We start from the raw sequence: 121896 nt of genomic DNA, 5'->3' as shown, positions 1-121896 counted from the left end.
CATGTGGGATCTTCCCGGACCAGGGCAGGAACCCGTGTCCCCTGCATCGGCAGGCGGACTCTCAACCACTGTGCCACCAGGGAAGCCCCCAAATCATGTTTTTAATGTCTGTCTCTGATATGTAAGCTCCTTGAGGCTAAGTATCGCATCTCTCTTTTTTTATATTTCCAGAGCTAAATACAGTGCCTGGAAATATTGGTTGAAGGGATGAAGAATGACCAGAATAGATAATTACTTTCAAGAAATGCATCTGAGGCTCCAAAGGAAATGAATGTACTTCTCCTAAAGGCCCAAAACATTTTGGGCGAAGGCTTTGATTTGAATTCCAAAGCCAAATATTAAGGAGCCATAAAAGACAGAACTGAAGTTAAGCCAGAGGAAAATGTAAAATTATAACAGGTCTTACTTGCTTTTGGTCTATATCACTGTATTTCCTGACACTGTAAAATTATTTTGTACCTTAAATGACTGCAGAGTACTCCATCTGCTAAGAGAGAGTAGAGCTTGGCTGGAATAAGAGGTTTAAGGACACCAGTAAATATTCAAAGGAGGTGTTAGGGGAAAAAAAGAAGGGACTGAGAGAGGGCAAAATAATTGGCAGGCAGCACTGAGGGCAGAGCTGGGGCTGCGAATTTTATGGGCCCCAATGAACTAGGATTTAAGCTACATGAAAACATGTAGCTTATGAATTTCCCAGGGCTGCCCTAACAAAGGACCACAAACTAGGTGGATTAAAACAACAGAACACTAGTCTTTCACAGTGCTGGAGGCTAGATGACCAAAATCGGGTCAGCAAGACCATGCTCCCTCTGAGGTCTCTAGGGGAGAATCCTTCCTTGTCTCTTTTGGCTTCCGGTAGCTTCTGGTGTTCCTTGGCTTGTGGCAGCATCACTCCAGTTTCTGCCTCCATCTTCACATGGTTGTCTTCTATCTGGGTCTGTGTGTCCCAATCTCCCTCCTTTCTCTGACAAAGACACTAGTCATTGTAGGGCACACGCTAAATCCAGGATGATTTCATCTTGAGATCCTTAACTAATTAAATCTGTAGACTCTACTTCCAAATAAGGTCACATCCTGGGACTTCCCTGGTGGTTCAGTGGTTAAGACTGTGCTTCCACTGCATGGGGTGTGGGTTCCATGGCTCTGGCTGGGGAACAAAGATCCCACATGCCACGCAGCCAAAACAGAACAAAACAAAAAACAAATAAGGTCACATCCTGAGATTCTGGGTGAACATAAATTTGGGGGGGCCACTATTCAACTCAGTATAAACAGGGACTTGTTTCATTCACTCCTCTACCCCTAGAACTTAAAATAATAATTGGCATGAAGTTTATGCTCAATAAATATTTGTGAAATAAATGACTACATAAACAAATAAATAAAAGAGGTACAACAGAATCAAAGGTGCTAAGGAGTGTAGGTGCTTCCACGGAGATGCCAAGATAGGGTATCAGCACCAAAGTGAGTTACCAGATGGATTGCCAGCTGCAAATTCCCCAGGGAACAATCTGAGCAGCCATCACACGGCTCTTCAACCTCTCACCTCTCACAATATAAAAGGATTGAAAGACTGAAGACTTAGGGGCAGATATTATATGGAAGATTTGGAAAAAAAAAAAACTGTGCTTGGGAATCCCACCCAATCTACCACGACCATCAGGAGAAAGGAGTAGGGGAAGTGTTACCCACTCACTTCAAGTCTAGTGAGAGGAACTTACGAGCCCTCCAAGAGCTGGAAGAGATCCTAGACTCACACCTGGGCAAGGGAGACCAGCTCTGCAGGGAAGTAACTGCACTCCTTCTAAAGTTGCATGAAATCCTAGATGCAGACCTGACAAGAGGAATATCAATCTGAAGTTGTTTTTAAAAGGATCCTGCCCCAAAGAGCAGCATGTCAGGAAGAGAGGAACCTGGTCATCTGAGGCAAGAAGGGGAAGAATCTGAAAGTGATCAGGACGGTCACTGCCCACATCAAAGTAATGGCAATCAGTTGGCCCTGGGTGGGGGGGTGGGATGGGAGAGGGAGGGAGGTGGTCCTCTGGAGACCACGTGAATATGCCCATGATGAAATCAGCTTAAAATCTGCCCTGCCTAGAGAGAACACAGGGCCATCTTTCAATAAACACATTTGGTTCACTTTTTTTTAGTTCTTTTTTTATTTATGTATTTTTAAACTTATTTTTTTTAATTTACTTTTGGCTGCATTGGGTCTTCGTTGCTGTGTGCGGGCTTTCTCTAGTTGGCGGCAAGCAGGGGCTACTCTTGGTCGCCGTGCTTCTCATTGCAGTGGCTTCTCTTGTTGCGGAGCACGGGCTCTAGGCACGTGGGCTTCAGTAGTTGTGGCATGTGGGCTCAGTGGTTGTGGCTCGTGGGCTCTAGAGTGCAGGCTCAGTAGTTGTGGCCCATCGGCTTAGTTGCTCTGCGACATGTGGGAACTTCCCGGACCAGGGCTTGAACCCGTGTTCTCTGCATTGGCAGGCGGATTCTTAACCACTGCGCCACCAGGGAAGCCCTAGTTCACTCTTAACTTTGCTTCACTGCCCCAGCAGGGTCAGAAACAGCAGCCACGGAATAAGAAAGGCAATGGGAAAGGGGTAGAAGGAGCTGCCCAGAATCTCTACCCACACCCAAAATTCTTATTTGCCCCCAGGCCTAACAAGGAAAGAGGAACCGAGTCTTTCCTTTGAATGAAGATTGAAACAGCAATTAGTATACTGGGTCTGACACTGCAAATTACTGAATTGAAGTATACGGGGTGGATGTTTTATTTTATTGATGTATAGTGGATTTACAATATATTACTTTCAGGTGCACAACATAGTGATTCAAAAGTTTTATAGATTATACTCCATTTATAGTTATCACAAAATAATTGCTCTATTCCCAGTGCTGTATCCTGGTAGCTTATTTATTTTATACATAGTTGTTTGTACCTCTTAATCCCCTACCCCTATCTTGCCCCTCCCCACATCCCTCTCCCCACCAGTAACCACTGATTTGTTCTCTGTATCTATGAGTCTGTTTCTGTTTTGTTATATTCATTCATTTCACCTTTTAGATTCCACATATAAGTGATAACATATAGTATTTGTCTTTTTCTGACTTATTTCACTAAACATAATAGGGAGTGGATATTTTAAATTGCTGAATTGAGACTAAAATGAACATAGGACTGAAAGACCGGAGAAGTCATGGAATGAGCTCCAGTTTTCAAGAGGCAAGAGAAAGACTAGCCCCACTCGGCAGGATTAAAGAGACAAAAATAAAGTGGCTTCTATGATTACATCCCATGAGTGCAACATGCTCCAAGTACAAGTCTTAGTGGTTTCAGTGATCAGTTACATAATCTGGGCTGGGTAGAGAAGGAAGAGTATCCAGGAAGGGTCTGATGGGAGAATATAATCACTGGGGGTGTAGAGCCTCCAGAAGGCTATGGTGTGCATAACTGGTATAACACTTCTGAGATGAAACAATTCTGGGTGAGAACACAATCCGGAGTGTGATCCTGGGGGATTAGGTCACCAACGTGCTTTGAAGCTCAAGAGGTAAGGAAAGAGATTAAGGAACGTTAAAGCCAAATTGTTATATAGGTGCAGAATCTTTTGGGATTCTGTCATGGCTTGAGATGAAAAGGAAGGTGATGAACAGTAGAAACTAACACAACATTGTAACACAACTATACCCCAGTAAAAAAAAATTTTTTTTAAAAGGAAGGTGATAATCCAGATCCCGTTTGCTACCACTCTCTGAAAACTGTTCCTGTCAAGATCACCAGTAAGCTCCACAGCATCACATCCACTATAGACGATTCTCATTTCTCACTTACCAAACAGTAGTATTTGACATAACCACTTCCTCATTCCTGACACACTTTCTCCACTTAGCTTCAAGGATCCCACCCTCTCTAATTTTACTTCTCCTTCCTGGCCATGCCTTTTCATATTCTGCTGGATCCATCTTCGATTCTTAACCATTAAATTTTGGAGGACCTAGAGCTGAATCACAGGAACTTTTCTCTTTCCTGTCTCACCCCCTAAGAGATTTTACCCAATCATATGGCTTTAAATATTTCTATATAGTCCCAAATGTATATATCTAGCTCCAAAATCTCCCCAGACTCCACACTGCTTACTTGATATCTATGCTTAGATATCTGTCTAGTAGAGCTCTCAAATTTAACATGCCCAGAACCAAACGCCAAGCCATCATCTGCTCTCCATCTAAACTTGCTCTTCTCCAAATTTCCCTAGCTCAGTAAATGGCACCATGATTGCCCAGTTGTTTAGGCCAAAAAATTTGGAGTCAGCTTCTATGCCTCTTAGTTTACATCCCATCTGCAAATCTTGTCAACTCAGCCTTCAGCTTATAGCACCAAACCCATCCAGTCTCCACCACCTCCACCTTAACCCAAACCATCATCACCATCTCTCTGCTTCCACACTTACCTTTCTGTAATCTCTTCCCCACACAGCCTGAACAATCCATTTAAACATAAATCAGATTTACTTCTCTGCTCAAAGTCCCCACAATAGCTCCCACCCTTCTCAGATGAAATTCTAAATCCTTGACATGAGTTTTAAGGCCATGTGTCTGGCCATGTCCCAGAGTTTTTCTAAGGCTCTGTAAGGGTCATCTTAAACAGAGTTGTCTCTTCATGCTGGGGACTAAGTATTTAAAAAGTTATCACATATTGTTTCCAAGAAATGTCTCTGAAGGCACTCAATGTTCTTGAAAGATGTATTTCATCCTTTTTGCCCTTAGTTACATGAAAAATCTACCAGTCATGTATTATATACCCAGGGCTCTTTTCCAAACCCCACCCCATCCCACTGCCAAGGAAGCACTGCTTGAAGTCCTCCTTTGCCCTCAATGCTCAAGTCAAATGTCCCCTGTTTTGGAAGCCTTCTCTCTGTCTACTGCCGCCTAATCCATCCTCAGCCTCAATACCCTACAGGGGGGGGAAAAGTTCTCTCGTGTTTCCTCAGCTCTGTATTCATACATAGTGATTGAATGGGAATCTGTAAAACTTGTGTCTGCCTTGCATTTCTACCTTGTAAGGGACAAGTCTATTAACTCACACTTTAAAAAGATGTATATATACTATATTTCATCAATTCTAAGCCTCACTTTTTTTTATTTTACAGACTAAAATTGGGATGACTCCTAAATTATATAATTAGAGAGCAAAGTTTATCAGCGATTTTACTTTCTTGGTGGTATATAAAATGGCACCTTGAAATTGATACTATCTTACATTTGATTAAATACGGACTATAAATCCTACGCGTTTATGTTCCTCAGTCTTCACTAGCAAAATTTAATATATCATTCCATATGACGGTTAATTATTTTTGCTACATTAAACTTAAATATAAATTGAGTTGGGAATGGGCATAATTTCCTCACTTCCAAATTGCAGACTGCATCATACGTATGAAAATGCTCCAGAGACCGCAAAGCATTATATACATGATGGGTATTTTTTCACATTTAACGATTACTAGTTAATAGAAATAATCGACGCTCTACGCGCCGACCTGACGGCTCCAAAGCCCTAAGGGCCGAATCTGGGTTAGATAGTTCGACTCACGCAGGTAAACGCGCCCCGCCCCCCCGAGCCGGTCCCTACTCGCTTTACAGGTACAGACTCAGGTGCAGGAGGCAAACTCCGATTGGCCGAGGGACACGAGATGCCCACCCAAAGGCACCGTCCGAGCATGCGCGGTAAATTAGACGCAGGCGCGCTCCGCGCATGCCTGGTAGGCAGCGGCCGCAGCTTGGGCGCTCGCGCGGGGTCGCGAAGTGCCGGCTGCTCCGCTACCGTCAGGTATGAAGGGCTGGGGTCTTGCAGCTGCCTCCTCCTCGTTCCAGCGCCATGGAATGCCTGCGGAGCCTGGCCCAGCTCCAGCCCCGCGCGGTGAGGTTGCCCCGGCGCACCCTGTGCTCTCTGGCCTTGGGCTTGACCCCCGGGACTCGCCCCGTTGCCGCCTGCGGCCGTGCTGCCCAACTGCTCGGAAGGAGGTGGGCCGCGCCGCTGTACGAGCCCCGCCGGCTCCCCACGGCAGGTACTACCCTCTCCGCCCCGCAGCCCCGGGACGCCGGACTTGCAGTGATCCCGGGGTCCCGACCCGACCGCCGGAGCCCACGTGGCTGTGGCTGCTCCGGCCTCGGTCTCCAGGTCCGCCCTTGGGCGCCCGGCTCTTGTCCCTTGCACAGGTCCGCGTGCCGAACTGCGTCCTACCAGCCCCGAACGCGACATGCCTCTTGTCTTTCCCACCGCCCCGGCTGCAAATCTCCAGGCCTAAGTGCGCTTGTGAAAAGACTTTAAAGAGTTTCGCTCTTACCTGTCATCATAGTGCTGAAGCTAAGATTAGGCTTATCTACCTGAAATATTTTTTTAAGTATTTCCCCTGTTTTCTGTCTCTTCCTTATGGACGGACACATTTATACCTTTTCCAGTTGCTCAGCTAAGGGGTGGGGACGCACCTAGAGGTGAGGCTGAAGACTTTGAAACTTAATGGGAAGAGTTGCTTCTGAGAAAGATCTGACTTTTTTCCCAAGTACTGTGTAACCAGACAGCCAGAAGGAGTCGGGGGATGGGGGGAGAGGGGTTGAAATTTGAGTTATTTTTTTTTTTCCCCTGAATGATAGAACATGACGGTAATACGTTGACATTTTCACAAATGTGACAGTGTGGGTGCTAATATTGCTGAGAAACAAAAGGCATTAAAATATATGGCTTCGCAAAAAATGTCCTCAAGTAAGTTTCTCAGTTGTACTCTTAAAATGCTCCCGAAGTAACTCACCATCTCCACCTTCTTCCTCATACCCATTAGGAGACTCTTTCCAAATTGGGTTACATTTCATATTCCCTTCTTGTTTGGTAAATGCCTGGGAACCCAGGTTCAGCCCATCTAATGTTTTAGGACAAAACATTAGATGGTAACATTTTATCTAACTTGTGACTGATTAGCAAAAGCTGATGTGTAGCTCTTTAACCTTTATTCAGCTGACCCTCATAACATGGTTTGTATTTTGTAGAAGGGAACCAACAAACCTCAGGTGGTAACAAATTAATGTCTTTAAATGTATGTAATAGGAAGGAATAAGATCAGAAGTGAGAATATATCTACACGTTCTGCAGATAGGAATTCTGTTCATTCCTCTTACGTTTAGTATTTTGAACAGTGTCCTATGTCAGGCATTACATTTACTTGGTTATAATTGAGAGCTCACTTCAATTTAAATCACATGTTTTAAATAGGTTTATTTTCAGATAAAGATTTGTCTTTATTCCAGTTCACTGCGGTCTCCATTCCAGTGCAGTAGGTTATTTCATAAGTATGTTCACTCTAAAGTATATGTGTGGAAAAGAAGGTAGTACATAGAAGTAAAATCAGTAGGTTTCATAATTTATAGGTCAAATAATCCTGATATTGGACTGCTGAAAGGTCACGTGGTTCTTGGAATGTATGTTTTCTAAACTGTACCAATGTAACTTGCATGAAGAGCCTTTCTAAACTAGGCAAAAAAGAATGGGCATTTTATTTTAATCTCAGAACATTGTTATACACTTGTTCATCCTACTATAAGATATCAATAATACTTAGAAAGGAAAAGCAGTGACTGGAATCCACAGATGATCCCAATGCCTCACCTAAGCTACTCATTCATTGCCAAGCGTAACATTATCACCTACAAATATTAACAAGAGTGTTTCTTATTTTCCCTCTAGGAAAAAGATTCAAAACATAGTAAAATAGGCTGAAGACCTCCACATACTGTGAGAATTGTATCTTAGCTGCATGTGAAAACCAATCATATGATCACAAGGAATTCTCTGATTCGTTTTTCAGGTGAAATTCACCGGTTTAGAACTTCTGATGTCTCTCAAGCCACTTTAGCCAGTGTAGCCCCGATGTTTACCGTGGTGAGTATGTGTGGTCTGTTTGATGATATTACTTAACTTTGTTTTATAATGAATCCTTATAAGTCATTGTCTTTTGCTTAGCCAGTGACCTGAGTACCAGCTAGGTTTGCTTCACAGCACTCTTGAAACTTTGCTAATGACTATAGCGCTCATCTTTTAATACTAGAACAGGTGGCTCAAATCACAATTCAGAGCTTCCTATTTGAATACTCAAGATTTCTCCAGAAATCTATTTAGAAATCCTTGAAGGCTGTTAATTACAAAATGGCTTGAACCTGTGCTATGCAACGGTAATATGTGCAGAAGCATTTTGAGGGCAGCAGTGTATTACCTGAGAGTGCATGCTTTGAAGGGTCATGATCTCTGCAGCTTTCTCTTTTGTTCAGAAAAAAATTGAATAAAATAACACAAATGGTGTGTCTCACACACACACATATTTAGAGAGAGAAAAATAAAGTACTTGCTCTGAGCCAGAGTTTCTAATATCAGATCTCAACTCTGTCTCTTACTAACTGGATGGACTTGGACAAGTTATAACATCTTTGTGCCCTAGTTTTCTCATCTGTATACTGGGGGTAAAAGTACCCACCTTATAGAATTGTGAGATTTAAATTAACTCACATATGTAAAACTCTTAAAAATAATACCTCATGCATGGTAAGCATTCAGTGTATATTAGCCATTATATATCATCCTTATTATTTAGGCTTACTAACATAAGAACTTTTCTTTATCAACTATACAGAGCAAGATAACTTTTACACGTAGTTCTGGGGGTTATCACTCTTATTCACTGTTCTGGAAGAGTTAGCCAGTTTAATTAACAGTACAAAATCAGGTGTTAAATATTGAAAGAAGGTTCTTTGCAGGTGACATCATTGTCTACCAAGAGCACTTAAAATCAGTTGATGCTATTTGAAATAATGTGAGTTATATTACAAGGTAAACATTTTTTAAAAAAAATCAGTTTGTATGATCTCATGGGTTTTTTTAAATCAAAAAAATCCCATTAAGGAAAAAATATAAATATTGAGATACAAAAATATTCACCATACATTGTTAAGTTGAAAGTGGAGGGGAGACTGCAAAGAAGTGTGTGTAACATGAATATATTTAATAGGAAAAAGTCTGGAAGGACATTCAGTAAAATATTATCATGGTTTTCTCTAAAATTTGTGACCAAATAGTTTTATTTATCTTTATTTTCAAATTTCTGCAGCAGATGTATATATTTGTGAAATAAGTGTAAGGAGGTAAGCTAGTGTGTATTACACAAAACATAAAGCTTCCCTTGATGTAAATTTCCCTTGAACTCTGATGTTTTATGATACTCATATATTCCTGTTGATCTTATCTTTGCTCATGAGAAGCAAGCTGAAATATATATTGTGAGGTTTTATTGTGTTATTATTAACACAGCATGTGTATTTTCCATGGTAATAACCCAGGACTTGGACCTACAACTGTATCTTAGAGTGTGTCTTCCTGAAAATGCATATTTAATAGTAATTAATACAGCTCAGTACCTAGTGATTCATTAAATATTATTTGACATCTTCAAACTTGACTATGGACAAGTATTACAGGAAAACCTCCTCTCTGCTTTATAGGAAATAAGCACAGTTTCTGCATTGTGTCCTCTTTTTAAATTATCAGAAGAGGTCTTTTTTGTAAACATTCATTGATTCTGCAACACCCACCAGAGAGACTTCATAGCCTCCCATAGATAATTGGATTCACAAGATAAGCCACACTTGGTCCCAGTCTGTTCAGAAGGATAAAGGATAGGAAGTGCAGAAGGGCAGCATTAGGTGTTTTCTCTTCAAAAGAAGTCCTTACAGCCACGCAGGGGCTCCTGTGGCCCCCTGTGTGACAGCTCAGGTGCGAGGAGAGGATATTCTCAAATGTGGGTGTGAGATCCACCTTGGCTTAGAATCCCCAGGCCCTCTAGTGCCAGTATCTTGTAACCATCCCAGAGACACATCCAGGGCTCCCGTAAGGAGCATAGTCAGTTACAAGAACCACTACACTCGGGAAAGGCAGAACCATGGCTTCCCAACAGGTGTCTGTAGTCTGTTCTTAGTCTTTCCAGTCCAGAGCAGTCTGTCTACCAGTCATTGGGCACTTTTACCATAAGCGTTGTTGCCTAGTAACACAACTGACACTCCTTTATCAGATCTCCCGGGAAACCAAGTTAGAAAGTTAATCCAAGGTCAGATTTGTCCTAGCAAAGGGAAAGGGAATTTCTTTTTTGACCCTTAACTCATGACTGAATTTAACTTAAGGGCAGTTATGGTTTTTATCTGTATTTCAGTATTTGGGAGGATTATAATACCATATGATATGATACCATAAATAGTGTACTGATTTGGGAGAAAATAATATTTTATTATCTCTCTCCAGACAAAATTTGACAAAGGGGGAAAGGTTACTTCTTTTGGTGAGTATCTGTAATTTTCTTTTAAATCACTCGTCAGTGAATGAGTGAACCCACTGGAAGTCAAGAAATTATAATATTTTGAGTAGAATATTCTTTGCATATACGGATGTGTTGAAGGAGATCTTTTTCAGCATTTGCCCATCTGTCCTAACTGGAACTGGCAACACCTGACCTGTGTTGTTGTGTCAGGAGCCACTTGCACTCTAACAGGATGTTAAGAGCCTAGGCTGGTGTGCAGCTGGGACAGAAACACTCTTCTCCCTTTTGTTTCTCTCCGTTAGTCTCCCTTTCACTGCCCTGGTCCTCATGTCCCTCTCCTCCTGTACCATGTTGAAGGCAGAGAATCACATAATACCACTGTTACTGCAGTAGCACTGGGTGACAGCAGACAGAAGGGACAGGGCACTGGATGGCAGTCAGATGGAACTCTGCCAGTGATGGCTCTTACGGACGGTTACTTTTTTAAATGAAACCAAACATTACTGTCTGACCTCAGGTGCAGGTTTCAGGTCTCCCATGTCCTTCCCACCCCGTGGTCCTGTTCCTGCTGTTGCTAAGATCCTAGTGGAGTATTTTGGGCATTTTTTGGCTCGGCATCTCCTTCAAAAGGTTGTTCTACTTAGAGCTCCGTCACAGGTGTGGCTTGATACTACAAGAATAGATGCTACTATTACCAGCATCATTTCTTGAGTTTCTTCATCTGTTTTGCTTTCTCTTAGGTAATAAATTTAGTTCTTGGGTAGGAGAATCTAGTGTGAGAACTGACTTCATTTTCTCATTTTGTATTAGTCCAAGAACAAAGAAAATTGAACTTGTCTGTTCATAGATTTAAAATGCTGAAGTTGATCATGTAGTAAGGAAAAAAATAGAAAGTAGAACTGTAGTTCTATACAGTTCATATTTAAAAATCCATGAATCTAGAGCTAGAAATTGATACTGTAAATTCCAATGATGTATAGCTATGGTTTTTATATTGGTCCCAAGGGGCTTTTCTAAGTACAGAGAAATTTTCTGAAGTATGGTTAAAAGGAGAAAAGAAAAATTAGTTTGACCAGATTTAGCCTGAGTCTGTTTTTGAGGTAGAAATGGGTATTAAAAAGACCCAGTTTAGCTCTTGTTTCTGGTAGTAATAGAAGATTATCTTGGTGGTGGGAGGGGTACTCTGATATAAAAATCTAAACTTTTCGGTTTATTGGTTTACCCACTCTTTTTATTGAACATGTTTCTTTTATAGAAAAGAAGAAAACTGACTTATATCAAGAATTAGGTCTTCAAGCCAGAGATTTGAGGTTTCAGCATTTAATGAGCATCACAACCAGAAACAATAGGATTATCATGAGAATGGAGGTAAAGGATTTTATTTCATATACATTTCTCCAGCAGTCTTATAAAAGTTCCTAACTATCTTGACCAATAACTAGGTTAAAAGTAATTTCGTAATAAAAATAGCTATGTGAAACATAGAATATTTTATAATATAACATGTTGTTAAGAGTAAAACTCATTTTACATGGATTATATACATATACTCAGCAGGCATAGCACTGCTCTATTTATGATGGAAAAGATCTGACTTTGGTCTCCATTCTCACTGTTTGAATTTAGTCTCTAGTTTCTGAAATAAGAGAAAGAATCTTGATTTATAATAGACATTTTCAGTTGTATACAGTTATGTGTAATTGTAGTGTAACTTCAGCTACTAAAAATACATTCTGGTTTTCCAAATAGCCTAAGAATATCCTTTAAAGTTTATCATCTTAATTTAAATTTTTATTTTTATCGAAAGCTTTAAGTTATTTTGGTGGGCTAACGTTTAAGGTTTGGAAATAGATGAGGGGATGCAGGTCTCAATGGTATCGGCCCTGCAGTGGACATGAGACTTGGTTTCTTCAAAAAGTCTTTGGTGGCAGGTTTTTGTCAATTTATCTAGAATTAATTTTTTAAAAAATTAAAAAGGGAAGCAGTCTTTTCCCAAGTGATTTTTCTCCAAAACACATTCTTCACTTTTATTATCAATAGCTAGCACCCTTCAAAACAGTACCTCTTTAATGAAGAGATAGAGAAGTATGTGATAAAGCAAATTTAGCAAAATGTTAATTGTATCATCGAATTGGTATGTGTATAGGTATTCACTGTGTAATTTTTCAACTTTTCTGAATAAAAATGTTCATATTATCGTTGACCCTTGAGCCACATGGGGGTCAGGGGCGCTGAACCTCCACACGGTCAAAAATCCACATATAATTTATAGCCACAGTTCTTCCATATCTGCTGTTGCACATCCTCAGATTCAACCAACCACAGATAGTGTAGTACTGTGGTATTTACTACTGAAAAAAATCTGCATGTAAGTGGACCCGCATGGTTCAAGCCAGTGTTGTTCAAGGGTCAGCTGTAAAATGGGGAAAATGTGAAAGAAAAATTTCTGATTTTTATATCACTAATACAGTGGCCACAGGCTACTCTTCTGTGTTACTCTTCTAACATAAAAGATGTCAGTCTTTCTTTTTAGAATAAATTTTTAATTTCATAGTGTTCTAAATTAGAGTGCTAAGGATACATCTTATCTTTATCATTTTGAATTAGCTTAATGTGTTTTGGTGATATTTTAAAAAGGAAACTTTCCCATTTCAGCCAAACTAATCATGATTAAACTAAATCTTTTCTAAAAGTCTGCTGAATACCTGACTTTTAAGAAGACCTTATCTTGCTTCCTTTGTTCTCTATATTTCTCATGATTACCCTGGAAGTCCTAATAAATACATAATTTGTTTAATTCTAGTTCTGTTGAGACTGAGTTAGAGGTATCGAGACTTGGATTTATTTTAGGCTTCCTCTCTTTAAAAAAAAAAAGTCGACTTTTTTTGAAAAACCAAACGAACAGTGATTTGGTTTAGGCTTAGTCCAAAATAGAGTATTAAATCCTATTTTATGAAGGTTATTTTTTCCCTACAACTCTGCAACTTACATGTGCGCATGTGTGTGTGTACATGTATATATATTTTTTTTTTTCTTTTTTTTTCCCCAGTATTTGAAAGCTGTGATAACTCCAGAATGTCTTCTGATACTAGATTATCGTAATTTAAATTTAGAGCAGTGGCTGTTCCGGGAGCTCCCTTCACAGTTGGCTGGAGAGGGTCAACTTGTCACATACCTGTTACCTTTTGAATTTAGAGCTATAGAAGCACTCCTGCAGTATCGGGTAAGCCTGTTTTTATTTAGCTTCTTGAATGTTTTCTGGTTTTACAGTGCTATTGAGGAGGAAGACACATTGGTATTGTTTTAATAGCATTTTCCCTAACCACACCCTCCCGCCAAATAAAAACATTTCTAAGGGTCTTATATGCAGAAAGTACTTAATTCTTAAACTTTATGACCCAAACAAATAGATGTAAAGTCTCTAGGTATAGTATACGTAGAGTCTCTTTGACAGTCATGTTATGACATTCAGTGAAGCTCATTTCAGGTTGTCTATCCGTTGTTCAATTTTAATAAGTGTATTCAGGGATGCTAATTCAAAATACTTATCCTAAATATATAAATGAACATATCAAAAGGTTTTAACTGTACTCCATTTTATTCTCTAACTAAATTGTTGTGTAACTGCTTGCACATGATAAATATTATAGCACAAATCTTTCATCAAATCATTCTGATAGTTTCCATATCATTCTTTGTTTGTGTAATCCTTTGTTTGAGCTAGCTAAATGATGCCTGTGTTTGAGACCTAGTTTGACATGGAAACCGTGTACAATTCTTCTTACGATTCCTCCTTTAAGTTGATAATCATTGAGTGTCTGGGGATCCTGTCAAGCTCTGAACAAGGATGGTCACTGCTTTCCTGGCCCCGACAAATCTTTCTTCATCTTTTCTTCCCCCTATTAGTCAGGATAGTACTGTTCAGGACCTGGCTACATGCAAGAGTCAGTGCCATGAGCATGCTAGCCAGAGTGGGAGAAGAGGAGGGGAGAGTTAAGGGGACATGAGGTGGGTGGGGGTTGTTGGAACCTGGCACCCTTCTTTGTCTGCCTTGCTCTACTGAGGGAGTAGGAGATGGGTCCGTTCCTTACTCAGGTTAATGAGGCAATAGCACCAGCTAGTGCCAGCCAATGAGATGGTGACTAGTTGAATCACCATCTATGCCAGCGACCATTTATACTAGGTATAAACTGGTCGCTGGCAAGCTACACAGACTGACTAAGCTCTCAGCAGCTAATGCTGGGATGGACGGTATATGTTGGAATTTACATTATTAATCTTACTGCTTAATTCAGCTGCTGTTATGCTGTTTACCAACAGGTATGGAAGAATTTTAATATTTTAAGAACTAGTATAGCTGTATCAATGTATATCTGCTGATTGATTCCTGCTGTGCCTATATTAACCCGAATAATAAATACACTTTTGACTTTTCAAGTTTATTTTGTAAAGTCTAAGGTATGTTTTGGTTTTCAAAAGAGCCTTGTTCATAGGAGTTTTGAACTGTATCCTATTTACAAAGAACATAGGTATTGTTTACCAGATGTAAAGTTTATGTTGTTGGGGGTTTTTTTGCAGTACGCGGGCCTCTCACCGTTGTGGCCTCTCCCGTTGCGGAGCACAGGCTCCGGACGCGCAGGCTCAGCGGCCGTGGCTCACGGGCCCAGCCGCTCCGCAGCACGTGGGATCTTCCCAGACTGGGGCACGAACTCGTGTCCCCTGCATCGGCAGGCGGACTCTCAAACACTGTGCCACCAGGGAAGCCCAAGTTTATGTTTTAACCAAAGAACGGCAGCTTTTCTTTTAATCAGTCCTCCATTCCTTTCATTATAAGTGTCTGGTGTCTGTAGGGGGAAGAGTCTTACGGGAGTTAATTCCCTGCCAACCAAATGGTAGCTTACTAACAACATTATGCATGGTTATCTTTTAACCTAGGAGATCTAGTTTTTAATCATCTGGGATGGGCATTCCAGCAGTGCCCATGTTCTGAAATGTTACCAGCCTTCCTAGCTAGCTATTACAGATTTCTGTATTTAATCAGAGCATTCACTGACCCTGAGTATTCTAAAAAGATTGTTTTAATTCTTATGAAAGGTCATGTTGTTATCTAGATCAACACTCTTCAGGGGAAACTTAGCATTTTGCAACCACTGATCCTTGAGACATTGGAAGCTTTAGTGGATCCCAAACATTCTTCCATAGACAGAAGCAAACTACACATCTTACTACAAAATGGCAAAAGGTAAATATGGGTGATTTACCAAGTTGGGAGTTAGACACAGATGTCTTAAACTTCTCTTTCAGTAGTCTTAACAGTGAAATGTTTTACGTATATTCAGGTCCAAAATTAGTGTAATTCTTAGCTGTTTTAAAAATACCAACTAGCCTCGCTAATGATAATGACATTTTTTACTTTGTGACTTACTCTCAGTACCTTCATTTCCATATTTGATTTTCACTGTCTTTCATAACTTTAAGAAAGTAGCCTAGGTAGGAAGTTGAGCTAAAGGGGGCACACAAACTAATGTTTATTGAAAAGCTATTTTGCATAAAATGCTGTATCAGTCTCTTTTATGTGTGTGATGTCATCTCATCCTGTCAGCAATCCTGTTGACATGGTCCTCATTTTGAAGATAAGAAAACTGAGGTCTAAGTAACTTGTCTAAACTTTAATAGCTACTAAATAGCAAATCTAGACTCAAATCCAATTTTCTTTCCCTTCAAGGTCCATGGGTTTTTTTTGTTTATCATAATGCATTCCAGAATTTAAGGATAATATTTTAATTTATATTACAGACTGAATGAACATGCCCTCAGGATTTGTACCCCCTAAAAATCCATTCAGGAGTTAACAGTTAAAATTCCTGAATCAGTAGTTCTTTGTCTGAAAATATTAGGATGTTTTTATGAATTAAAAGTAAACAGTCTGTTCATCATCTGCCATACTTATTAAGAGTAAAGATAAATTTCTGAGCCCAGAAGCTTAAATCACAGTGATTATATGTTTCTGAGATAAATAATATATGCTGAAAATTACATCATTGGTTAATTTTACCACTTAATGTAGTTTTGGGATTGGGAATTGATTCTCAGAGTGCATAGTAAATATAAAAAAATTTTTTTTTTACAAATCAGTGTTTACCATGAATTTATAAGTGGATCTACTTGATAAGACACCAAAAAGACACTATTCTTGTAGGGAAATATTTTTATAGGTTTATGTTATTGATCATTTCTATGCAACTACTCTTACAGCCTGTCAGAGTTAGAAACAGATATTAAAATCTTCAAAGAGTCCATTTTGGAGATCTTGGATGAAGAAGAGTTGCTGGAGGAGCTCTGTCTGACAAAGTGGAGCGACCCACAGGTCTTGTAAGCAGACAGTCATGCTTTGTTCGTTTCTCTCTTAGGATCAGTTGTTTGTCTTTTTCAGGATGACTTTTTAGGGAGGACACAACGTTTTCCTGGGATAGAGGATGTAGGCACTTTTCATCCCCAGTTGTTTCACTGTTTCCTGTACCATACTGCATCTGTTTGAATTTAATGAGGACTTATTAAGTGCACACTGTATACACAACAATATGCTGGGCTTTGACTGTACACACACCATTACCTTTATCTTCAAAGGACTGGTCACCAAAGTAACATACACATCTACCCAGATAACTTACCTGGAGAGTTCAGCGGGAGAGAGGAGGGAAAGGGTGTGGGGTGCAGGGAGGCGAGTAGAGACACTGGCACAGATTCTGTAAGTCTGGTTAATATGAAAACACTCTCATCTTGTAAACCTTTTATCTCTTATGAATTTAGGAATCATTTACACTTCTTGTGCACACCCAAGTTTAAATGTTGACTTTTAAATACCCCAAATATTTCATTTTTGTACTTCGCAGATCAGTATCAGAGATTAATACAGACACCTTTGTAATGTGCATAGTTTCTGTAGTGTGTACAGATTTTTCAACATTTTGAGAAATCAGTTATATTCTAATGAACGATTAAGATAAAAAGGGCTCTATAACGCTTGATATTATAGCAGCTAGATATAGTAGCAGAAACTTGATCACTCTTGTAACTCTTGCTTTCTTTGCTTCTTAGACCAATTTATCTCTAATATGCTTTATAATTGTCTTTTACGGAGTGCTTCATTCCCACTTATCCTCCTTAGTAGGGAGGATAATTTACAATGTGTGCTAATTTCTGCTATACAGCAAAGTGACTCAATTATACACATACCTTCTTTTATATTTTTTTCCATTGTGGTTTATCCCAGGAGATTGGATGGATATGGTTCCCTGTGCTATACAGTAGGACCTTGATGTTATCATTCTGTATGTAATAGTTTGCATCTGCTAACCCCAAATTCTCAGTCCATCCCTCTCCCACCCCCTTCCCCCTTGGCAACTGTTTCGTAGATAGGTTCCTTTGTGCCACATTTTAGATTCCACATATAAGTGATATCATATGGTATTTGTCTTTCTCTTTCTGACTTCACTTAGTATAATCTCTAGTTGCATCCTTGTTGCTGCAAATGGCATTATTTCGTTCTTTTTATGGCTGAGTAGTACTCCATTGTGTGTGTGCGTGTGTGTGTGCGTGCACGCATATATATGTGTGTGTGTATATATATACACACACACATACACACACACACACACCCCACATCTTTATCTATTCATCTGTTGATGGACGTTTAGGTTGTTTCCATGTCTTGGCTATTGTGAATAGTGCTGCTGTGAACATAGAGGTGCATGTATCTTTTTGAATTACAGTTTTGTCCAGGTGTATATGCCCAGGACTGGGATTGCTGGATCGTATGGTAGTTCTATTTTTAGTTTTCTGAGGAACCTCCATACTGTTTTCCATAGTGGCTGCACCAGTTTATGTTCCCAGCAATAGTGTAGGAGGGTTCCCTTTTCTCCACACCCTCTCCAGCATTTGTTATTTGTAAAGTTTTTTTTTTTTTTTTTTTTTTGCGGTACGCGGGCCTCTCACCATTGTGGCCTCTCCTGTTGCGGAGCACAGGCCCCAGACGCACAGGCTCAGTGGCCATGGCTCACGGGCCCAGCCACTCCGCGGCATGTGGGATCCTCCCGGACTGGGGCACAAACCCATATCCCCTGCGTCGGCAGGCGGACTCTCAACCACTGCGCCACCAGGGAAGCCCATTTGTAAAGTTTTTAATGATGGCCATTCTGACTGATGTGAGGTGGTACCTCATTGTAGTTTTGATTTGCACTTCTCTAATAATTAGTGATTTTGAGCATCTTTTCATGTGCCTACTGGCCGTCTATGTCTTCTTTGGAGAAATGTCTATTAAGGTCTTCTGCCCATTTTTCGATTGGGTTGTGTTTTTGTTTCTGAGTTGTATGAGCAGTTTGTTTATTTGGGGAATTAAGTCTTTGTCAGTCTCATCATTTGGAAATACTTTCTCCCAGTCCATAGGTTGTCTTTTCATTTTTTTAATGGTTTCCTTTGCTGTGCAAAAGTTTGTAAGTTTGATTAGGTCCCATTTGTTTATTCTTGGTTTTATTTCTATTGCCTTGGGAGACTGACCTAAGTGTTTACTGGTACAATTTATGTCAAATAATGTTTTGCCTGTGCTCTGTTCTAGGAGTTTTATGGTGTCGTGTCTTATGTTTAAGTCTTAAGCCATTTTGAATTTATTTTTCTGCATAGTGTGAGGGTTTGTTCTAGCTTCATTGACTTAACATGCAGCTGTGCAACTTTCCCAGCACTACTTACTGAAGAGACTTTTTCCTGTTTATATTCTTGCCTCCTTTGTAGACGATGAACTGACCGTAGGTGTGTGGGTTTATTTCTGGGCTCTCAATTCTATTCCATTGATCCATTGTTTTGCTTACTGTAGCTTTGTAGTATTGTCTGAAGTCTGGAAGAGTTATGTCTCCTGTTTTGTTTTTGTTTCCTCAGGATTGCTTTGGCAATTCTGGGTCTTTTATGGTTCCATATACATTTTGGATTATTTGTTCTAATTCTGTGAAAAATGTCATGGGTAATTTGATAGGGATCTCATTAAATTTGTAGGTTGCTTTGTGTAGTGTTGCCATTTTAACAACATTCTTCTAATCCAGGAGCATGGGATATCTTTCCATTTCTTTGAATCCTCTTTAATTTCCTTTATTAATGTTTTATAGTTCTCAACATGTAAGTCTTTCATCTCCTTGCTCAGGTTTATTCCTAGGGTTTTTTTGTTTGTTGGTGTGATTTTAAAAGGTATTGTTTTTTATATTCCCTTTCTGATATTTCATTGTTAGTGTAAAGAAATGCAACCAATTTCTAAATGTAAATCTTATATCCTGCTACTTTGCTGAACTCACTTATTAGATCTAGTAGTTTTTGTGTGGAGTCCTTAGGGTTTTCTATGTATATGGTATCATGTCATCTGCATATAGTGACAATTTTACCTCTTTCCTTCCAGTTTGAATACCTTTTATTTCTTGTCTGACTGCTGTGGCTAGGACTTCCAATACTACGTTGAATAGAAGTGGTGAGGGTGGGCATCCTTGTCTTGTTCCAGATTTTAGTGGAAAGGCTTTCAACTTTTCACCATTGAGTATACTGTCTTTGGGTTTATCATAAATGGCTTTTACTATGTTTTTATCATGAATGGATTTTGAATTTTGTCAAAGGCTTTTTCTGCATTTTAAAAATTTTATTTATTTATTTATGGCTGTGTTGGGTCTTCGTTTCTGTGCGAGGGCTTTCTCTAGTTGCGGCAAGTGGGGGGCCACTCTTCATCGCGGTGCACGGGCCTCTCACTATCGCGGCCTCTCTTGTTGCGGAGCACAGGCTCCAGACGCGCAGGCTCAGCAGTTGTGGCTCACGGGGCCAGTTGCTCCGTGGCATGTGGGATCTTCCCAGACCAGGGTTCGAACCCGTGTCCCCTACATTGGCAGGCAGATTCTCAACCACTGCGCCACCAGGGAAGCCCTTTTCTGCATCTTTTGGCGATCATGTGGTTTTTTACTTTTATTTGGTGTATTATACTGATTGATGTTCATATGTTGAACCATCCTTGTGAACTTGGGATGAATCCTGCTTGGTTGTGGAGTTTGATCTTTTTTATGTGTTGTTGGATTCAGTTTGCTAATATTTTGTTGAGAATTTTTGCATCTATATTCATCAAAGATATTGGCCTGTGATTTTCTTTTTTGGTGGTATCTTTGGCTTTGGTATCAGGGTGATGGTGGCTTCATAGAATTTCTTTGGGAGTGTTCCCTCCTCTTCAGTCTTTTGGAAGAGTTTGAGAAGGATGTGTGTAAGTTCTTCTTTGTATGTTTGGTAGAATTCACTTGTGAAGCCATCTGGTCCTAGACTTTTGTTTGTAGGGAGTTTTGTTTTGTTTTTTTACAGATTGTATTTCACTTCTAGTGAATCGGTCTGTTCAAATTATCTACTTCTTCTTGATTGAGTTTTGGTGGGCTATATGTTTCTAGAAAGTTGTCTGTTTCTTCTAAGTTGTCAAATTTGTTGGCATATAATTGTTCATAGTATTCTCTTATGGATTTTTCTATTTTTGTGGTATCAGTTGAGATTTCTCCTTTTTCATTTCTTAATTTGCTTATTTGGGTTCTCTCTTTTTTCTTCTTGGTGAGCCTGGCCAGAGGTTTGTCAATTTTGTTTACCCCTTCAAAGAACCAGCTTTTGGTTTTATTGATGTTTTCTTCTATTTTTTTAATCTCAATTTATTTCCTCCCTGATCTTTATTATTTCCTTCCTTCTGCTGACTTTAGGTTTTAGTTTTTCTTCTTTTTCTAATTCTTTTAGGTGGTATGTTAGGTTGGTATGTTAGGTGGTATGTTAGGTGTTGAGTTGTTTTTTGAGGAAGGCGTGGATCGCTATGAACTTCCCTCTAAGAAGTGCTTTTGCTGTATCCCATAGATTTTGTGTGGTTGTGTTTTCATTGTTGTTTGTCTCAAGGTAATTTTTAATTTCCTTTTTGATTTCCTCATCGACCTATTGGTTTTTAGTAACATATGGTTTAGTTTTCATATAATCGTTTTTTTCTCATTTCTTTTCCTGTGGTTGATTTCTAGTTTCATGCTGTTGTGGTCAGAGAAGATGCTTGAAATGATTTCTATACTCTTAAATTTGTTGAGGTTATTAGTTTTGTGCCCTAGTATATGGTCAGTCCTAGAGAATGTTCCACGTGCACTTGAAAAGATGTGTATTCTGTTTTTTGTTTTTTGGTTTTTTTGATGTAATGTCTTGAAAATAACAATTAAGTCTAACTGTCCTATTCCATCATTTAGGATCTCTCTTGCCTTATTAATTATCTAGAAGATCTGTCCATTGATGTGAGTGGGATGTTAAAATCTCCTACTATTATTGTATTCCAGTCAATTTCTTCCTTTATGTCAGTTAGTGTTTTATGGATTTGGTGCTCCTATGTTAGGTGCATATATGTTGATGATTGTAAAATCCTCTTCCTGTATGGATCCTTTTACCATTATATAGTGTTCTTTTCCTTTATGGCCTTTGTTTTAAAGTCTATTTTATAGTCTGATATGAGTTTTGCAACTCCTGCTTTCTTGTCATTTCCATTTGCATGAAATATCTTTTTCCATCCCCTCACTTTCAATCTGTGTGTGTCCTTTGCCCTAAGGTGAGTCTCTTGTAGGCGGCATATTGTAGGCTCTTGTTTTTTTATCCAGTCTGCCACTCTGTCTTGATTTGAGCATTCAGTCCACTGACATTTAAGGTAATCATTGATACATATGTATCCATTGCCATTTTAAACCTTGTTTTCCAGTTGATTCTATGGATTTTTGTTGTTATTCCTTTTTGTGGTTTGATGATTTCCTTTTATTTTATGCTTGTGTTCTCTTCTTTATGGTTTTTGTGGATCTAGTGTATGTTTTTGATTTGTGGTTGCCCTGTTTTTCAAGTATGTTAACCCCTTCTTATATCTGCTTGCTTTAGACTGATAGTCATATAAGCTCAAACACATTCTAAAAAACAAGAATCTACATTTTCTTACTCTCCTTTCCCACATTTTATGATTTTGATGTCCTTTTTTACAGCTTCATATTTATCCTTTTGCTGTTTCTTGTGTTTATCATCCTTTCACAGTAGGTTTTTTTTTTTTCTTTTTGATCTGTATACTGGCTCACTTAAGTGATTTACTTTTCAACTGTGATTTCCCCTTTCCTATATCTTCTTCTTTTGTATTTAGAGAAAACCTTTCAATATTTCTTTCAGGATAGGTTTGGTGTTGCTGTATTCTTTTAGTTTTTGCTTGTCTGAGAACTTCTTTATTTCCCCTCCTATTCTAAATGATAATCCTGCTGGATAGAGTATTTTAGTTTGCAGATTTTTCTCTCTCAAAACTTTGAATATATTTTGCCACTCCTTTCTGGCTTGCAGTGTTTCTGTTGAGAAATCAGATGATAGCCTTAAGGGGATTCCCTTGTAATTAACTCTTTGTTTTTCTCTTGCTGCCTTTGGAATCCTCTCTTTACCTTTTGCCATTTTTATTATAGTATGTCTTGGTGTAGGTTTGTTTGGGTTCATCTTGTTTGGGACCCTCTGTGCCTCTTGTATCTGGATATCTGTTTCCTTCTTTAGATGTGGGAAGTTTTCAGCCATAATTTCTTCGAATACATTTTCAGTCCCCTTTTCTCCTTCTGGAATCCCTGTTATACATAGATTGGCACACTTTATATTATCCCATAGGTCTCTTATATTGCTTTCATTTTTTTCATTTGGTTTTCTGCCTGCTGTTTTGATTGGGTAATTTCCATTATTCTGTGTTCCAGATCACTTATGTTTCTGCTTTATTCATTCTGCTATTCAAGGCTTAGCTTTCGTTTCAGCAAATGAATTTTCTTACTTTTCTTGGCTCCTCCTTATAGTTTCTAGTTCCTTTTTACAGTAATCTGCATTTCTGTTGATAGCCTTTCTTAATTCCTTCAGTATTTTCATTACCTCCTCTTTGAACTCGGTGTCTTTTAGACCGAAGAGGTCTGTTTCATTGTTTGTTCCTTCAGGGCAATTGTCTTAACTGGGAGTGGTTCCTCTGCTTCTTCATTTAGCTTATATTTCTCTTACCCTGTGAGTTTAGGAGAAACAATTATCTACTGTAGGCTTGGAGGGCTATTTACATGCGGGAGCATTCCTGCTTAGCTTTTGTGGGTTTAATATTTTTTTGGCTTGAGGGCTGTCTTTGGTTTGGATGTTTGCCATCTCTTTCCTCAGCGTGTGCTGGCCATTATCCTCTTGTCAGAGGGTGAGCAGGTGCGTGCCCCGCACACGCTCCCAGGAGGTCAGGGGCAGCGGTTGGTGCCTGGTCATGGGACCCTCGGCGTTGGCAGGCTGTTCCCACTTCTGGAGCCTGAGATGGCAGTGGTGGCTTGTGCCCGCCCCCAGAGCTCATGTAAGCAGTGCCCTGCTGCCTGAGAAATAAGCTCCTGTGGAGGCTCCACCCCTCTCCTTATGTCCCCCCCCATGCCCCCCCCCAGCAGTGGTGCCCTACCTCTCTGGGGGCCCCAGGCTTCTTCTCTCAGTGGTGGCACACCACACCCTAGCCCCCTCAGGCAGCCACCCCCAGTCTTCTCTCCTGTTCTGACCTCCGAAGCCTGAGCCTCAGCACCTGGCCCCCACCCGCCCCAGTGGAGGACCGTCTCAGGCTGGGGAGTGCCAGGCAGCAGCACCAACTGACTGTGTGGGGCTCTCTCCGCTTTGCCCTCCGCAAACTGCTTGTTGTGCTCTCCTACAAGGCTCTGAAGCCCCCCCCACCCCCCACCCCGTCCCAGCTGGTCTGCCTGCCAGGGAGGAGACTTCCCAGTGTTCTGACACCTTTCCTCTTTCACAGCTCCCTCCTGGGAGCAGGTCCCTTCCAGGTTCCTTTCTCTCTCTCTCTCTTTTTTTTTCCTTTTGTCCTACCCAGTTATGTGGATATTTTCTTGCCCTTTTGGAAGTCTGAGGTCTTCTGCCAGCGTTCAGTAGGTGTTCTGTGGGAGTCGTTCCGCATGTTGATGTATTTGTGGGAGAAGGTGAGCTCCCCGTCCTACTCCTCTGCCATCTTGAGCCTCTGACTGTATTGACATTTTTCAAAAACAGTTTACTTCATATATGAAAATGATGTTAATTATTTACCTTGGAAAGGAAATGCTCTTTATGTTCATTTTTAATTTTTGGTTTTGTTTTACCTGATAGTGATTTGGGATTTGCACTAATTCATCAGCATTCACATGTCTGCATTTTCCTGTAACTGGTAGCATTGCATGAGCATCCCTGGGATCAGGGCCATGGCATACAGTGAGGCCTGTGTACGGATGGAACCCGTGTCCTCAACTACCTGTGTCATGTTTAGGATCAGTTGGCAAAGCCACTCCAGACTGGCCTCAATCACAATAATAGTAAAGGCAAAGGGTAGTTTTTTTTCACTGGTAGCTGAATATTTTATACTAATTCAGGAAGTTCTGTGGTACTAAATGTATAATGCATGCATTGGGGGCATGTTAATTATGTTAACTCTTAATTAAAGTGAAAAGAGCAGTGCTGGGATTGACCATGCAGAAGAGATGGAGTTGCTGTTGGAAAACTACTACCGATTAGCTGAGGACCTTTCCAATGCAGCTCGGGAACTTAGGGCACTGATTGACGATTCACAGAGTATCATATTCATCAACTTGGACAGGTAAGAAGGCCTCGTATAAAACAATCAGTATTTTCTTTATAAAATAATACAAAGTAATAAAGCTTTTAAGGATAGCTTTGTTTTTCCATTTTGGAAAGAATTATACCATCATTATCGTTTGTAATTACTACATGGCCGTGTCTTTTTTTTTAAGGTGTATGTTTAATCCGTGTGGTCTTTAATAGATTATTCCGTGAATTTGCTGCGTGTAGTTGGTAAGATCTTCTGAACTAAGCAGTTGTTCTCCTCCCCAGCCACCGTAATGTGATGATGAGGTTGAACCTACAGTTGACCATGGGAACCTTCTCTCTTTCGCTCTTTGGACTAATGGGAGTTGCTTTTGGAATGAATTTGGAATCTTCCCTTGAGGAGGTGAGAATGTATTATTTCAGTAATCTAGAGGTTGTTTTAAATGTTTTGAAGATAATTTTTTTAATGGATTTTTTTTTAAGAGGACTTTATTTTTGGCTGTGTTGAGTCTTCATTGTTATGCGTGCACGGGCTTTCTCTAGTTGCGGTGAGCGGGGGCTACTCTTCGTTGTGGTGTGTGGGCTTCTCACGGCGGTGGCTTCTCTTGTTGCGGAACACGGGCTCTAGGTGCGCGGGCTTCAGTAGTTGTTGCTCGTGGGCTCTAGAGCACAGGCTCAGTAGTTGTGGCACACGGGCTTAGTTGCTCTGCGGCATGTGGGATCTTCCCAGACCAGGGCTTGAACCCATGTCCCCTGCATTGGCAGGTGGATTTTTTTTTTTTTAACATCTTTATTGAGTATAATTGCTTTATAACAAAGTGAATCAGCTATATGTATACATATATCCCCATGTCTCCTCCCTCTTGCGTCTCCCTCCCACTCACTCTATCCCACCCCTCTAGTTGCTCGCAGAGCACCGAGCTGATCTTCCTGTGCTATGCAGATGCTTCGCACTAGCTATCTGTTTTACATTTGGTAGTGTATATATGTCCATGCCACTCTCTCACTTCGTCCCAGCTTACCCTTCCCCCTCCCTGTGTCCTCAAGTCCATTCTCTACATCTGCATCTTTATTCCTGTCCTGCCCCTAGGTTCTTCAGAACCTTTTTTTTTTTTTAAGGTTCCATGTATATATGTTAGCGTACGGTATTTGTTTTTCTCTTTCTGACTTCCTTCACTCTGTATGACAGACTCTAGGTCCATCCACCTCACTACAGATAACTCATTTTTGTTTCTTTTTATGGCTGAGTAATATTCCTTTGTATATATGTGTCACATCTTCTTTATCCATTCATCTGTCGATGGACACTTAGCTTGCTTCCATGTCCTGGCTATTGTAAATAGAGCTGCAGTGAACATTGTGGTACTTGACTCTTTTTGAATTATGGTTTTCTCAGGGTATATGCCCAGTAGTGGGATTGCTGGTTCATATGGTAGTTCTATTTTTAGTTTTTTAAGGAACCTCCATACTGTTCTCCATAGTGGCTGTATCAATTTACATTCCCACCAATAGTGCCAGAGGGTTCCATTTTCTCCACATCCTCTCCAGCATTTATTGTTTGTAGATTTTTTGATGATGGCCATTCTGACTGATGTGAGGTGATACCTCATTGTGGTTTTGATTTGCATTTCTCTAATAATTAGTGATGTTGAGCATCCTTTCATGTGTTTGTTGGCAATCTGTATATCTTCTTTGGAGAAACGTCTGTTTAGGTCTTCTGCCCATTTTTGGATTGGGTTGTTTGTTTTTTTGATATCTAGCTGCATGAGCTGCTTGTAGGCAGGTGGATTCTTAACCACTGTGCCACCAGGAAAGTCCCTTTAATGGATTTTAAAAAGAAAGTTTTAACATGCATACTCCCCTAGTGAAATAAAATATATACTCTAACTCATTTAAAATTCATGCCGTATCGTTAGACTCTGTTATAACATAGATAGCTTAGGTTACCTTATGATTCCCAAAACATGTAATTACACATGGGAAGGGTTTGAACAAACAGTAGTACACTGTGAGGCAGTGTTAATGAGGGATTCTTTTTTTTCTTTTAAATTCTTGTGTGTCAGGCAGTGTTCCAGGCAGTTGCATGCTTTATTTGACTCAGTTATCAAAACTCTGAAAATGAATGTATTTTCCCTGCTTTATAGGTAGGAAAACTGAGGCTCAGAAAATGTTAGTAACTTGACCAAGGGCACAGAGCTAGGAAATAACAGAACTAGGATTTAGTCCCCAAGACTTGCACTTTCCACTTTGCTCCATTTTAATATAACACTGAACTCTCAGGGTTTTTTTTAATTAAATTATTTATTAGGCTGTGTCAGGTCTTAGTTGCGGCATGTGGGATCTTTGTTGCGGCATGTGGGATCTTTGTTGCGGCATGCAGGATCTTTCGTTGTGGCATGCAGGCTTCTCTAGTTGCAGCACGTGGGCTTCTCTCTAGTTGTGGCATGTGGGCTCTCTAATTGTGGTGCAGGCTCAGTAGTTAAGGCGTGCAGGCTCAGTAATTAAGGCTTGCAGGCTTCAGAGTGCAAGGCCTCAGTAGTTGCAGTGTGCAGGCTTAGTTGCCCTGCGGCAGGTGGGATCTTAGTTCCCTGCCCAGGGGTGGAACCTGCATCCCCTGCGTTGGAAGGCAGATTCTTTTAACCACTGGACCACCAGGGAAGCCCCTCGCAGGGTTTTTCATAACACTGTAGGCTTGTACTTTCAGAAGATGTCTTACTGTGAGATTTCTAGAAATGAATCTGCATGTGCATTTGGCAGGCACACTCTGGCGCTGGGTTCTGTGTCCTCGTTAACAGATCTGTTCTCTGTCTCTGGCTGTTGCCGAAGTCCAACCCATGTCATCTCATCAGGACCACTATTCAGTTTTATAAAGTGGTCTTTAAAAGAAGCAAATCTGATGGTCACTCTTCTGTGTAAAATTATTCAGGGGGTTTTGACTGTCATTAAGATAAAAATCCAGATTCCTTGGCCTGTAGGGCTTTTCCTGGCCTGCTGCACCCACATCCCCATCTTGTCTCCAGACACCTTGCCATCACCATCGGTTGATTCATCACTATTGTTACTCACGGGGCCTCCACATGTCTCTCCTCGGCATCCACCTGTTTTTGCCTAGTTAACATCTGTTTCTCTCTCAGGTCTCAACTTATGTGTTACTTCCAAGGAGACTCTTCCCTGACTGCACCCCCAACCCAGCCGAGTAAAATTACTCCCCTGGTTATATGTGCCCAAATAATCCCACACTTTCCCATTTGCCGTGTTCCTCAAGTTTGCGGTTGCTGTTTAAAGTCTGCAAAAGATTATAGCTCCCTGAAGCAAAGTCAGCAGTAGTCATTTTAATGCTCCTTATAAGATGTGAAAGAAAAATAAATCAACACACTTCATTCATTCATCTTACAGATACGGTTTTTGGTGCCTGTTGCACACGAAACACTGCTTCTAGCCGTGGGGATATAGCATTGAGTCCCTGCCCTTGTGGAGATTCCATTACAGTGAGGTAGAAGAGAATAAACAGATCCATGGTATATTAGGTGATAAGTGCCATAAAGAAAAATAAAGCCAGGTAAAGGGAGAGACTGTTAGCAGGAGGTGAGACGAGGGGCATCCTAGAGATAGGGTGGTCGAGGAAGATCTTTCTGAGGAGGTGACCCTAGAGCAGAGACCTGAATGAAAAGAGAAAGTGGGAAGGCCTGGGAGGAAGGTGATCTAAGCAGAGGGAACCATGCATGTGAGACTGAGGCAGGGCTGCACTGAGCTTGTTGAAGGAACAGCAAGAAGGCCAGAGTGGTAGGGGAGCTGCGTCAAGTGGAGAAAGGCAGGGAGAATGTCAGAAGGACAGAGGGGGAGGGCGTGTTGATTTTGTGGCGCATGCTAAGAGTTTGGGCTTGTTCTAAGTGTGACAGGAATCTCTTGGAGGCTTTTGAGCCCAAATATAGTAGAAAGTCCAGTAGCCGCCAAAATATCTTGTGCGACATAGACCAACCCTGGACATTCTCAGAAGGTACTTCCAAAGACCTTTGCAAATTCCCCAATTTGTGACTGCAGAACTCTTCCCTGTTATTCTCCCAAATTATTTTTGTTAAGAACTATTTTTATGTACATATACTCACTTTACAAGCTAACTCTATCTTATGCTTACTCTAATATTTTTCTCTAAATGCCCATTTAAAAAAAATGAAGAGTTTTTAGAAATTCCTTTCTGATAGTTTCAGCATATGCAATAATTCTGGTTGTAATGAGATCTGAGTAGAAAGTAGTGAGCTAGGCTTGCCTCCCAGAGCAAGATTCAGATCAGTGTCTCACCAGAGTCGCAAATGACATCTCCAGGTTTCCTGGAGGAGAGTTGAGAGATGTTCATTAAATCTATGAATATCAGAGGTTTCCCTGTTCTTGTATAGTTGGAGTTAATATTTACAATGGTGAATCCAAGATAGGAAAAACATTTTTCTTTTTTAAAATAATACCAGACTGTCTCAAGAATAGTCAAATATTACCATACAGCCTTTACCCAGATTCTTCAAACAGCAACATTTTATCATATTTACTCTATCATTCTATCAATATATACATATTTTTCTAAATCATTTGAGAGTAAACAAAAAATGATGCCCCTTTACATCTAGATATTTCAGTATATATTTCCTAAAAACATGTATTCTCTTACATAACCACAGCTCCAGAAAATTAACATTGAAACAACACTATTTTCTAATCTATGGACCCTGGTCAGGTGTCACCACTCAGCTAAGTAGAGCCCTTTGCGTCATAGAAAATCTTGGATCGTGTGTTGTTATATAGTTGTCATGTCTCCTTAGGCTTCTTTAGGCCAGTTTTTCGATCTTTGTCTTTCATGGCCTTGACGTTCACAAAGAATGTAGGTCAGTTGTTTGGCCCTTGATACTCTTTCTTCATTATTAGATTCTGGTTACACATTGTGTCAGTGTGTTCCTCACATTGAATCCCATCAGGAGACCCTTGATGTCAGTTTGTCTCATTACTGGTGATACTATGATCATTTGGTTAAGGTGGCATCTGCCCACTTTCTGTCCTGTGAAGTTACTCTTTTTCTCTGTGGAATTAAGTATCTTGTAAGAACTCTGCTATTCATCAAATTTGTACCCTCTAGTTTTTTTTTTTTAATTCAAGTGTAGTTGATTTACAATGTTGTGTTAGTTTCTGCTGTACAGCAAAGTGATTCAGTTATACATATATATACATTTTTAAATACTCTTTTCCACTATGGTTTATCATAAGATATTGAGTATAGTTCCCTGTGTTATACAGTAGGACCTTGTTGTTTATCCATTCTCTATATAATAGCTGACATCTGCTCACCCCAACCTCCTACTCCATCCCTCCCCCAACCCCCTCTCCTTGGTAATCACAAGTCTGTCCTCTATGTCTGTGAGTCTGTTTCTGTTTTTTAGATAGGTTCATTTGTGCCATATTTTAGATTCCACATGTAAGTGATATCATATGGTTGTCTTTCTCTCTCTGACTCACTTAGTATGATAATCTCTAGTTTCATCCATGTTGCTGCAAATGGCATTATTTCATTGTTTCTGATGGCTGAGTAATATTCTATTGTATACACATACCACATCTTCTTTATCCATTCCTCTCTCAATGGACATTTAGTTTGTTTCATGTCTTGGCTGTTGTGAATAGTGCTGCTATGAACATAGGGGTGCTTGTATCTTTTTGAATTATAGTTTTGTCTGGATATATGCCCAGGAGTGGGATTGCTGGATCATATGATAATTCTATTTTTAGTTTTCTGAGGAACCTCTGTACTGTTTTTCATAGTGGCTGCACCAACTTACATTTCTCACCAACAGTGTAGGGGAGGGTTCTCTTTTCTCCACACCCTTTCTAACACTTGTTATTTGTAGACTTTTTCATGATGGCCATTCTGACCTGTGTGAGGTGGTACCTCATTGTGGTTTTGATTTGCAGTTCTCTAATAATTTGCACCCTCTAGTTTTAGCATCCACTAATTGATCCAAAGTGGATTCATGTCTGAATCAAGTACTGCAATGATGATTATCACATGGTGATTTCTAATTTCATCACTCCTCCTACTTTTATTCTTTGTAAAGTAGAGCCTTCCTTCTCTCCCAGTTATTTATTCATTTGTATCAGTATGGACTCATGGGGTCTTACTTTAGTCAATGAGTTATAATCTGTCACTACTGTCATTATTTATCTTGGTGTTCAAATTGTTCCTTTCATGCTGACTTCTGAGTACTTTTGACATGTCCCCATCAGTTTTAGTGTTTTTTTAGCCTTTGGCACATCAAGATGTTCTAGGCATCTTATTTTTAAGGAGTAGATAGACTGAACAGTGGCAGAGATGAAGAGCTTGAAAGGTAGGTACTTAAACATACAATACTGCAGGGCACGCCCAGAGCTGAGGGGGCATTAAAAATCCAACTCTTAGACACTTGTCCCTTCCCTTAATCTCCTAGAGGTCTCACACTGTGCTGTGTGTGTATTTTAATGACACATAGAATTTTGGACTTGCTTACCTCTCAAGTTTATCACATTTTAGCATTCCCAGACTTTTGATTTATAGGGCATTACAGAACCAGTCTATAGCAAAAAAACAACAGTAATCTGGGTATGCTAAATCTCATTTAAACATAATTTTTACTTAATAAATTAGCGTCTTCGTTTAGGATAACTGGAAATGTGTTCATCCAAACAGTTAACTCACATTAGCACTTGTCTTCTTGATAAATTATGTCTAACATCTAATTTCATGTTAAAAAGGAGGCAGATTTCTTTTTCATATGTGGCTTGAATTTCCATCAGTGGTTACTGATCATTTTGGAGGAAATTGAGCTCCCAATCACTGGAGACCAAGCCATTGTTGATAATAACGAATGGCATTTCTGTAGCTGAGACTCCTTCCATGTGGGAGATTAATATAAATTCTGTGATTCTATACATTCACACATGCACTCAAAAGCATCACACTGCAAAAGATAATACAATTCTGAAAATGACAGTGAGGGGAATTCCCTGGCGGTCCAGTGGTTGGGACTCTGGGGGCCTGGGTTTGATCCCTGGTCAGGGAACTAAGATCCTGCAAGCCGTGCAGCGTGGCCACAAAAAGAAAAAAGAAAAGAAAATGACAGTGAGGGAAAATGTTCACTGTAAGTCAGAGGTTCCCAGACTTTCTTGGTTCATGATGCTTTTAGTGTCTTAGTAATTTTTTTGCAGCATCCCTAGACCAAAAGTTTCTTTTATTATGTTAGGGTTTCTGTCGTGTTACCTTACAGGAAGAAGAAGGTAGGTCGAAACAATTTTAGAGTAGCAGTTCTCATGGTATTCCACAGATGGCACTGTGATTTCCTTGAGAATTTAAAGTATTCTGTGGTGCTGTAATGCCAGGACACCTCAGCTCACAGTTTGGCAAATTTGGCTATAAGCAAAAAATTTAAATTAAGTTGTATGTCCTATGTGATCCTAACTATTATAACTATTGAAATTTGTGTGAATGTAAACAGACGAAGGAAACACAAAGTAAAAGCAGTTAATGTGGGTTCATTGATGATTGTAAAATACTCTTAAATCATGTTTTCCTTCTGATTTATTTTCTGACGCTTGGTCTCTGGGTGCTATTTGTTCTTAGTTCCTATAGGAAAGAGCAGTACAAATAACAGAAGGTTTCTTTTAAACTCTGGGGCAATGATAAGTTCAGGAAATTTTATCACTAAGGAAACTAACCTTTTGTGATTGAAATTAACTGTGTGTTCTCTTTTAGGACCATAGAGTGTTTTGGCTGATCACAGGAATTATGTTCATGGGAAGTGGCCTCATCTGGAGGCGCTTGCTGTCATTCCTTGGACGACAGCTGGAAGCTCCTTTGCCTCCTCTGGTATGAAGGGTCTGGTTCACAGCAGTACCGCAGAGGGGCTACAGTCCTGGGCTCTGAAGTGACCCTGAGCAGGTTACTTAATTTCTCTAAGCCTCGCTCAGTTTTCGCATCTGCCACCTGCTTCGTGTAATTAAAGGGAGAATTAGATAATGTGTGTAATGCACTTATGAGCGCAGGGCCTGGCACAGTAAATAAGTTAGAAATTTATTCTGTGTGGGGCACTGACAAGCATTGTACATTTAGACAGATGTTAGTAACTTTGTGGTGCAGCTTTTGTCATAACCAAAATTGAAATGTAGAGAACATTTATCATGTATAGGAAAAGATACACAGGTTACCTCTTTTTCTTACGTTTCCACTTACAGTTTATACCCCTGGAGCTCAAGACACTGATACGTGGCTTGCAGTCCTTTCCTCGTTTAGTGGTTAATGTATCGTTTTACTGGTGGCTTTTCTTTTAAACGACACAACTAAAATTACGAATTTTTCTGCTTCATTTAGATGGCCTCTTTACCTAAAAAGACACTGCAGGCAGATAGAAGGACGGAAGTGAAACACAGCTTCAGGCCGGATGGACTTGAATCAAGCAGGAGTGTCCTAACAAACCGTTAGGCACAACCCGGTGGAAACTGAATTATTTTTTTATGGTAGTCACAGGAGAATTCTGATATTCTTCTGCTATTTTCTTTTATAAGAGTCAGAGACTTGGGAAAAAAACCACTTTTAAATTATAGTGTCTGATGTTAAAAATATTATGGCAGTCACAGTACTAGAACTTAATTGCATTTTCAGGATTCTGAGTAAAGAAACAAAGCACTTGTTTTGTAAAAGGCCAAAGTTCTATTTCCTACAAACTTAAGAAGCTGTTTTTATAGACATGTAAGGCATGAAGAGATTAACTTAACACAAGAATAGATTGTGGTATCAATTTTATTTAATTTATACATGTCAACAAAAGTGCAGCCTCATGCCAAATGAAGCCTAGAAACTTGACAAGCCCACAGTTATGAGACCAGGTTGCCTTAGTCTTAGTACAAGGAATCACATTCTTGTGAATTTGAACTGAAAAGCTAGCAGAATATATATTAACCTTAAAACAAACTCTGGGAGTTTGTGCTTTAAACCAGTCTTGAACATAACCTTATTTTCTTGTATTTGCCCCCTTTTTATATAAGGAATAAAAAAAAAGGAAATGAGTTTAATGTCAGCTTTATATAGATTCCAGTTAATCAGAATTTTACTTCCTCAACCAATGAAACTATTTTTCTTTGCTTGACTATAATTAAAGCTTTTGGGAATTGAGCTGAAAGAATTTCCATTCTATTACGGCTTTATAGCTGTTTTGGTTTTTAGAACAGATAGACATGTCACCCCAAAAAGGAAAATATATGTAGCCTAGTTAATCTATTTGCCTACACCTTGGAGGTTGACAGATGGGCTTCCTAAAACAAGAGGGTAGATAAACTTTAAAATTGTGATACCTTTTTGTTTTCACAGTCAGATTTGGGTTTAAAACAAATGACTGATATTTGTATGTCTCAAAGCTCCTGTCCTGGGGCTTCCCTGGTGGCGCAGCGGTTGAGAGTCCGCCTGCCGATGCGGGGGACAGGGGTTCGTGCCCGGGTCCGGGAAGATCCCACATGCCACGGAGCAGCTGGGCCCGTGAGCCATGGCCGCTGAGCCTGCGCTCCGCAACGGGGGAGGCCGCAATGGTGAGAGGCCCGCGTACCGCCAAAAAAAAAAAAAAAAGCTCCTATCGTATTTAACATCTTCTGCCTCTTTTAATGTTGGGTTTATAAACCTGAACGAACTTTTTGGCGAACCCAAATTATTTTCTGGAGGTTAAGTACAGTTATGCAATAGAACATGACAGTTATATTTGCCTCCAAAAGATGCATAGAAGATTCTAGTGTTCAGAGCAGCTCTTGCGCTACAAATTTAGTAGTAAAATAAATATGCATACCCTGATGATGTTGGAGGATACCTGATACCCTAATGTGTCATATGAGGGAGTTTAGGGGTCCATTTACCAGGTGGTTTAGTGCTAGGAATAAAAATGATCTTCTAGTAGCCGATTTGAAAGAAAAGTTACAAGTATTAAGTTTTCCCTGTTCCCATGTCTGGTTATGAAAGGACATTAGAATAGCATGAAACAGGCTGGGCTTGTCTTGGAGCACACTTTATGGTGTGTGGTTGGAATGTGAATGGCATCATACATCTGTTTGATGATTTCCAAGATGAAGTATCTTTGACAATATTTAGATTTCACAGGGCACTCTTCTCTGGTACACCTCAGAGCACTCTGCTGCTAGTTTTGATCTTAGGTCATCACTGTAAAATAAGGTAATAAATATCACTTAACTGTGACATATGAAGAGTTGGAAGTCCAGAGGGCAAAACTTGATTTGGTTAAGATCAGGCATAGGATAGAATTTTGGTCTTTTTTTCTTTCTGATGTTGCTTAGTTTGTGGGCTTACAAAAATTTTTGATGAGTCATGTCGCATCAATAAATGGGAGAATAAATGCAACTACCTCATAAGTCTGATGAAGGGAAGGTACTAATGGTTTAAATTTCTTGAAGGTGGTTAAATCAAGTATGATTTCCAGCTGTCAGCTAGCTCTGCTTTGGTGATAGGTAGCAGGATGCTTCTTATATTAAAGAGCCCTCAAATAATAGCAGCTTATGCCAAAAAAATGTTCAGCAGTTTTAAATTTTGAATTTAAATAGACGGAGTATGTAAGTAAGGGGAAAGAATACCAAACATTCAGTTATGAGTAAGCAGGCAGTCGTATTCTGTTTAACACGTATAAGTACAAGGAATGATATTCTTAACAGATTGCCTTTGTAAGGCCTTTAAGAAAATGTGGCAAGAATAGACGTCATTTTAAGAGGCTATTAACACTTGCTTCATCCTTGATAAAGACTGATAACCACTAAATAGTCGTATTAAAAAGCCGTTTATTTTGGTTATTCCAAGAGTTGTACAAGCTTTATGTTTTGGGATTGCAATGTTAAACTCACTCTAAATTCAGGATTTATTGTCATTACCTTAGTAATAGCTATGCAGATGGAGCATGGAATAGGGAATTCAGAGACCTGAGTTTATTCCCAAACTCACTTCAAATCTCTGTAGGTCTGTGATACAAAGGCATAGAACAATTCCAGTATTGAAGCCTTGATGAAAGTTTTGGCATATACAGGTAATAGATAAAAATTGCAAATATGTAAATGTGTTCTGATATCTTAAAGGTAATTTTGAGTTAAATTGTATAAGTTCAGGTTTGTGTTCGGGAGAGATTAAATCCCTAAGGTGTTTTTGTTAAGTATTTCGAATCAATGCTTGGAACTACAGTTAATACATAGTAGAGTGAAAATTTAATCCACCTATTAGGATAATACATTAGACTGTCAGGTATTAGACTTTTTTCCTGTATGCTGGGTTTTTACCTATTTGCCATATACTCAGTAGAAGTACAATTTATATAATTTTGAATATGGGGTTAGTATGGTTTGATATCCTATATGAAAACCTGCTTCTAACGTTGTGAATTTTAACCCTCTCCTCCTGCTGCTTGCTATGTGGTATGTTCAGGCATTGAGAAAATAAAAATCTTCAGGTAGAGAATAATGTTTAAACATAGGCCCTATCATTTAGTAAAGCATAACACTTTCTATAATAATGGCAATATGAAGGTATGCATCCTTCTAATCCAATAGTGAAAACATGCCTTTACTAAAATGCAGTGTCATTAGCTTGTTCTACACTCAGACGTCTCAATTCATAAAAACTCATAATTACAGCTAATTTCTGGTCCCCTAAAAATAAACTTCCTTTTAATTAAAAATAATTCTTCAAATAGGTTGAGCTGCCAATAATTGTTAACCAAAAACCACACGGTGTTTCTATGTGCTTTTTGCTGTGCCATAGGGGAACCATGCAGCTAGTATACCTCTTTCAGAAAGATGAGACAGTCCCAGGAGTGATCCAGAGGTCCTATCTAGGTATGTGCCTGTTTATGCTGTTTTCCTATATACATACTCACCTTATGCTCACAGTTGTAATTCTACTAGCTTTTCCTTGATTTCTGATTTAGCTTACTCTTCAGCTGAATGCCTGTCTCCTTTGACCAGTCTCTGTACTGCCTCCAGAGAAGCTAAGAGAAGGGCTCTGGTCATTTTTTATTTTCTCCTGCTTTTTAGTATCATTTCACTAGTGTCAGAAGAAAGAGGTTGTACCCTGACTGATAGAGAATCAACTAGTTACTGTTTATGGATAATAATGCCTGCAGATTTTTAGTGAAGCTGAAATCCTGTGGTACATTTCCTTTCCCTTAAATATGCCACCCTGCAGGACTGGCAGATGAGATCTACTCTGCTAAAACCAGCGCAGAAACAAGCCTGCCTCACTCCTCTTGGTCCCTTGCAGTAGCCTCTGGCTCAGGACAGATCTCTCCTTTCTGCTCTAGTTCTGTTGGCACAGCTTGTGGCAGCCTAACGCACCCAAGGCTTCGTGGGATGACTTCAGGCTAGCTCACTAGGTTCATCTGCTGTTAGAACAGTCGTTTCTCCGAAAGCATCTGAGGGCACAGTAAGATGATGTTTTACTTTTAATATTTGTCGTTCACTATATGAAACATTGGAAATACAATCATCCTCATAAGAAAGGACCACAGCATCTGCAAGATGATTTTGGAGTTGTGAGGTTATGCCTCACCCCTTACTTTTCTCCTCACTCTGTTTCTCCTCCTTGTGCCTTTTTCCTGTATACTGTGCTTTCTAGTTCAGTTTGATTAGAATGGGTCACCAACTTTAAAAGGACATTTTTAGGAAGAATTGTGTTACAGAGGTTTTCCTAAGAGATAACCAGAGAGAGGCCTTTCCAGTCATCAGAAAGACACAGGTACTCATGTGGAAGAGGAAATAGGTTGTACAGCAGGTCTGAGCACAGGAACCAAGTTAGGAATAAGTTTAGGTACAAACTTTGGAAGGGACATAACCAGAGTATTTGCTGTTTCACTTGCTTCTGATGTCCCCATTTACTGTATCCTATTTCCAGATAGTTTGGCTGTTAGTGTGTATGTCTCCATCCCCAGGAGCCCCACCTGTGGTGGGATCTACAAGGCTCCACTGGATGCACCACTCTGTCCACCAGAACGCTCACCCTGGAGATGACTTGGCATGAGAGAGGGAGGGGCAGGTTAGGAAAATGGAATGAAACCTTTAATCTTGGCCGAGGTTATAGATGTGAAGCGCCCCAGAGAGTCGGGCTCCCAGAGAACTCTTTCCAGCAGCAATGACAACTTGGTTCTGTAGGGGACACAAAACAGAATTCATTTTCCGTTCATAACATCTATTAAGTTCCTGCTGTAGTCCAGGCATCGTGTTATGCTCTGGAAATATAAAGATGAGTAAGACTTTGGCCAGACCCCAGGGCTTGAGCTTAAATACCCCTTTGGCAGATCTGTAGGTTCAGAAAACCACAGCTGAGGAAGTTCTCTCTAGTCCCTTCTCTGGTACATAAAGGAAAAGTGCGTCCATGTGTGTTTATTCAGCATCTGAGCTTTGGTGCAGTGTAGACGGCATATCTTGCGTAATAAGACTGCCACAAACAGGCTGGCCTTTGTCAGTGTGTTCACACCGCCTACTCTGCCCCTGCTGCTTGAAATATTGTAGGAACTGTCTTTCAAAATGGTCTAAGCTTGTACACGTTTTTAAACATTTTTTGAGGTGGATTTTAGTTTTGGAAACTGTGAAGAGTTTTTCTGGACCATGGCTGATAAATGAGGTGTAGCTGATCAAACTGGCTGATAGGGTTGTGGTAGAGCAGGCTGTGACCATAAAATGACCAACCCTTCTGTGACGTTTCTCATTGACTTAATTTTGAAAACTACCAATGGAATCCAGAAATAAAGGCTAACATGTTGAGCCTTTACCATATGTCAAATACTGTGCTGAACCCTTTGCTTGTATCTTTTTAAATACACTAGTGTCAGATAAGAGGGAAAATCTCAACTCTTATTTATGGAATTACTCATTTACTGGATTTGCCTGTAGTCTGTGAGCTAAGTTTCCTCTCCATTTCCTGGTTAAACCATCTTCATACCTAAAATCAAGTCTTACCCTGCTTCTTGCCCTCTCTGCCCAGTCATCCTACTCCTAGTTCCAGATCCACTCAGGCCCGAGGGGCCCTGCAAGGCCTTCCCTGACTCCACCAGCATAGACTTCCATTTATCTCTGACTGCCTTTGGTCGTCCTAAATGGACCTGCTGGTCTTACAGGTGTTTCATTTTTCCACTTAGACTCTAAGAACCTGGGGGCAGGGACCAGGTTTGTCTGCCTCTCTGGTGCCCAGTGTAACACTGCTCCGCCAGGGCCCTGGGGCTGACTGAAGGCAGCCCCACAGGAAGTGGCAGTACCACTCAGGTAAGTGCCAAGTCCTCCTGGTTCTAGCTGGTTACTAGTTCAGTACTTAATGCTCACGTAGAGAAAGGAGTCTTCAAAGTCATAACTTTTACTCAAGTAAAAGGCCACCCTCTCTGATCATCCTCAGATTGTGTGTGTCCATTTTTTAAAGATAACCTTTGATTTATCTTTACACTGAATGCTTTAGGGGCCCCCAGTCTTAGTTGACTTGTGAAATGTAATAAGGAAGATGAACTTGCATTGTTATACAGAAAGGAATCAAATATACTTTTAGATGATCTGTACCACCCCCTTCAGTTGGTATAAATAATGGTTGAGTATTTGCTTTCGAGCTTGCCTATAAATGAGTTACAGCAAGGGCTACTTGAACTTCATCTCATAGTTCACTTTTTACCATTTAATCCTACACTGATTTGCATTTTATTTAACTTCCCATGTGTATAAATCTTAAAAATTTCTCTCTCTCTCATAGCCTAGCATAATTCCATACACTGTCATATCCTAAAATAAATGAGTGGAATCAGTGGTTTAGCTGTATATTTTAAGATAAAACCCATTTAATCTGTTGTATCTATTAAAAATTCAAAATGTGCATACCCCTTGACCTAGCAGTCTTCTAGGAATCTTACCAGCAGAGAAATTTGCACAGTTATAAAGATACAAGAATGCTCACTAGAGCGTTGTCTGCAATAGGAAAAAAAATGGAAATAACTATGAGATATAACTAAATGTCTATTGAGAAAGTAAACCAAAGAAATAAAATATGGTGCATCCAGACAATAAATTACTATTCAGTCATTGAAAAGAATCAGTTCTATATGTACTTGTCTGGAAGGAGGCACTGAAAGACAGTTACATGTGTATTGTTTCTAAAGTCATACAAAAACAGTCTTGTAGAAGAAGAACCAAAATATTAACAGTGCTTAGCCAGTATGGCAAGTGAAGGGCCCAGGATAATATGTTAGGCTTTGTGGGATGTCAGTCTGAGGCAACTGATCAACGGTAACAGTAGCAGCTGTAAGGAAAGGAATGACCGTGGCTATATTCCACTAAAACTTGAGACACTGCAAGTTGAACTTCATATAAATTTCATGTGTCACAAAATATATTTTTTGATCATTGCAAACATGTCAATCATTTTTAGTTCATGGGCTATACGAAAACGGGCAGCCAGCTAGAGTTGGCCCACAGGCTGTAATTTGCTAACCCCTGCTGTAGAGGATGAAGTTGGAGGGGTAGCAAGGGAAACTTTTTACCAAAAAATGATGGGATTATGTGTGAGTTTTTGTGTGTCCCTCTATTTTTCAAATAAAAAAATCTAAAATACATACAAAATGAGATCATCCCCAAATCCCAGTCTTAGAACAAATGCAGATATCAAAGTGGTACAGTCTTGGTACTCACCTTTTTCTTTGACCTCACAGTGATCATAGAGCTCCCAAACCTTGAGCCTGCCTGGAAAACACACAGTCTGTTAATAGCCTTTGAAACCGCACCATGGGGCTTCTCTGGTGGCACAGTGGTTAAGAATCTGCCTGCCAATGCGGGGGACACAAGTTTGAGCCCTGGCCCTGTAGGATCCCACATGCTGCGGAGCAACTAAGCCCTAAGCCCGTGCACCACAACTAGAGAAAGCCCGCACACAGCAACACAGACCCAACGCAGCCAAAAATAAATTTATAAAAAAAACCCACCATGTTATTTTATCAACTTGAAATAAGGGGAAGGGCTGCTTTTTTTTGGGTAGTTTTTCATTTTTTTCAGAAGGTACTTACTTCAGGAGAAATCAATACGTATTGGGCCTGAAAGAAAGTGATGAGAAAGGGAGACAACGTTATTACTGTTCATGGGGGTTTTTTTAAACCAATTTTAATTACACCCTTACACTCACATTTCTTCATTTTAGAGAAGCCCTTTGTCACCAGAAATTCCACTTATAGTTTAGCTCAGAAAAATAGATGTATAAAAATGTTTATATGTGAATATTTCTTACTATAACAGCAAAAATTTGAAATGGACTAAGTGACTAATAATAATCACTTAATGATTAAACTGGTTTATCTACAGATAAAATACTAGGTATCTGGTAGATATATTGTATAAGACTATAGGAAGGCATAGAAAACAAAGTTGTATACAAAATCTTGTACAATATGGTCACCACCGTTAATAAGATACGCACAGTGTAGTGGTTAAGAGTGCACTTTAGAATCAGCTCTTGGTTCAAGTCTCTGTTCTGCTATTTCCTAGCTGTGTGACCTGTAACAACTTCCTTCTCCAATCTTCAATTTCTTTATAATGGGTATAAAATACCAAATTAATAGCTTTGATGTGGATTAGATTTTTTATGTGTAGCATAGTGCTAGGCACAGAGTGAATACACAGTAAATGGTAGCAATTAAGTTCATAGCAAAATACTAGAAGGATACACATCAAAAGGTTAACAGACGTTATCTCTGTAGAGTAGAATTCTAGGTAGATTTTAATTTTCTTTGTACTGTTTATTTTCTAATATTTTTACAATAAACTTTCACTTTTTGCAATTTAAAAAGTGATTTTTAAGTTTAAAAATAACAGCCAAGTGTTTTAGACCCAGGAAACTTAAGGAAACCCACCTGAGAAAAGGAATAAAACAAAGCAATGAAAGATGAAATAAAAAGATTGGGAGTCTTCTTGAAACTCCAATGGCCGTGGCCTGTTTTCTTCTGCCTTGGGCTCCTAACCAAGCAGTGGCCGGCTCTGACCAAGAACCAATATGACACCCCATCCAACTGCAGCTGTGGGGGGTGAACACAGCAGAACTGCCAGTAAGCAGGCAGCCTGGGCCTACAGACACAAGCAAGGGATTGTGTCCTGACCCCAGGTAAGGGGCAGGCTACCTGAGTTCAGGCAGAAATATTAAGAGTTCTGTAGTGGACATAATTTACTAAGGCATCAGCAAGTAGCCATCCTTTCCCAGGATGGTATGGAATTGTGTACAAGAACAGTTACCTTTTCTTCTGGACATGGAGCTACCCATGATTTGCATTTGCCTGTCATGTCGCCCAAGGTGACCTGTTTGCCATTATACACATAGACACGGCCATCTTCTCCCCCCATCAGTCCAGAGGTTACATCTGTGATTCTCAGTGGGGCTGCCATGATGATTTCATCTGTAAACAATGAAAACCAGCAGCAGGAAGTATCTACTCGCTGTCATTGTTGCACTACACTACTGGATCCTGACCCAACCTTCCACAAATAATATTAGTACACCTTTTACTAGGTCTGTCCTGATTTCATTCCAATGTAGTCAGAGGCTTTTGTTTTCTGTTATCATTCATTAATAATAGTTCATGTGGGTGGCTCTCGTGTCACCATGTTCAAAAAGTACTACTCTTGTACATCCAGCTCTGGTCTTGATTCATTACGAGGTTACAGCCTAGGTGAGCCAATTAGGGGGACCCATCAATTAAGCAAAGGACTTTCTTACTGGCCCGAGACACCGTTCCTTCCTACCTAAGCCATCGTTATCCAGGTCACTCAAGTGCAGAACGCCACCAAATCGGGAGAAGCGGCGGTCTCCACTGAAGGTGCTGAGCAGAGAAGGCCGCAAGTCAGGTGGCAGTTCATACATCCGAGTGCTCCCACCTTGGTGCAAGGTCGTGGTCAGGAATGCCATCTTCGCCACGACATCTGAAATAAACCACAGTATGGTAACTGCTGTCATCACAAGGACGAAGATAGGACATAGAAGTTATCGGTTACTTTGTGTCACTGACTTTCAGGATTACTGTGAGATAGTTAAGTTTGTGAATGCCAAGGTTTTTTTTTAATATATGATCATTATAAAAGGTGTGGGAAACACCCCAAAAAAGTATAAAGAAGAAAACGTATATAAAGCATATATTTCTTTCTGGACAATGATATATCCTTACATATACATACACACATCTTAATGGGGGTTTTTGCAGATTATAAAATTCTTTTTATGCTCAGGCCATTTTTAAGTTTTTGCTTTTGTAATGAATACTATGATAAATATCCTTCCCCAGAGTTCTGAGTATTTTATGAGAACAGATTCTTAGAAGGGGCCCATAGAGCCTTGGATTTGGGGAATGGCTCTTGCCATTTTGCCAGACCTCTTTCTAGAAAAGGTATATCAATTTACATTTCACAAGCAGTGTGTCAGTTCCCATCTCACTTCAACCTTGCCATCGTTGAGTATTCTTTTTCATACTGAAAGTACTTCATAGTTTTTAATCAGCACTCTAAAATCCTCACTGAATATTCAAACTTGTATATAGTGGCCACATTTCTGACCCAGAGATCCTACTCAAACTTGCCCTGAAAGTAGATCAGATTTTTCACATTTAACTTAATCTGTCCCTAGAGCTGTGATTCCCCAACTATACACTGAAACGCTTCAGCGAACTCACGGGGATACTGCAGGTATCTTGAACTTTTGCTGGTAACACAATGACATCTGTCTGATGCCACATGACCTACCTGCTGGAGGTGGGTCATAGTTTCAACATTAGATCCCTATGTTCCTTTCAATGATGTCACATCTTTGCAAAACTGGGATTTTATCATAATGGGTTGTTACGGTAAAATGCAGGTACCACCAGAAAATCAGTGTGGATCGAGATGAGGATAGCGGTGTCTAATCTGATTCCAGGGTTTGAGAAGTGGTACAGTACCCCAAAGGAGCTAAGCTGTTAGGACATAAACACAGCATCTGCAACCTACTGAGTCCCCCGGGGCCCCATACTGAGAAAGGCCCTGTGCTTGGCTTTATGCTCTCCTGTTAAGAAAAATGATCCAGAATTTCAGGTAACAAATTTTGTCTGGGCCCCTCAAATTATGTGGGTGAAATACAATCAAAATACAAGTAAAAATAGGAAAATCTGAGCAAGATTGGTGGATTGTATCTGTTGATAACCCAGTTGTGACACTGGTTATGGTGTGCAGATTATCATCATTGGGGAAAACTGGATAAAATGTAACATGACCTTTATTATTTCTTACAACTGCAGGTGACTTTATACTTATCTCAAAAAGCATCATTTATATATATGTATCATATATAATTAACCTGTATATTCTGTATTTTATACAATATTTGATAATGGAGAAAATTATTAAGGCAGTAAAGGGACTAAAACTAAGAAAATTTGGGAAGCTCTAATTCACAGCACTCTGAGGGCAAGAGTGCTGACCCAGAATTAGTAATGTGTGTTGCAAGAGTGTAGAAATCACTACCTAGACTCTGTAAAGAAGAAAACAACGATTCCAAAGCTAAGGCAGCAACTTTCTGTTGTAATGCTTTGTCCTTACTCATGCAAGGAAAGATTTAACCACTCCTTTGCCCAATCCACTTCTACGTATCATTCAAATGTATTGTACGAAATGAAAAATAATTTCACAATGTGTAGTAAGAGTCTTAAGATTAGACCCTCTAGCAATAGGATGATGGTAGTAAATGTTGGCATGTGTGTATGGAAAAAATGTGATACAAGTATCAAAAGTAATGTTTTAGAAGGATATTTAACATGCGAACATGCTTAAGATATAAAATATTAGGTGTGAAAAAATATGTATGCATTTAAGCTTTAAAATATCTGGATAAGGGGTGATTTTTTTTCTTCTATATACCTTCCTTATATTTTCACAAGTTTCTATAATAAGCATAACTTACTTTTATACTCTTGGAGGGAGTAGATTTTTGTTTTGTTCTTTTAACTCACCCATAAATCAGACAAAATAATGTTTTATTAACATACACCCTCAGAGTGGACCTGTTCCTGGTGAATTGGGTTATAAAATTTGCTCCGCCTCCAAGCTCAACGGGATAGGAGCTTTAAAAACACACCAAGTTACTTTCACGTGTGATTTTCAGCAAACCTTTGAAGTAGATATTATAAGCTGTGTTTTACATTCAGGGAGTTTAACTTCCCCAAGGTGACCCAGCTTGCTATTAATGAGGAAAGGAAATATTCAAATGCAGGTCTGTCTGCCTCCATATCTCCTAACTTTCCCCCAATATGACTTGGTCAAGGAGCCACATGACTAAAAGGAAGCAAGTTTCATGGCGGGCGACCTACCTTGAGTCGGGGCCCCAACCAGCAGTACTTGTGTACGGGTCCCATTCATCATCACATGGCCACTGGACAGGGAGGTACCCAGTTTCCCCATTGCCTGTGAAATAGCAGTAAGTCAATATAGTACAGCTAAGAAAACTTTCACTGTGGTGTCCACTTTCCTGGGGAGGGAGGGGCTGTCATACCTTGTCTCCAGAGATGGTAAACCGGCTTTGACAGTTTGGTGGGAAATAGCCAGATACCCGTCCAGGGCTCTGTTTCTCATCACGAGTGTGGAACAAATGGTCCAGACTGGAATGAAGCACACTGGTCTTAGCTGATGGGGCACAGGGTTCAATGCTGGCCAGGTATTGAGGTCCAAGGAAAGACAACCCACATCTTCCCCACGCATATGCCCCCCTCCCTGTATGCCCCTGGTCCCTGTGAACCTAGACATGAGCGTGGGGTGCTTTCAGAATGAATCCCAATATCAAGGCTCTCCAGATGTGAGGTTAACCATTCTACTTCCCGACTGACAAAATAGAGGGATGCCTACTGTTAAGGGCTGAATTATGTTCCCCCAAAATTCATATGTTGAAATCCTAACTGCCAGTACCTCAGAATGTGATGGCATTTGGAGATAAAGTTTTTAAAGAGGTAATCATGCTAAAATGAGGTCATTAGGGTGGGGCCCTGACCAATAGGACTAGTGTCCTTGTAAGAAGAGGGAAAGACACCAGGGATGGGGGCACACAAAAGAGGCTGTGTGAGACACAAGGAGAAGGTGGTCGTCTAGTGAGCGAAGGAGAGGCGCCCTTGAGGAAACCAACCCTGCTGACACCTTGATCTCAGATCTCTAACCTCCAAAACTATGAGACCATCAATTCGTGCTGCTTAAACCACACAGCCTATGGTACTTTGTATGGCAGCCCTGGCAAACTAACACACCCATCTCTCTTTTAAACGTCTAAAAAGGAACATTTGCAACCTTGCCCCAGAGCCTTAGCGTTTCCTTGAAGGGTAAGAATTTCTTAGCTGCTTCCTCCGAACCCCACACTCAGTGGGCTCCCACGGCTACAGGCACCTGCCCCTCGTGCTCACTGGTCCCTGGGCCCCAACATCAGTGCTCACCTACTGGCGTTCTTCCAGGTCGGGCTCCCAGCCAACAGCAAAGTCCTGTTGTTGACACTGACACCATGAAGGGAGTATCCTAACCAGGCGAAGTCCTCCTCGCCTCGCACCATCCAGTTGGCCGCCTCCACATTCAGCTCTTCTACACAAGACAACCAGTGCCTTTTACTTTATGTGGAAAGACTAACAGAATGGAAAGAGTGGGCCCCTTTTGTAGGACAATGAGAAATGGGTTCACTGGGCTGAGTTTTTGCCACAACTCATGTGCCCCCTTGCTGTCCCCAGGGTCCCAATGTCAGAAATGGAACTCACGCTTCATATAAGCAATGCATTTCTAGAGCTCACTTCTGTGGAGTAGAGGATGCTATTTAAAAAGAGGGCCTGGGGCTTCCCTGGTGGCGCAGTGGTTGAGAGTCCGCCTGCTGATGCAGGGGACGCGGGTTTGTGCCCCTGTCCGGGAGGATCCCACATGCCGCGGAGCGGCTGAGCCCGTGAGCCATGGCCGCTGGGCCTGCGCGTCCGGAGCCTGTGCTCCGCGACGGGAGAGGCTACGGCAGTGAGAGGCCCGCGTGCCGCAAAAATAAATAAATAAATACATACATACATAAATTAAAAAAGGGGGCCTGTTAGGAGTTTCCTGGCGGTGCAGTGGTTAGGACTCTGTGCTCTCACTGCCAAGGGCCCGAGTTCAATCCCTGGCCAGGGAACTAAGATCCCACAAGCCGCACGGCAAAAAGGGCCTTTGGACAGTTAGAGCATCACTGGGATGCTTGAGTGTTTCTACTCTTCCATTCCACTGAGACACTATAAGAATAACTATCGCTCCCTCCTCTGGATCTGGACCTACACGCTGGATCCCTCTATGTTTATTCAGTGAATCTATCCATATCATTTGCCAGAACATCTGTAAGAATAAGAGTGTTAGAAAATTTAGGTGAAATGCTATGCAATGAGGAAAATAGGACAAAAACCCATATGCAAGAGAAGGCACCACAGACTAGAGCAGCGGAGGTCTCCGCCCATTCCACCCCCAGCCCCAGAAAGCACTACCTTTGTCGCTGTGGCTGGAGCCAGAATAAAACGCAGCCACAATTCCCTTCTGTTTCCCTCCACCTGGAGCAAAAGGGGAGCCAATCACCAGGTCAGGTTCACTGTCTCCATTCACATCTGCAGCCAAGAGTGTCCAGCCCAAGTTACAGTAGGTGTCCTAAAGAGGAAACAGGAAAATCCGTCTTACTCAGCCCTTGAGGCAAGTAGGATATGGCGAGTTCTAGTTTTCTGTACCTGTCAAAGGTGCTCAACATACCGGGCAAGAGATGGTGATGTTGGGGGAAGAAGGTAGTCTTCCTTGTTTGGAACCGAAGTAGATGTACACGGCACCCTAGACAAGGACAAACCACAGGGCGATCGTTAAGACTTGGTGGTGACCCGAGAACCTTAAATAATAGCAAGACAAAGGTGACTGATGATGAAATAAATCACCATCAGAGTCCTGTAGGGTCAGGAGCTTAGTTACTGCCAGAAGTCAGTGTCCAGTCCTGTGTATTGGCCACGTCCATCAGACTACTAGAGCCCCCAAAGCAGAAACTGTCATTTTTATCTTTGCCTCCCCAGCGTCTTGCTCCGGATCTGCCATCCATAATTGTTCAGTGTATTTGCAGAATGACCTACTCAACTCCCCACCCCTTCAAGCCCGAGCTCAGTTTCTGGCTTTTCAACGAAGCCCTCCTCCGGCCCAGCCCATTATTTCTCTGAACACTAACACGTTGTGTCAGTACTGCTTACTTGCCTTGGGATGCAGACCGTGCTGTTACTGTGTTACGAACTAGTTCTCAGTTCTCGTCTTATAACTTGCCTGTCTCCATCCCTACTCCTTCTACATGCATTTATTTTCCATAGTGAACCAAGGACTGAGTACACAGTGGTGGATGAGACCAACCTCTCTCCACCCCAAAAGCTGGCCAATTGGCAACTGTGACACCACAGCGTGGGGAGCTACCAAGGTGGAGCGAGCACAGAACAACGAAGTGTCTCCTGAGCCAGGGATTAGATCACACTTCCTGCAAGAAGCGACATTTCACCCCTATGGAAAATAGGGGAGAAAGGGCTTTCCAGGTGGAGGGAGCTAGGTGAGCTCCAGTCCTAACGTGAGGGCACCTGATGGGTCTGGATGACAAATTGTTCACGGGACTAGAAACAGGGTGAGGTAGGAGAGGGAAACGAAGGGCCTTTGACTCCACTGTCACTCGCGGTGCCCGGCTATGGTGTGGAGGACTTGTGGGAGGAAAGCCCTGTGGGCCAGGACCCAGGATCTCTGCTCTCGGTAAGAAAAGAGGGAACCCGCTCCAGGAAGTCACCTCCCTGCTGTGATGACAGGAAGCTATGGATTAGCTGGAATTTCTACCTTCCCTATCATTCAGCATCCCGGGGGAGGGGGGAGGGAGAGTACAGTACCCGGTGGAGAGCCACCCGTGAAGCCCAACTAAGGCCAGGGAGGCAGGAACAGGAGCTGCCAGGTAACCGGAGTCCCATCAAGGACCTGCGTGGGGGGCTGGGACCATCTCCCTACAAAAGCTCTGCCCGGCACCCCTGCTGCCTGCTTTCCTCCGGAGCCGCCGCTCAGTGTCTCCTCCCCTCCCGCCCTATCCACTACCATCACCCCCAGCAGCCTCCTTACTGTGTACGTGAGCTTCTCGGAGCCCACTGAGGGGGCTCCCACGGCCAGGTCCGGCACGCCGTCCTTGTTAAAGTCCAGCACGGCCACGGCAGAGCCGAACCGACCTGAAGGCTGAAGAGGCACCAGTTACTTCCCCTGGGCTGAGCCACAACCTCAGGAAGAGCACACCTGACTCCCTGGGGGACCCCACCCAGTATCCCAGGACTGAGGAGCAAAACTGCAGCCGCCTGTAACACACCCATGACCCGCCAGATGGGTAGCTCTGCCCTAAGGATGTTTTTGGCTCATCTGTCTGCCCCGAGGGGAAGATGAGGTGCCGGAGAGAAGAATGTCGGTTCTTAAAAGTTCTAGGTTTTCAGAAAATGGTCTGGTGTGTATCATGCCCCACGTTAAGGACCAGACTCCTCTTGGAAAGTATCCAAGATAATAATCACATAACAGTAGCTAACATCTGTCGAATACTCAGGAGGTTCTAGAGCCATGCTCTCCAGTGCGGTAGCCACTAGCTAAATGTGCCTATTACTTTTAAATTTAAATTACCTAACATTAAACCAAAAGAGTTTTTCAGTTGCACTGGCCACATTCAAATGCTCAAAAGCCAAAGCACTTAGTAGCTCCCACACTGAACAGCACAGCTTTAAAGGATCTCCATCATCACTGAAAGTTCTATCGATGACAGTGCTGTAGACACTAAGCATTTCACATGGATTAACGTACATACTTTTATTACTCCTACTTTTGTGGTTTACAGATGGAAAATTCACTCCATTCAGGGACAGTTTTCTTCCAAGGTGGATTTTCTAGATCTTTCATCTCCTACTGTCTAGAGTGAGCCTAGACCTAAATATAACTCATGAGGTTCTCCTATTCTTTCACAACTTATCTAACAATGAAGAAGAGTCTTGCACAAGTGATGCTTGCCACATAACACACACGCCCCAGAACCCACATCTGTTATTTGTTGGCTAATCTCCCTATACCTGTGGCGCAATGGCATTTGAGAACACAGCCCCTTTCTACAAGGCAGGAACTTGATAAATAAGAGAGGACTGCCCCGGGACACAAGCGCATTGGGGCAGTATGGGGACCAATGAGTAGGGGTCCCTGCCAACTGAAGATGGGTTCGTTTCATCACCACTAGCTTTACCATCAAGCCCTCCTGCAGGGTAACCATCATTCCAAGAAAAGCACAGCATTCTAAAAGTAGGCAAATGCTTATCTATCCTAATCTTCCACTTTATAGACAAGGACCAGAAAGGTTAACTGCAGACCAGGGATGAGTACAGGATTCCCATCCCTAGCACATGCCTTAATCTGGCCATCTTCCAAATTATCAAAGGTCACTGGGACAAGAGAGCATGGAGCTACCTCCTTCCTCACCCCAAGTGTCTTTGAGAGAATTTCTCATACACAGGAAGCAGTTGCCTTTCTTATTCCTTGTCTACAGGAGACCAAAGGATTACACTTTACACCACAGTCTGACAGGGAAATGGCTTGGTGAAGAAAGAAGTAACAAGAATGAGTTGATTTCGGAACTTTCTCATGTGGTGTCAGAAGGTTCCAGAAAATGCTGTCCCTCTGGTACTGTGTGACCTCCTACACTGGTCATCAACTTAACACCTTTCGGACTCAAAGGTTCCTTCCATCAGAGCTTAAACTAGATTATATGGACTTCCCTGGTGGTGCAGTGGTTAAGAATCCGCCTGCTAATGCAGGAGACACAGGTTCGAGCCCTGGTCCGGGAAGATCCCACATGCCGCAGAGCAACTAAGCCCATGCACCACAACTACTGAGCCCATGTGCCGCAACTACTGAAGCCTGTGTGCCTACAGCCTGTGCTCCGCAACGAGAGAAGCCTCGGCAATGAGAAGCCCGTGCACCGCAACGAAGAGTAGCCTCCACTCATCACAACTAGAGAAAGCCCGCTCGCAGCAACAAAGACCCCACGCAGCCAAGAATAAATAAATTTATTTTTTAAAAAGCCTAGCTTATAAACCATTGGGCTTTTCATTATTTAAAGTATGTTCAGGTGCACCATCTTATTTTTTCACAGCATTAACTCCACAGCGAACGTTTTAATGGTATGTCTGGGGCAAGAAACCATCTGACCTCAAATTCCCCTGGTGCTTGATATTTGGAGCTTGCAGTGTCACCAAAGCCCCCATACTCATCTGTGGCTGGTAGCAGGGCTCTGTCGGCCCCTCCTTATTCATTGCTCACGTAAGGACTAATACCAAACACGTCAGGGAGGAAAACCCTCCCGGTCTCTAGTGCTCCCACGAGGAATTCATGCTGTCTCCGTGCGGAACATCTGTACAGTCACTGCGGGACTCCTCTGGTGGTGAATAACGACCCAACGGAACGAAACCTGAACAGTCTGGAGTTCAGTTAATAGCAGTTTACCAGTGTTGGGCTTCCCTGGTGGCACAGTGGTTAAGAATCCGCCTGCCAGTGCAGAGGACATGGGTGCGAGCCCTGGTCCGGGAAGATCCCACATGCCGCGGAGCAACTAAGCCCGTGCGCCACAACTAATGAGCCTGCATACCACAACTACTGAAGCCCGTGTGCCTAGAGCCCGTGCTCTGCAACAAGAGAAGCCACTGCAGTGAGAAGCCTGCGCACCGCAACGAAGAGTAGCCCCTGCTCGCCACAACTCGAGAAAGCCTGTGTGCAGCAACGAAGACCCAATGCAGCCAAAAATAAATAATTTTTTTTTAAAAATAGCAATTTACCAGTGTTGGTCTCTTAACTTTGACAAGTATGCCATAATTACGTAAGATGTTAACACAGGGGAAACTGGGTCAAGGGTACATGGGAACTCTCTGTACTGTCTTTACAACTTTTCTGTGAATCTAAAATTCTTACAAGACAAACTATTTATATTAAAAGAAACACACCAAACGAGGTTTTATATTATCAAGGTATCACATTCTGATTGGCTACTCAAAGCCACTAAATAGTATGGGTGTTTCTGGAAGGTATTGGACTAAACACTCAAAGTTAATGATAGAATGAGATTAATGACGTGAACATGCTTTTAAACATGAAAAGTACTACACAAATGCTGGCCACCAGCTGTTTGTTACTATCATTATTCTTGCTATTGGTCATTCATCCTGGAAGAGTTTGCCGGGAAATGTGGGCAGTGGCTTATTGACACTAAAAGGGAAAATATGAGATGGGGGCCTCACCTGGAAACCCTCCAGGATCCCATGGGCCTCCTTGTCTAGGTCCAGGTCGACGAGGGGCAAGCCCAGGTCACTGCCATAGATGAGGTACACGCGCCCCACATGGATGTGGCCGGGGCAGCTGTAGCCCGGGGCGCCCATCACCAGGTCACCGTGCCCATCCTGGTTGAGGTCAGCCGAGGTCATTGCCCTGTAGGGAAGAAGAGGGAGCCCACTGCAGTGTCTACTGAGAGCTATGAGTAAAACGGTCTTCTGCTCCTTTCCTTTCTGGATTCTAGAATTTTACTTCCTCTCATGGATTTTTCCATCCTGTATGACTGTTGTGAATATTCACCTCTGAGGTTATATTGTGTGTGTGATTCAGCCTTGTTCTCCGGCAGAAAAAATAACAACAAAACTGGACAAATCAAGGCCTCTGCGCATTTCTGGACCACATAACCTGAACACATAAAAAGCATCCTCACAAAAGCACCTTGTCCTACATGCAAAACCCAGAGCAGCCAAAGCACAATCCCAGGCTCCACCTGAGAACAGAGAGGAAATTCCCCATCAGCCAATCGCACAGGTTACTTTACAATCGGCTCAACTCACTTCAACTTGTTACCTGATCAAAGACAAGTTTGTGGTAAGTAGACCATTTTACTTCTACCATAGCTACATAGGGTGGCTTATATTGGAAAAAATTCAATGCCTAACAGGTTTAGTGGATGTTTCTAAATGAGAGCCCATGACCTACCAGTTACAGAGTTGGCCAAACTGAGTCAATGGTTCAAACGTCTCTGGCGGGGCTGGAATGACCAAAAGTCATTTATTTATTCTGGTTCTGACGACCGCCTAAGAATAAATAGCAGAACAGAGGAAAAAGAGAAGAGCAGTTTCTAACGGGTGTGACGCCTGGTGAACCGGGTCAGATGCACACCGTGGAGACACTGCTGGTCTCTGCACTCCTGAGGCTGGACTCTGGCCAGTAATGGCCCCCAGGAAGGACCTCTGTGCTGCCCCCCCACTCCCCCGCCCCATGTGGCAGACAGCCCAGCAGGAGGCCCTCATTTGGATTTTCAGGAAGGCAGCCAAGAAGAGCTATTCATTATTCACAAATGAATGGCCAGTAAAGACAGCATTCACCCCCCATTCCTTGTGCTGGAGCTGAATGCATTAGCGGCCTGAAGAGGAAGGGCTGTCAGTATATTGTTCCAAGGGAAATGCAATGTTATTTGGATTTAAAAAGTGTGGTTTAAAAAAAGAGGTTTCACAAAAACCTCCAAAAAATAGTCACTTTTATATCCTTGGGCTCAGTTTGGTTGTGAAACTGAGTCCCCCTAAAACCAAGTTCCCTTACTGAGTTTATGATTAATCTTTCTATCCAAAACTTTATTCCCTTTCTTGTCCCCTCCGACCTCAATCCTTTGCTAACTGAACACTAATCAACCAGTCAGATGACTAAAACAGCTGCTGTCGATAACATCGTTAATGTACTAAAATGGCTGTTGTAGATATAATTAAGGTTGTTAATTATATAAACAAACTCAGGTTGTTTCTCCAGGCCAAGCGAGCTACCAAATCCCCGAGCCATGGACCACCTGGCCAGAGAATCATAAACTGAAACATCCTGACCCCTGAAAGTATGATTAAGAAATGTCACAAGATGATGACTGATCCCAGCTTCACTGGTCTCCCCCTTTAAAAACACCCCTAACTCGAAGACCAAATTGGAGTGGACCTGAGGCTTGTCTCCAACTCCCTTGCTTGGGGCCCTGCAATAAATGCTGTACTTTCCTTCACCGCAGCTCGGTATCAGTAGATTGGCTTTGCTGTGCATCGGGCGAGGGGACTCGATTTCAGTTTGGTAACAGTTGATCTTTAAAATCAGAGGAATCCCTAACATTCTCTTTATAAAATTATTGTGGTGTGCTAGGCTTTTGCCTTATGAAGTTATAGTAGTCCAGTCACCATAATAGCTACCTGCTTTTATCTTTCTAATGTCATTAGATGCCAAGATATCTGTAATAATCTATCTCTGAAAACATTGAAGCTTCACAAATATTCTATAAAGTAATAGTTTATTGTTGTGGTTATTTAATAAAGTAAAAGTTGTTTGTATTTAAACATATTTTTGACCAATTTTAAGGAGATAATTTTATCTTTACCAGAACTTAACCACAAAATTACTGTTTTTGTTGATGATGAATTGATTGGAAAATAAAGTGCTAACAGGCACCATTTAAAACATTTGTGAATGACTGCTTGAAATTAATACTGATGAAAATGAATTAGATAAACTCATACGTACCAACCAAGCCTCGTGTAGGGAAATGACAAGTAGTAAGATGCTGAGGGGCTAGAAACATGCGTCAGTGGCAGAGAGCTGCCAGTAAACATTTCCTGTATGCTCCTCTCCAAAGACTGGTACATGAAAGATAAGGAATCCTGAAATAAAATGATTACAGACAGAAGAAGACACAGCATAATCAACAAAGCTACCGTTTCCTGCCAAAAGCATTAGACTTTAGGAAACAAGTTTTTACAAGTGCTGAAAAAAAACTTATCGATTCCTATCAACAAGTAAGACGACTTAAGACTGGCAGTTAGGAGAGTGAAATCACACCCCCAGTGTGTGCTCACAGATGGGAGTTATAGCCCTAGAGGTCAGGGCCATCACGGAAAGAAAGAGTCAGCTGGGATTAACCTAAACCAAGTCAGGATGGTCTATTAATTTGCAGAATGTAACTGAACAAAATAATTGTTACGAACTAAACTTTTTTTAAAGATAAGTCCATTCAAATCTAGAACTGTAATTATATTTGTATATATATATATATATATATATATATATATATATATATATATATATATATATATATATATCCTTCTTTCCCCCCCCCAAAAAAAATGAACTGAAATACCACCAGGAATGCTAGAAACTCTCCCAACCACCCTCAAATTGAGAGGCTGCTGGATTTGCTCTGAGTCCCAAGAAACCGGGCAGGCACGAGTGGTCACGTGTGGAGTGCTGGAAGCTGTATGCGAGAGAAATGAGGGGACAACAAGCCCCTCAGCTTGGGATGCTGAATTGTTCTTAGCGTGGTTACTGCAGAGACACAAATACAAACTGCAGTGGCCCTGAACAACCTGGCCAGGCACCAGATCCATGCAAGTTCAGGGAACACAACTCGAAATCCACCCAGGGGTAACATAAGACCAAACAAGAATTCCCGGGCCTGCCCCAGAGCAGAATCAGCTCAGAGCCATGGGACAGCCCTGGACAGCTCAGGCTCCAGAGAAGTGCCCGTTAAGGGCCCTGCAGGAAGGGACTGTGCCTTCCGTTTCTCCAGTCTAACTGGCAGGCCATCCACAGATTACTCATCTGCTGCCCAGCTCTGGTATCCTCATTCATCCAGGAAGCACCATGCCAGGTACCACCCAGGCCTTGGGAATATAAAGTCCTTCTCTTACACAGTTTTCCCTTTGCAAAGGAGACTGATCTACATAATTGCAAGACCAAATGAGAGTTGTTTTGACAGAGCTTCCCAGGTCTAGGTGTGGGTACATAATTTGTAGAACTCATTGCAAAATGAAAATGCAAATTTCTTTGTGCCCAAGTTATTAAGAATTTTAAAGCAATGACAGCAGAGCATTAAACCAAGTGAGGCGGCCTTCTGTGTGACTATGCAGGCTGCAGACCTGTGAAGCAGGCCTTGCCCGGGCCCTCGACCAGCTCACAATGTCGTCTAAACCCTTCTCCCTTCCCAACTCTCGCAAGTACCTTGTATCCCTTATCTTGTGTTCCAGGCAAACAAGACTCCTCAGATTTCCAAACATCGTGAAACTTTCCCAACCCACTACCAGAAATACATGCTCACTGATGAAAAACCATCTAGTATTCAAGGCCTAACTCAAATGCCACCTCCTCCATGAAGCCTTCTCTGATAGTAGGGATATAATTTTTTATCTTCATGAGAGTCTATGTACCCACCCCCACCCCCAACCATAGGATTTGTTGCATCCTACTCACAAATGGTTATTTTTGTATTTATCACCCCTATTAGACTGAAATTTTCTAAATGTCAGAGGCTATTTCCCCTTCATCTTCTATCTCCCTGGTGGAATGACACTTAAGATGATCTCATGGAGGAACTTCACATGCAGTGGTGTCCCCTTGGTGTCGGGCCTTGCACAGTGAGCCTACAATATTGCTGACACACTTTGCCTAAGGACAGAGCAGAACTGGCCCCACGGCCACCTTGGGCTCCACCTGGCTTGCCAAAGGCCACTGAGGTCCAGACTCTCATCATGGGATGTTTCTGGAACAAGCCAGACTTGGAGGCCAAGGATACTTGCGAGCCTGGCTCATGCCCAGGTGACTTTCAATGACCGATTAAACAACCAGCGACTCTACAAAACGCGGTATCACAGGAAGCGGCAGGTGCCTGTCTCTCCATTAAAAGCCAAAAATTCTTACCATGGTCCAGGAATCCACACTAAAGAACACTCCTCGTTTGGTATAGTTTATATTTTTTCCAATATCTTTAGTTAGGGCTGCAGTCACGTTTCTATGAAAATCATTTTTCTGTACTTTTGAGCTGCTGGAAAGAGAGAAGAATAAACTGGTTAAGACTGAGGAAATAGCAACTCCCCCTGAATAACTGAGTTGAAAACTATAGTCAAGTTAATCACAGGTTAAAAGGCCATAAAATTTTAGCATCTGCAAGTTGAAGGAACAGCAACACAAAAAAATTTTTAGAAAACCTTTTATAGGAGATTCCACATCTTTTAATTTCCAAGGTTGAAAAAGCCTGTCCTTACAAAAATAAGTTCTATAGGCGTATAAGTTTGAATTCCTTCCAGATTAAAAAAAAAAAAAAATCGAAAGTCAACATTTCATACAAATGGCCAAGAAAAGGTCATAGCTGTTCGGGAAACCAGTATGCAGGTGGACTGATTTATCCTTAAAGACATGCAAGAATTAATTATACAATAAAAGTACATTTTCAAATTCATATGTTTTAACCAGTCTACCAATCAGATGCCTAAAGAAGCCAGACAGGTTTCAGAGACGCTTACAGTGGAAGCTGGGCAACAAATGAACAAAGGGGGTCAGCATAAGATACCAGCCAGTGTAGGGATCCCGACAATCTAGAGCTTGCAAACCCAGCCTAAAGGCGTTCAATTTAATTAAAACAAAACAAAACTTACCTAATTCACGTAAATTAAAAAGTGAGGGCTTACCTGAACACTTTTTGCACATTTTCAATTCTTTGGAAGCTCCGAACTCTCTCTCACCTTAGCATCTTTTATTGCAATGCCCTCTTTTTGAGTATCGGACACTTGCTCACCCTAAATATCTTGGTTGAAGCATCAGTTCTTCACAGGAAGTCTCCTGTGACTGAGTTAGGACACTCTGTGGTACATCCTGAGCACCCAACACTTGTCCTTCCTAATACTCAAGGGTATTTACAGCGCCCATCCACCCGCCATCCTCTGAGAGCAGAGACTGTTTCTGTCTTGTTCACAATGAGGTCTCTAAATGCCTGAACTAGTTCCTGGCACATAATGATGAGGAAATATTATTTTATAATTTGTACTGTTTTATTGTATTATTAGTAATAATATTTATTAGGATTAATATAGTTATTAAATGCATGAATGAATGGTTGGTGGTTGGTACCTGAGTCCAGCAGGGAACACCACCCCTTAGAATACAAAGCAGATCCTCTGGCCCTCTTCCTCAGAAACTAACTGAGAGGACTTCTCCCCACCCTGTCTTGTTGATAATTACTTTTTCAGGGTGGAATTTGGCCAAACTTTATGAATAATAACAATAATGATGGTAATAATAATAATAACTATTAACTATCATTTACCAGTTAATGAGCAACTTACTAACGTGCTAATTGCTTTACATCCATTCTCGCACATAATCCATACCATAATTCTGGGAGTATGGATATGTATTTATTCCAGTTTGCCAAAGGAGAAAGCTGCAGCTCAAAAATTAATTAGGCAACTTGTTTAAAAATCACACAGCTGTAAATGGCAGCCCTGGAATTTGAACCTCTGTCTACAAAGCCCATGCTTTCAGAGTCTACTGAGCACCCCTCTGAGAGAGTGAGATGTTCTTTTTCTATGAGCCATTTTGGAATCCACTTACCCGTGGGTATTGTTTTGCTGGCTGCCACATGCGATAAACAGAGGGTTCTCAGGTAGGTTGCAGTTACTGGGGAAATAGTCAAATGAGTTAGGCAGTTTTCTACCTTCCTTTCAAGCATGAATTTTTCTGAGAATCAGTGTAACATTTCAAACCACTTCCAAAAGTCTTCATGCAGAGGTTTTATAACTTAGCCAGGCAGGACTGGTAAAGGGCCTGAGCCCTACTTAATGAGGGTGGATAAGCAGGTGCTATTACAGTAACATAGGCAGCGCCACACGGCTGGTCACTCTAGACTCACAGCCTTCCCCTTCCCTCCCGATTCCACCTGCTGAGTTCTCCCTGCTGACGTGAACCATCTCAGAGTTAGAGACTGAAAGAAACTGATTCCCAACTGTGCCACCTTTTGCCCATCTATGCTCAATGTTTTAATTTCTCATTCTCATTCCTTTAAAAACAAAAACTTATAAACTAATAATTAAATAGGTAACTAAGTATCCCTTTCTACAAGTGAAAAGGTTGCTGATAGAATGTAAGAGGTGAACTTTCTCCCTAACACTGAACAGAAGCACTAAAGGAGTGGGTATCACACTGTAAGAGTCTCTTCCAGAATGAAGACTCTTCTGAAGGAGAGGAAGCTTTGGAGGTCACTGAGGGAGTTTCAGGGCAGTTATGAAGGAAGTATGAGCCTGGGGCAAAAGGACTGGTTGCTGGAAAAGGAATTCAGAAAAGAGCTGAAGGCAAACTTTTCCCCTCAAAATCTTTCTTAGGGCCAGCTTTAAGCTGAGGAAAAGGTTTTCCTCAAATTCTCTTTTCTGCACCACCGGGATTTAGACGGCAGCCTTACAAGGTTAGCACTACAATTACAAATACTTTTTGAGTTAAGTAGAGTTCTGGCTGGGAACGTAACTACCGTTATTTCACTGTTTCTTTAGGAAGATATACTATGAGTTTCAAGTAACACAAATTTGTTTGGAACATCACGTATCAGTAAGTTAAGAAGTGGTTATAATGTGAAAATACGTATGCTTTTCTTTCTGTCATGAGTTTGCGTTGTCTTTCTTTGGAGCTTTCTCCAAATTTCCCATAGAGTTGCATAAATTCTGATGAATCTTTCTTTGCAAATGTCTGTAAAGATACAATCAATTCATGGAATTTTCTGCCTTGATAAATTAAGACAGATCAAGAGACAAGAAATCTGTTTTTTCTCAGTTATCTCCTCCTAATTAAAGAATAAGGTCCAGCTACAGAACTTTCCTTAGCTATGCTGGACAACTGAGCCAAAGACAAACACCAAAATTGTTTTTCCAATTTAAGGATCAATACACTTGGACTTTATAAAACAAATAAATGTAGGTCATTCACTCTAACATGGCCATGTGTTATGAATCCCTCCAATATAAACTTAACTTTTTTCTAACACTACTACTAGTAGCCCACATTTATCAAGTGCTTACTGTAGGCTAAACCCTTTACATGAGTGATCTCATTTACTCCTCACAAGGCCCTATGAGAAAGATAGAATTATTACTGCCTACACTTCACGCACGAGGAAACTGAGACTTGGGGAGATTTAACAATTTGCTTGGGATAGGTCAATAGAGAGTGACACGTCTCTTAAATTCCAAAGTTCATCCTCTCTACAACACACATGGACTGAAACACCCACAGCCATAAAAGAGCTTGGGGATTTCAATGAAGGTTAATTTTCACTATTAAAAGTGCTATTTATATTGGATGGTTTCCATCTGCCACACTGTTACTTGCCGAGTCTTAAAAGCAAGGCTAAGGTTGAATTTATCAAAGGGAATTTTGTTTCAAATCAACACAATATATATAATTGTGTTGTATATACATACACACACATATATATATATGTTGTGTACATAATATAAAACATAATATATAATTATGGTTAACATTCTTTGAATACTAGCAGATGTTTTAAGGGCAAAGGATGATCATGCAGTGTACACTGTTCTGGAGCTGAACTTATAAAGCCCAACCCTCCTGTGATCCTCACCCAGAATAGCCACCCCAGTGCAGCTCCTGCCACTGAACCCTCTTTCTCCCTGCCCGCTGCTGCCTCAGCTTCCCACCCTGCCCTTTCCCTGCAGCAGGTGCTGCCTCCAGGGGTCCCTATCCAGACCCATCCCTACCCTGCTCAGTTCAACAGCGTGGGAGGGAGGGGCTGCATCCTCAGCGGTATGGTCGGACATGGGTTCTGAGAGAACCTTGGCTCCCTCAGGCCATGAACAGATTCTGTGAGAGCCGAAATGTCTACTACAGCTGGATCTGGGGACAAGACCAGTCTACCCTCTTCTACACGCCATCTGAGTCTCTGATGGACGCTCCTCCTAGGTGTGCTGGGGAGGAACAGAAAAGGAGCTGGAGGTTGAGCAACTGTCCCATCTGGGCTAGATGTCAAATTCCAACAGAAGGCTGAGCTTTATGAATGCATTCATTTCCAATTTCATTTTGGAGTGCGGGGGTTAGGTGAAGTAACCTTTTAAACCCTAGAGCCCTGAGAGCTCGATCGGGTGGAGAGGAGGATGGCCACATCCACTGCTGGAGCTTGGGGAGGCGGACACCCCAGCCCACAGCATGGGGTCTCCCAAAAGAAACAGATGCAGTCCAGCTGTGGAAGCAGATTCCTTCCCACCTGAGCCATTTCTCCCAGACCACAAACCTTGCAATATCTACCTCTTCATCCCTAAGACAGGAGAGACATCAGCAAACTTAAACAGATGGGAGCTAGTTGGAGTTTTGAGAAAACAGTTTCCATTCTTTTCCTTTTTTTTTTTTTTTTTTTGGCTACGCCACGTGGCATGCAGAACTTCCCCAACCAGGGATTGAACCCATGCTCCCTGCAGTGGAAGCACAGAGTGTTAACCACTGGATCACCAGGGAAGTCCCATTCTTTTCCTTCTTGATTAGGAGAGGATAGCACTTCATGAGACTTTCTTGTTCTTCATTTGATCAATTGAAAAACCTGAGAGTTATGTTGGGGACAGGGTAGCAAAGCAGGGAGTGATTGGAAGGAGAAATAGAGTAAGAATTCACCTGGTCCCATTCTTTAACATGAAACTTGTTAGATGGTAAATATTAGTGGACCAAAATGCCATATCATCCAGTCCTCCTAGGAAGTATTCTTGAAATTGTTCCACCAAAAATGGGGACTTTCTAGAATAAGTGGGATAAAGCTATGGCACAGAGAAAGAAAAATAAGTCAATAAATAAATGAATCAAGTGCTTCTCATGGTATCTTTATAACACTTTAAGATTTTGAAGAATAAATGCCTTTACCTTGGAAACAGCTAACGTCTCACCATACCTGCAACATAAGCAATAATTTTGCCTGTGAGCTGTGGTTTCCACAAAGAAATGAGGCAAATTAATGAAGCTAAGACTCCAGCAACATGTATCCACTATCAAGCAACTGCCTTTGAACAAGCAAAATCCATAAATCCAATATCCATTCTCAGAAAACTTAAACATTGGAAAGTTAAGGAAGTCACAATAAAATCGACTGCAAATATTCCTCTAGTTACACTTACATTTCCAAGAACTGAAGGTATGAACAGTCAACAATGGCATTTTTGGTGATGACTGCTTGGCCATAGAGTTTCTTATAAATTTCCAGGAGATCTTCAACAGGCACATACCTGAGAAGAGCATTAGAATAAGAGTTGTTTTGATTCTGAAGTTGAAGATAATAACAGCAGCAGTAGCAGCTACCAGTTATTCCAGGATTATTATGTGCCAGACACCATGCAAAGGGCTTTACATTCATTATTTATTTAATCCTACCAACAACCCCGAGTGGTTGGTGCTATCATAGTCCTACTTCACATACAGGAAACTAAGGCACAGAAAAGTTCAATCATTTGCTCAATGCTGCAGAGCAAACAGGTACCCTAATCAAATATTTATACAAAGATAAGTAACTATAAAATATAAAAAGAATGTTTAGTTTTGTGAATTCAGAGTTCAAGGAGCAATATAAAGTATTTTTATTCTCTTGAGTTGAATTACTCTCAAGAATCATTGTTTTAAAAACACCAAAAATGGCTCCTTACCCCAACATCCTACTTTCAGAGTACATAGTGGAAGGTAGTAAAAGAGAATTCTAAGTCAATCTTTTGGTTCACAGATATTAGTTATTTCAGTTGGAAGAAGAGCAGCATTTTAAAAATTAGATTTATACTGTTATCTTTTATCTTTATTTAAAAAAACCTTAGAATATACCAGACAGAAATCACAACCAATAAAACCTGATTTTAGTGTATTTATAAGAAGGAATCTATTGAGATTTCCATTTTTTACTTCACAAGCGCACCAGAATGGTCCTCCCCATAAACATAGCTTAAAACGCTAGACAAAATAACAAAAATATTTGCTTAGATGAATCACCAAGCTAAAAAGAAAGTGAAAATTTTCCAAAAGCCAAAAACAAATTGAAACTGGAAACTTTGGGAGGTAAGCATGTGGGAAGCCAGCTTTTTGCCCTGGAGACATCTGCTAAACCTGGGAACCTAGGAGTTTTTTGTTTTGTTTTGTTTGTTTGATGGCTGTGTGGTATGCAGGAGACAGGAGATAAAGTATAGGAACCACCAAATACCAAAAGTGGGCCATCCCAGAGGAAACTCCTCATTAAAGGCTATACCTTCTGCACGAATATTAGCTAGAAATAAACTCAACATATCAACAAGGACAGCAAAGAAACCTGCCTGTCTTCATCTTGGCAAAGGATAGAGAGAGGGGAAAATATCTCCCCTGAGAACCTATAACAACTACCCAGCCCCACAAATGTTTTGTCTTTCATTCATGCCAGCTGTGTGGTCAGAAGAACTTCAAGGGTTGAAAGTAACTTAATGTGGTCCCAGGTGGTGCCTTGAGGTAGCATGCAGAAAGCAAGACAAACCTTCTCTGGAGAAATGCAACTCTAATGCAAGCCTCAAGTAATTCAAGCACCAGTGAATATAACCAAAAGAAGACAAGATCCCCGATGACGCACAATTTGAAATGGACATCTAATCCAGTGCAGATGACCTTGTGTGGAGCGTTAGAGGGAAACCTCATGTCACTGCTACCACCACCTCTTCCTGGGACATCCAAAGGCCAGCTGGCCTCATCTGATCTGGGAGTGACCTGTTGGTTCTGGGCCTCCCTTAGCTCTAAGGTAGATGGACCAGGGATGGGAATGGGCAACTTGCCAAGCCCCCAGCTCTACTTCCTCTTTGTTCTGTAAGCATTCCTCCCAACTCTCAGCTCTCCATGCTCAGGGGCTGAGGCTGGGACTGAGGGATAGAGTTATGTCACCTGACTGCTTAGTAAACATATGAAGAAAAAACAAACAACAAAAAGTAATTACAGTAATATCTGGTAAAGCGGACTTGAAGGCAATAAGCATTGTGAGATATAAAGAGTCACCAGATAAAAAGTTCAATTCACTAGAAAAATATAAGACTTTAAAACTCGAATATACTTAACAACATATCTTCAAACACATGTATGGCAAACTAACTACAAGGAGAAACTGAAAAATTCAACCACCACAGGGGGAGATTTTTAAACAAATTTCTCAGTAATTGTTAGACCAACCAGATAAAAATAGTAAGACTATCTTAATTATAGCTTACAAATCTTCTGATTTGAGCAGTACATTTAATAAGCTTGAGCTAATAAGTATATATATAACATTAAATCAAAAATTGGAGAATTAACATTCTTTTCAAGTACAGATGGAAAACTGATAAAAATTGATCATATGCTAGACCTTAAAATCAAGACTCAAATTTCACAGGAACCAAAGAAAAGTAGAAGGAAGAAAATAAATATGAGAAAAAATAATGAAAGAGAAAAAGAACATATAGTAAAGAGGATCAACAAAGCCAAAAGTTTATTTTTTTAATAAAACTAAAAATATTAGACATGATTAATTGTTTAAAAATATAAGAGAAGGCAGGATAAAAAACATTATGGATAACAAAGGAATATAGGTACAAATAAAACAAGAAAAAAGCATAAGACATTATGAACTACCTTATGCCAAAATGTTCAAACACTTAGACAAAATGGAAAAGTCCTAGAAAAATATAAAACTCTTTAAGAAGAAACTGAAAAACTGTACAGTCCTAAAACCGTTTTAAAAGTTTTTTAAGAGTCCTTACTTTTTAAAACATCAGGCCTAGATAGCTTTACAGACAAGTTCTACCAAACATTCAAGAAATCAGAGTTATAATCTTACACAGACTTCCAGAAAATAGCAAAGGAAGGCATACTCCCCACCTGATTTCATGAAGCCAGGATGACTTTAATACCAAAACCAAGCACAGACAGAAGAAAGGAAAATTACAGTACAAACTAACTCATAAAAATAGATGCAAAAACCCTAAACATCAAGAAGAGATGAAGCAAATATAAAAAAAGATGATATAGCTTTGCAAAATTGGCTTTGTGCCAGGAGGTAAAGTTGATTTAATACTTGCAAATAGATTAGTATAATTCACTATATTAACAGATTAATAAATAACTATCTCAACAGATGAAGAATAAGAGTTCAATACACATGAAATTAATTTATAATAAAAACTACTAACAAACTTGAAATAGAAGGAAACTTCCTTAATTTGATAAAGGATACTCCCAAAAATCTACAGCAAACTTGATGAAACATTGAAAGCATTTTCTTTACAATAAAGAACAAGAAAAGTATGCTCAATATCACCACTTCTATTGTACTGGAAATACTAACCAATATGATACAGCAAGAAAGAAATTATGGGTATAAAGACTGAAAAGGAAAAGCAAAAGCCACGAAGACCCAACACAGCCAAAAATAAATAAATGAATTTCAAAAAATTGTTACAATTTGTAGATTATGAATTGTGAGTCAATTCAAAAGAATCTCCTGATAATTAGAATAAGATAGCTAAGAAATGTTGCTAGATACAAAATCAAAATTAGAAAGTCACTTACATTTCTATACACCAGCAATCAATTAGAAAATACAATTGTTTCCAAAAGTTACCATTTATGGTGCTGAGTCTAATAAAATGTGTAAGACCTCGATGGAAAAACTTATAAAATTTTAGAGTCATTAAAGACAACTTAAATAAAACATAGCATATTTTTGGATAAGAAGACTCAATATTGCAAAATTGTTAATTCTCTTCCAATTCATCTCTGGAGTCAATAGAATTCTAAACAAAATTCCAACAAGATTTTTCCTGGAACATGGCAACTTGATCCTACCAAGAGCCAAGGCAAGAGAAGGGACAAGGTACCTTTGAAGAAAAAGTACAGGTTGGGAAATCAGCCCTAATAGATGTCAAAATGTATTAAAAGCTGTTGTAATTTTAAAAATCAGTATTGCTCAGGGAAAGTCAATTAGACCAACAGAACATGATAGAAAGCCCAGAAACTGACCCACATATGTACGGAATTTTAATTTATGTCATAGAAGGCGTTACGGATCAGTGAGGAAGGGCAGACTATTGATAAATGGTTCTGAGACAATCGGTTATCTCTACAGGAAAAAAGTAAAATTTCTGTCACAGAATATACAAAAAATTAACTCCAGGTAAATTAAAGATATAAAGTTAAGAAATGAAACTATAAATGATTTAGAAGGCTACGTAGGAGAATAACCTCATTCCCTCAAGGTAGGGAAGGATTTCTTAAATAAGACATCAAAAGTACAAATTACAAAAGAAAGGATTGATATATTCAACTACATTAAGATTAACAAATTCTGTTTATCAAGATACACCGTAAGTAAAAAGACATGCCACAAACTATAAAAAGATATTTATAACAAATAAATGATAAATGGACAAAGATTAGAAACCAGAATATACAGAGAATACTCAGAAATAAAAAGGACAACCCAACAGAAAAATAGGCTAAAAACCAAACAAAAGGTTTTCACTTAAAATGAAATACAAACAATCGATAAAATACAAAAGAATATTCAACTTCATTAGTAGTCTGGGAAATGCAAATTAAAACTTTAAGGAGATACCATTACACACCAAATAGGTTAGAACAGTTTTAAAGCTGGACAATACCAAGTATTGGAGAACACACAAGAAGCAGAACAAAGCTGATGGAAGTACAAATTGGGAAGACCATTTTGAATGACAGTCTGGGATTATTTACTTAAGTTAAACATGCATAAGCCCTACAGCCCAGCAATTCCACTTCTGGTGCCACTTGCTTGAAAGACATTCCCCTCTGGTGCAAAAATACATGTGCAAAAAAGTACATGGCAACACTGTGTGTAGCAAAAACACTTTACACTACTTACACAACAATCAATATTAGAATGAAGTCATTTTGGTATATCCACTCAATGGAGGACCATAGAGTGGTGAAAATCAAGGAACTACAGCCGAACATATCGATATGATTAAATGTCAGAGAAATAATTTTAAGCAAAAACATTTTTAAGTTTAATTACATTAAATTTAAATTTAAGCAAAATACATGCTGTGTAATTCTATTTATCTAAAATGAAAACCCATATAATATTTTGCATATGGATATAGCTACATGTAGTAAAACTATAGAGAAAAGCAACTAAATGATTAAGAAAATCTAGGGTAGTGATTACATCTGGTGGGAGAAAAGGTGATGTGATAGAGCGGGAAAGACTTGGAGCTTCTAGATACCAGCAATGCTCTACTTCTTAAGCTAGGTGGCAGCCACACAGTGTGCATCATCTAATTTTTTTATTTATAAAAATACATTATTTTATATGTTTGGCATAATTCACAAATTTTTAAAAGAATCTACTTAGGCTATTCTAATCTTTAGTTTTACTTTTCAAAATTTACGAACGCAGAAGGCTCCTAATTACATTGCAAGTTATATTTCCTAAGGAAAAAAGAGTCAAGCTCCTAACTGCCATTTGGTATCACACATTTAAATGTACATTGCTCTTACCAGTGCCGTGAGAGGTAATTAAAATTAAACTCAAACTGGCTCAACACGTCTCCTCCTATGATATGAGGAAAATATTTGCATCTGGTGAGTTAATGACAACACATAGCATGCTTCTTTGAACACAAATTTGCACAATCCAGATTATTAGTTCTTCACATTGTTATAGGTTTCCATTCATTGTTTTAGGTATAAGCACGTCTTTAAGAAAAAGTGATCTTTTAAAATTTTAGTGAAACACATGAATTAAGAAAGAGTCACCCATATAACCAAAAGGTTTTTTACTTTAAGAAGGGCCATAAGGGTTCTTGTAAATAAACATCACTCACCAATACTTTGTATATTTAAAGGTAATTTACTATAGAAAAAAAAGATGGAGTTTACCAATTTAAAGCTAAAGTATTAGGAGACACTAGGCAATGAATTTAAATCCAATTTAAAAAGCAATGCTTTTCTAAAATAATGACGCAAATTAATGATAAAATGTAACGGATTTTTTTTACCGAAAAAAACATGCAACTTTACAGAAGTACATCTCTATGTGAAATGAGGTGTTACTGTACTCCAAACTGCAATATTAAAATAGAAAGCTAGTGGCAAGAGATTTAAAAAAAATACACATTTAAGGTACAATAGTGACTGCAAGTGAAATATAACTAGCACAAAAGAAAATCTGGTAAATGTAAATAAACAGTACCGAAATCACCAGCCGGATGTGCCTCTGAATAGGAGCCGTGAAAATCAATCTGAGGAAAAAAAGAGACCCATTTGTTATATCTCACAAATTAAAGCCCACAATGAAGTGAGTAGTGAAGAGGTGACGGTCTAACCCAATGATTGTTGAGAATGCCTAGTGATGGACTCACTTTTCAAAGAAACATTTAATTTTATTGCTTTATTTGTTAAAAATGATATTGGCAGCTGAGTTGTATACTTAATATCTTGAGACAGATAAAGCTACTGCAGACATTTGCATCGAACAGGATGCATGGAAAATCTCTACTAAGTGCAAGTTTAAAGTTGGTACAGAACGGTATTAATATCAATGAATGACCAGAGGGGACTTTCAGAAGCTAAGTCACCAGGTAAGATCACAATTTTTAGTGGTGATATGGCATCCTCATATAGAAAAGTAAGAAGGAAAGAAAACAAAAACATGTGAACTTACTTTTAAAAACGGTAGAACCAAGTAGTAGGTATTTATACTTTTGTTAAGAGGTACAGCTTGAATAAAACATACAATTTCTCAAATACTGTTTGTGACTAAAACAGAATATCACATCCATCGCTGTTTTCAGTGCACATTAGCCATTCTGCCCATGTGGATGAATTTATCCGGGAAGCAAGAAGAGTAAGAGGAATGAACAGGAAAGATGGAAATCTAACAAGTGCCGCGTTGGGCAAAGTCTTGTTTCCATGTGAATCTGAATAACCTAAAGTTTTCCTTTTCCTAAGAGGGTCAGTTTTGGATCTTGGGTATGACAGTATCACTCCCATAAAGCCATTAAAACCTGAAGATATGTACTCACGGCTCCCATTGTCCTAAGGAATCCTTGTTCAATACCCAGGCTATGCCAGCTGACATCTGCCACCATGTGAGAGGTAATTCCAAACAAGAAAGCTACCAATTTCTCTGTGTCCTGCCAAATGAGCAAATTAGAGTTGTGTGTGTGGCGGTGGGGGGGGAGGGGGTTATTTTATAAAAATCTTATTAAAGGATTAATACAGATGAATTCATTTCCATCGAGACTTAGCAAAAAAATCAGAGACAGGTATATCGTAGTTTCCCAAAAAACACAAAGGACTTTTAAAAATGTTTTCGAGTGCCTTGGAACTGCTTTCAGATTAATTTACTATTAGAACAAAATGACCAAGTGACATAGCCCAAATTTTAAAAACATCATTTATTGCAGATAAAATTGAAGGTATAAATTTCAAAACACAAACACAAACCCATCATTTATTCAGGTATTAACTAGCCATCTACTATGTCCCACATGCTGTGTTCGGCACTGCAGGCACGACGGTGACCAGCCCTCACAGAGTCTGGGGTGGGGTTGCTGGTCACAAATGGTGTTAATGTAGGAGCAGAAAGAGTACTTGGCAGGAACTGAGTATCTTTAGGGTTAGAGGCTGTGCCTACCTTATCCCAGGGAAGGGGGTAGTTCTCCCGGATATAATGAATGCTTGCATTAAGAAATGGAGTCCAGTGAGTACTCTCTGACACTTCATGAAATTGTCCTGACAAAACAAAAGCAACCCTCAGAATTCCTCCTTAAAAAGTTGGACATTCTCAATCAAATCTTCCACCACCACCTGATGTGTTGCTGCGTCCCTTCGCCTTCCCTCCAAGCCTCTTATTTTCCTGAGTCAATGTTCCAAGGAAGCCTCTAGAACAGAAGGGCCAGTCAAAAGAAAAAGGAGCCTTAACTGCTCATAGCATCTGGAAACAGCTGGGCTGCAAGAAAAGCTGGAAGTATTTAAGATCTGTGCCTTAAAGCTAAGGAGATAAGTTATCCTTTTTTTTTTTTTAGGTTTTGGGGTTTTTTTTCAATCTTCTTTTCCATCACAGTCAGCCTCCCTAACAGCACAAAAGACAAAAGTAGATACTCCAAAGGCTTTCAAGCATTTGAGTTTATAATATTTTTAAATGGGGTGTCCCATATGCCTCTTTATTCCCGCAGGAGAGGTGAAAAAGACAGGAACTGACATCTACTCAAAACCTTCAAGTGCCAGATTCTTCAGGGAGTGTCACATGTCACAGTGGAAATCAAAAGCAAAACTCCACTCAGATCTCTCAGGTCGACTTTTTTATACCGTTGTTAAACTAAAAATAACCTAATCGGGTTTTGTTTAATTGAAGTATAGTTGATTTACAATGTTGTGTTAGTTTCAGGTATACAGCAAAGTAATTCAGTTGTACATATACATCTTTTTCAGATTGTTTTCCATTATAGGTTATATAGTCCCCTGTGCTTGATACAAATGAACTTATTTACAAAACAGAAATAGACCCACAGACATAGAAAACAAACTTATGGTTACAAAAGGAAAAGGGAGGGAGGGGGATAATTTAGGAGTTTGGGATTAACAGATATACACTAATATATATATATATATATGTATATATATATGTATGTATATACACTAATACATATAGTGTATATATATACACTATACACAGATATACACTAATATATATATATGTATATATATATATATATGTATCTGTATATATATGTATATATGTATATATATGTATATATATATGTATGTATATATATATATAAATAAACAACAAAGACCTACTAACCAGTTTTAAATCACTGGTCTCTCTGAAGATGATTTTCAAAGAAGTTGTAACTAAGCAATCTGATTTTCTCCAACAGTTTTCCTAGAGATAAACTTACCATTCCTATTCTACAGAATACAGCAAAAACCCAGAATTAAGTATACCAGTAGTTCTTTTGACAAAACTTCATTTAACCAAATTGCTGGATTAACCGAAGCTCCTTGTTCCCTCTGTAAATCATATGGACTGGAAGCAAAAGAAAGCCACATCCCAGGACTGCTGGATGCTGGCAACTAGCAGGCCACTGTGCATAGGCCCAAGCGTCTCGGTCCCCATGGCTCTGTTACAGTTTATGGTAGGTCAGCCATGTCTGTTTCTAACCCTGTTTATTAAGTCAATTGTCCTTGTTACTATGATGATAGAATTTAATTAGGTAAATTGATGAAATATGAGTTCAAAAAGTGGCTTCTTTGGCAACTAACTATCTAAGAAATTTAAGTCCTTTCGAAAGATGCAATAAAAGTGAATCACCAAAGAAGAAAAAACTGTTGAAGTAGATATGTATGAGAGAAAGATAAGGTTTAGAAAAACTGAGAAAATCTAGGAGGACTCTGGGTGAAATTCCATGTAATGGTACATGTTTTATAATTCTAATTGACCTTTTCACTTCAGTCACATACTGGTCCCAATCTTTATAACAGATAAAAGGGTATATCTTATCTACTGATGTATTTTTAAAAAAAAAGAGAAAATGCTGGAGTTTGCATTCCTCTTACACTCTTCTCAGAACCTTTATTATTGTGTTGGGGTTTTTTGGTCTCTAAAAAGGGCATATGTTAAGCAAAAGTATCTCAAATTCAATTGACAAAAAAATCATTTTTACTTCTTTCTTTTTCTGTGTAAGATATCAAGAAGCTGTTAAAAATATCAAGAGACATTAAAGCCTCCTAAATACAGTTTGGGAAATGCTAAATTAGAAGTTATAGGTTATCCTATTATTAGAAAGAACTACAACAAGCAGGCAAAATATAATAATAGGATAGAGAAAGGATAGTGAACAGACTAAGAGGGAAACAGGAAAAAAACGTACAAATAGAGAAACACAAAAGCTGAGTTATCTGGGATCGTAACAAGAGGCGTGAGCAGCTCTAAACATTTCATTGACTTTAAATGTATCACTGTACTGGGAAAAAAATGAGATAACGGCTGATGACCCTAAGACTCCAAAAATGGTTTATGTGGCAACCCAATGTACTGGATGTCTTTCATTGGTCCCCCCAGACTCACTTTCTGTCCTTCTCCCTCCTGCACTGTTCCTCTGAGGTGACCTGCTTCAACTGAATACTTTGTCCTCTGGCTTGAGGTGGGCTGGTTTTGGCCAATGGGGAGAACTGACAGGAGATCAGAGAAAAGGAGGAGAGAGAGGGTGGGGTATTCACTCTCCCAGCTCCCCTTCTGTGGTGTCACAGGGGGCTGGCTGCGTCCCTGACTCAAGGTCTGGCCCCATCAAGCGACCCTCTCCCTGCAGCTGTGTCTGCCCCCTCCCCTGCACTATGCCCTGCAATTTTCTTGTATCCTGTCCACACCTTTGTAAACTGTCCCCTTATAAAACTCCCCTCAGATTATTCAGTTTGAGTACATCTTCTATGCCTCCGGGGGCCCTGACTGAAACAACTCATAAACCCAGTTCACTAATAACACTACCTTGGATTTGCATAAGACTTGACAAAATAACATGCATTAATGGCAACAGCAATTCAGTAAAGCTGCAAAGCAGGCATTAATTATTACTATTAATTAAATAGTAATTAACTAGTAATTAACTATACTGTGTTATAGATGTGGAAACTGAGACTCAGCATGGAAGTGACTTTTTCAAGGTCACATGCTAACAGACAACATAGAAGGAACAAAAACTCAGGCCTTTTGATTTCTTTCAAAATGTTTTCTCTTACTGCCATGAAGCAGGAAAGCAAGTCAGGGTGCTTAGAATAAAGCTTTCAGAATTTCTATGCTTAAGCAGGTAAGCTTTGGTTAAATGGAAAATGCACCTAAGTCATTGATCAACAATAGTAGAAAATATAATGTGTTATTTTATATTTTTTTGAGTCCTAGCTATTCCTATCACCCAAGGAAAAGTGACATCATTTGGTCTATAAATCTTTCGCTTACCTCTTTCGCAGATTCTGGGGTAAAAGGCGTCAGGAAACACGGTTCCAGCCTGATATGCATCCTGGTGTTCAAGTAACAGCTGGGGAGCAGGAAAATATAGAGATTAGAGGGCAAGTGTCAACAGTCTGGGAAAAGCAGGCCCAGTCAATCTCCAAGTATGGGAAGTTAGAACAATGTGATGGCGGGGCAGGGGGTGATGGAAGGAAGGAGTGCAGGAAGGAAGGCGTAGACAAAGAAATTATAAAAATTCATGTATAATCCAAACAGCACCCTGCCACGTAGAACTTCAAGTTCTTTCCTACCAAAAGCAGACAGGCTGATTAAGTAGTAGCAAAAATCACCTGTTTGAATTTTATCTCCTTCCACTTTTTCTGCCCACCCACTAGAGCAGGATTTCCCCAAGGCTATTTCACTGACCCAGAACTGGTGTGTGGTAAAAATTTTCAATGATCTAGTGACAATCAGTGAAATGAGAAAAATAGACATATGTACATATATATGTGTATATATATATATATATATACACACACACACACACACACACATGTTTAGAGTTGCTACCTGTGCTTTAGAGTAAGATTATATCCTTTATAAGTTAAAGGTTAAGATTATAAGCTTTTGGAGAGTTAAAAAATATCCTTTCCCCCATTAAAATGACGTACAAGTCAGTGGTAGAGGTGTTCTTTTCAGCATTCTTCCTTGGTGGCCTGGCTCACTCCATCCCATTCCGACCCCCTGATGGCTGTGCCCAGATGCACGCCAGAGTCGAGAAAATGAAGAGTACATTTCCCAGCCTCTACCGAGGAGCCCACTTCTCCCTCTTTTGCTCCTTCAGCCAGCAAGGAAGTGCTTGGCCTTTCCACAGCAAAGGTGGAGGGGGCCCAGGTGATCACAGGCAGAGTGCAGGGCATCTATTTTGCTTGTATGGAGGGTGGCTGAGGTGATGAGACCCCAGAGCCAACAGTCAAGGTGGTGGCTTCTTCCTTTCCAAACCACACAGGAGACAGCTGGACGTGGAGCTAGTGAATGGGACAGTGGCTGTCTGATTGCATGGTGGTCCTGGCAGGCCAGTTCTGCGTGTTTTCCTGGGAATCCATTCTGGACACTCAGCTTACAGCTCGCTCCTCCATTTCTCACAGTTTATCAGCACTGAATCCCCTAATACATGGTCTTACGCCCCTCTCAGCATACGCTAGCCAGAAGGGTTTCCATGATCTGCAAATGAACTCTGACACCATGGGCAAAGTAGAAGTCTGGCACTCCAACTTCTTAATTTTTCAGTAGAGACTTACTAATAACATAGGCTATGTATGAAAGCAACAAAGAAGTACTTCAAAGAACTTAAAACATAAGGAAATATAGTATCATCTACTTTTTGTTTTTGCTTTTTCAAGCAGTGTCTCATCCCCAGTCTTCTAAAGATAGAATCTCTTCCATACTGATCAGTAAGGCTGACCATAGGGGTACAAGGCCAGCATATCCACTCCCACTACAGTGCTTGGCTCAGAGCTGCACATTTGATGGAAGCTAGTTCAGCTAGAACTTTCCCCAAGACTTCTCAGCTAGAGCTGTGGGGAAGATACCTTCCTCTCATCGGGGATTTTAAACTTAGAGGTTGAGTCCTGGATGGCCAGTGTCTTCCACTAGGAGAGAGAGCAACATCTAGACCTCTTGGTCCAGCTCTTTCCCAGGTCTATCAGTTACATGAACCCATAAAGTCTCCTTCTTTTCTAAAGATAGCTGGAGTTGGACTTTTGCCACTTAAAAGTAATAATTAACCTTATTGAATATTTACCTTCCAGCCACTGTTTTTCACTTTATATGCACTAAGACTTGTTGAATCTGCATCTCCCAGTGAGGCTGTGTCATTTAACAGGGAAAAATAATTCTAAAGTAAATTTTTAAAAGTAAAGGTGTCAGAAAAATAGTCAAGAAACTGCTAGGGGGGAAAAAAAGTACAGAGGGAGGAGGTACCCTTCAGATATAAAAATGTATTTTTAAACTACAGAAATTAAAACAGTATGATATCAGAACCAAAAGAGACAGATCAATGAAACAGAAGAGTAAAGAAACAGACTCAAGCAAAGATAATAATTTAATGCATGATAGAGATGAATAAAGGACGGAGTAATCAACAATTGTGTTAGCACAATCCCACGGCAATGAGTATTCCATTTTTGCAGGGAATCCATACTTAGCCTAGGTGACGCTGACTTGAAGTTGACATTACCAACAACAGGTCACTGGATCACTATCATGCTTTATGTCAAAATGATACAAGATGAATTAGAGAGTTAAATGTCAAAAATAGAGCCATGAAATTAACAGGACACATCTTAAGTGAATATTTGTTTAATCTCAGAGTGGGAATGATATTTCTAAGGAAAACATACAGGCAGAAACCACAAAAGCTGACGCACTTAACTACACAAAAATTTAAATGTTTCTGCATGGTTAAAAGCATCAGAAACAAATTTAAGAGAAAAATAAATAACCACAAGAATCACTTGACACATGACAGGCTACTGTCTTTAATAAATAAGCCATTTTCCACATCAAGATTAGTATCGTAATAGAAAAATGAGCAAAATACACAGGGAAGGGCTTCCCTGGTGGCGCAGTGGTTAAGAATCCTTCTGCCAATGCAGGCGACATGGGTTTGAGCCCTGGTCCTGGAAGATCCCACATGCTGTGGAGCAAACTAAGCCCATGTACCACAACTACTGAAGCCCACATGCCTAGAGCCCATACTCCGAAACAAAGAGAAGCCACCGCAGTGAGAAGCCCGCGCACCGCCATGAAAAACAGCCCCCGCTCGCCCCAATTAGAGAAAGTTCGCACGCAGCAACAAAGACCCAAAGCAGCCAAAAATAAAATAAATTTATGAAAAAAAAAAAAAGACATAGGCAATTCACAGAAGAGGCAATAGAAATAGTCAATAGACACTTGAAATATATTTAACCTCATTAATAGTAAATCAATCGTTTAAATGTCTATTAAACCAATAACAAAATACCATTTTCACATATGAAATTGGCAAAAATGAAAAAATAATTTTAAAAAATAGACCATAAAAGTGAATCCATTTCCAAATCTGAATATAAAGAAATTTCAATGAAATACATGAACAATTAAGGATATTAACCCTTTCTTGGTCATGTATATCTTCCCTGTTTTTTCCTTCTTTATTTTTATTTGTTTCTGGGCCAAGGGGATTAGACTAGCAGGGCCAGGGCTGAAGGGATTTGCCAGGTAATGGATCACATACAAGGAGATCTAGCGTGTAAGAATATATATTGAGGATGATGGAGGCCAGGTTTCTCACTGTTGGAGAAAGGAGCTACAGATACACACATGGAGAAAGCTAGAATAAATCCTGTGCTGATGGGTTGAACTGGAGATGTTTTTGTGTGAACTCAGGGTTTTAAATAGGTAAACAGACAGACACAAAAGCCAACTTCAAGTGAAATCTGGGACAGTTTGAGCATCCAGATAAATAATGTTAGTAATGTGATATAAACCACTGAATAAAATAGGAATCCATGACTGTATACTAATATAAAGAAATAGATAAATGGGGAATAAGGAAAAGCTCTACCTTACAGCAGAATGCTAACTAATAAATGTAGAAGGAATGATGGAATCAGATAAACAATTTGGCAACAATCAAAATTATTTCAGGCAAGAATAAGCAATGGATGCTAAAAAGTTTGAGGAGAAACAGGATATTTACATTACTTCAATATATCTCCTCACAAAATATTTACTTACTAATTAATTTAAAAAGTAGAAAATATTTATTAACTTTCCAATATAAAAATGTGGCAGACACCATCTTAACCAAGTGATAAAATTAACATCAATAGGACTTCTGCTTCCAGAAGTGGGTGTACTTTTCCCTATTCTTCTTGCTAAATACAACTCAAACCCTGGGCATTGTATTCAGAACGAATATAAGATGACTAAAGGTGGAGATAAGTATGCAGATTGGCTAAGAAACTCAGGACCTGAAGAATAACACTGTGGTGAGTTCTGTGGATTTTCTTTTTACTTCATATATCCCAAACTGGATAATGGAAAAGCCAGCCACCAAGAAACTCCAATGGGTAGAGACAGAACAAAACAATGCCACAACAAAAGCCTGCTCTCTCTAGCCAGAGAATCAGGAAACGGACAGCCTAGCAAGACAGAGGACTTCTACACAATAACCTTTCTCCTCCAGGTAAACATCACAGAAAAACCTGTGGTCCCACCCTTCCTCACCACCAACTAAGGTCTAGTGGGGAGCCTAGACTTGTCCCCTCACCAGGCTGCGGTAAGGTGCCCCAGCACCCCAACTTCAGTGGTATCAGACAAGGCTAAGGAGGGAGCCAGGACTTTCATCCCTCCCATCCTGCCCCCTACCCCTACCCTTTGATGTCAGTGAGACCATGAGGAGAGCCTAGGCATCCAATCCCAGCTGGCAGTAACAAGGAATCTCTCCACATCCCCACTGGGGAGGGGGGCAGTGTCAGAAAAAGCCCAGGAGAAGTCAGGACATCCACCTCCAGCCAGCAATAAGAGGCCACCTCTGCCTTCTGACATCAGTAGAGGCCATGGTGAGGAGTGGCAATTAGGCACTCCTACCCCTCCTGGCCAGAGAGGCATCAGGGCAGGCCCAGTGGGGAGCCTTGAATTCTAACCCCAGCTGGCAGTCAGGAGGCATTGTCCCCTGACCCCTTCCCCGACCGGAGTGGTATCAGAAGAAGACAACTAAAACAGGAAGTTTAAATAAGATCCAGAGTCTCATAACCTAATACCTAAGATGTCCAGGTTTCAATCAAAGATCACTCATCATACCAAGAACTAGAAAGATGTCAAAAGGAATGAAAAGAGATAATCAGTAGATGCCAGCATTGAGATGGCAGAATGTTTCCAATTATCTGCCAAATATTTTAAAGCAGCCATCATAAAAATCCTTCAGTGAACAATTACGAACACAGTTGAAACAAACAAAAGTCAAAGAAATAGAAGATATAAAGAACTGAATGGAAATTATAGAACTGAAAAATACAATAGCTGAAATAAAAGTTCAGAAATGGTACAAGTTGACATCATGTGCCTTCTGGTAAGAGGCAATGAGAAGAATACAGCATCACTTCAATGGTCTATAATATTTCTGCCCAAAAATAACCTGCAGGAGAGTCTGATCACGAGGAACCATCAGACAAAACCAAATGAAGGTGCATTCTACGGAGTTACTAGACTGTACTTTTTCAAACTATTGAGGACAATAAAGACAAGGTAGGCCTGAGGAACTGTTACATGTTGGAGGAGATCAGACAACTAAACACATGCTCCTGGAACCATAAAGTATATTGAGACAACTGGTGAAATTTGTAAGAGCCTGAGGATTGGGTGATAGTGTTATTTCAATGTTGATTTCCTGATTGTGATTATTATACTGTTGTTATATAGATACATATAGTAGTTATATATATGTATATACATGGTGTCCTTGTTTTTAGGAAATATAGTCCCTCCTTATCCATGGTTTTGCTTTCCTTGGTTTCAGTTACCCATGGTTCAAAAATATTAAATGGAAAATTCCAGAAATAAAAAATTCATAGTTTTAAAATTGGGCGCCATTCTGAGTATCACGATGAAATCTCGAGCCATCCTGCTCTGTCTGCCTGGAACGTGAATCATCCCTCTGTCCAGTGTATCCTGCCCATTTGTCTCCACTATTAGATCTACTATCAAGGTAGCTCAGTGCTTGGGTTCAAGTAGCTCTTATCTTTCTCAATAATGGCCCCAGGGCTTTCCTGGTGGCGCAGTGGTTGAGAGTCCGCCTGCCGATGTAGGGGACACGGGTTCGTGCCGCGGTCCGGGAAGATCCCACATGCCGCGGAGCGGCTGGGCCCGTGAGCCATGGCTGCTGAGCCTGCGCGTCCGGAGCCTGTGCTCCGCAGCGGGAGGGGCCACAACAGTGAGAGGCTCGCGTACCGCAAAAAAAAAAAAAAAAAAAAATGGCCCCAAAGCACAAGAATAATGATGCTGGCAATTTGGATATGCTGAAGAGAAGCTGTAAAGTGCTTCCTTTAAGTGAAAAGGTGAACACTGTAGACTTAATAAGGAAAGAAAGTGTATGATGAGTTTGATATACAGCAAGATATACAGGAAGAACTACTGTACAGTAAGAACAAACCTTCTAGCCATGAAATTGTGAAGAAGGAACAGGAAATTTGTGCGAATTTTGCTGCTGCACCTCAGACTGTAAAAGTTACAGCCACAGTGTGTGATTAAGTGCTTAGATAAAATGGAAAAGACATTAAATTTGTACAATATTTTGATAGAAAGACCATATTCACATAATTTTATTATAGTATACTGTTATAATTGTTCTACTTTATTATTAGTCATTGTAGTTTCTCTTACTGTGCCTAATTCATAAATTAAGCTTTCTATCATAAGTATGAATATATGTATAGGAAAATGCAGTATATATGAGGTTCGGTACTATCCACGGTTTCAGGCATCCACTGAAAGTCTTGGGATGTATCCCCCGAGGATGAGGGGAATTACTGTACACAAGGGTGTGTTGAAGGGTAATGATTACCACGTCAGCAACTAACTCTCAAATGGCTCAGGGGAAAATCAATACGTATACAGAGGCTCAAAAGGCAAATAGGATAAGTTATCGACAACTGGGGAAATTGGGTAAAAGGCATACAAGAATTATTTGTCTAATTTTTTCAACTTTTCTATCAGTTTTAAATTATTTCAAAATAAAAAGTTAACATAAGGAACTGGTTAAATGAATTATGGTACAGAAAAGTATGTAATGGTTTAAAATTATTCTGAAGATGTCTATTGATATGGACATGAACAGATATATGACTATATCTCTGATATGGTAAATGACAAAAAAGGCAAGTTTACAAAATAATGTGTAATTTAAAAAAAGAGAGAAAGTGCTAATAAATGCAGAGAAAATGCCTGGCATGATTTAAAGCAAAATGTTAACATTGGTTATTTCTAAGATTTTTTTTTTTACAATGAGTTTCTATTAGTTTTATAATTAGAAAAGACGAAATCTATTCTATGGGCAGTGAGGGAGGAGCAGAGCAAAGAGAGGAGAGCAACCAACCAAATACCATCGTTTTGGTTTCCTGGTTAACATACCACATTCTGTTTATTGTTGTAGAAAGAGAATAAAATCAGGGCAATAATGACCACCAATGTGAGGTACACTTGGTTCTTACAGTTCTTATAACTTAATAAGCTGGTTTTCTCAGCTTTATGCATTAGTCTCTTATTAACTTGATTAGGGTAAGTCAAAGTCATTAAAATGTAGTCACCTCTGGATGTATCAGCAAATGATAATCCCAGAACCAACAAAACTCAGACCCCGAATGTGCAGGGCTTGCTGAGATACTGCCAGCCTGTGGGGGTCTGTCTGGCATCCTTTGGGTAACCTCCCTCTCTATCCTTTCACCAAACTGGACCAATGAGTCCAGCAGTCACCAAAGAGCAGGTTTTAATAGGGAGAAAGAGAAACTCCAAAGATTCCCACATATGGAGATATAAAATAGATCACCAATCCTTCAAAAGGAATTTTTTGACAACATGATAAAAGGTAAAGTAATCCCTAACTGTCCTCATAAGTTAAAAGGGGGAGGTGTGTGTCCTCAGGACATTTCCAATGATGACATCAGTATTTGGATTAGGACCAATGCTGAGGGGAAGTATGTGTGTCCATTTAACATGCTATAAGTTAGTGATAGGAGCTTGAATGCCTCTACTAGAAAATCACTCTGCTCGGGATTGATTGTTCACACCATGAATTAGATTCTTGCTTCTCCTCTTTCCTGTCGACTTTCTATCAGGGTCAAGGAAGATGACAATCAAATATAAATGCTGTTTTTTTTTCCTAGAGGGCCTGTTAAATTGGTGAATAAGGAAGTTGAAACTAATGACTAAAAGTGATTTATGGATGATGCTAGATTTCAGTTCTGTTGTTGTTGTTTTTAACCATACTGATTTCCATACTGGATTGTCAAGACTCACTGGTAAATAATTTGATCCAATTCTGATGTCAAGAGGGAATTTAACCATTTCTCTCAAAGGTAATATTTAAGAATCATCTTTGTCACAAAGTTTTATTTAGCTATAGGACTAGAAATAGTGTATAGGGCCAGAATGGGTTCAAATAATTTGAGGATGGTTAAAGGTGAGCCATCAGCTAGTCCTACCAAGAATACAGTAGGCAGAAAAATTGGAAGGATTATCTCAAGGCATACTTCTCAATAAATACTTCCTTCTTCTCACGGTGATGCAATTTTTATACAGCACACAGAGATAAGTGGTGGAAAATAAATGGCTCATCTTAGGTGCAACCTTTCTTTATAAGAACAAATAAGATTTAAATTTAAATGCTCTCAAATATTTTTCAAACTATCATTAATATAATGAAAATATTTCAACGATATTATTTAAATTATATATGTTCAAGTTGTGCTAGAGGAGACATATAACCCCAAATATTAATGTTTTATAAAGATATATAAATGACTCTTAAAATTACTATTTCAATATCTGTTAGGACCTTTGTTTGTCACCTATGAGAAAAAGTTAATGCCCAAGGAAGAAAAAAAAAAAAATCAAACTTCTTACCTCTTTGTAGTTAACAGTCCTATCCTGAAGGTGGAGAAACTCCAGAGCTCTGTGACCTGAGAGAAATAAATACATAAATCAATTAAATTCAACTATAACTGAAAACAGAACTTCCTAGAGATCATTTTAAAAGGAAAATACATAATTTTGTGGTTGTAACTGTCAAGGAAGCGGGAAATGAAAGTTAACTTTGTACTAGTAATTTTCATTAGCTATAATTAGATTCAAACAATATTTATATTGTTATAATACAAATCAAAATTGCATGATGATTTAAAGTTTCTGCTTAACTAGCTCTTATGACCTTGGGTAAGTTACTTAACCTCTCCAGGCCTCGGTTCCCACCTATGTAAAATTAAGTAAATAATATCTACCTTACAGGTTAAGAGAATCACAGAAAATAAATGCTAAGTGAGGAGCTCATGGCTGACACATGGCAGGAACTCAATAAACAGAAGTTGTCATCACCATATTTTGCAGCCCACTGGGGTAGATAAACCCAAGTAGGAAATACAATACAGGGCCTAAACCATGGACTGAATCAGTGTCCCTTAAGTGTTTCCTCATCACTGGACTACTTCAGAAGGACAAAAGTCTCAAAAAGCCACCTGCTCCACCCACACGCCCACACCCTGAATCCCCTTAGAATCAACGAACACTAATTATGAAGAGACATTCAGAGGTGATACCTTATTTCTACTGGAAGTCACATCCAATTTTTTTTTTAATTCATACAACAAAAATATAGCCACTACCATATTATAAGCATTTATACCATAAGAGAGACAAGGTCACAGCCCACAAATAACCTGTATATAGGATTCCAGTGATTTATAAACCCAAATCACTGAATGAGGCCAATTCTAATAATTAACTCACATAAATGTCAACCATCCACACAGGCCCTACATAAGAGGTGAAAACAAGAACCAGGATTTTATGAAATCTAAGTTATTAGTAAATAAGTGTTGTTTTAATCGCCTTTTATAGAAAAATATTCAGTATGCAGATTAGGAGTTGCCTTCAATTATGTCCACATAAACATGTTTATTATTTTTTATTACGTTTTATATTGAGCATATATTAGATTAATATATATTAACATATTATTAGCACCTGTTTTGCAACTACTGAAGAAACATAATTATCTGATTTTTAAAAATTTTTTAGATTTCATGTCTAATTTTTAAAATCCAAAGATTAAAAACTTGAATATTCCCACTTATATTTGTTCCTCTTTGGCCCACTGCTATAATTTCAGCAATTTCATTTTCAGAGAACTTAGATGTGCAAAATAATTTAGAATTCATTAAGAAGTTCAGCCCCCTCACTTTGCAGAAGAAGAAGAGAGAGAGAAAGTGAATTGTTCAGAGTCACCCATGTAGTTTACAGCAGAGCTGGTACTAGAACCTAGGTCCAATTTCCTTTTCCACTGTCGCCTGACTCCCTTTTAGCAATAGATGTTTGGGTTTCTTAATAAATTTATTTTATTTATTTATTTTTGGCTGTATTGGGTCTTCGTTGCTGCGCGTGGGCTTTTCTCTAGTTGCTATGAGCGCAGGCTACTCTTTGTTGCGGTGCACGGGCTTCTCATCGCGGTGGCTTCTCTTGTTGCAGAGCACAGGCTCTAGGTGCGCGGGCTTCAATAGTTGTGGCTTGCGGGGTCTAGAGCGCAGGCTCAGTAGTTGTGGTGCACAGGCTTAGTTGCTCCGCGGCATGTGAGATCTTCCCAGGCCAGGGCTCGAACCTGTGTCCCCTGCAATTGCAGGCAGATTCCTAACCACTGTGCCACCAGGGAAGCCCAGCAATAGATGTTTAATGGAAAGAACGCTGGACCAGCTGTCAGGATATGTAATTCTTGACCAGGTCACTAACAAGTGAGCTGTGAAAACTCCCTGGGATCAGTTTCCTCTGCTGTAAAATAAAGGAACTGGACTCAGTGACCTCTAGTGTCCTTTCAGATCATAGAATTCTGTGATAATATAGTTCTTGCCCAGCTGAGCTCAATATTCTAGGTCTGTTTTGCATTGATAAACTTTTATATTTTATTTGTAATCTTGCTCTGTTTTGAATCTTCTGGAAGTAGCATAACTATAAAATATTGTTATTGTTTTTATCTAAAGAGTTAAAAAACATTACAAATACATTTTGTCCAAGAAACAACTTTTTGTGTTACCATTTACCTCTATCCAGGTAACTCAGCCTTTGCCCCTGAGCTCATAGGCACTAGCTTGCTGTACCCCTGTGTTCCCCAAATCCTGCCATCATTCTGGGCATTTCTAGTGCCAGGGACCATTCCTTGCCCTCCCTAAAGCCAACCATCTTTAAAGCCACTTGACTCAGGGGACCCACGCCCGTGGCCACACACGGTCCATTACATATACTTGGAAATGTAAAAACAAGCATAAATTCCTCACTCCTACCATATTCCACCCGTCTTTCTCCTCTCCCACTCTGTCAGTTCTTCTGCTTCATGGGAACCCCTAGTTTATCCAGTTCCTATTTCCCCACGCGGAGAAACAGCCAGGGACCCAATGACCAAAGAGGCTTCCTGTTCCTCCATGGACCTCACCCCAGCAGTCAATCCCCAATCCTGGACGACTCCATCTCTGGCTTTTTCTTCTCCACTGCCCCACGGCTCAGTGCAGCAGGGAAACTCATTATCAATACACGCGTTAGACTTTAAATCCCTTCCTTAACATTTCTGACAGATATACTGTCCTTAATACCATGACAAGGGGTCGGCACTTACCTATTTCTATGTGTGTTGAAATGCCACACGGTGAACTTCTAGGGCAGAGGGAGCCCAGTGCAATCAGCACTCCTGACCAGAATCTGAAAGTAGACATGCTCTCATTACTCCCTGCTCCTATGGTGACGAGAAATGCTCAGAGCTGCGGCAGCACGGAGTCTGAAATCCTGGCCCAGACCCACTGCTCTCCCGCTAAGCAGGTCACTGACACGGGAAACCCAGCCTCATTTCAAAATAATATCATTTTCCAGTGAACTCAACTGTTTAACTACTGTTTAACTTCACCAGAACAGCAAACAAACTCCACCTGGGAAAGAAAAAAGCGATAAACTGAAATCTAAATGCCTCCAGGTGGTGCATTCCCATCTTCTGACCCCGCTTTCCCCTGGATTTCTTTTTAACATGAAATCTGGACGGAGACACAAGCAAAGTTGTCTCCAAATATTCTTCGCTTTCTTTAAAAAAAAAAAAAGACTCACCTGTCTCTATTGATAATCAGTATATTGGACCACCTCACCTTACAAGAGCTGATTTCTCTTGCATCTCTCCACACGTACGTCTGGTTACCCTGTCTCCTTAGCCTCTGAAGCCACAAGGGCTGGGAAGTCTTTTATGACGATCAGCTGGAACCAGCTTCTCTTTCAGTATCTGGCAACAAATTCTGACACTTGTGTGGGATTGATTACACAACAGCAGCCACTCCTGGTCTTTTTATCTCTGGCTATTCTTATAGGGCTTATCCAGAGCTTGCTGCCTGGTCAGATTCCTGCAGCCCAAACAAAGATGCCAATACCACTGTCGGTGGGTGGGGAGTGGAGGGGCAAGTGGGGAGAGACAGATTTAGGACCAAGAAAGAAGGATTCAGAAAATGCTAGGTTCAGAATACACCTGACAAAGTATCCAATCTATAGCACTTAACCCATGGGAAACATTAGGTTTAACTCTTCATAGAAATGATGGTGATCTTAAAGCTCGAATTATGCATATTATACCTTAAAAACAAGAAAGGAGATTTTAAAAGAGTGGGAGGACACGGTATTCCTTCTCAGGTTAGCCAAACGGAAGAGAAGAATAGAAGATGGGATGATTTGAGACCCTCAGGTGTCTGCCAAGTTTCCTCTGTAACCCTAACTCTGCATCTGCAAAGCCCCAAGGAAAGGGATCCTAGAGCTCTCCCTCAACCCTGATGGCATGAGGCCCTGCTGCTCCTGTTTGTAGGTCAGAGGCCATAAGCTGATGTGTTTTGTTTGGCAAATAGGGTGTTTTATAAATTTAGGCCAACTTTTTTTTTCTTAATGGGGAAAATCCACATAGAAACCTAGATTTCTAGCTCTCTTTAAAAAAGCAAAACAACAAACTGGCTACATGAACTGACATTCCCATGTGATGTGACCACCACCTGAAGCTGAAGAGCCAGCAGTCTCCCCTCCACAGACAGAGGTGCCCTCCCCACGTCCTCCAGCCCGCCCCACACACACGTGTACAGGTTGCCATGCCCCTCTGGCCATCAGAGGCCACGGAATTTGCTCCCCTGTTATTCCGGGCTTTCCAAAGCCTGCAAGAGAGGGGGAGGCAATTATAACTTAGGGCTCTGGTAAGCCCAGAAGACCCAGGAGTATTCAATGAATAACAGTAAAGGGTTGCAAAGGGTCGACAGGGAAAATAACACTGCCTGAAGACAATATCTAATCAGGTTTAATAAAGCAAACCTATCCAAAAAGCACCAGAGAAAGAAATGGGTTCAGGGTTCAGTAACTAAGCCATATTAATGCCAAATTTCTCATTACATATATTTTTTGTGTTTAAGATTCAGAATGACTTAATTTTAGGTATGTAATAGAATGGGAGGGAATTATTTGCTTAGGCAGTACAGTGTGATGGTTTTGAGATAGGGCCTTTGTAGGACAATGCTGCTTGTAATGAAGATATGACTTTTAAAGGAAAGTTAAAATGGAGCTGGCAATATTAAGAAAACTACCTGACAAAGGTGTATGGAATTGTTTTTCTTTCTACCCCACGCCCTCTTTCCCTAATACAGGTGGCTTTGTTATAAAATAGAGATCATGAGTCTACCATTTAGAGCTTTTCTGGAAATAAAGACACAAGCTGAGAAGTAAACATGCAGGTATATTAAGGAATGAGTGGGGAGATACAGGCTTGAGAGCCACAAGGCCTTGGGTTTCATTTGGGTCCCTGTTCTGCTACCTTCTATTAGGGTGACCTTGGGCAAGTTACTAAAAGTTTCATTGCCTCAGTTTCCTTACTTATAAAATTATCCATAAAAATGGGGATAATAATAATGCCTACCATATAGGGTTGCCGTGAAGATCAGATGAGTATACAGGTAACATGCTTAAAAGAGACTGGTATAGGGCTTCCCTGGTGGCGCAGTGGTTGAGAGTCCGCCTGCCGATGCAGGGGACACGGGTTCGTGCCCCGGTCCGGGAAGATCCCACATGCCGCGAGCGGCTGGGCCCGTGAGCCATGGCCGCTGAGCCTGCGCGTCCGGAGCCTGTGCTCCCAACGGAAGAGGCCACAACGGTGAGACGCCCGCGTACCGCCAAAAAAAAAAAAAAAAAAAAGTGACTGGTATACAGTAAGTGTTTAATGAATGTTAACTATTATCATTCAAAAGAAATGTTCCTTTTCTAAAAGATGCATCTTAGACTTCTATTGAGTAACTATATTCCTTATTGAATTTAAAAATAAAAACTTTACACTCAGATATACAGCAATATACCTTTTATAACAGTTTAGATTGGTATATGAAGCCAACACAGGGTAGGACTTCTGAAGTGAAGGTGGGTCTCCTTGTGCAGTTAAATGAGATACAATTTTGAGGTCCAGAAACTTTTGAGATAAAGCAGACAATTTCAGCTCGCTTCTGCACAGTCTAATATGTTGCTGTCATCATAGTGCCCTTATAGTGAATGGAAGAGAGGATGGAGAAAGTGAGAATTAGAGGTAGAGGACGGGGGAAAGCCAAGGGGAAAGGAAGAAAGGTCCCTGTCACCTGGTGGTCTTATCCTTTTAAGCCCTGGTGAACACAACTGGCCAGCTCTGGGCGGGCCTAGAAGCAAGCCCGGAACGAGGAGGGAATTTTTCCCACCCTAAATGGGAACTATGCAAAGAGCACAGAACAGTGAGTTGGGGAGAAGGGCAGGGGACATGGTGAATTTCCTAGGCCCTGGGCACTTTTGCCTTGGTTGGGGTGGGGGGGGGGGAGGGTCCCTTCCTTCATAAAAATAAACTTTTAAAAAATCACATTTTACATCTGCATTGGTATAAAGGTTATTAATACTGAACGTAAAAGCTTATTTTTTTATTCTGATTTTATAAGAAGGTCAATATTTTTGTGTTCCCCTAAAAGTCCTATGGGCCCTAGGCAGAGTGGGCACCGTTTGAAATAGAACCTTGAAAAAATAATAAGTAAAAAAAAAAAAAGTAATTTTGGATCGAGAGAGGCAGCCACAGCCGACTTCACTTTTCTGGGACTTAGTTTTTGCTCAGCAGAATGGATTTCCCCAACCCTTAGAAATCAACTATCCGTAGAGCTCTCTCTGCAGGCCGTAGGTGGAAGCACACCAGCTCCCCAGTCCCGAATGTGATACCCAACCAGCTGTGGTCTCCATCAGGACTGCCTCTCACCTCCCGATTCCTTCAATAGAATACAGAACCCAAAAGTGAACCCACTCACACACAAGATTAAACACTATTTAATTAAGTGCTATTCCCATTTCTGCCAAATGTGACGGACTCAAGATTGAGTGACAGTGACGCAGCAAAAACCAAAGTCAAAATATAAAGTACCGCCTCGGCCTTTTGCAAATAAAAATCTAGAAAAGGTAAAGAGCCCACAGGCTCTGCAAAAGCCAGCAAGAGACTCTCCACTCAGCAGAGATACAGAAGGGGAGTTTTTTGAGACTAGTGATCCAATCAACGCCTAGAGTTAGGCTTCATTTGAACCCACAAATTCCGAGTATAGGCCTGCTATTTTTATTTTTATCCTCATTGAAGTTGAGGCTTCCTTGCTACTTACCGGGTTTTAGGCCAAGTCTAATTGTGATTATACCTTGGTTGATGATTTTGACAAAATGGTCCCACTGATTAGTAGGCGTCCTAACTTTAGTCTCACTAGTTGTTTGAACCAGGGCAGCTAGCATGGCTTTGAACACTGCTGAATTTAACGTACTGAGTAATGCTGTACTGAGCATATGTTAAATCACAACAAACCTATGGGGCAGGTATTGTTCCATTCTACAAAGGAGAGGAAGGAGGTTAAATAAATTGTAGAAGGTTACACAGCTTGCCAACAACAGATTCTGAGCTTAGATCCAAGTCTGTTCGTCTCCAAAGGCGCTTATATCATGGGCACCCCTGCTTGCTCCCAGTTAATGGAGAGAACACTTAGACACACACACTTAGAAAAGCATCCAGGCAGCAGAACGGTGGACCACACTGCACCCCCTCGGAGAACCCTCGCCCCAAATCCTGAGTGCACAGGAGCTATGGCAATAAAGAATCGTGATCACGTCCTTAGAAGCTGGGGCAGACACCAGCATATTCATGGGCCAAGCACAAATGCCGGTGGCGGGGGAATGCCGGTTTGGGGGAGTGGTGGAGAGAGGGAGCGGTTCTCTTGCAGCGGTTGAGGGGCTAAGGAAAAGTTAGACAAACGAGAGGGACAAAGGTGACGGCACGGCACTCCTCAGGTGTCTCTCCCAGCGACCCTTCCCAGGTCGCGCAGGAAGCCAAGCCACCCGGCGCTCAGGGTTAAGGTCCAGACTGCGCGGAGATGCAGAGCGAAGAGCGCGGGGAGAGGGCGCTGCTTCGCGTCTCGGCCACCTTCAGCCCGCGTCCGCCGCCACCCGGCGCGTCCGCGCCGCCGCCGCCGCCGCCGCCTTGATCCCTGCACTCGGGTGCGCACGCTCGCTTGCCTGCTTCCTGCCGCCGCAGCCGCCTGGGCCATGGCGACCTGTTTTCGGCTGCGGAGCTGCCTGGCCCTGCACCTCCTGCGGACGCCTCCCAGCCGGGTGCTCCGCCCCCGCGCCGACTACCCGGTGGCCCGGATTCGCGGCTACGCCCGGGGCCCATTGGGCCTTTCCTCGGCCCTGCTGCGCACCGACGGCTTCGTGGGCGGCAGCTGGCTCCCGGCCGCCGCCACCTTCCCGGTGCACGACCCGGCCAGCGGCGCAGAGCTGGGCTTGGTGGCCGACTGCGGGGTACCCGAGGCCCGCGCCGCCGTGCGTGCCGCCTACGAGGCTTTCTGCAGCTGGAGGGGGGTCTCGGCCAAGGTGAGTGCGCGCCGGGTCCACGGGGCGATCGGGCTTTGCCCTCTAGCGAAACCAGCTGTCACCTCCCCTCCCCAATGCTCCGGCATCCACCACGCGGACAGTCATGGTAACAAGAAAAGAGATGGCCCACAAATCCGTTTGGAGCGTCGGCTTTGTGCCAAGCCCTGTGCCGGCGCTAGGGAGCACAGCCCCAACCTCAAGCCTCATAAGGTATCCAGTAGGTGAGGCAGAACACCAACATGCGATTACAAGCGAGCAGGCTGAGCAGGCCGGTGCGTGCGTGTGTGCATGTGTGTTGGGGGTGGAGGGCGGGAAGGGTCAGGGAAGGTGAGAGCACGAGTGACTTCAGAGCATCTTCAGTGGTCCACGAGGAGGCTGGTAGTGAGTGCCTCGGGCTCGAGTCACGAACTCGGCAGTGGAGAGAACTGGGGAAAAGAATCGAGCAGGGGAAGGGACCAGTCCAGGACCAGTCTCCAGGTTTGGGGCCTGTTTAGAGAGCTCCATCTATTAACTGACACAGAGAATAGTGGAGAATTGGGGGTGCGGGATGGGGGCTGTTAGAGCACTTATTATGTGACACCTAGGAGTCAGCCCAATGAAGTGACTGTCCACCCTGTCCGTCAGCATCCTTCCTCTGAAGAAAGATACAAATCCAGCAATAAGGTCCAAGTACCCGAGGGAGTCATAGCTTTCATTCATCCATTAGATATTGTCTGGGCAACTGCTATGCCACGCACTGTGGGAGGTGCTTGCGATACAGCAATCAACAAAAAAGATTCCTGCCCTCTTGGAGTTCACTTGGGGGTGAGGCGTGGGAGGGGAGTTCTAACCTGTAAACAAAACATAGCTAAACAAATGTTAGAAGTGATGGATGCTATGAGGGAAAAAAAGGTAGAGAAGGAGGGCTAAGAGGATCAGAGGCCAGAGAAAAGGGGCAAGATGCAAAATAAGTAGTGTGGGCAGGTGTATTGGTTTGCTAGGGACGCCATAAGAGTATCACAGACTGGGTGGCTTAAACAATAGGAATTTCTGGTCTCAAAGCTCTGGAAGCTAGAAATCTGCTATCAAGGTGTGGGCAGGGTTGGTTTCTTCTGAGGCCCCTCTCTCTGGCTTGTAGATGGCCGTCGTCCCCCATCTTCACATGCTTCTGCCTCTGAACTTGTCAGTGTCCTAGTCTCTTCTTGTGAAGACACTAGTTATATTGGGTTAGGATCCACCCTAATGACCTCATTTAACCTTAAAAACCTCTTTCGGGCTTCCCTGGTGGCACGATGGTTGAGAGTCCGCCTGCCAATGCAGGGGACGCGGGTTCGTGCCCCGGTCCGGGAAGATCCCACATGCTGCGGAGCGGCTGGGCCCATGAGCCATGGCCGCTGAGCCTGCGCGCCCGGAGCCTGTGCTCCGTAACGGGAGAGGCCACAACAGTGAGAGGCCTGCATGCCGCAAAAAAACAAAAAAAACTCTTTCAAGACCCTATCTCCAAATGCAGTCACATTCTGAGGTACTGGGGGGTTATATGAATTGCGGAGGGGGACCCTATAACATCAGGGTAGGCCTCATTGAGGACATGAGATGCAAAGACCAAAGGAGGTGAGGGAATTCAGCTGGAGCAAAAATCCTGAGTCAGGGGCATGCCTGACACAGGTGTAGATCAGCAAGGAGGCCCGTGGGCTGAGGGGACTAACGTGGGGGGAGAGTCTTAAGAGAAGGGTGCTGGATCCAGTGGGCTGCGGAGCTATTTTAAGGACTGAGTGGGGTTTTACTGCGAGTGAGGCGGGGCTCCATTTCAAAGGGTTTCAGTCTATTCCCAGTGCTGAGAATAGACTGAAGGGGGGGCAATGGTGGAAGCCCAGAGGGCTAGGAGGCTGTGCCAGTGACTCCTGTGGGAGATGCTGATGGGCCTGCACTAGGGTGGGAGCCGTTCAGGCGGTGAGCAGTGTTCTGATCAAGGATATATTCTGAAGGTAGAGGCAACTGGATTCCCCGACAGATTATTACAGACGAGGTGTGAGAGAAAGACAGGATGGAATGATGACCCGAGGGCTTCTGGCCAGAGCCACTGGAAGGAAGGAGTAACTATCCAGAGACGGGAAGGGAGTGAGAGGAGCAGCATTGGGGCGAGACATCGGAGCTCAGCTTTGGACACACTGAGTCTGAGACGTTGTTAGTCACCAAGTGAGGGTGTTAAGTAGGATGTTGGCTACGTGAGTCAGGAGAGGGAGGCCTGAGCTAGAGACAACACGCGTATGCACTTACAGCTGTGGGAATGGCGAGCTTACAGGAAGGGTGGGCGTCGAGGCTGAACCCTGGGCCCTCTGCCGTTGTTTTGGAGCCCCACCAGGGACCGCAGCCTCAAGCCTGCCATGTAGGGGTGTTACAGTGCCCTGGAGCTCTTCCAGGTGCAATCAGGTGGTCTTCCCTGGGGCTTCTTGAAAGGACCTTGGAGCGTCTTACTAAGGAAGTGGTGGGTTTGGCTTTCTAAGGAAGCTGGGTCCACCTCTGCAGCTTGGACGGTGGGGCGCAAACGCAGCTTGTAAGGCAGCTTTCTTGCCCCGAGGCCTCTGCTGCTCGCCCCGCTGCCCCCCAGCTATCTTCTGCTTTCCTCTCTAGGCCCACTCACGTCCCGCCATTCCTGGGGTCTGGCTCGTGTATCATGTCTGCCATGGCGTCCGTTGGACCACACAGCCTTCCGTCAGTCTCCCCCGAACCCGTAGCGTGGCCCGTACCCTTGTCTCGCCCTTCCCCTTGACATCTTTTACATTACTTCACGTCTTTCTTTTCACGCGTTTTATGACCTCCTTTCTCCACCTTGTGAACTCCTGGAGGAGTTCAGGGAAAGATGGTTACTGACGCGTTTACTAACCGCCTTATAAGCTGATGCATTACTTCCTTGTGGCCTGCTGTTAACGAATCACCCCAAACTCAGGGACTTAACAAAACGCAACAACACAAACTTACTCTTACAGTTCTGGAGGTCAGAAGTCCAAAACGGGTTTGCAGGGCTGCATTCCTTCAGGAACTCTAGGGCTTTCCTTGCTTTTTCCAGCTTCTAGAAGCCGCCCGTAGTCTGTGGTCTGTGGCCCCAGAGCACTCCAACCTCTCTTTCTGTATCACACCTCCCACACTGCCTCTGCCCCACCTCTCTCCCTCTTATAGACATCCTTGTTGGTTACACGGGGCCCACCTGGGTAATTCAGGATCATCTCCTTACCGCAAGGTCCTTGACTTAATCACGTCGGCAGAATCCCTTCTGCCTTGTAAAGTAATATGTTCACAGGTTCCAGGGATTAGGCTGAGGCCCTCTTTGAGGGCTGTTGTTGCGCCTTCCACAGCTGAGTACTGTTCTTGGTGCTCCAGGTGCATTTTGTTTAGTCCTTTCAATGGCCCTGTGAGGTAGACAGTCGAGCCATGCTGTGCACGAGGAAACTGGCTTACAGAGGCTCCTGGTTATGTAACTTCACTGTCGCTCAAGTGGAGGGTCTGGGATTTGAGCCCCACGTTACTCCATCCACCACCAGCCTCCCCAGCGCCCTGTCTGAGGCCTGCACACTTACTCAGCTCCTTACAAAGGCTGGAGCTGCTTCCTGGGGCTGGCGCCACGGAGTACCACAGACTTGGTGGTTTAAACCACAGAAACGTGTCACCTCAGTTCCAGAGGCAAGAAGCCTGAAATCAAGGTGTCGGCAGGGTTGGTTCCTTCTGAGGGCTCCGAGGGAAGGAACGGTTGGTTCCAGGTCTCTCTCCTCGGCTTATAGATGGCCATCTTCTCCCTGTGTCTCTCTGTGTCATCTTCCCTCTGTGCGTGCTTCTGTCTTGTCCAAATTTCCCCTTTTTATAAGGACATCAGTCATAGTGGGTTAGGGCCCATCCCGATGACCTTGTCTTAACTGGACGACCTCTGTCAAGACCCCATCTCCCCATCTCTGAGGTGCTGGGAATTGGGACTCCAACACGCCTTTTTTGGGCAGGCGCAACTAACCCGTAACACGGGCTGCGCACACTGAGGGCAATTTGTGGCCTCTGCTGGTTTCTGTGTTCAGACTGGACCCTGGGTTTTCTGCCAGCAAGCAGAATCTGCTTTTTATTCTTACCGTTCTCATGCTTTCCGTGTTCTTCTCTCATTCTCTCTCAGACTCTGTGTGGTGCTCTATTCCTTGCAGGCCATTTACTCATATTTCTTTTTTTTCTCTAATCCAGGCCTCCTAGATTTTAGTCTTTCCTTTCTTACCCAGAATAAGTCACAGCACACAGGCCCACAGTCATCAGATTCTTAACCAGTGTTACACAGTGAGGGTGAAATTACTGCAGCAATACTGTTTTAAGAGCTGTCAATGCCTGTTCTCTGGGGGTTGGAGATTCAGAAGACTTCATCTCAACAACACCCTTGAGAGCTAAGATAACGAAGCTTATTAGCTTATCCAAAATAGGGAAGGGAAAGAACACAGAGAAAGATGGTTAGTGGTCCTTACAGTCTCAGGCTCCCTGCTCATGAGTGGAATGAGAAAATAATTTAAATCTTAACACCTGCTGGATGGATTAGGATGACAGAATCACAAACAAGGTTTGCTCGTTGCTGTGGGCAACACTTCAGGTAGGTAGGAATAAACCAAAGATTCTCCTTTGCTTCGGATACACCTGTTTGGATGCAGGAAGCCAGAGCTCCGGGGCACATCTTCCTTCGGGGCACCTCTGTGTGGCCTGGTTGACCTGGATTCTCTGGGCCCTCTTTTTTTTTTATGGTTTTATATGAGTTCCTTAAAAAAATTTTTTTTGTTTGTTTTTCTTTTTTTGCGGTACGCGGGCCTCTCACTGTTGTGGCCTCTCCCGTTGCGGAGCACAGGCTCCGGACGCGCAGGCTCAGCGGCCATGGCTCACGGGCCCAGCCGCTCCGCGGCATGTGGGATCTTCCCGGACCGGGGCACGAACCCGTGTCCCCTGCATCGGCAGGCGGACTCTCAACCACTGCGCCACCAGGGAAGCCCTAAAAAAATTTTTTTTAAGAAACCATTTCTTCCATAATATACTTAATAATCCAATTCATTCATTCATCCTTTTATCTTTGGAAATTTTAAAAAACTGTGATAAAATGTACATAACATAAAACTTACCATTTTAGCCATTTGCAAGTGTACCGTTCAGTGGCATCAAGGGCATCCACGGTGTTGTGCCTGGGCCCTCTTCTTAAGTGTGCAAAACCCATTCAGATGCCTTACCCTGCAACCTCCACCCCAGTCTGTGGGACAAATTTAACTAGCCAGTGAGTCGTTAAAATAAAGAACTATACTTGAGGACGTTGTGTTGAGTGAAATAAGTCAGTCACGGGACAAAGGCTGTATGATCCCACCTATATAAGGTCCCTAGAGCAGTCCAATTCACAGAGACAGAAAGTAGAATCGTGCTTGTCAGAGGCTGCGGGGAGTGGAGAGTTACTGTTTAACAGGTACAGAGTCTCCGTTCTGCAAGACGAAAAGCATTCTGGAGACGGATGGTGGTGACTGCTGTACAACACTGTGAATGTCCTTAATGCCACTGAACTGCATACTTAAAAATGATTAAGATGGCAAATTTTAGTGTATTTCACTGCAATTAAACGTACTTTTTTTTAAAGTAAGGAACTATACCTTAGTGTGGTGAAATTCAAGTTATTCATATTTACCATAAATAATAACAGCTGTTCCACAGAACTTTTTTTCTCTCTTACAATTTATGACTCCGCACACCTTGTTAGATGCAACTTGACAACTGGATCTTTGTTATCACTTATCAAAGAAAGATCTGTACACCTGAAACAAATATAATGTGTGTCAATTATACCTCAATTTAAAAAAAAGGTCAATGTATGTCTCCCCAAGAATGAGACCACACAGCAGATATTTTAGGAAACTGAAGATTATTTAATAGTCTCTCTCACACTTGGCATTTTACTATTTTTTAATTCTTTTTCAGGAGAGGAGTTCTTTACTTCGGAAATGGTACGACTTAATGATACAAAATAAGGATGACCTTGCCAAGATAATCACAGCTGAAAGTGTAAGTTCAGATGCTAACTTACTACCTGAAGAAGTTGTCCAGGAGTTCTTAGACTGAAGCATGGGGAAGCCTCTAACTTCAGTGCTGTAGCCAAAGAAAACGTGAATTCCTTGCCTAACGATCAGATATCAGCTAATTCTTATTTTGGGCACAAAATTAAGTCAGGCACGCCTATTTAATAATATGCAAGAAATAGATTTTGAGTGGGACTGCGTGAATACTCCTTTTCCACCATTCCAGGTTTTTAGCATGTGATTGCTTTGATTGATTTTTCATGTTGTTTTTGTACATTTTCAAAGGTACCAGTTTTTTGGTTGCTCTAATAAATTACTTTCCACCGTTCACAACATTTAGAAGATGTTAGAAGGAAAAAAAATTGAAGAGGCAGTTCTAGGTGCCTCCTCCTAATTGTAAACATATTGAGAATGCAAATGATGATTGTGGCTCAGGGCGGTCTTGAAACTGTTAGGTGTCATTTCGGGGGCCTCCAAGAAGCCTGGTCCTTTATGTCTCAGTGCAGAAACAACAATTCAACGAGAGGCAAAGTGATAGATAAGAAGTGATTTAGGACTTCCCTGGTGGCGCAGTGGTTAAGAATCCGCCTGCCAATGCAGGGGACATGGGTTCGAGCCCTGGTCCGGGAAGATCCCACACGCCGGGAAGCAACTAACCCCGTGTGCCACAACTACTGAGCCTGCACTCTAGAGCCCACGAACCACAACTACTGAGCCCACGTGCCACAACTACTGAAGCCTGTGCGCCTAGGGCCTGTGCTCTGCAACAGGAGAAGCCACCGCAATGAGAAGCCCATGCACCGCGACAAAGAGTAGCCCCTGCTCGCCTCAACTAGAGAAAGCCGGTGTGCAGCAGCAAAGACCCAATGCAACCATAAATAAATATATAAATTTATTTTTTTTAAGTGATTTATTAGAATAGGTTGCTTGTGAGGCTTACAAGCGGGCAGGCAAGCATTGCGCTGCCCCAAGTACTTACTGGGTTACATTTTTATAATCAAAGGAAGAGAGGGGAGAGGGGGAAGACCTTCTTTGTCTTTCTTGAGTAGGTACCACGTTTCTGTCATCGGCTCCGCCTCCACTTTTGGTTTTTTGTCCCTACATGGTCAGGCCAGGACTGTCATGGCACTTTGGAAAAATTATTTCAGGTCTCACTACAATGAGGGTCTTTCACTTTGAAATGTCCTTTCCATAAATGATTTTTGTGTGCGCACAGAGCATGTGTTGGGGGTCATTAACTTGATGACACCACCGACAGGTTGTAGGTCTCATGCCACCATTGTTTTATTGTATTGGGGGCATGTCTCATGCTTCTGTTGTATGATTTTGTTGCTAATCAAGTTAGCTTGATTTTGTCAAGCAAGCCAATCTGGCTTTGATGCTAAGCGACTTGTTCGGCTTTATGAGTCAAGCAAGCCCACATTGTTTCAGGATTTTCCCATTACTTTCTTGAGTGATCATTAACCTTACTGTGGTCTCCTAAAGTCCCCTCTCTATCTACAGTCCCCTAATGGGGTTTCTAAGCTATTTGATTATCCTACTCAATTCCTATCAGCCTGGCAGGCTTCCTTCCATCACCATTTGTGATTCTGCTTTCTAAGACTCACACTGAGGTTAGTGTTGACTTAAAATATATTCACAACCGAAAAGTTGAGAGTTTTGTTTTATTCGGCGGGAATTTTTAGGACCTCAAGCCCGGGAGGCAGCATCTCAAGTAACCCTGAGAGAACTGCTCTGAGGAGGTGAAGTGCAGAGCCAGGTTATACAGAAGTTTTGCAACAAAGAGCGGGTAGTCTGAATGTCAAAGGATTATTGTAAAGAAAACCAGATCCCAAGTTAAGGAATTTAGCGCTTTCCTTTGTATGGGAAGGTGCAAGATTCTGGGCTCACTGAAATCATTCCTTTGATATGCACCTCAGCTCTCTGGGGCCAGTATCCTGTGTTTTCACATCCTGAGTTCACTCAGGGCTCACCAGCTCACATTGGGGCTGCAAATCGCTGATGACTGTGACATCCTTTGTTTACTGATGTGGCAGGAAATATTCCATTTCTCATTAGAAATTTCTCAACTACCCTGTGGGTTTTGTAACGGGAGACTTTCCTGCTCTGCTTGCATCCTTGAAGAATTTAGAAACTCAGAATCATGCTTTCGTTATTAGAAGGTAATGAGTGTGTCCTTTTCTGATTTAATTTAGGGAAAGCCATTAAAGGAGGCACAGGGAGAAATTCTCTATTCTGCAAATTTCCTGGAGTGGTTTTCAGAGGAAGCCCGCCGCGTTTACGGAGACATTATCTACACCCCAGCAAAAGAAAAACGGGCCCTGGTCCTCAAGCAGCCCCTCGGTGTGGCCGCAGTCATCACTCCAGTATGTGGCAGGATCTGCAAGATCCTGGGGGAGGAGGTTGAGTGGGGTTTGAGCAGGTGTGCTCATCCTGTTAGCTCTGTCACCTGTTCTTGGCTTCCTGATGCCATTGCTGCCTGTGGAGGTGTGTTTCCTGGTCCTCTGCGATAGGTGTGAGATGTGTGGTGGTGGCCAAGGGGCACTTCTAATGCCTGCAGAAGGGGACTGACCCCCTGGAGGACCCAGGGGCTCCTCTAACTTAGCATAAAGGCTTCTTCTTGGCATTGCCTAGTACATCTAAAAAGATCTTTGGTATTTATTATTTTTTAAAAAGACTTAAGATTTGACAATTTTTAAACGTGCTATAGTTTTGAGAAAATTTTATGCTTAATTTATGGTTATCATCAACAGCAAAGTATTTATGTATCTACCAGCAGGCACTGGGCCAGGTTCTGAAAGTAAAATGGCTAAAAAATAAGATATTGTGTCTGCCTGGATAGGGCTGCAGTATACTTGTGGGGCACCCAGCTTTCTCTACATGAACTGCCTTTCTTGGGTCCACCTTCTAGATCCCATATTAACTTCTCTACAGTGTCTGCCAGCTGGTCTCAAGACTGCTTATCTTTCCCTGCTCACCATAGTTACAGAGAACTGCCCCCCTCACTGCCTAGACTGACCAGGTTTGACTCAGAGCCGACTCTCCACTAGCTGTGTGACCTTGAGCAAATTACTTAACTGCTCTGTCTCACTTTGTCCAAACCTGCAAACGAGGAGAAAAATACCAACCTCACTGGGTTGTGATGAGAATTTAATTAATTATAGTTTAAAAGTGCTTAGAACAGTGCCTGGGACAGAATAAGCACTATATGAGTTTTTGCTGAAATAAAACATTGTTACTATAGATACACAGATGTGTACAGAGAGCTATCTATAAATATATATAGAGAGGAAAGTAATATATCATCTACCATTTTCAAAATCACCTTTGCTAATATTTTCCCCCTGCAGGGTCAGCAAACTATGGCCCTCAGGCCAAATCCAGCCTACTGCCTGTGTTTGTAAATAAAGTTTTATTGGGACAGAGCCACGCCTATTCATATACATACTGTATTGTCTGTGGTCTTGAGTCCTCGTGACAGAAACTGGACATCCCACAACGCCTAAAATTTTTACTACTCGGCCCCTTACAGAGAAAGTTGGCTGTCCCCAGTGTAGATGATTTTGTACTGTTTTAAACTCTGAAGATGTTTCCTGTCTCTATGAGCCTCTGTCTCCCCAGTCCCTGCAGTCAGCAGGTACCAGGTGTTCTGAGAGCTCAGCTGTGCAAGAACAGCTCTGCCAGGCAGTTGTGCACTGGAATTTGCTGGCTGACTTCCCAACCTGCCTGCCTTTGGACCAGGGGGCAGTCCTTCCTCTCACTTACCTCCTCTCTCTTCTGATCCAGTGGAATTTCCCCAGCGCCATGATCACGAGGAAGGTGGGGGCCGCCCTGGCCGCAGGCTGCACGGTAGTGGTGAAACCTGCCGAGGACACGCCCTTCTCTGCCCTGGCCTTGGCCGCGGTGAGCTCTCTGCACAGAGTCCAAAAAAAGGATGTTATCTGGGACGGAAGGAAAGACTTTCGAAACCTTCTTTGCCTGCGTCTCCTGTTTGATGGTGTTGTGTTTTAATTCACTAGCCATTATTTTAACCCAGATGATGTTCTTCTTAGAAAAAATAACAGATGGGGGAGTCTTCTGTCATCTGTAGGCAATGTATTGTTTAGCCTACCCTAAAAATGATATCTAGCCATCATTTTTATTAAGTCATAGTAATGTAACTGAAATGTGGGCATTTCTCAGATTCAGGGACCTCTTATTTACCGTTCCCTTCTCCAGCTCAATCTGCGTCATATCTTGTTCTTCTGTTTAAAACCCTCTAATAGCTTCTCATGTCTCTCAGAGTAAAATTCAGGCTTCCTGCAGTGGCCTTCACTTTTTAAAAATTGGGAATGTTTGATGAGTTTCTCCTGTTCTACACATTCCCCTTCATCCTTTTCTGTCCCTTACAATTTATCTTTTGAAGAAGCGAGACATTTGACCGGTAGAGTTCCCCATAGTCTGGGGCTTTGCAGATGGCACACCATGCACTGGGTTCCTCTGTCTGCTGCATTTTCCACGGATTGGCAGCTGCATCCAGACGCTTCCTCAGATTTGGGTTCGATCCCGTTTTGTGTCCTTTTGTCAGGAGGCGAGTAATGTCTGGGTGTCTCCGTTTTCATATTTGCAGCCATTGCTGTGCAATGCCGCTCAGTCTGTTAATTCATTACGAGTGCAAAAATGGTTGATATTTGAATTCTTTCCTTTTTCTTTCATTTATTCACCAGACCACTTCTATAAATCAAAGCCACCCATCATCTCCTGTGTGGTTACCCAATGGTAAATTCCCATAGGAAAGACAATATGTTTGATTGTTTCTTTTTATTTACATTTTTCCAAATTAATGCATCTATTCCTGTCATCTGCCTAAGGCTCCCAATTAGTGTGTTAGTGGCATTATGTGCTAGTAGATTTTAACGTATTTGATGAGTTTCAGTTTGCTGTGGTTATTATCCTTGATGAAGCTCAGATTGCCCCCATTTTTGGCCAACGGCAGCCTCTTCGAGTTGGCTCTTTTATCTTTTAACATAACTCTTAGTTTTTGAGACCTTCCTTGCTAGTATGACAAGATATTTTAGACTTATTATATATATTTCTTGCCTCAGACCTGGGATTAACCATTTTTGCAGAAAGCCCTTATTTCTTCTGGTAGGAAATTCTATTTTAAGACTACATTTGGGGCACTAGGGATGGTCATTGCTACTAGTTGCTCATTGTTTCTAGGCCTTTTAGTGTCAGGGCTAGGAAATATACATATATGTATTCTCTCTCTCTCTCTCTCACACACACACACACACACACACACACACACACACACAATAAAATAGTGCTTAAATTCATACAGAAACTTCCAACAACACATTAATATCACATTAGCACTATTAAGAATCTTATTTCAGTTCCAAATATATTCTGTCCCTAAAGTCAGCCTGGTTTTTTTTTTTTTTGCCATTACTTTTTAGATTAAAACATCTATTTATTTCTCTTTTCTGTTTTTCCAGTTTGGTCACTTGCTGCCACGTTTGCTGTTTCTCTTTACAGCTTGCAGACCAGGCTGGAATTCCTCCGGGTGTATACAACGTTATTCCCTGCTCTCAAAAGAAGGCCAAGGAAGTAGGGGAAGCACTTTGCACGGATCCCCTAGTGTCTAAAATTTCCTTTACTGGTTCAACAGCCACTGGAAAGGTATGTGACTCAAGTCTCAAAAAACCAAATGGCATTCTAATATCTTGTCTTTATAGAGTATCAAAATACTATTTCATCTTGATCACCATTTGTAGGAAGATTTCTGGCAGTGTTAAAAGCTCTGTCCCAAAAAAAAAAAAAAAAAAGCTCTGTCCCATAACGTAACGTACAGTCATTTTCTGGAGATATCTGGATGCTGTTCCTTATTGTGACATGACCTAGGTTTCTATTTGACAAAACTGTTTAGGGGTAGACAAGTTTCCCATTATTTGTTGCATGTGAAGTAGCTGAAAGTTGTCCATAACTTTGGAATTCCCATAACTCTGGAATGCATGTTTCTTTCATAATCTAGAATTAAAGAAATGGATGTCTTAGAATTGAACAAAAATTGTGTTTAGTATAAAGGTGCTTACAGAAATAGAAAGGTCTTTTTTTTTTTTCGTTTTTTTCCCCCCTCATATGTTGAAAAGTTCTTTCCCGAAAACTTCATTTGTGTGCCTGTGAGTGCATTTTTACTTATCCTTTTAAATGTTCAAAAGAGAAAAAAAGCAGAGGAGAACAAAAGTTCTTATTTATGGTGTTTGTCTCCGGATAGTATACTTTTTTCTGCTGGTATTTATATATACACACACACACTCATGCTAGAGACGTACATAAACATATACCAGATAAAAATAATATAAATCTAATCTGAAAGTTTTGGTGAAACTGGTCATTTTTTGACACCATGAGAAACAGGAGAGAATAAAGCAATTTTAGTAGCTCCCAACCATAACCACATTTGTCATGCCATAAACGCACACTTGGGAAGCCTGCCATTCATTCCAGAAGCAGGAATTTTTAGATCCATAAACTGCTACCACCCTGATCAATGGATCTTGCAGAGCAAACTTACTCTCAGAGGGTTTCAAGATATCAGTAGTTAGAGAAAAAGAGAGAGGCCTGGGAAAAAGGTGGTAAACCTTTGCCATTGAAGCCAGAGAAATTCTCAGATGCTGGACAAAGGCCAGCCACTCATTACTCAACCTCGCTTTGCTCAGTGAACTATCCCCATTGGATAGACCCCAAAGGAAAATGTCGACCATGTTCCTGCCAAGCCCAACTGTGCCTCTTAAATTATTTACGCAGGACAGTGATTCACTTCAAGTGGTTTAAAGGGAAGAGTGATAGGAATCACTGATAAAGGAATAGCCAGGGGCCTCTTCTGAGCTGATCTTTGCAGAGGATCAGTGGCTGAGCTCCTGATCTTGCAACGTAGAATTTTGCCTCTACTGAACCCCATTCCGTCAGCCTGTTCTGGAGATGCTGCCCTGCCCTCACTCCTTCCAGGGGGACCACCCCTCCTGGGGCCTGCTGCGGGGACAGCAGCCATGCTTTATAGCACATGATACCTCATCTGTTCCCCCACAGAGAATTCAACCATGAGTGGTCATTTGACCCGAGGAAAACAGATTCATAGGCTGGCCAGTGACCTAGGACGAGTGACCTGGCCATAGAGAGAAGAGCTGGGCACTCACGTTCCCTTTCTAGGGCTTTGAAAGCTGAGATCCTGAGAAGGTCAGCAGGGGGAACTGGAGCAGAAAGGATTCCTTAAGACGTAGCAGGACTGCAGGCAGTGCCACAGGGGTCATGAAGGTCAGAGGCAGGTTCAAGCCCTCATCATGCGCACTGAGTAGCAAGAAGACGCAGTCAGAGGACACAGGTGGAGGCAAGCGACCCAAGAGCGAGCAGAGTCAGAAAAATCAGTGGCCTGGCAGACAGCAGTTCTTAAAAATTCAGAAGGAAATAAAGAAATAGGTTTACTCACACCGGTCAGAATGGCCATCATTAAAAAGTCTACAGATAAATGCTGGAGAGGGTATGGAGAAAAGGGAACCCTCCTACACTGTTGGTAGGAGTGTAAACTGGTGCAGCCACTATGGAAAACAGTATGAAGGTTCCTCAAAAAACTATGATCCAACAGAGTTGCCATATGATAAGAGTTGACATAGGATCCAACAATCTCACTCCTGGGCATATATCCAGACAAAACTATAATTCGAAAAGATAACATGCACCCCTATGTCCATAGCAGTACTATTTACAGTAGCCAAGACATGGAAGTAACCTAAATGTCCATCAACAGATAAACGGATAAAGAAGGTGTGGTGTGGTATGTATATACAGTGGAATACTACTCAGTCATAAAAAAGAATGAAATAATGCCATTTGCAGCAATATGGTTGGACCTAGAGATCATCATACTAAGTGAAGTCAGAAAGATAAAGACAAATACCATATGATATTGCTTATACGTGGAATCTAAAAGATGAACTTATCTACGAAACAGAAACAGACCCACAGACATAGAGAACAGACTTGTGGTTGCCAAGGGGGAGGGGGGCTGAGGGAGGGATGGAGTGGGAGTTTGGGATTAGCAGATGCAAACTATTATATATAGACTGGATAAACAATAAGGTCCTCCTGCATAGCACAGGGAACTATTCAGTATCCTGTGATAAACCATGATGGAAAAGAATATGAAAAAGTATATACACACACATACACATAAATATGTATATATAACTGGATCACTTTGCTGTACAGCAGAAACAAATAACGTTGTAAATCAACTATACATCAATAAAATAAATTTTAAAAAAAGAAATAGGTTTAATCTTAAAACTTGTACTACTTTGTTGAATAGTAACATTTCATTGAGAAGACCGTTTTTACTAGTTCATTGCTGGAATCTTAACATCTGGGCATATAGAGAAGTACCAGCACTGAAGCAATTTTCCAGCTTTTCTGAATTTTGACTAAGAGACCTATCATAAAACCCACAGCTGTGTATCACAGGGACCAGTCCTGGAGTGACCTTGGGCTTGTGACCACTGTTCGTTTCACTTGAACCATCCAAGTGGGTCCACCGTTCTCATAGCTGTGGTTGGATGAAGACCTACTATTGTGTAATAAAGCAAACATCCCTGGGCAGCTTTCCTAGGCCATAAGAATCTCTTCCTGGATATTTAAAGCCTAATAGTTATATGTATCAAAAAGCCTTACAGGGGCTTCCCTGGTGGCGCAGTGGTTGAGAGTCTGCCTGCCGATGCAGGGTACACGGGTTCGTGCCCCGGTCCAGGAAGATCCCACATGCCGCGGAGCGGCTGGGCCCGTGAGCCATGGCCGCTGAGCCTGCGCGTCCGGAGCCTGTGCTCCGCAACGGGAGAGGCCACGATGGTGAGAGGCCCGCATACAGCAAAAAACAAACAAACAAAAGCTTTACAGTTGTGCATTGAGCTAGTGATTCTACTTCTATTTATACTGAGGGAGTAACTGCAGTGTTGTTTTAATAGCAAGGAATTGGAAGCAAATTAAATTTCCAACAGATGGGGGCTGAATAAATAAATGAATGAGTAGCTCTGCAGTGGAATACTAGGCAAGCAGCTAAAGGATGTTCTAGAAACACACGCTGATGTGGGTGTGTTTAAAGTGTTGTGAGCATGTTATGATGTTCCAGATATATGACTAATTGGGAAGATAAAGCAGGTTATAAAGCTGTGTAACTCTACCATCCTGTTTTCTTTAAAAAAAAAAAAAAAAAAGGCACATGTCCCTGGTGTGTGTAGCCAAATTCTGGACGGATATACCTTAAGATTTTATCAGTGGTAAGCTATGGGTTATGGGGTTATGGGTGATTTTATTAGCATATCTCTATAATACGATAATTTTATAATTTTTATCATAATTTTTTATGTTTATCATAACAAATTTATCATAATTTTTAATAGGTCATACATTGACATGGTTCAAAAACCGGGACAGTATAAACATGGTTATATTCAGAAGTTTCACCCTCACCCCTATCCCTGATTTCCTCCCTTTTATAAATAATTTTTAGTTTTTTTATCTTCCTTGTGTTTCTTTACCAAATACAAGCAAATATGAATACACATAGATTCTTTTTTTTTTTTTTTTTTTTTTTTTGCGGTACGCGGGCCTCTCACCGTTGTGGCCTCTCCCGTTGCGGAGCACAGGCTCCGACGCGCAGGCTCAGAGGCCATGGCTCACGGGCCCAGCCGCTGCGCGGCATGTGGGATCTTCCCGGACCGGGGCACGAACCGGTGTCCCCTGCATCGGCAGGCGGACTCTCAACCACTGCGCCACCAGGGAAGCCCCACATAGATTCTTATTTTCCCCTTTTCTTATGCAAACTGTCATCTCGTATACACGACTGTGCACCTGGCTTTTTCCACTACTGGGCAATTTTTTGAAACAAAGGCTTACCGGGCCATGTAGTTGACTCGGTGCTCACAGCATCCCCTCATCTGCTCCCAGGTCCTGTTGCATCATGCAGCAAACTCTGTGAAAAGGGTGTCCATGGAGCTGGGCGGCCATGCCCCATTCATCGTGTTTGACAGTGCCAATGTTGACCAGGCTGTCGCTGGGGCCATGGCATCTAAATTTAGGAACTCTGGACAGGTGAGTCCCAGGGCATTTTTCTGGGTTGTGTGTTTCACAGATCCTACCCCCTTCCTCACCTCCTAGGACGACACTCCCCTCATTCTTTGTCCATGCCCTCTTTCATCAGGTGTTTAGTAAGTGCCCCCTCTTTGCTTGGGGCTCTGCTAGGCTCAGAGGGTCCAAAGAGAAATAAGGTATTATCCCTGGCTTCAAGGCATTTCCTGAACAGCAGATGCCTTTTAATCAAATCATTCTCTCATCTCATCGTTCATCTCCTCTTTGAATCTGGTTATTTTCATAGTTTTACCTCACTGGGCTTTTCTCTGCTGAACAGGTTTAAACATCTCCTCAGACACAAAATAGCCTGAACACCTAGGGTCTGAGGCCCACAGTCTTAAGGAAAAGAAGGGAGGAAAATGTTGAGATGGAGCCTTTAAAAACTCAAAACCCTGCTGCCTGGATCTCATTCTTCCCGAGATGGAGGGGGCATGACAGGCACCCACTACAGGGCTGCACACACTACAGTGGCCCAAGGAGGGTCCAGGTTGTCCTTGGGAGAGTGGTGGCCTGAGCTCACCCCTTGTAGGGAATCCTGGAGCATTAGATCTAGCAGGGAACTTCCCAGGTATCTGACACAAACCTTGCATTTTACAGCTGAAGACATGAAACTCTAGAAAGACTAATTGACTTGAAGTCATACATCCTTGGGTTCAGGATCTGGGACTGTGAGCCTAGGGCCCAGTCTCCCAACTTCTATCCAAGCTGTCGCCAGGATCCTGGCTTCTTATACAATATTCTTAAGCACTTTGTCTTGGAGTACCATCACTAAGCAGTTTTAAATGCATTCCAGAAATGGAATGATAATTCCTGAAAGGTTATCTGGGGGAAAAAAAGGTGAAATGTTGTACAATATTCCATATTAAATAGCTTTCATCCTTGTTTTGGCCTTTGGTAATTAATTTTTCTCCTTTCACATAACCTAATAAGCTTGGTTGTTTCGGAAACAGGTATGTTTCCTTTTAGAAACACAAAATGGCAAGGTATGTAACCTTCAGAGTTACACTTATAAAGTTACAACTTTGGGGTGTATTGCTTTAAGCCAATAAAAATGGACAGGATACAAAATTATCTATAGGCTTGTTTCTATTAGAAAAATACACAATTAAGAAAAAAGACAAAAAAAAAAAAAAAACGAAAAAGCCAAGAAGAAAACATATCAAGGGTAACTACATTTCCTGTAATGTGTTTATATTACATAATTTTAAAATATTAGGTCTAATTAGAAAAAATAATAAGCAAAGGGCTTTTCAATAATTTAGGCTGACACAGAAGAATGGTCTTGCGTCCATTTTCAAAATCTCGGATTCCGCCAAGCAACTGAAAGGTTTAATAAGCTAGTGGATGTAAGTTAGCCTTTGAATCCCTTTCCTTCTAGCTCTGCTGTCACTGTAGCATCACTGTCTCAGGGAGTTACAGCTTCTTGTGTTGGTTTTATTCTTTCCAATAGGAGCCATTCGAAAAAACTTGGGTTAGGTGGCTTTTTGGTTTTTTGCGCACAGATATTTATCCTCGCTTACCTGTTTAACCACAGGGAGGTGGCGGCTGTAGAGGGGCTTGGAGAAGTCCATGCACTCAGCACGTTTGTCTTTAGGGCCAAGCCCACGTGGGGAGGAACACAGCAGGTAGAACACAGGACGGGAATCACCTGGGGAAGTGCATTCACATTCAGAGGTAGCAGCAGGCACACGGTTATTGGTTGGGTCAATAGCTTCCAACAAACTGTCAGTGTGAGTTTGTTTCTTTTTGTCTAGACTTGTGTTTGCTCAAACCGTTTCTTGGTGCAAAGGGGTATCCATGATTCCTTTGTGAAAAAATTTGCCGAGGCAATGAAAACAAACCTGCATGTGGGTAATGGATTTGAGGAGAGAACTACTCAAGGCCCGTTAATTAATGAGAAAGCTGTAGAAAAGGTAAGTTCGTTTTATCATCTGTTCAATGTCATGGTTTCAGTATCAGAAGCGTAACTAGCAAAACCACTCTGGTAAGGTGGCCAGCAAGGCGGTTTTGGAAACAATGGAGAAATCGGGAAAACAAATGAGTTTCTGCCAATTTGTACAAACTGAGTGGCACCACGTGGTTATAAGCTTTTCCAGCTCCATCAATTCACTGAGTCCCCATGAGATCTGTCACTTCTGTTCTCCTACCGCCCTCCCTAAATTTTCTTTTACAGTGGTGTTAATTCTATCTCCTGCTGCCTCAGGAATTAAGATCCTGAAATACAAAGTTCTTTAATTTCTGGAACACCTAAAAGGAAAGGAAAAAGGCTTTGTTTTTTGAGATCGTTTATGTTTCAGCTGAACTGCTGGCTGGCACTGAAAACAAAACGCCCTTGCAGAAGAATCCTTGGCGAAAACACCCTGGCAGGAGATATAGAGCCACAGAAATCATGTTTAAGATTTAGAGATGGCAAGAAAGGGAAACTCCTTAAGCAAGGATTTGTTTGTTCAAATAATGTCACAATCTTGACTACTAGCGAGGTGAGTTTTCTCTTCTTGTCCTACTGTTTTAAAAAAATAATCCTCTTTAGAGTTGCTTACAAGGAGGTTTCATATAATACCAAACATCCGGTATGCTCCCTAGATAAGTCCTTACTTGGTAGAAAGGATTTCAATAGGATTTTAGTAGAAAATGGAGGCTGGGGGTTGTGCGGGGGGGGGGGGGGGGGGGGGAAGGGGGCACAGCCAGCCTCCTGGGTCACCTGAGGAACCAAAATCAAGTTAGAGCCAGGTCAGCACCCAGGTGGGAAGCACAGCCCAGTCGCTGTTCGTCAGCCTCCTGAGGGCCTGAGGACCAAGCCCCGCCATGGCTGCCCTGACCCAGTGGGCAGTCTGGTTGGCTGAAGATCATATCTGGTGCCTTCCCCAGTAGACACCAAGGAAGCACTGGGGTTTTACAGAGCTCTGATAACATGTCTAGTTATTGCCTTGGTATTCTCTACCTCTAGATAAAGAACATACATTAAAGTTTACATGGGTACCACCTGCATTTCTGAGATGCCTTTGGACCCTGGGCACTCAGCCAGCAAAGAAAATCTGGCTCTGTACCAGCTATGGTTCAAGTCCCAGAGGGGTGGTTCTTAACCCACCCAGTACCTTTAACAACTACAGATGCTTCGGTCCTACTTGAGGAGATTGGGGGTGAATTTGTCTGGAGTAGGGCCTAGCCATTTAGTGCCCCAGTTATTGCTAGTTTGCAGACTGGGAAACCTGTCTGGAGATTTTGTTGTTATTCTTGCCAAAGTGATTGTATAGACATTGCTCTCTAGAGGACGCTGTTTCCTAGGACCTCAAGCAACTACAGTTGAAGGTTTGTTTTTGTTTTTTCCCCTCTGAGAGTTTAGTAGAAAACATCTTGTCTGAAAACAATCCCTTGTGCTGGCTTTAGTGTACATACAGTCACAGGGTAAATACCTGGGGGAGAAAAGTGCACATCACTTTTAATGTGACAAGAGGAGGACAGAGCATATTCTAATTGAGGTCAAATAGAATGGGGCCTTGTTAAGTATGTTAAATAGAGGTATTTTTAGAGATATAAATCATAGAAAGGACGCTAATGGGGATTTGTTGCAGACAGTGAACTATGAGAGCATTAGAAGGGGTGAGGATCTCAAAAGGGTGAATCTCGATGGCAGACTGTGCCCAAGCCTCTATTTATCTCTTCTGAAATCCTACAGCATATTCCGCTGAGAATGGGAGGCAGGGGGAGACTCCAGTGGACCACGGATTGTGAAGAACTTCTGGAAGGCAGCAGGGATCGTGTTAACAGAAAAGTCAAAGCAGATGAGGCAGGCCCAGGGGAAGCCTGCAGAGGAAATGGGTGTCATTTCTAGGATGGAGCTTTTCTAGAAATGGCTGGGGTAGAGGGTAGCAATGGGAGGAGGGGAGAAATAGTGCTAATTGGTTCTACTTCTGCACAGTTTTCTGGGTCATTTCCCTCCACCCACCACCAACACATACAACGTAACAGAGGCATTTGCTCTGGGCAGGAAAATGCCTCTGAAGAAATAGAGCAGCCAGCCTACGAGGAGTACAGAGTGAAGAGTGAGGGTAGGCACGCCAGAGAGGAGCTCCCCTGCCTTTGCCCTTTGCTCGGGTGGGGCCACCCCTAAAGTGAAGCCTGCCGAGTGAGATAAACCCAAGCTTGGTGTTGTCCCTCTCGTTCGGGGAAGAGACTGGAAACAGCAGAGGTCACCCATGTCACCCGTTGAAATTAACCAACCGCATACTTCATTAGAAAGATGAACAACCAAGAATCTTGACAGCCCTAGAGGAAAACCCACAGCACATCAGAGGAGGGTCAAGAAGAGCAAACAGAACAGTTGACTCTCAAGAAAGTAGATGACGCTGTGAACAGACAGGATTTTTTCCAGGAATCTAGTAGTATTCTCCAAGAGTTCTGAGATGATAGTACATCTATAAAACAGAAGCAGGTTCTATGAAAATGAAGCAATGAGAACAAGAAAGAACGTTTTTATTTATTTATTTGGCTGTGCCGTGCAGCTTGTGGGATCTCAGTTCTCTGACCAGGGATTGAACCCGGGCCACAGCAGTGAAGGCCTGGAATCCTAACCACTAGGCCACCAGGGAACTCCTAGAAATGTTTTTTGAAATTGAAAACATGGTGGTCAAAATCTTTTTAAAACTCAGTAATGATGATGGAAGACAAAATCGAAGAGAGCTCTTAGAATTTAAAGCAAAAATATGGCAGGAATGCACAAAGAAATCGACCTGAGGTGACAGGTGTATCCATTTTAGTAATAGGAACTCTAGAAAGAAAGACTTGAGATGGAAGAAATAGGATTATCAAATACTAGAGGAAAACTTCTCAGAGCTACAGGAAAATAACAATTCTTCAAAATTGAAAGACTTCGTCAATTGCCAAGTAGAATAATAAAAAGAAAAACCCAGATATGTTTCATTAAAATTTTAGAATGTTAGGAACATACCAGAATATTCAAGAAGCTTCCAGAGGCGGGAAAAGCTACCACAAACCCACAAAGGAGTGAGGACTTTTTTTTTTTTTTTTGGCTACTCTGCTGGCATGTGGGATCTAAGTTCCCTGATCAGGGATCGAACCTGCACTCAACGTTCTGAAGGAAAATTACTTTGGGTCCAAATTCCATCACCAACCAATGCAAGGTAAAACACCAGACATGCAGTGTCAGAAAACTCTGAAGGTAAACCATTTTCAGTGCACCTTTTTTGAAACAACTACTCGAGAATGTATTAGAACAAAATGAAAGTGAAATCCAGGGAGGAGAACAACATGGGATCCAAGAGCCTGGAACTACCAGGAAGGAGATGAGAACAAATCCCAGGAAGACAGCTGAGCATCAGGCCTGCAAAGACATGGGCATATGTGTATTAGACTGTTAGACAAACTGTAACGGCAAACAGCGAGAAAATCACAGAGGTGGGAGGAGACAGCATGGTACACACCATGTGCCCTCTTGCCTCTGTACCTCTGTGCATTTGGTTCTTTCTACCCAGAAGGGACCAGGGTACATTAACCTATTTGAAAAAGAAAGAAACCCAGTTACAGTTTTTTTGAAAAAGAAAGAAACCCAGTTACAGTTTTCTGCAGTTTAAACGTTTCCCAAGTATCCTCAACCACCTTTCCCAAGGGCTCTTCTTTTTCTCTTCACACAGGTAGAGAAACATGTGAGTGATGCCATTTCCAAAGGGGCCACTGTTGTGACAGGCGGGAAGCGACATCAAGTTGGAAAAAATTTCTTCGAGCCCACCCTGCTCAGCAACGTCACCCGAGACATGCTCTGCTCTCAGGAAGAGACTTTTGGGCCCGTGGCACCCGTTATCAAGTAAGGTCATCCAGTGGGTCGGAAGACAGGAGAAAGGATAGGAAAGGAAAAGGAAACCCGGAGAAATCCAGTTCATGTGTCGTTTGAGGCCTGGGTGGGGGATGGGCTGAAGTAGAGAGCAGGGTTGTATCAGTGGAAGCACTAAGTTCAATGTAACATTTAAAAAATTTTGTTTCTATTATTGCCTCTTTAGACCACAAAATTTACCAAATTCTCTACTTTGCTCTCTTGCTTTCTGCTGAACTAATTTTTCTTTGTAATGAAGTACATACTTTAAGAGTTCTTTCAAGGGTGTCTGTGGGAAATGAACTGTGTGTTCTTATGTGACCTTTTATCTCACAGTCACAAGTAAATAATAATTTACCTGCATAAAATTCTAGCTTCAACACTTTGAAGATGTCACACCTTGGTCTACTTACTTCCAGGGTTGTCACTGAGAAAGCTGATACCTGGTTCTTACTCCTGTGAAGGGATATGCTTTTTCTCTTTAGAGACTTTTAAAATTCCTCACAGCCTCTGACGTTCTTAAATTTTACCATGGTAGCTTGGGTATGGCACACTGTGAGCTTTTTCAGTCAGAGGTCCAATGTCTTTTTTAATGTCTAAAGTGTTTGTTTAGTCCTGGGAAATTCTTGGTCATTATTTCTCCAAATATTTCTCTCTTCTATTGCTAATGAAATTTATAGATTAGGGCTTCCCTGGTGGCGCAGTGGTTGAGAGTCCGCCTGCCGATGCAGGGGATACGGGTTCGTGTCCCGGTCTGGGAAGATCCCACATGCCATGGAGTGGCTGGGCCCGTGAGCCATGGCTGCTGAGCCTGTGCATCCGGAGCCTGTGCTCCACAATGGGAGAGGCCACAACAGTGAGAGGCCCACGTACCGCAAAAAAATAATAATAATAAAATAAAATAAAATAAAAAATTATAGATTAATCTGACATTGGGGAAATGAACCACTTGGAGAACTTTCATCTTCTTTGTTTTAATAAAATTTTTTTTATCTGGAGTATGAACTTGACATTTTCCAAAAGGATGCAGTGGTTAGGAATGCAGGCTCTGGAGTTGAGCTGGGTGTAGATTCAGGCTTTGCTATTTCATACCTGTGTCCCCTTGAACAAGTTAACTTCTCTGAGCCTCAGGGTCCTTGATGGGAAAAGGAATAAAAACTAGTACCTGCCTCACAGGACAGTTTTAAGGTTTAAATGACATAATGTACATAAAGCACTTAGCACATTGCCTGATATCATTATGGGTGTTGTTGTGTAAATAAAGCATTAGGTCAGGGAGGGGGACACAGTTGTTACTAGGGGTCTCTAGTCTCACACTTCTTCTGGGACACAGGGCGGTGGGAGCACCACCCATGTTAGCACAGAAAGGTGAAAATCCTCAAGGATGTCACAACTGATGATGTGATGACTGCATTTTCTTTTTATTTATTTATTTGGTTGCACTGGGTCTTAGTGGCTCCAGGGCTCCTTAGTTGCGGCACGTGGGCTCCTTAGTTGCAGCAGGCAGGCTCCTTAGTTGCAGCATGCATATGGAATCTTGTTCCCTGACCAGGGCTCGAACCCAGGCCCCCTGCATTGGGAGCTCAGAGTCTTATCCACTGTGCCACCAGGGAAGTTCCGATGACTGCATTTTCGAGGCACAGGTGGCCAGTGAGGACATGGGTGATGCCCTGTTTTCTGTTCTCTGGCGGATAGAATGGCTTGCTCTCTACAGGTGGAGAGCCAAGCCCTGGGAGACACAGCTGGTCATCCTTGGAAGAAATAATTCTCTTGGGGTCACCCTCCTTGACCTGCCCTCCCCCAGAGCGCTCTCTTCTCTCCCAGTCGTCCTCTTGCATTGACTGGGGTCCGCCAGCTCTGCCCGGTGCCTTCAGAGGGCTGGCTGGCCGGCTGCCACTGCTGCTGGACCTCTGAATTGAGGATCTGGGATGCAGACAATGTTTTGCCCCCAGTTACAGTTCTGGGGCAACAGAAAAAGGCCTCTGAAATGTTGTTCCAGAAATAACGATGATAAAGCTGGAAGAGACTGCATAAGGCTTCCATGCTAGCAGTCTCATTTCCAAGGGGAACAGACCCCCAGCACCGTCACACTGTTCACAGCATAAGTGGTGGGGCCGACACAAGAGCCCTGGGCCCCAGTGGCCTCTGGCTGTTTTCCTTCTCCTACATCATGGCTGCTTCTAAAGTAGTTGTTATGATCGGTACATTTCTTTTTTTTTTTTTCGGCCTCGCCTTGTGGCTTGTGGGATCCCAGTTCCCCAACCAGGGATTGAACCGGGGGCCACAGCAGTGAAAGCGTGGAGTCCCAACCACTGGGCCACCAGGGAAGTCCGATTGGTACATATTCTTCTTAGTAGGTAGCAAGAGCCGTAATCCTTTTCTTAAGGCGTTTTGTTCGACATCTTGAATACTCCGCAGTTCCCTGTGTGTCTCCCAATCTCCTAGAGGAGATGAACTGGTGTTGATCCGAGCTCGCTAGCCTTGAACTCTGCACGGTTGCAGCGAGTGATGGTGTTTTCCTCTGTACTCTCTGCAAAGCTCTGATTAACCCCTCGCCCTTATTTGGGAAACAAATCAGGAGGAAATCAGCTGGTTTTCCTTACTCTCCCCTTAGGGATTTTGCTGATGACCCATCTTGACTTTGGCAGGTTTGATACAGAGGAGGAGGCGGTGGCGATCGCTAACGTGGCCGACGTCGGGCTGGCAGGTAGGCGTCTGTCCTCGCTCGGTAGCTGTCATAATCACTTCTCCAGCTGATGCCAGGGTGGCCTTTTAAACGTCACCCTGGGTTTTGAGAAGGCAACTTCATTGGAGCATGTGTTTCACTGCTTTCCCAGGGGCGGGGGTGGGCCTGTGCAAGTCCGTGTTCTTTTGCCTCATTCCTGGATGCAGGATGGAGACTCCCTGGTTGGAGCTGGGTATGGTCGTGGGAGAAGAAGCAGTGCTGTGTTTCAGGTGGAGAATGTTCCCAGAGGCTCGATGCCTGGAAATTCCAAGGGGTTTTCCTCCCATTTTGTGTGGCTCCTGGAAGTCTGAACAAAAGAGATAGCACCCGACCTCACAGAGAGCATCAGGGGCGATGAAGGAAGCGAAGGCAGCACAGGCAGAGGGAGCCTCACAGAGTAGCTGCCGTTCTTTCAGTTTGGACATGGACAAGGTGGCCAGAATGTACCCTATGACCCTGACAAAATTATATGTGCATAAATGCACTCAGCAAGGGCTTCCCTGGTGGCGCACTGGTTGAGTCTGCCTGCCGATGCAGGGGACACGGGTTCGTGCCCCGGTCCGGGAAGATCCCACATGCCGCGGAGCAACTAAGCCCGGTGAGCCATGGCCGCTGAGCCTGTGCGTCCAGAGCCTGTGCTCTGCAACGGCAGAGGCCACAGCGGTGAGAGGCCTGCATACCGCAAAAAAAAAAAAAAAAAAAAAAAAATTATGTGGATAATCTAACTGACGTGTGCAGGATGCACTGAACAGGAGGCCACAGGAGCTGCGTTCATTATTGTTACAGTCCTGATAGGAGTCGGTGAGAGCGCTAGCGAGAGTGGAATAGAAGCAGAAAGATGATTTCCAAAGGTTTTGAGATGAAGACGTGCACAGGACCAACTCGGGGCTCCACATGGGAGCAGGGAGGGTTCCAGGCCCGCACGACTAGGCAGATGGTCATCCATGGCATCCTCAGCTGTGGACATGATGTCTTTAATCAGGGGTCCCCAACCCCCAGGGCCGCAGCCCGGTACCGGTCCGCAGCCCATTAGGAACCGGGCCACACAGCAGGTGGTGAGTGGTGGGCGAGCGAGGGGAGCTTCACCTGCCGGTTCCCGTCACCCCCCACCGCTCGCATTACTGCATGAACCGTCTGCCCCTCCTGTCCATGGAGAAATTGTCTTCCTTGAAACCAGTCCCCAGTGCCAAAAGGGTTGGGGACCGTTGGCTTTAATGACTATTCTACATCCATGTCCTTTATCCCCATGACAGGTTATTTTTACTCTCAAGACCCAGCCCAGATCTGGAGGGTGGCGGAGCGGCTAGAAGTCGGCATGGTTGGCGTTAACGAAGGACTGATCTCCTCCGTGGAGTGCCCTTTTGGTGGGGTGAAGCAGTCTGGCCTTGGGCGAGAGGGCTCCAAGTATGGCATTGACGAGTACCTGGAGCTCAAGTACGTGTGCTTTGGAGGCTTATAGGATTCCTTAGTTCTTTAAAAAATAAGAAAGGAAGCTTTGCCACATGTATGGGGACATGCCATCCATTATTCTAAATAAGCCCATAGGGTATCTGAATTAGGAATTATTATTTTTTTTTTTGCAGTACGTGGGCTTCCCACTGCTGTGGCCTCTCCCGTTGCGGAGCACGGGCTCCGGACGCGCAGGCCTGGTGGCCATGGCTCACGGGCCCAGCCGCTCCGTGGCACGTGGGATCCTCCCGGACTGGGGCACGAACCCGCGTCCCCTGCCGATGCAGGCGGACTCCCAACCACTGCGCCACCAGGAAAGCCCTGAATTAAGAATTTTTTAAAGCTCATCCAGTCCTCATAATCTTATACAGATGCAAATCCTACCCCTCCCCCTACCTGACTAGGGACCAATACATGCCATGCGCCTGAGGCCGCAGACTCCCCGAGAACCAGCGTAGGGTTCATAGAATGAAGCCCTGGACCCCACCACGACCCCCTCTGCCTCAGAGCAAAGTGCAGCGTGAGGCCAGCTGGCCCCCACAGCCCCATGGTCACAGCTGGATCACTGCCTGGGTGCACTAAAGACACTTGCTGGGTATCCTGGGGTGTTGCTGCAGAGGCTGAACCACTCATTTTTTTTTTTTTTTTTTTGCGGTACGCGGGCCTCTCCCTGCTGTGGCCTCTCCTGTTGCGGAGCACAGGTTCCGGACGCGCAGGCTCAGCGGCCATGGCTCATGGGCCCAGCCGCTCCGCGGCATGTGGGATCTTCCCGGACCGGGGCACGAACCCGTGTCCCCTGCATCGGCAGGCAGACTCAACCAGTGCGCCACCAGGGAAGCCCTGAACCACTCATTTTTTAAGACTTCAGAAATAGCACGGAATTGCCTGTGTTTCTTTGAGACATGAAGGAACCCCTCTCCCTTTTTCGACCATTTTTTAAATCGAAGTCTCCATTGTCCTAAATTAACTGCTTAAAGGTTTTTTCATTTCTGTGCTGTTTTCCATGTCGTGTTGTTTCCGTTAGGAAATGAGCCTAAGCATAAAGCACAGCAGCTTGGTGGGATGGATGGCCCACAAGTAATGGCCTGGCCTGGCTTTGTCCCCATGTGCCATTCAACCCCTCCCCGCCCCCCCCACCCGCATTCCTCAGGAGAGTAGATACTATACATGCCTTATTTAGCTCCATGGGCTATTGTGAGCCTCAGAGAAAGTGAAAGTGTTTGCCAAAAAGTAAAAATTCAGTGTAAGTGCAGGAGTCGTCATTATTATGAGCAGCACGTCCCAGCCCCGCTTGGGTGTCCGGCAGTGGCTTTGCCAAGGTGAGCGGAGGTTGGTACCCACCTGCCCAGCACCTGAGCCTGAGTGAGGGCTCGTCACCTGCAGCCTGCTATTTCTGTTCTTATGAAGCGCTGCTCCTTCACCTGCAAAAGAGCAAAAGCACTTTCACGACAATAATCCCAAAAGGAAAAAGAATTTCCATAATTGCCAATTGGAAGAGGCATGAGGTTTTGTCCTTCAGGCACCTTTTATCCAATAAGAGTTTTTATAGTTCATCATTTAAAACAAAAACAAAAAAACCGTATGACCACTGTTTCCTGTCACTGTGAAAACTCTGATTAAAAACACACTAGGCTTTTCTGTATCATGTCTCCGTCTGTCCTGATATACAAGGAAAAGGAATAAAAGCTGTTCCTGGTAGAACATACAAGGATGAAGCACCTCCTTTTCCACTCTCTCTGTGTGCACACTTCACTGACATTCTGTGGATATTCTGGGGAGCAAAAGGAAAACATGAATGAAAGTAGTGCTAGAGGCAGTCACTCCTGGACACAGCTGGGATGTAGCGTCCCTCAATGAGCCATGGGGAGCTGAATAGCTAAAGGTCTGAGATGTCCCTGTGCACAAAAGTACCATGGCTAGGGCTTCCCTGGTGGCACAGTGGTTGGGAGTCCGCCTGCCGATTCAGGGGACATGGGTTCGTGCCCTGGTCCGGGAGGATCCCGCGTGCCGCGGAGCGGCTGGGCCCGTGGGCCATGGCCGCCGAGCCTGCGCGTCCGGAGCCTGTGCTCTGCAACGGGAGAGGCCGTGGCAGTGAGAGGCCCGCGTACCGAGAAAAAAAAAAAAGTACCATGGCTAGTCCTGGAGCTGCCTTGTGTTTGCCCTGGGTTACATCTGCCATCTCCCCTAAGGCCCAATAAGGAATGAGCTGAAATCCACCTCCTGGTAACATGCATTGCTCAGACCCTGTCCAGAATCACGTACGCATCATATTGACAGTGAATTTCTACTTTTTAGTTTTAGGGTTGTTTTATGTAACACCCTAATTACTTAATATTTAGGTGTGTCCATCTGTTTGCTATTAACAATAAAAATGCTCCAACACTAGTTTTTAGAAGTCTGGAATACTGGTGCTTGAAATGTTTGGAGGAATACATTCAAATACATTTGTAACTTTGTAAATCAGTGAATGTCTTGGCTGGGTGGCAGATTTTGAGTTTTCTAGTATATTTGGCTCACCAGGTACATAAATTGAGGGCCAGACACTCATTCCAATATCTTTGATTAATTCTGGAATTAAAATAATTTGAAAAGGAAATAGCTTACTGTTAGTAAAATTGTTCTGGGTTGTGGGGAAAACAGAGAAGTATTTTTAAATGAACATTTTGGGGGCTGTTTTTCAATAAGGTAACCATATGTGATGGATTTTTTTTAAAATGTATGTTATAATATGAAATAGAAAAGGACCATTAAACCAGGGGTTGGCTCACAGCCCAAATCTGGCCTGCCGTCTGCTTTTGTACAACCCAGAGCTAAGTATGGTTTTTATATTCCCAAAGGAGTGGTTGGGGAAAAAAAATCAAAAGAATGGTATTTCATGACACGTGAAAATTTTGTGAAATTCAGATTTCAGTGTCCAGAAATAAAATTTTATTGGAACCCAGCCACATCCATTCATTTACCATATGATCTATGGCTACTTTCTTGGCAAAGTTGAGTATCTGCAGCACAGACAGTATTGCCCACAAAGCCTAAAGTATTTACTCTTTGGCTTTTTACAGAAATAATTTGCCAACCCCTGATCTAAACCAAGGGGGAGATATTGACCTTCCCCCGTTTATGAGGCATTATATCATTTTATTGAACACCTACTGTGTAAAAAATACTTTTCTGGGCCTTGCTCCAGTGAATTCTCACGGAGAACTTCCCAGCAATTATCACATAACTCATAGGAAATTACCCAGAGAATGGGAGTCTATTGGCCTTGAAAAAAAACACTTCTCAATTTACTTTCCCCAGCTATGCAGGGATTCTCATTTAAAAAGCTCCTCTGTACCTATTATCTTTATCCATTTGAGTAGCTTTTAAATACAATTTTATGTCAAGCGCTGGTTCATCTACCTTTATTTTTATGTAAAGACTCAGTGAAAGTAAAGATCAGAAGCACAATGCAAATAACTCTATTTTATTGTAAACCTGTGTCATTAACTTTAAACTGTGCCACATGACTGCCTTCTCGGAAGGCTGGAGCCCAGGGTTTTAACTGTTCACGAGCAGCTATAGTAGACAGTATTTTACTTGAATGATATTTATGCTGTGATTTTTTTTGTGCTGTATTTTAAGGGATAAAACTTGGGAATAAATGTAGTTGGAAGTGTGGAAATATTTTGTCTTTAAACGTGCACATAATTCATTTTTCCAGTTTTCGATAATTGTGTGTGTGTGTCAATGCCTTGTCAGCAGAGTTGTGCGTGTGTAACTAATAAAGGTTGAATTAACAGAATTTCCTCTTTTTATGTCAAGGTTTCTGGTTTGTGGGTTTTTTTTCTTGCCAGTTCATCGTTTGAGTTTACTTTGGAGATTATCAGACCAGTTTGGATATGTATGCCACCCCAAAATATGACTGTAGGAGTTCAGGACATGCCAGCCCAAAAGATGCCACTTTGGCATAGGTTTTTTGTGAGCTGAAGGCAATTAAGAAGCAGATACCAGAAAAGCCCTCTCTCTTCCCTTCCCCCTCCATTTGCCTAAAAGCAGGATACAGATTTATAAAGTTGCTCCCCTCCCCGCATCAGGAGGGAAGGACAAAGGTTAATTCCCAGAGACACTTCAGGCCCAATCAGCCTGGAATCTAAATAACAAATTTTACTAATTAGCTTTTATCTCCGCCCTTGAAAGCCTACAGCTGCTTTCCTCTGTCCTGTCATTTCTCCAGAGATTTATTGTTCTTTGTTGAAATGCTCTGTCTGCTGAAGTTTTAAGCCACCTCTTCGAGTTACTCATTTCTCCCTGTGTCCCATGTTTACATGAGATATACATGTTAATAAACTTCTCTTTCTCTTGTTAATCTTTCATTGCAGTGGTCTCAGCCAAGAACTCAGAAAGGTAGAGAGAAAATTATTTTTCCTCTCCTACATGTATAAATGGTGCTCCCTTGACTAGTGTGTGAATCTCTTGGGCAGGGAACCTGCCTGTGAAATTTGGTACCCTAGCACCTTCCTACGGGGCGGCCTGTAACAGGGAAGAACATTTTGCATTCTATTACAAGTTAATCACTAAAGGAATGTTGCCTATAAGCTTAAACTACACATAACGGCCCATCTCTGGGAACCCTGCTTCCCAGGTAATGAGCATTAAGCTAAAATACCTTTGTTTAGCTCACAGGAAACATCCTGACCAGGCCCACCAGTGAATGACTGCAAGGAGGAAGAAATTAACATATCCCCTACAGAGGCCTACCCGAACCAGGAAATGTTTGACTTCACTCCCTCCCCTTTTAGTATAAAAGAAACCTGCATTCTAACTCAGGCAAGATGGTTCTTTGGGGCATGTTCTTCTCCATTTGCTGGCTTTCCGAATAAAGTCGTTATTCCTAGTCTCTTGATTATTGGCCTGTTGTGCAGTGAGCAGTACAAGCTTAGACTTGGTAACAGGTCTGTCGTATGGTTTGCGCTCATTAAATGTTTGCTGAACTAAATTGAGAATTTACCTGGTTTGCAGGTGTGGTTGCCTAAGAAAGGAGTAGCCTCCAGCTTTCTCAAACACACCAGCTTCACTCCTCTACGTGTGCCACTGTTATCCATTATGTACTTTTTTCAACGGTTGGGTTTTTTGGATACAGAAATGTATGAGGAAGACATTTCTGAAACCCTGCCATTCAGATATAATCACTGTTAATTATTTAAACAGCATATCTTATATTTTCATCCAGTGTTCATTTATATTCTAAGAAATTTCACGTGGCCTCTTTGAATCCAAATTGTAGCAGTAGGCCTTGAACAAAGGTCAGGTTTTCTCTGGAAGGAAGAATACACATTTCCCTTTGTCGTTCCATTTATTGCATGCATTTCTCTTAACCTGCTTTTGATTTTTAAAATTACTTTGTTACCAGGAGAAACGATCCACTTACCTCTTGTTAACCTGAAACAAATAGACTCCCAGATATTTCTCCAGCAAAGATGGGTTTATTTGGTATCGGCACAGAATTACAACACAGTGCCCGCAGCCATAGCGAGCCGCTTGCAAGTCCCTGCCCAGCAAGGGAAGAACACTTTTATCGGGAGGAAAGGGAAGTTGGGAGGGTTATAATGAAAAACTTCATGACTTTTCATTGGCTGAGTCCTTACCAGGAAAGAGAAGTCTTCCTTCTTCCTGTTGGGCTTTACTATCATCACAGGGTGTGAGAGCTCCCCCTTCTGGTCGCCCGACTCTATTTACTTGAAGTTTCTGTTCATTTTTTATACTCTCAATTTGTGAGTTTGTTCAATGCTTGGCCTAGGCGTCTGCTTAGAAGCAAGTGTATTTTCATCTTCCTACTATTTCTAACAGGAAAATTTTCACCTGTTACAGCTGCTTTATCTCTGATTTAGCTTGCAACAAATTTAAAAAGCAAATTAGTGTGGTTTTCATTTATCAAGTGTGGGAAACCTGTCTGGAAAAAGAGCAGGTCCTGCATGGTCTGAGTGTTGAAAGGCTACAGGGATATTCTATTTGTGCGCTATTTATAAATGAGTGGAAATGGATTTGGAAATTGGTGGTCTGTAAATTTACCTATAATCCATCCATTTTATCAGCTAACCAGGAAGGAG

The 121896-nt window shown here is 42.0% G+C and overlaps 3 protein-coding genes across 4 annotated transcripts; 2 read left to right on the top strand and 1 right to left on the bottom strand.

The window, feature by feature from the left end:
- Positions 1–5762: 5762 nt before the first annotated feature.
- Positions 5763–34189, top strand: MRS2 (magnesium transporter MRS2). Of its 2 annotated transcripts, XM_065885751.1 has the most exons (11): positions 5763–6068; positions 7860–7933; positions 10337–10373; positions 11608–11720; positions 13402–13575; positions 15464–15594; positions 16608–16724; positions 24862–25014; positions 25269–25386; positions 32749–32862; positions 33364–34189. In XM_065885751.1, the coding sequence occupies exons 1-11, from the start codon at positions 5879–5881 to the stop codon at positions 33472–33474; spliced, it is 1332 nt and encodes a 443-aa protein (XP_065741823.1). In that variant the 5' UTR covers positions 5763–5878; the 3' UTR covers positions 33475–34189. The 2 variants fall into 2 exon arrangements, with proteins under 2 accessions (XP_065741823.1, XP_065741824.1); XM_065885752.1 differs by lacking the exons at positions 10337–10373; positions 11608–11720 and having other exon boundaries at positions 5879–6068; positions 33364–33474.
- A 3876-nt stretch (positions 34190–38065) lies between these two features.
- On the bottom strand, positions 38066–84437 carry GPLD1 (glycosylphosphatidylinositol specific phospholipase D1). Its single transcript, XM_065885218.1, has 25 exons — positions 84308–84437; positions 81556–81611; positions 72901–72979; positions 69580–69677; positions 68966–69076; positions 68134–68182; positions 67440–67494; positions 62048–62155; positions 61797–61824; positions 61554–61693; positions 58494–58559; positions 56805–56925; positions 54636–54772; positions 52349–52535; positions 49158–49268; positions 47787–47861; positions 47531–47687; positions 46481–46622; positions 45556–45661; positions 45374–45467; positions 42786–42962; positions 42279–42439; positions 41063–41089; positions 40692–40742; positions 38066–38171 (listed from the first exon to the last, which is right to left on the bottom strand). Exons 1-25 carry the CDS (start codon positions 84402–84404, stop codon positions 38085–38087), a joined length of 2520 nt encoding a protein of 839 aa, XP_065741290.1. The 5' UTR covers positions 84405–84437; the 3' UTR covers positions 38066–38084.
- A 4837-nt stretch (positions 84438–89274) lies between these two features.
- On the top strand, positions 89275–115820 carry ALDH5A1 (aldehyde dehydrogenase 5 family member A1). The gene is made up of 10 exons (XM_065885338.1): positions 89275–89601; positions 95548–95631; positions 97841–98011; positions 99432–99548; positions 101166–101309; positions 105627–105770; positions 107564–107722; positions 111461–111630; positions 114285–114343; positions 115615–115820. The coding sequence occupies exons 1-10, from the start codon at positions 89275–89277 to the stop codon at positions 115818–115820; spliced, it is 1581 nt and encodes a 526-aa protein (XP_065741410.1).
- The last annotated feature ends 6076 nt before the right edge of the window (positions 115821–121896 follow it).

The sequence above is a fragment of the Phocoena phocoena genome, chromosome 10, assembly GCF_963924675.1.
Source record: "Phocoena phocoena chromosome 10, mPhoPho1.1, whole genome shotgun sequence".
Classification (NCBI taxonomy): Eukaryota; Metazoa; Chordata; class Mammalia; order Artiodactyla; family Phocoenidae; genus Phocoena; species Phocoena phocoena.
Note: the sequence above shows the minus strand (reverse complement) of the source record. Positions and strands in the feature narration are given on the sequence as shown.

What these genes read in the sequence shown, in the direction of transcription:
- MRS2 (XM_065885751.1), top strand. Translation starts at nt 5,879, where the DNA reads ATGGAATGCCTGCGGAGCCTGGCCCAGCTCCAGCCCCGCGCGGTGAGG. An exon ending in CCGCCGGCTCCCCACGGCAG is followed by an intron (nt 6,069 to 7,859) that starts GTACTACCCTCT and finishes TTCGTTTTTCAG; the next exon opens with GTGAAATTCACCGGTTTAGA. An exon ending in TAGCCCCGATGTTTACCGTG is followed by an intron (nt 7,934 to 10,336) that starts GTGAGTATGTGT and finishes ATCTCTCTCCAG; the next exon opens with ACAAAATTTGACAAAGGGGG.
- GPLD1 (XM_065885218.1), bottom strand. Translation starts at nt 84,404, where the DNA reads ATGTCTACTTTCAGATTCTGGTCAGGAGTGCTGATTGCACTGGGCTCC. An exon ending in ACCCCCTTCCCTGGGATAAG is followed by an intron (nt 69,077 to 69,579) that starts GTAGGCACAGCC and finishes CTCATTTGGCAG; the next exon opens with GACACAGAGAAATTGGTAGC. An exon ending in CTGTGAGGTCAAAGAAAAAG is followed by an intron (nt 38,172 to 40,691) that starts GTGAGTACCAAG and finishes TGTCCCCTACAG; the next exon opens with AACCAAGTTGTCATTGCTGC.
- ALDH5A1 (XM_065885338.1), top strand. Translation starts at nt 89,275, where the DNA reads ATGGCGACCTGTTTTCGGCTGCGGAGCTGCCTGGCCCTGCACCTCCTG. An exon ending in AGATAATCACAGCTGAAAGT is followed by an intron (nt 95,632 to 97,840) that starts GTAAGTTCAGAT and finishes GATTTAATTTAG; the next exon opens with GGAAAGCCATTAAAGGAGGC. An exon ending in CTGCCCTGGCCTTGGCCGCG is followed by an intron (nt 99,549 to 101,165) that starts GTGAGCTCTCTG and finishes TTCTCTTTACAG; the next exon opens with CTTGCAGACCAGGCTGGAAT.